The sequence below is a fragment of the Hoplias malabaricus genome, chromosome 3 (assembly GCF_029633855.1).
Source record: "Hoplias malabaricus isolate fHopMal1 chromosome 3, fHopMal1.hap1, whole genome shotgun sequence".
NCBI classification, from domain to species: domain Eukaryota; kingdom Metazoa; phylum Chordata; class Actinopteri; order Characiformes; family Erythrinidae; genus Hoplias; species Hoplias malabaricus.
Window position 1 is genome coordinate 44,119,464 of NC_089802.1, and position 141,829 is coordinate 44,261,292.

The window sequence follows — 141,829 nt, forward strand, 5'->3', positions numbered from 1 at the left end:
GGTGGTGAGTGCAATGCTACCTCCACTATCACGTCACTGTTATAAGAAATTTATTGATTTAGTCTTTCACATGGGCCATTATAGTGCTTGCAAAAAAATAATATATATATATATATGATTAGTAGTTTATTACAATTCTAGCGATCCACGAGTAACAGTGGCATGATTTTATTATGCAATGTGTGTCTACGTCAGTGTATGCCTGCGTGAATGTGGATGTGTGTGGGCATAAAAATGAAGCAGAAAAGGTGTTTATCATCATAAATGTTTGATTTTCTTTCTTTGGATTACTGAATAATTATTGTGTACCACCTTCTTAAAGAATATGTATCTTTATGCTTTAAAACAAAACAGTGTCTTTGAATGATATGTGATCCTTCGTTTTTCTTTTGCCTCTTTGAATTAATTACACTTTACTTAATTTAACTTGTTAATGCTTCGTGAAATCAGGGCGGCTGTATGTCTAACTGTAAATTAAGCTGTGAAAAGTCAACTGTGAATGAAATTTTTCTGTTGTGTTTTTCCCCCTGTGTAGTAAGTTAAAAGACCCTGCAAACTTCACCTTTGGAACTGAGCTCTGCTCCACCCACAAAGGCAATCTTTCATAGCAACTATTGCTAGGTTGGACAAGCTTTACAGGATGTTGATTCAAATCCCATTCGACCAACGGGAAGCTGTTTTTGTCTGTTTTTATTTTTCCTTTATTTTATATTAACATCCCGCTAAACATGCTATGCTAACACTGTTGTAGTGATTTGAATCTAGGCAAGTAGGACCAATTTGGAGCCAGGCTATATAATATTTTAGCTTGCTGATCTACATGCCTGAAACACTACCCTTGATCAGTCCTAACAATAAGAATCTTTCACATATAAAACACAGAAAACTAATATAATACAGCTTGATATTTTGGCACAGAATGGGATGGTTTTCCAATGCTGTGCATCTGTGGGTGGAGCATAGTTCAGGTACATCATGAGAACATGTAACACGGTTTTTGACTTTTTCATCTTGTTCTGTGCTTTCTTGAGTTCTTTTCAAGCCTTGGACTTCTAATGCCACTGCTTTAGGACAGCTTCTGTGTGTGTTGTGAGCCTCCGTTGCAATAGGACCAATGCAGAATAAAAGAAATGTCTTAATGTCTTCTTCTGTGACCATGATTGATAAAGCTGCAGGGGCTCTTTAGTCCCCTGCCAAGCAGACAACAAAATCCCAGTCTTCCCTGGGACACTGTGGACGCCAGCGACTGGCCCCAATCCCGTTTTCAGACTTTTAATTCCACACCTGTCAGAACCATGTCAATCGCAAGGACCTTTGCAGATGCAATACTGCCGACACTGCTGCTTACTAACATGACCTAACCCTTATTTTTCCCTGCCCTCATCTCCACCCAGGCTCCATCAAAAAGACTACCCCCCAAAAGAACTGCTGGCCCTCTTCCTGTTTTTGTCTCGTGTAGAGGTATCTGTATCAGTGATTCCTTTTGTGGATGCTTTGGCATGCTTTATCTTCTCTTACAGAGGAACACACCTGCCACTGGAAAAATAAGCCTTTGCTACTTCCTGTAGCTTCTTGTAGCTTATTGTCATCCTGTAAACCAGAAAACTTCAAATCTTCAAGAGATACCAAGCACTGAAAAATGTCTACATGCAAATTTATCCATTGTTTTCTGAATAGCTAATCATACAAATAAAGGCTTTTTAAATATTTCTGTGTGGAGTGGTGCATTACACTCACAGTTTCAAACTTCATGATTCATTTCAGAACTAAGATTCAGTTAGCTATATCCTGCTAACAAAACTAGTGTTCCCCTAAAGTTCCATCTTGGTGGTGGAAATTTTGCACTCAAAATGTTCCATCAGCGTGAATTTGTCCAGTTTTTTTTTTTTACATTCTCAGAAGTTTTTCTTAAATTGCAAAAGTATTCTAGGAACATTACCTCAACCTTATTTACACCAATAAATTTAAATTCTTGGAACATTCTTAGAATGTTGCAAAATTATGTTCTAAGGACATTAGCATAATTTTCTATTTTCGTTCCTGGGAATGTTGCAACAGAATGTTCCCTCAAAGAGGATTTATCCAGCTTTTTAATGTTCTCAGAATATTTATCTTAAGGTAAAAAAACATTACGGGAATGTTACCACAACCTTGTTTGCACCAATAATTTAATGTTGTCTTGGAACGTTCTTAGAATGTTGCAAAATTATGTTCTTAAAACATTATCATAAAGTTCAATTTTGGTTGTTGGGAACATTGCTTTGAAACGTTCCCTCAACAGTAGCCTGTCCAGTTTGCTTAATTTTGAACTTACAATTACATTCCCAGAATATGACCTCGATATCATTTGCACAGACAATTTAACATTCTATGACGTTGTCTTTGAATGTTCTTAGTATGTGCAATGTAAAAACATTCTATTAACATTCTATTAAGGCTGTGGAAACGTTGCTTTGTAAATGTTCCCTGAAAGAGAAAAAAGTCAATTTTTCCAGAACAGCTTATTTAGGTTAAGACATCTTTCTCCTGATGTTACCTCAACATTATTTATACTGACAATTTAATGTTCTTTGAAGGTTTATAGTTCCAGTTTTCTCATTCTTTCTTATTCACTCATTGCAAGTTAGTAGAATGTATACAGTATATCTTTTGTGCATTCCAGTGAAGTATATATTTTGTTGTTTTTTGTTTTTGTGCACATTGTGCCAGAAACGTGGAACAGTCAGCAGTGCAGTGTCAAAACTTGAGCTTTTTTCAAATTATGGTGCTTTTAACATTCCATTAACATTTTCTCAGTATGCAGTTATGTTAATCCCCATTAGGAGGACTCAAACATTCCCAAAAACTTTCTCCAATCACTCTGATTTACTATGGTGGTCTAATTCAATAATGATAAAACTCAGGTGCTATGATAATGACATACTGAGGCAAAATCGGTGCAAACTTAAAACATTTAAAAATGTTTATTATTAGACTTTAGAAAAAACAAAATCTGGTAGCTTTTTTTGTTCTTTTGATAATTTATGATGAGTAATGCCAGCGAATCTCAGACAAATGTCTCAGAATAACATAAATTCAGAGTGAGCAAGGGACTATTTCCCATAGCTACTGCAGAAACCGTGTGTCTTTGAGAAATCAGTTAACGAGATCTGCTCAAACTTTATGACAAGCCCTGGCTAACCGTTAGCTAGCTATTTTAACAGCTACAACCTACCTTGCGTTAGCTAGATAACTTTATATAATGATTCAATATTAATTAATGACAAATAAGTCATTTTAACAATGCAAATCAGCAGAAAAAAAGCTTGAAAATTAATGTATGTAGCTTTAGCAACATAAACTAATATGAGCCTATACAAACAGTTTACCCCATGACTAATACAGAGTTAACTAGTGAGATAGCTAGCTAAATTAGCTAATGTTAGCTAGCGTTAAATAGCCATTAACAAATGTTTGCTCTGTTAAACTGAAATCAGTTAACTAAAAAAAAAGGTGTTCAATACATGGGATAAATGTATATAATGTTCAACACACCGTGCATAAACCTGAGGTAATAATATCAAAAACATTATTTTATTCTTCATTTTTTAGCTTGTCAGTAGAGTGGCCCATCTAGAATAAACTCGACAAAATTGGCTCCATCCGGATTAAACTGGTTCCTCTGTCTGCATATTTATGTAACCATGGCAACAGTATGCAAAATGGGCCGTACTGTGGAAAAAGTGTCATTTCTCCTAACAGCAGTTTTCGTGCAGTTTTAAGTTTTAGTTTGTAAATGTTAGAAAACGTAAGTATAAAATAAAAAAAAATAGATTATCTTATATTAAATTATGTATAATAATAATAAATGTTCATGTAGTTGAACACAAACCGACCATTAGGGTCCCCAGAACTGACTGTAAATAATATCCCAATGTGTGTGCTCCTGGACAGTAGGGGGCGGTAATCTTTCATTCTATAGAAAAGTCAGCGTTGTTGAGCTAGAGTGAAACAAAGGCAGTGATTAAAAGCTAGCTAGAGAAAATCTCGGAGAGTAAAGCCCGGTTTTTTAAAGGTCAGTGTTAAATCCCAGCGGAGCCGTCTGTGTCGGTACAGAGTAAACGGGGCAGGGTTTCTCTGTAGACGGTTCCTGGACAGTTTCTCTCACCGCTGAGCTAACGCTCCTCTCCGGCGTTTATTGTGTTTATCTCTAGCTCATTTTGGTTTCGTGTCTGCAGATAAACATGTCTGGAGATCTGGACCTCTCTCCCCCTGAAGTTCCGGAGCCCACATTCTTTGAGAGTCTTTTGCGTTATGGCCTGTTTCTCGGAGCTATTTTCCAGCTCGTCTGCATTTTAGCCATAATCATCCCCTCGTCTAAGAGCCACGAACAGGTAAAACAGCCGGATGACCTGTGGAGATAGTGATAGTCATATATAAGCAGATATATAAGCTAGGCTTTGTAGGTGTTTGCAGATGTAGTCAGAGACAGTAGCTCATTTGTTGATGCACAATTTGTGTTGGTCATCCTCTAGTTCTTCATCAGTGACACAGTCCGGTCTTGAGTCGAAATATTTGGCTGGTGGGCTATTCTCAGTCCAGCAGTGACATGAAGGGGTTTAAAAACTCCAGCAGTACTGCTGTGTCTGATCCACTCACACCACCACCACCACCACCACGTCAGTGTCACTGCAGCGCTGAGAATGACCCTCAATGAACAATTAAGTGCAAATGAACTCCATTAATATACAGAACAGAGGGTACTGTTGCAGCATAGTCGTGTGCTAAGATTCCCACTGTTGACCCCTTCAAATATAGTTTAATATACAATACACAGTTGTATTAAATAGTCATATATATATATATATATATAATTCATTCATTCAGACAGACAGACCACCTTGAATTCCCCTCTGGCATCAATAAAGTATCTATATATCTATCTATATAAATAGTGTCTCTTGTTTTTGTGAGAATACACATGCCCATCCCATCCCATATAGCTGTCTTTCTATAAATACAGGGCATTTTAGAATATTAGAGATTTGATGATATGATAAAACTGAAATGGCAAGTTTCCACTAATAAATACTTTTTATCCGATCTTCTTTTTAGAGTACTGGTAGAGTAAGCTCTATACGTGTACTCTAGTGTCGATTACTTGTTTGTCTCATGCAATACAGGGTCAGTTTCATTTTGAATCACTGCTGATAGTCTGGTGTAAAACCAGTTAATTCTTGTTCAGCTCATGAAGAACATTCAGAAAGTGTAGACCAAACAGGTTTAAACCTCACCTCAGGTCACAGCCTGTGAGAAGTCTGATATGTTCTTACTTTGTCTGCACGCATTTCTCTGTGCTCTGCTTTCCTCCCACAGTCCAAATACACCTGTTGGTAGGTGGATTGACTGTGTGAAACTGCTCACATTTGTTGAGTATGTGACTAACTGAGTGAGTGTGTGAAATTGTCCACAGGTGTGTGTGTGTGTGTGTGTGTGAAAGTATGCCCTGTGATGGTCTGGCGCTCTGTCCAGGGTGTGCCACTGTGTTGTGCCCAGTAATTCTTTGCTCCGGACATGTTGTGACCCTGAACAGAACGAAGCAATCACAGAAAATAAATAAAAATAAAATCTGTAATTGAAGACACTCTCCCCAAAAAAATCTATCATTAAAAAGTTTATAGCGAAACCATTTTTTTTTCTTTAATAAAACCATTTTCAAATGTTCATTAAAGTATACACAGCAAGTTGTGTGTGTATAATTTAAATTTATATTTATATTCAGTTGTTTTGTTTTTCTGGCCGTAAGCCCACATTACAACAAAAGTTGGAAATCACAGATCTAGTCTGTTTTGGTTTTAATCGGGACTGCTGAGATATAATCTGTCTTCTCTTTACAGGAAGAGACTGCAGAACCAGCTGAAACCAAAAGTTCTGAACAGAGTAAAAAATCAAAGGCAGTCGCACAACAGATGCGACAGAAACCAAAAAAGGAGAGCAAGAAGAAGAGATAAGGCAATGGTGCTGGTATGAGTGTGCCAGTAAGTGCGAGAGTTAACCTTATGGAAGGCTGTGTGACAGAAATCACTCAGAAGCCTTCATCATGGACTGTCAACACAAACTTGTAATATTTCATGTTAAAATGAGTGTGTTTATGGTTACCATTTCATTTTCTACAATTTTCTTATGTTGTCGTTAACACTCTCTGGTTGTATGTCTTTGAGTTGGATCTCTCAGTATTGATGCTGGATTTCTAATCATGGCACCTTTTTTTTTGTTTTAAATAAATATAATAGAACACGAGCAATGTATTTGTTTTTCCTATGTAAAACAAAACAAAACATAAAAACTAATTATGTACCCAGTTTTTTTTTTTTACCTCTTGTAATCTCTTTCTATATATAGCCATGGAAAGTTAATCATTGCCTTTCTTGCTCTTCTTTCAACAGCATTTCCTTAACTAGTAATACAAGACCTAATGAGAGACTGGTCCAAACCTACACATTCTCCATTAGCTTACTTTTTAACCGCACCAGCTGTAATCATTAAATAGAGTACATCAACTATATGTCTGCCTCTGAACATCTATTATTTCTACATTTAGGACCTTCAGGCCTGCTTTTGTTAAGTCTCAGTCCACATGTATCCCCCTCAATTTACAATTTTACAACAAGAGTATACATTCAAACATAAAAGCCCCAGTAATAGTGATGCATGATTATATCAGAATCATTTTGGTTTTCCCATATTAATATATTCTCTGCAACTGTTAATGAAGAATAGATAAATCACTGAAAGAGCAAAGAGTTATATATAATTTTTAATAATGAATTTAATTTGAATGTACAATCATAAATATCTGCATAAAATGTATACTCTTCATAATCATATTTCAATGAGGATAAACTTCATATAAAAATATCAGGAGGAAAAGAAATAAGAAATTGATATTGCTCCAAGTTTTGAAAAGCAATGGATTTTAAAGTACCAACAAGTAGCATTTTCTATTAAAATCTTATAAAGGGCATCCTTGTAAAATCTTGGAAACAAATCCTTTCAGCAAAAACAGGAACATCCAATGTTTAAAGTTAATGTGTATTAACTCTCGACTTGCTGGTTGTCCATCAGTAATGTGACACAGATTAAATCGACAAGAAGAAAATGTTACTTACTACTGCTTTAAAATCTTTAGATATGAAATAAAAGAAGTTTGTACAGACTTCAAGACTATAGATGTGTCTTTAAAAGAGACTATGGCTCTAATGTGGAGAAAGACTTGAGGTGATTTTCTGGCCTTGATGTTACTGTTCCCTGGGCTGAACGGTCAGATCCTTTCTTATCACTTCATTCACTGTGGGAACAAAAGGGAAACTTCACTGAGGTCATGTAGCATATGAATGTTTGTATAAGTGACAGTCAAATAGTGTAAGGCTAGAAACAAGACGTTTCTAAGTACTGCTGGCAGTGAATTAAATTTTCAGCTGTGATATATGTTCTTGTCAGAGTAGTGAGTGTAAAATGCGCAGTCAGGGATACTGCAGTATGGGCCCCACCTAGACGAGGACTGTACACTTGTTCTTCACTAGAGGGCAGCTTCGTGCATCATCTGGCAATCTCTTATGCCGTATTTGGCATGGCTTCCTGTTGTTGAACAAGAGTGGGCTAAAATTGGAAATTTTTCTCTCTCTTCATTCTAAAATTAGATCAATGTGACTGTTACAGGTATCAATGGGCCTTAAATAGAAGGCAAAATGCCACTGTTATCCTCCTACAGTAGCCAACAGTGTCACTAGTGAAGATGAGAATGTAGGACCACATACCACATCCAGTGGTAAACATAATGTCAGTGAAATACTGTGTGATGCTGATAAATTGTCAAGTTTTTAAAATTAAGTCACACATGTTTGTTTGTTCTATTCATTATATTGGTGCCCTACAACAGACAGTAACAGTAAGTTGTGCCCAGAGGTTTAAACGGCTCATAACAAGGATGAACTGAGCATGATATAGTTGTTCACACGGTTAAGACCACAGTTAAAAAATCCATAATGTGCACATGTATACTGAATTTGAATTGACTGTATTTAAGATTGTCATGAAAGTAAACATAAGTATAACAGGCCTACAGTGTTACATTAGTCATAAGGAGGGCTTAAGCTCAGGTTTATAGACTATGCCACCACATAAGCAGTCCACCAGAACAGGTAATTTTACATATATATCAGGCTCAGTAACAACAGCCTTGTGAAATGTAATGTATAAATCGATTAGTAAAATGATCATAAAAAGGTGATGACTCTTTTAAGAACATAAATTTAGGAAATGTCATGATGTGATATTTATGGTGATTTAAATTTCACTAAGGAGCACTCATCAAGAAAAACATAAAAGAAAGCCTGTTTATTTATCAGGGTTTTTGCATTTAAACCTATTCTTGAAAGATCGATAGTCCACTAAGATCTACTCTGTGTATTGTTACACCAACTGACAGCTCAATATTGACCTGGCTTTGCCACAGACTATTTAAAGCCCTGACCCACATAGAAGATGCTGAAAAGGGGGCCATACTTTAGAGAACAAATGCATACAGACCTACATTAGACAGAGGGTACTTCCTTGAAACACAATGAAAAGATAAGTATCAACAAAGCCAGCAGCTGTGGCCGTCTGCTTCCTAGGCAGGTTAGCTTCAATAAATCACTTTTCATTATAGCTTTCTAAATGTCACAGTGAAGATAAGTAGAAGGGGAAAAGTACAGGTGAGCCTCATCTGATCCTCTGTATCCACATGGGAACAGAAAATGCTGAATTGGTTATTTGAAGGTTCACATCTTTAGTGAAGCAATCAATTCAAGAACCTCTCTGGCCTATCTTTTTCTGAGTGAGTGGGATCACCCTTCTCCTTCCCCACATTGTTTAGTGCATTGCTAGCTGTAAAGACACCTGGTGTGATAAGGGATGAACTAGTTGCTATAATGAAACCTGGGAATAAAGGCTAACTGTAGCATAGCTTTAAAGAAAACAGTATTGGATGCGTATATAATAGTTATTGAGGGGAAAAAGAGGAAAAGAAAAAGTGGCAATCTATTCACCATCATCCAGATACGCCTGGTCCAGGTTCTCCTGCTTGATTGTTACTCTTTTGGGATGCTGCACAGGAGGATTGGGCTGCTGCTGGCTATAGCTCTGCCCTGGAGGAGATTTCCCAACTTTAGGAGCTGCTCTCTGCACAAAGCTACTCTTGTGACCAACAATGGGGACAAACTCGGGCGCACTGAGGCCTGGAAACACAGAGGCAGCTGCTTCATAGCCGTGTGCAGTCACAGCGTACTGGTAGCTGGTGGGCTTGAGATGGGAGGCTGGGTTAGCACGGCTCTGGGGGATAGAGTGCACTTCAGGTGCACAGTGATTCAACGGAGGCTGGTAGTGACAAGAGCTGTTGTTGAGAACATCTGCTTGGCTGTGATAGAGGGTTGAGTTTTGCTGCAGTGGGAACTCTGAGGCTGGAGGGTAAAAGGTAGGGCTGGACCTTGGGGAAGCTGCGGCTGCCAAATTTGTTACAGCACAGGTGTTGGTTGGGAGCTGAGTGGTGTGGTGGCAGGACTGTGGAGAGATGCCTAGAACCTGACCCATGCTGCAGCCAAGATGCCCGTACTGATACTCATCCACTGGCTCAGCCTTTATCAGTGTCACTGGGAGGAGGATTAGAAGATGGCACAGAGAACTTTTGATTAGGCCGGGAAAGTGTGAAACATCTCACAAACTGCTTCAAAAAGAAAACTGATAATGATGAAGAGCACAAAGCTCAAAGAATATTTACAAATTTCCCTGAATTTCTGCACAATTAAATCATGAATGTATTCCGTTTAGAAAAAACAGCGTTAAGAGAATCCACAAAGCTATTACCTGGAATGTTTATATTGCCTGAGGAATTGTTTTACTGACATGATGTTTTGACTTACATTCAGGGAGTTATGAAAATAACATTGCATTAAAAAAACTGCAGAGACGGGTGTTTTTTGGACATTTTGTATAGTACCTAACATATCTACATTTGGACTGTAAATAGTGCCACCCCTGGTTCCTTTAAGTCATCTGAGTAAGTTTCTATACAATGCACCATTTCACATCATTCATTCATTCATTATCTGTAACTGCTTATCCAATTCAGGGTCACGGTGGGTCCAGAGCCTACCTGGAATCATTGGGCGCAAGGCGGGAATACACCCTGGAGGGGGCGCCCATAGGAAACCCACACAGACACAGGGAGAACACACCAAACTCCTCACAGACAGTCACCCGGAGCTGGAATCGAACCCACAACCTCCAGGCCCCTGGAGCTGTGTGACTGCGACACTACCTGCTGTACCTGATCCAGGTCAGGGTCACGGTGGGTCCAGGGCCTACTTGGAATCATTTGGCGCAAGGTGGGAATACACCATGGAGGGGGCGCCAGTCCTTCACAGAGCAACACACATTCACTCACACCTACGGACACTTTTGAGTCACCTTTTTGAACTGTGGGAGGAAACTGGAGCACCCGGAGGAAACCCACGCGGACACAGGGAGAACACACCTCACTCCTCACAGTCACCCGGAGTGGGAATCGAACCCACAACCTCCAGGTCACTGGAGCTGTGTGACTTTGACAATACCTGATGCACCACCGTGCCGCCCTCAATCTGAATTATGCATCTCAATAAATGAAGCAGAAACTAATAAAATTGCTGGAATTACCCAAAGCAATTTTCTAAGCTTATTTACTTTTGAATTAGTGGAAATAGGGTACATTTTCAGAAATTTGCTTTCATGAATTAATGGGGGCATCTGGATAAATGGCTACAGACAGGGCTCCTAACGGAACATCTGTGAAATGCTTTGAACAAAACAGCACTGCTCTCCCCCTGTCTAAACAGCCCTGTGGAGAAAGGCCAGTTCCAGCACCCGTTCCTTTAAATGACAATGGGCCATAGCTCAGTTCAGTGTGCTTTGTTCTCTTGTTTTCTCCATATTTAATCAGTACTCTTATTTCTCTCTGTTCCTAAGCCTGTAGTCCATTTTTGAGCTGGAAAATAAAGGCTGCTATTCCTCTTCTGTGGCTTGCCTGAAATATGGCTGCTTTACAAAAAAAAACAAAAAAACAATCCACTCTTCTTTGTCACCCTGGGAAGTGAATTACTTGTTTAGGCCTCATTATCTGCCATGTTGCCCTGCTGTGTGCAGGGCTTTGAGGACACTGGGTCATAGTGGAAACAGAATCACCTGAAAGAGGCATGTAGGTGAAATGCTGTGGCTGACTGCGCTTCCTCTTCCCGTTCAGCACACAGAAATTGACTTTGGCTGGGTGGTAGATGTTGTGGTCCCGATATGGAGGAATTTGCACATACAGCATATTCTGAAGGGGACACAAAAACCATTAAACCCCTAACAAATAATATATATATATATATATCTTCCTTGACAAGCTTCATACTGCATGAGCACTTACAGCTTGGCTTTTTTCTCTGTCAACAGTAGCTTCTGTCTCCCATACTTCCAAACCATCTGTAAGAAAAAGGAAAATAATAACTGATATAATATGTAAACCTGTAGGGAAGGCTCACTTATTTCTTTTGCATTGCCTCTCTTTCAAAAGCACCTTTTTACACCAATAAACTCTTTCAGCATCTGATTTTATTGTTCAGTGTCACAACAAACTCGACTCCCACTGCATCCTTTCCGTGACTCTGGTGCGTAGGCAAAGTCAGCAGAGAGTCCCTTTCATGTGCAGAGGGTGAAGCTCCCCCCTCCCCTCACACCTCTGTGTGGCTGCCTACGCACTCCGTGTAGAGGAAAGGAAAGAGAAGACTCTGCTTGTAGATTGTATCGTTGCACTGCCTAACCACATCCTTTAGCACCACGCTGCACACCTCAATGGAAAATGGCGTCGAAACCTATATTCACCAATAAGTAAAAAAACTACATGTCATGTCATTAATGGGTCAGTGGTATCTGTAACAGCTGAAATGTCTTTGTGGTTTAAATGATGTCTTAACTGGTGATCTGAACTGTACAATGTAACAGTATGAACAAATCCTCTAAGTTCAACACATGGCTCGGGGTGTTACTGAATGCATTACACAAGTTGAACAAAGAAGGGTTAAAATATCAGAAATAAATGGCCATTAAAGCAAAATGGGATTTCACTGAAAAAGCTTTTAATCGGTTTAACCAAATTTGTACTTGAATCAAGTTGTGTGGCACAAAATAAAAATCTGTTGAGGGGAAAAACTCACATTTAAATTGCCAAAATGCAAGATTCAGATTTTAATATTAGGATGACAATGTAGGCTTACCTATTTAACTACAGTGTGTGGGTGTTCTGAGGTCTATCGACGTTCTCTGTAAACACTGACAAAGTGACGTGTGTCTGTGTGCGTGTTGCTGCTTTGCAAGCCTGTTATCTGTCTGCTTCCCGTTCTTACACTGTTGCACCAGAAGTGCATTGACCAAACCAGACTCCGGTGTACAATGCAAACCAACAGGCAGGCTCCAAGCTGATATGCAAACGACATGAATACAACTCCAAAACAAATTACATGCTAATGTTTGCCACATGTAGAGGACAATGCCCCCAGGGGCTTGAAGTGCTAACACAGTGTTGGTAGTGATGATGGGAGATAGTTAACAAGGATGAAAAATTAGGTCATGAAGGTTTGTCCAAAGTTCACACTACACTACACACCTTGGGTTTTTTCAGTGAAGAACACCCTCGATTCAGAAGTGAAATTTTGTCCAGTCAGGATCATCTGCAGGCCTCCCAGCACTGAGCAGCAATCTACGTCTTGCCTCTCCACAGCCGGGTGCTCTTGGGCCGATCTTTGAGCTGCAAACACACGGAACACAACAAGTACAGCACCGTCACCTCCCACTGCAACCGTAGGAATCAGACTTCCAGACAAAACCTCAAATAGCAAAAAGAACATTTCTGCCAAACAATGCTAAGTTCCACGTTAGTATGATGTCATGTTAATGAGGTAGGGCTGAGGCTTTCTATGCGCTTCACACTTTAATTAAAATCATGATTTATGCATTATATTTATATCACTATATCACAATGTCTATAAATGTGCCCATATCCTAATGAAAACAAAAGTTAATCTCATAATATTGTGTAATAATCCAGGAAAAAGATATAGTTTCTCTGGATTAGGCGATGATTTGATTACTTACAGCACTCGATGGGGTGTGAGGACACTTGAAGGGAAAGCCACTGACCCCCAGGCTGAGGCACATGGACACGGAAGACAAGCCGTACACGTGTGTTCTTCCGTCCAATGTCTGTCTCACCTTTCCGCAGCTCGATATCAGCATTCTTCAGCTTCAGCATCCCAACACAGTCCACACTGAAAGAGCCAGGTATGTATTGTTTAAAGATTCAAAAGGACCCTTTGAATAGGTTAAATGAAGATAATGATGGTGGTAAACTGGATAGAAGGTAATCAACTTATATTAAATATACTGGAAACAAAAATATTATAATCGGGTCTACATCATCATTAACTATGGACAGAGAAATTCAAAAAGTTCAAAATTCACAAAAATTCACAGCAGATCATCTCGGTTGAATCATAAAAAAACAACATAAAAATGAGGAAAATTTACAACAGTGATATAGTAATTGCTATTAACTAATCTAGATGACTGTGTCGCAAAGAATTAGCAAATAATGCAAAATAAATGTAGGAAGAATTACGTTACAATTTTTTATACAGAACCAGCATAAATAAAATTCACAAAAAACTTGATTTTTGTAGAAAACAAATGGATGATGATTCTTCTTGGACAAACAAAACATGCAGTGCATCTCTACAGTCAATTGGAGCAAGTAAAAGGTAAAGAAACTAATAGTAATTTCAAACTACCTAGAGCAAAATTCAGCTACATGAACCATAATTTACAGAGCTATTTAAGGCCACAATCACATTTTTAATCAAAAACCAAAAACCCTTTTGATCAAATTCTGAGGATGTTGTGCAACATCTGCTAGCTCTCCAGTGGGTTTGCATGTTCGAAACTGGTCTAATGTGTTTACAAATCCCCAGTGTCAGTAAATGAAACGCTGAAAAGCATGAACTGAGATGAGAATATTTTCTGCTCCATAGGTGGGTAATATTGACTTATTTCTGCTGTTTAAAATCATTTACAGTGGAAATGTCTCCAAATTCAGGAGACTGCTAACTGCAAGAAAACACAGATTGACAAAACTGAACAAATCAAGTTACTAATGAGTTAGTAAAAACAGACATTAAATTTCAGACATATCGATTTATTATTATTTTTTAAACATACCATGTAATGTATACCATACATGCTTGTAATCTAATACTATAATTCATTCATTCATTCGTTCATTCATTGTCTGTAATCCTTATCCAGTTCAGGGTCGCTGTGGTTTCAGAGCCTACCTGGAATCACTGGGCGCAAGGCAGGAACACACCCTGGAGTGGGTGCCATTCCTTCACAGGGCTACACACACTCACTCACATCTACGAACACTTTTGAGTCATCAGTCCACCTACCAACGTGTGTTTTTGGACCGTGGGAGGAAACTGGAGCATCCAGAGGAAACCCACGCAGACACAGGGAGAACACACCACACTCCTCACAGACAGTCACCCGGAGCGGGAATTGAACCCACAACTTCCAGATCCCTGGAGCTGTGTGACTGCAACACCTACCTGCTGCACCACCGTGCTGCCCTAATACTATCATAATAAATAAAATTATTTTAAAAATACTATCATTATCTAACAAATATAAAGCTCAGTTACATAAATAGGTTCTTGAAAGCTGGAACAATACCGCAGTGCAAAAGGCCTTTTCTGCACTGAGGTTTTTGTTTTCAAATCACATTTATAATTTATGTATTTTATATATTCTTTCACCTGTTATATTTCAAATTGTTCTTCTACTATGTTACTTTTCATTTTCATGTGTTTTTGCCGAGGAAGGTACTGAGGTAGCAGCTAATGGGGATTGTAAAATAATCAAAACGAACAAATAAACATACAAGAACAGCACAATACAAGCAACCTCTAAATTTGTAACAAGCCCAACATGATATCTGTCCAAATAAATAAGAAAGGATTGATCAAATGTTTAAAAGCAAGAGAAACACTAAATTCCAACATGAACTTTTACTGGGGAAATTATTGCCCCAATTTTCATATTTTATATATGGATATAGAACTAGTACAAGAAAAAGTGCCTTAAACACCTTGAAAAAGATAAAGCAAATACAGAAATTGTTGTGTGTGGCCCAGTATCTTACATTGCTCGCATGTTGTCCTTGGGCTCCAAAGGTAGCTCCAGAACTTTGGTTCCATTAATAATTTTCTCATGGCTGCTGGTTGTGACGGTTTTCCCAGTGATGCGATGAACCTGGTAGAAGGCGTGTGGTCTCACTGCTCTCTCATCCGCCGTGCCAATAAAGACCTGCAGAGCCAGAGCTTCTCGCCCTCTGTATCCATGCAACTGAGTCACAACAACAGTCAGACATGAAGATGGAGTAAATTGCACATATCCCCGTTACTGACTGTTAAAAACACTAGGTGTTCTAAAGTTTGCAAACTCTTTGGAGTGCAGTGTTCCAAATCTAGACACCACGCTCAATTCCAAGCATGGGCTAAAGGGTTATAAATCCCAACACCAATCGGTCCGTGATGATTTATCCATCCAGTGCTTTTGGGCTGAGTTGGAGGGGCATTTTTTGATCCAAAACTAATGAACACAACATCAGCACTTAACTGAAAACCATCAAATCCTCACAGCATGTTTATTTACCTAGACCCAGAACAGAATACCATTTAAATCCCCTTTTTTTCAGAAGAAACATTGACGTTTTAAGTGTTTGACCATTTACAGTACTTTGATTCCAAAGTGTCCTTTTACAGTTCTGCTGTGCTGATTTATTAGGCTAATTATTAGGCTATTATTCAAACAAGTAATTGAGGCTTATGCCCCACACCACAAACCACATCAAGTTGTTATGTAAGTCATCTCAGACAGACCTCCTTTTGTGGTTTCTGACAATGTATGACAATGTTACCGATTGTAGTAGTAGCCGCCCTGAGGCCTGAATATCCATACTGTTCTATATAGATAGTAGTATTCCATAGAAACCACATAAGTCTATATGAACATCACAGCATATTCCTCCATTACTTCATTTCTAGCCTTGTCTCATGTCTCAGCTGAATGACAATATTTGGAGTAAGGTTAAATACACATTTCATCTGTAGCCAGGTCATACATGTACATTTCACAAGAATGGAACCTTGGGGAAATTATGTAAAGGCGACCACTAATCTGACAGTGGTATAAATTATGATTCATTTTTATTTTCTAAATTAAATTCTGAAACTTTTAGGTCAAGAAGACAAGGAAATGATGTTGAAACGCTTAATTAAGTAATTCACACAGCTGTTCTAGCTGTGATTGTGTTCAGTTGCACTCTACCCAGTTGCTGCCCTAGTGCACTGTGCAAACAATGGAACAATGAGTTAACAGACAATGCACAGACAGAGAGTAAGCCTTCCACATTTTACATATCTGACATGACGTTTTGTGTTTCACAAACATAATACCCCAATACAGGGCTGAATGATATATTGTTAATGCATCGTTATTGTGATGTGCGCATGCGCGATTGTCACATCGCAGGGCATGCAATGTCACAAGCAGTGAGGACAAAGCTGGCTCTACATATCTCCATCATTTATTGTCTTACTGTCTTACTTTAGAAGCAGAAAAGAAAGACAGACTTAGACACAGCAGAGGGGTGTGCACACAGCATGTGTGTGATGGGGGAGAGAGTGAGAGAGAGAGAGAGAGAGTGAGAGAGAGAGAGAGAGAGGGAGAGAGAGAGAGAGAGAGGGAGAGAGAGAGAGAGAGAGGGAGAGAGAGAGACAGACGACCACACAGCCCGTGTCTGACAGAACGAGTATGAGAGGCACACCACGTGTGTATACACACTGTTCTAAAGCTGTGGTGCTAAAGAGCTAACACCACGCTTGCTTTCATATTAAATAGTTGTATACAGCTTAATTTACAACTTTTTTGCTGCTCATTCTCATTCACCACGACATACCTGCCCAGTATCATTTATTTTACAGCATCCTTGAATACACAGCTTGTTGCTGTGAAAAATGGTGAAAAAAAAATTAAATGACCCATTCATGTTAATTCTCTAATGTGATATTGAAGCTCCTGTGTCCCTTCTAAACAACACCTTCATAATTTCCAGATGAGCCCCGTATTACACTACGAAACACGTATTATTAATAAAATGACATTTTCCATCATTGACTTCTGAGAAAAATTTCTGTCATTTTTAATATCGCAATATATAATCGCAGAAAAACAAAATAATCGCAATGTAATATTTTCCCAGTATCGTGCAGCCCTACATCAATATATAAAACAATGATATATTAACGGAAAGAAAAAGCATCAAAACACAATATTCCTGAAGAGAACTAAATGCTGATTTTACACTGGCATTTCTAGTAGATCAGTTCTGCATGAACAGTTTGAAATTTGACTATACAGGGCATGTGTCAACAGAGGCCTATTTATATTTTCAGGAAACATGTCGATATATAGATGAGAGGAGGTAACACAAAAACATGTTACAACACAACTCCAACACTCCTCTACTGCTATTACACTGGTGAGAAATGTTTCAAGACATCAAGCGTTTCAGAAGTGTTACTGATACAAAGCCACAAGTTCTCTTGTTTGATTTGCTTTAAATATTTGCGACAATATTAGTTACAGTACCACTTTGTACCACCAATTTACTCCACTGTTGTGATTTTCTGTTTAAGCCATCTCAAAGGATTTTCACTGTTAGGTGGGAATATTTAGGCATCTCTGTTCTGGTTGACGTTTGCATGATGTAGTCAAATAATTATCTCCTTTTCTTTATTGTTTTTTAGCTTACTTGAATGGAGTATAGTGTAGCATAAAGTTTGTAGTGCTACAGGGGACATATTGTGAGAAAAAAAAAATCACCTGTTCAGTGCAGTGCATGAGCACATTAATTTGGGAATCTGGGGGCTATACCCACCAACAATCAGCGGATTTGTGGTCTGCCTGAGTCTGAAAACACGAGATAAAAAAAAGTTGTTCTGATTTTGTACGGCATATTGCATAGAGTCCAGAGACTTTAGAGCTGTTCTGCCTCCTTATCTCATTTTCTCCAATCACAGAACAAAGAAGAGCTTACACAGAGCAGGACAAACAAAATGGGAGCAGAGGAATAAGAGTACTGAATAAGTATGGGGAAAATGAGACCAGAGAAGAAAGAGAACCAAGCAAAAACAGCTAAAAAACATAGCTTCTGCTCCTTGCTCCGTACGCCTGGGCTCTCGTGCTGAACAGAAATATGGCTCATTTTTAAATGAAAAGGTAAATCCTGATGTTCTGGGAACTTAGACAAACAGAGAACGCTGCTATGTGGGTTGATCCTTGTGGTAACTGACGTAATTGTAGGTTAAATTCTGTGAAATTGTGGGCATGTTCAATCATAGTAATATCCTACATTTTTACATCCTTCAAGCAAGGCTTCACAGACGCATCCTTCCTTATCCTTCCTGATAAAGTATCCGGTCACCTATAAGATAATTTTACAGTAGACCAATGCAAAACCAATATTGTTTATAACATTATGTGAACCAATTCTGAATAGTTCTAGAGAGAGTTGTGATGCATCTAAGAATCGACCATTTTCCTCAATCCGTAAGTCACTACATGCTTTCACCAAAAACATATTGCAGTTATGTACATAAAACCTTTACATTAATTTTAAGTGGCTTCAAGTATCTTAAATTGTTAACTCGACAAGGCTGAATTCATGTTACTATAGGGCTGTCAATGTATGGGTAAGGGTTTAAACTGAAGCAGTAGTGTAAAACAATGGAATGGGTTCTGTGATAGTGTGGGCACCAACATCAAGCTTCATTTCCATAAATGAGAACACCTCAGCTTACTTGATAACAAGGAGTTACTGTCACTGCGAACACGTAACCCACCACAAATACATACACACAAACAAAGTTCTCTTCTCTCACCCATCTAGTTATCTGCAAAATCTTACTCTTTCAACACCCACCCCACCTTTTACGTCTGTATGTCCATGCACCTTTGGAATTCACTGACCTCCATTATCCCAACCCATAAACACAGTCTTCATACAGTGGGCAACAAAGCTAAAAGTATAAATTCAGAAAACTTGACTAATGTTATGAAACATGATATTTCTGTATTCTGTGGTATGCAAACAAGTTAGAATGAACAAAAAAGCACCAAAAAATGTCTCATATTCAAATGAATTATGATTCAGAGGCCTGGATTTCATGATTTCTCTTGATTTGTTTATTATATTAGCTCATAACCTTTTTTCTGACCCTTAAGACATTTTGCATTAGATTCGCACAGGTGTTAACGATTCCAACCATGGTTAAAAAGCTTTGTGCCTTGTTTAAAAGTTTAAAAGGGTTTAACTTACTGCCAACTCTACAGTGCTGTTTAAAAGACTGTTATATTACATGACTGAAAACCTACTGAAAGAGTGTGTCCCCTGTTTCTGAATATGTGATTACAATTGTTAAAACAAGCTAAATCATTTATGCAAAATGTAAAATAACTCTGATGTAAATCACAACAACATAAAAAAACATGAGGAAACCTTACACTATCAGTGCTAAACAATAAAATATAATAGTCATTTCATTGAAAAATTCAAGATACTCCAGCACTAATTTTATTTGTATGTATGTTTTGTGAACAAACGTATCTTTGTCTTAGTTTCCAGTTTTAGTTATAATTCAGTATCTGACAGTACTATACATTAGATGCTGTTTTAAGCATCTATATTTGGTCTGTATCTGTGTTATAATCATTTCTTTTCAGTGCTGTAGGAGCACTGATGATTTCCTCGATATACTCAGATAAACATGTCTTTGACGTAATTTATCACAAAAGTAAGATATGTCATATTCACCACCCCCACAGTGCACTATCTCTTGCCCACAACAGACACATTCATTTCTGTACCTGAACCACAGGATGACCTCCTGAAGCAGCTTTAACTGCCCCTCTGCTGCCCTCCGTCTCATACTGGGCTCGGTGGTGCTGTCTGGGCTGGACCTCTATACTCAGCTCATACTCTTCAACACTGCTGGGCAGAGCCCACTCCAGAGGATGCAGCGCTGGTACTGACATACTGAAAAACAACAGAGAGGCGCCATCACGTACTCTGTGAAAGCTATACAAACTTAACAAGCATGTTAGGGTTGAAAACCATTGTCAAGTGCACGTTATACTCATGCATAGAATGAAATTTAATTTGATGACATTTATTAATTAAAATAAAAATGAGTCAATAATAAAAGTTGAAGAAATAATTAACTCAGTGCATCACAAAATATTTCATTCCAAAATAATGGAATTTAAATATTTTGGTACGCATTAGTTTTCTCTTATTTAATACACAAATGTGAGGAACTACCACAGCAGTGGAATACAGATACTATACGTTTTTAAAATAATATTTATTTTTTCATTTAAAATATACTGTTTTTGTCCTACTTTTAAATTAAGTGCATACTTTTGGTCATTTATGGATCAGTTGTGATATCAGAAACATAGAGATATTTGATGACTAAATGACTGTCTAAACATAATACAGGATGTCTAGATATTTCAAACTGATATTTGATGACATACTAGTCGTATTCCGGAAGGGCAGGCCCTCACTGTTAAAAAATCTTCATTTTAGTATCCTTATTGCCTTTGTAACCCTACAGAAATACATATATGTTTTCACGATTTCCTTTATCACTAATGTGGCTTTGGGCAGATGTGTTTACAAAAAAATATTGGATATTAGCAACAGTCTAATTTAATTATAAGTTGATTGTAACTATTAATATTTACGCAGTCAAATGGAGCCGCCACCATATAAGACGATTTACCTGCACATCCCTGATGGCAGCTGATTGGACCAGCCGAGGTTTGGCATGGTATAGAGGGTCTCCAAGATGGGTTCTGTCTTAACTTCTTGAGCAGTGGGGAAGAAGGCATGCTCTGTTTGACTGTAGATGGGGTAGCCTGGATTGGGTCGTACAATCTTGGTGGGGACTGGTTTGGTGAGGTTTTTGTTGAGGCTGTCAACAAACTCTTCCATGTTGGTCGGAGGTCTATACAGCTCTGGAGGCTCTTCTTTCCCGGCATGGGGTGAAGGACTTCTGGAGCGCGGGAGCACATGGCTGGGGTTCTGGTACTGCTCATAGGTGCGTTTGCCCTGTGGAGACGTTGAGCGTGAACCTGGCCGCGAAGAAGGTTGTCTGAAGTTGAGGAACGTCTCCTCTGTGATGCTGGTACGTGGAGATGTTGTTGGTGATGTCCGAGGTGATCCAGATGCATGGATGGCCTGGAGTCTCGGACAAAGCTCAGCCACCGTCACCGTGGTAAGGCCACCGCCGCCACTGGGTGAAACAGACGGAGAGGGCACGGGGGAGCAGGCCTCTGACTGCCAGCTGGTAGAAGAGTTACTGCTGGCAGGACTCACCAGGTTCTCCCTGTAAACAGTGCTCTGGTATAGAGGAACAGTCAGTCGCCGGTTGATGTCGACTGGAGCTGTCTGGACATGATCGCGGTGGTGATGGTGCAGATCAGGGCATGTGATCTCAATCCTGGGACTCTGGGTAGGAGCAGCTCCAGAGTGCAGCGGGAGTGAGTGGCCAAGAAGGTCCCTTAAATCTGTCTCATGACAAGGGAGGGCGTCTTCAGAAGTTGGCTGATGGTAGGACTGTTGACTGAGAGATAATTCACTGTATAGAAGATGAGCTGCACTGGGACAAGCTGAGGACAGATCGTCATCTGTGGACAAAATAATAAGCATATTTTGGATGTCTTTTTAAACAGTTAAAAAATAAAACTAAGAGCAAACTATTTTAGCATGGAAACTCTTAAATTTTAGCAACTAAACTCTTTTAGGAATACAGATGACTTTATCCTATCAACTGCTAATAATAAAAGCAATAAGAAAAATAACGATTCAGCAGCATCAATAGCAAAATGCTTTTTGGTGATGTATGTTTTAAAAAATTGTATTTATATATTTTTAAATACATTTTAAAGAAACATTAAACAGGACTTGCATCACTGGAAAGAAGCACTGATCCTTGTATAGGATCAGTTATTCATGGCTCCTTGAGCTGTCGTGGTTGAAGAACACCCTTAAAAATAAAAGTTTTTTAAGGTGTCTTTAGCAAATGTAATGGTTCTTTAAATTGTCAGAGTGATATATTAAAAATTATGTTTCAAAATGCATTATAGGCCACTTTTAAAAGTGTTAATTTCTCTTATGATGTACATTGTTGGGAGTTGTTTTTATAAGTGAAAGACTTATTATATCTTATTATAATTAATACTCCCTTTATTTGAGAGATATAAACGGTGTCCCTAATCCACAAGCTGTTATACTTCTTTGAACTCAAAACAAATATACTACTACTACTACTAATAAAAATAATAATAATAATATCTTACAAGTGTTTATATGGCATTTTGGAATTAAATTATTTAAATATAGCATATATTAATATGCCTTAAGGGCTTTCAAGGCTTGTCTTCCTCTAAATTAAAACATGTCATCACTCAAAAATTATTATGCTGGTCTTTGGGGGGTATTGTAATATATAAAATCTCTTTTGATAACAAACTAAACAACAGGCCAATACATTGATTAAAAAAAGACTGTAGAATACGAAAACACCGGAATTCGCCCAAGGAGAAGACGGACACACTGAATAACAAACCCTGAGCCCCAAACCTGTTCAAACCAACTGACAAACTGGCCTCTGGGGAGTAACTAAAGTCCATTAACTGACCTTGGTCATCTTGCGGAAGATCATTTCCAGTGTGGGGGTATGTAAAAAGAGGAAAAGGAAAGTCCAGCTCGTCTTCACCGTTCCCCGCAGTGAACGCGGCATCACAATATTCATAGTTATTCATTTATGGATCACTTTCAATCCCACTCTTCACAAACACTCTGAGATACGGACGCCTAGAGTTCACCAAAGCTGAAAAAAGCGCGGGAAGAAGTGAACACATAAAACCACCAGCCTCGCTGGGTCTAAAAGAACTATTTGTTAGTTAAATGTTTCCCTCAGAATGCCTGACTAACAGCATTCAGATGAGCAGCAGCCTCGACTGACAGAGAGAGAGAGAGAGAGAGAGAGAGCGGCTTCCTGTTCAAACAGAAAAAAAAGCTTGAGGTAAACTTTCTCGAAAATACCCCAGACAGAGGAGTGCAAAGATAGCATGGATTCATACACAGTTAAAAGGATTTAACATCATGCAATATATTAAATCAAGATAAAATTATTTTACATCAGCAACAACAACAACAAAGTGATGTGAATGACAAAGCAACGGCTCAAAATACCCTTCGGTAAAGCCCAATTTTCTAAATATCTGCCTTATTAAATGGTTACTTCATAAACAGATTTATTCATTCTCGTTACTTCTGACATCTACCATTCTAGGGAGACTTACACAAAGTTTAACAGTGGGGTTGATGGGAACCAAGTCTATGCCTAGAATTCTCTGCCTGGTGGCTTACTCATAACCAAATTTAAAATTTATTAACAACATCAGCATTACATTTAAAAATCTTGGTGTTTTTGAACGTAAATAAAAAGGTGTTTGTGCTGTACTCAATCCAACCTCTGGTTCCTATCATCAATTTTCTAAAGAAATGAGACTGAAAGTTTCTCAAACTGTCCCATTTCACATGAAACTAGTCAGAATGAGTTTAAGTGAGTAAATAATGCAGCAAAATTGGAAAATCTATGTAAAATTCCCCTTTAAGTTCTGGGAAACCTAAAGAACTGCAGTGAAACTTAACACATCCAGCATCAGAACTGAAGTGTGTGCATCTCTTTTACCTATATCAGTTGCACGCTTGGTATAAAATATTAAAAACTAAAAGCTCAAAGCTAGGGTCAGCAATCACAGCACTACAGATGCTGTCAAAACAGTGCTAAAATGAGTCTGTGACTAAAGGTTAATGTCTACAAATATAGTGTAAAAAGTAAATAAGTATAAATCTATCAAAATAGTACATAAGTACATGTAGGGTTAATGTAACTACCCAACTCTGCCCATAAGACTTCACTTCACATCACTGGTCGTATCTGGCATTTTTCAAAATGTCTTGAAAATAAATGCAAGATGTGTTTATGTTCTTATTCATACAGAATACAGTGCAGAAAATAACAAATAGACATTCCTTTTAATTAGTTTATGGTGCTTCAATTGTGGACACAGAAGCTCAGCTTTTAAAATCTACTATAGAACTGCTGCATGAACTTGAATGGAACATACTGGGGCAGCTGCACGTAAGCTTAAGATCCATTTAGAGAGGCATAAAATCCACCAGTACTTGGCCGCGGAACAGTCTAAACTGCATTTTCTGGAGTGATAAAGCTCCATCCACTATATTTGGGATGACTTGGAGTGCCATGTTTGCTCAATAAATAATAGTCTATCAGCAGTAACTGACCTCACTACTGCAGTTCTACTTGAATGGTATCGAGTTTTTAATGAAATATTTTACTGCAGTAAAGGGAAACAAACTAAAAATGGATGAAATTTGGACTAGCTTTTAGCTTGATAGGGTAAAGTCAACTAATAATTTGCATGTGACAGACAGTTCTACCAGAGCATGTACCTGCAGATCAAAAGATAAAAGATATGTCCTGGGCACACTAGGAGCGAGAGGTACTGCAAGAGTTAGAGTGCGAAAGTAGTAATTATAAATAAATCTCAGGCAGCAGACAACACATGGCAGTCAATATGGAGTGAGATAAATGGCAGCAATACATATAACGTAATAATGCAGGTGCATTATATGTGCATAGATGTGAGGGTAGTAGTGTTTATTATAATGGGCAGCACAGTATCATATTCGGAATTGTACAGTGTGAGAAAACTCAAGTGGTAAGAGAAGTATGGTGTGGGGTTGTTTTTCAGGATTTGGGCTCAGCCCCTTAGTTCAGTGAAAGAACTCTTAATGCTTCAGCATACAAAGCGATTTTGTTCTGTTTCATGCTCCCAACTTTGTGGGAACAGTTTGGGGACATCCCCTTCCTGTTCCAACATGACTGTGCACCAGTGCACAAAGCAAGGTCCATAAAGACATGGATGAGTGAGTTTGGTGTGGAAGAACTTGACCGTCCTGCACAGAGTCCACACCTCCACCCGATAGAACACCTCTGGGATGAAATAGAGCGGAGACTGAGAGCCAGGTCTTGTCTAACATCAGTGTCTGACCTCACAAATGTGCATCCAAATGGAAAAGTTGAAGCTGTTATAGCTGCAATGGATGGGCTGATACCATATTAAAACCTATCTATTAAGAATGAGATGTCACTCAAGTTCATGTGTGTGCGTAGGCAAAGCAGCAAATACGTTTGGCAATATAGCGTATCTCAGACATCGGATAACACCTGTAATAGATCTCTGTTCGGCTTGATGGGTTTTACTTAAATAGAGCATTTCACACCAAACCACACTGTCTGACTTTGTTAATTGTCGAATTATGAACAAATTATAAAAATGGATGAAATCCCAATTTAGCTTCATCTATCCAGATGCTTTCCAAGATTTCCTTCTTCGTTCCTGGATCTCAGCATCCTCTCAAAGTGTGTGTCAAAAGGGTACGAGGAGTAGGGGCACTTAGTGCATATCTAATGTTTCTTCACACCATTGCTATAACTTAAGAATAACAGTCAATTTACATTCTTTCTCATGTAGTTATGGATTAATAAGCCTTTGCATGTAATAATAATCTCGGAATGAAGAGAGTAGATGTCTTTGTGACTATATTAAGAGTTTATTTGAATCTATTTAAATGTCTTCCAAGTTTACAATAAATGAAAAATCCTGTCCAAAAAAGCTTTAATTATTAAATGAACATTACCAGAAGAGGGCGCCATCGCATTGGGTCGTGATTTGAGTTCTCAATTTAGCAAACCCTACTGCTGCTGATGGTAATTGATTTTATAGCCAGTTATGTACCAGTGTCAATCTTTAAGGTCGAGGTTGAAAACATGCTTGTTAAGTGCCATTTTTAATAACTAACCTTGTTGGCATTAGACCCTGGGGTTTGTGGACATAGGGAATTATGGTAAACTGATATGTTGTTGTTGCTGTTATTGTTGTTCCACCACTCGCGTGGATCACAATCACTCAGATTTGATGACAGTGGAGTGGGGGATGCGATGTTTCAGGGTGCTCGTGTGTCTGGGTTACCTTCTACCTTCCTTTTAGTTAGGTTGTTATAGTTAGATTTACCAAGGTCCCAAGTCACACTCTGACAATGCTCATAATTCCTCTACTCCATAAATCCAATAATAACTAATGCATTTTCTCTAGTCTATTCCGAGTTAACGATGGCTGACGGTTTGGGTCTCCTGTCTAGGATCAGCTATCCATTTATCTTCATTCATAGCTTCTCTACATGGTACATTACACACTTACACTGCACTTCACTTTTGCCACATTTCCTATCTGTGGCATCTGTCATCCCAATGCACCAACACTTTCTGATTTAGCACAGACCTTTAATAAATTCCTTCACTAATAATACTGACTCCAAGGCTGCTTCTACTTGCACTTTTCTACTAAACTCTATTTATTATAAATAGTTTGACCAGAGGGGGAAGAGTCCCCTTGTCTTGGTTCCCCCATGTTTCTTCCTTCAGTTTCAAGGGAGTTTTTCCTCTCTCCTTGCTCACTTGGGGTTATTCTATCTTTTATTCTTTTGTTTCTTTTGTTAAGTTGTTTTGTGACACCATCAGTTTGTCTCCAAATAAATTTGACTTGTCTTTAAGTATATTTACAATCCACCTGAAATAAGTGGGTATTTCCTAAAAACCAAATTGCACTGACAGGTGTGAATGACACGCCTTTTGTTTTCAGGACGATTGCCTGTCATTTGCTTCTGCTATTCAAGTGGGTTTTCTTACTCTTCTTGGGCAGCATGTGGCTGACAGAGATGCATGTACATTTTTAACCAGAGCACCATCTGCTGGTCTGAGTGGGTGACTTTATGTGCTTTTGCAGAAAGGTAGAGGCTAAATTCTAATCCTGTTTAATTCGAGACACATTTAATATGTTCACTGATTATTCTGATAGTAATAATATATATATAGTATTGTAATGTACTACAATTTCAGTTCATGATCACATATACATTGCTGAGGGACTCAGGCTGTACATAGAAAAAGAAATGGATGTCCTGGAGTAGACACAAATGAGCCTTAAGGCACCATGTTTTACGTTAAGCTTTTTCAAATAGAAGGTAAATTTGTTTTGCATCTTTCCACTGAATTGCTTCTTTTTAAAATATGCTCAAAATAGAAGACCTTCGGTTTATTATTCTAAGCTTTGAATGAGAGATCCATTTGTTGTCTTTTCATTGAGGGTACAGGGTGCTCACAAGATTTTGGAAGCCTGCTTCTGCTAGCTGAAAAAGTGCATTGTAGCATTCTGAGACGAAGTTTCATCTGATGACATTTTATAACTCGCTCAGATTTCTGCTTAATGATAAGTAAAACCAAGCAGTCTTGAAGGAGGATGGTGCGTCACAAAATCAACATTACGCCATACTTGCACTCCACACAATACAACAGCAAATCCACAGAGCATGGGGTGAGCTAGATGGACCACAGTCTAAGGCATCAGGCGTCTCACCCAACATTAAGTTGGTCACCTTCAGTAGTTCCTGCCCCTGCATCAGCAACTCCAGTGTGAAGCCTTTGATCTCCGTGCATGTGTCATCCGGCATACTCACAGCAACAAGAGGTGGTGCCAATCCCAGTTTTGCTGATGAAAGCTAGTGATGAAATCCAGTTGAGAAGTGAGGGTTCATTTGAACAGCTTCACCAACACATTAATATGGGGGTGGAGTAATGCCATGAACACATGTACAGGTTCTTGGTCTTAGGTACAGGCAATGTCCCCAAAATATCTATTGTAACCAACTCTATGGACACACAGGAGCAGAAGATCTGCAGAAGGGCCCAGGTGAGGTACGTCACAAAGCTCAGCGTCACACACAGGTATATATCCAGGCAACACCTGTGCCAGTAGAACTGCTGGTGGAGCTGACAGAGGATCTTTGTGTCCCCAAAATGTCCCACACCCATGGTAACATTTAGAGTGCACAACACCTAGTTCCATAATCTGCACAGAACAATCAACTGATACGCTGACCTACTGGGTGTTGCCGCCTCCCAGCTGCAATACAATAGTTCATCATGCTCCAGTAAACTGTCCCAGTGGGACCGTTAGGCTTTCAGGGTCAGCCCATGATGCATCACCTCAGTCCATTCTGGCCTTCCTTATCCAGCCCAGTACAAAGGCCCAGCTCTCTGTCCACTGCCTGGACACAGCAAAGCTTCTCAGTGCTGAAGGGGCATAGAGACTCATGGTCGACAACAGCTTCGATGACATTTACCTCTGTCTCTTTAGTTTTCCCTTATCAGAGTTCATATTCTTGGCAGCCCTCTTTGAGGCTTGGGCAGTGGAAAAGTGCGTCAGCTTACAGTGGAGGACAGCGCCACCAAAGGTTTTTTGAATGATGCCATAGAATAACCACTTTTGGTTCCATAAAGAATAATTTATACTAAAATGTTTAAATATACAATGTAAAAACAACCTTAAGATCGAATCACCAATCATTATGGAACCATAATGCTAAAAAAAAACTTTGCAGCAGGTTTATTTTGAAGAGTACTATGCTGAACGGTGACCTGTTAAAGCCAATGTATGCTTCTGTGTCCAATCTAAGCTGTAAGTACAGTGTAGATACAGTATAGCCATATACCCTATGCCGTAGCCTGACAAGCATGTCGTGGCAACACAGACAGCAAAAACTGTGATTGCTTCTTGGTTGGATTAACATGGATGAAGCTGAGGAGAGATAGCCACATGACAGAAAAATGAACTCTTCTTCACCATCCTACCAAGATTTCCTTCCTGGGTAAAACTGCAGAGTAATGCATACACACCAGTATACAAGTAGGACAAGTATAAAGGCATAGACCACGCTCACAGGCTGCAGCACAGACTCTGCTTTAATTCAACACAGAAGAATAAATTGGCATTTACTCTTGGAATGTAGGGATCAACTTAACTATCTGACCCTATGGCTCCTTGAAGTTCATAATTCATGTCAGAGCTTTTTGCCTACAAAAGGAACAGCCTTGGAAAGCTGATGTGGGAGCATTTGGAAGATGTGGCTCCTGTCCAATTAAACCGCACCCTTCTCAGTGAGGCAGTGAAGGTGTGGAAAGATGTTGAAGACCAAAGTTAGGCTCAGGAAGTTCTGCACCTGTGAAATATTCTGCAGCATGGGCCACTGCTGCACATCACCATGCTGGGCCCTCTGAGCAGGTGGCAGAAGAACTGATATTTCACTGGAGGTTGCATATATAGAGGTGCCGACGGACGTTGTATGCTTTAATCACTGCAAAGTCTTGCTCTATATGCTGCAGGACAAGGAAAATTTGATCATTTGACCAGCAAATCCTCCAGGCTCATAAGTCACATCTTTCTTGGCAAATCAGCCAACTCTGGTTCCATCAGCTACTGAAACATAGTACAAACGGTATGACATTGAATAGTTCCTTCCCTACCATTCATTGTCTGTAACCGCTCATCCAGCTCAGGGTCATGGTGGGTCCAGAGCCTAGCCGGAATCACTGGGCACAAGGTAGGACCACACCCTGAAGGGACACCTAGGGACACTTTTTTTTTTTTGAGTCACCGATACATCTACCAATGTGTGTTTTTTGGACTGTGGGAGGAAACCAGAGTACCCGGAGGAAACCCATGCGCACGCGGGGAGAACACGCCAACTCACCCGGCAAGTCACCCGCGGGACTCCAATCCACAACCTCCAAGTCCCTGGAGCTGTGTGACAGTGACACCTGTTGTGCCACCACTAGGGCCCCATCCCTAGTATGAACATAATTTTTTTTTCTTTAGCTTCCAGGGCTACCACTACTTGCCAGTGGCTCCTGTGGGGATCCAGGGACCTGAACCGGGATGAGCCCACAGCCAGCCGAGTAGTTAGGGCATTAGGTAATATTCATGCTTGGCCACTTTTTTCTCATGATTATCACTTACTAAATGAGTGTATTGTGGCAGTGTCATGGCTTTCTGATCCAGAAAAAACTGTGTGGGAGTGGAAACATGAAGAAACACTTCCCAATATGACCTGTGCCCCTGCAGCATCCTTTCCTACCAGTGAGCCATGGTGCTGCCAGTGAGTAGTGATTTAATAAATATTAATTTTAAAAAGGTTACTCGTAACAGAGGTTATAGGGGAGGCAGTAGGTTTACCACTATACTGGCGCTTTAATGTTTTAACCACACTTAACAGCATTGACCAGCTCTATGTGCATATTGACCCAAAGCTTACTTTCAACCGCCCACTGAGGAGGATGACCAGAGGGTACATAAAACAACATGACTGTAATTAACACAAATATATCACATTACATACAAATAACTGTAAACAACAACCATAAACACATCAAAACCCCTTAAACAACAGAGAGAGAGAGAGAATTTATATATTATGGAAAATATTATACCACCCACAACCCTCTCCTTATCACTTATCTTAACATCATAATATACTAAGTTATTGTTATGAGAAGCTAAGATATTATGACATATCAAGTCATCATGAGATATAGGTCATTTCTATGAGAAGCTAAGATATTATGAGATATCAAGTCATCATGAGATATAGATCATTTTTATGAGAAGCTAAGGTATTATGACATATCAAGTCATCATAAAATATAAGTCATTGTTATAAGAAGCCAAGATATTATGAGATATCAAGTCATCGTGAGATATAGGTCATTTTTATGAGAAGCTAAGGTATTATGAGATATCAAGTCATCATAAAATATAAGTCATTGTTATAAGAAGCTAAGATATTATGAGATAACAAATCATCATGAGATATAGGTCATTGTTTAGAGAAGCTAAGATATTATGAGATACCAGGTCATCATGAGATGTAAGTAATTATTATGAGAAGCTAAGATATTATGAGATATCAAGTCATCATGAGCTATAAGTCATTGTTATGAGATACTAATTCATGATTATGAGATATTAGTCATTATCATGAGGTAACTAAATCATTACTATGAATGACTAAAGCATCTTTAAACCTATGAGATATTAAATTATCGCTGTGAGAGGCGCCTATCATTGCTATGAGATACTAAGTCATTATGAGGTAAGTCATTACAATGAGATACTAGGACATAAAGAAATACTACGTCATTTTTATGAGATACCAAGTAATCACTATGAGATGCCTTATTCGTTATGATAGATATTACAATTTTGAGATGCTGTTATTAAAATATGGTACTAATTATGAGACGGTTTCTCATTATGAGTTGGCAACGTCGTAATTAAATGAAACGGACTTCCGTGTAAAAAAAATCACTTAAACCAAAGTTCAGAGGCAGTTCTCCTACTCCCTCTTTTCGAAGAGATAAGAGCAGGGAAAAGCCCGGCAGTGGGCCAGTGCTGGTCTGTTGTGTGCTGAACTCTGAACGCCTGCTTGTGCAGTGGTCGTAACCGTCTCTGGGTTGGTCTCACCCTCAGTGTCGGTCGGTCTCTCTCTCTCTCTCTCTCTCTCTCTCTCTCTGTCTGTCTCTCTCGCTCTTGTTGCTACAGCAACGGCTGAGGAGGAATCTGCGCGGCGCTGATGCCGCATTGAGGGGGATGTAGCGCCTGAGCTCGCGCAGATGGGACCTCAAGATTGACCGTGACTCACCACAGCAGGCGACACCACACGGAGAAAACGGCTTCTCATCAGCCGCCTCGGATCTCCGGGCCGTCGTGGACACCGGACTCGGACACGCGCTTGTTGTCCGTCGCGTGGAGCGAAAATGGGAGGTGAGTGCTGCTGGGTGTAGAGCTGGGCTACGTGTTGACTGTTTATTCGACAGCTCACGCGTCCACAGGCGGTAAAAACGCGGTGAAACGGGGCATGGAGAGCTCTGAAGCTGGGCAAGAACGCGTACTGTGGTGGCGTTACGGTCAGGAACGGTGCAGATTAACGTCGAGACTTTCCTTGAGCCTAATTTGTCGTTTTCTGTCACTTGAGTCTGATGATTGTGGACGTTTCAGTGTCCAGTCCAAATCAGCGTGGGACCACCTGGAGTTACAGAAGCAACAGGGACGTTCGGTCATTTAGTCCATTCCTGTTGGAGGATCCCGTGGATGTAGCATTAGTTTCTGATATTTTTTTTTTATTATTTGAACTCGTTGCTTAAGACTCTCTCTCTCTCTCCCTCTAAAGCAAGACCTGTTGGATTAAGACAACACGTGAAATAAAATGGAGGCTCGGTGTTTGTTTATTTATGAAAGTGAATAATAATGAACTGTACTGCCTTTAAAAAAATGTCCACCCAAAAATATTCCATCATGGGTCTGTAGAACAATGAACATTTTCAGTGTTTGTAGGCCTATGTTTTTGTTTAGTCTTTTATAGAACACCTGTGTGTGTTTTTTTTGTTACCAGTCCGATCCCTCTTTTTAGTACAGCATGGGGCTTTTCCTGTAGGGGCTCAGGCAGATGTCAATGTGAATTTGAATTAATTCCATTTCAAAAAGTAGCACGCCCTTTTATACGCCTCCTCAGTGGTTCCTTAGGATTGTGAAGATTTAAAGAACATCTCAAATGCATCTGTGTCTGGTTCAATCGTTCCTTTAGTTCTATAAAGCACCAGAAATGGTTACAGTACTATTACAAGCCATGTTTGGTAGTGTAAAGAACCACTGCAGTTAAAACTGCAAGTGAGTCCAAACAAGAATTACACACAAAATAAGCTTGCTTTTTTTCCCTTGCTGCAAGCATTGGTTAACATGAAAAGTGCTGTTATATTCCTACCCCCAGTGAAGAAATCAAAGCCTGAGGAATAATCTAGACCTCAACTGTCCATATGTGCACTCTGCCTAATTACAGCAAGCTAGTGTTCTCTCTTTTATGGAAAGTGGGCTCCCTGCTCAATTTGAATCATTTGTTGATGATCAGGATGGGTTTGAAGTGGCACTGAAACTGCATCATCATGTAGAGCCAGTACAGTAATGAACTGTGAGAACAGTCAATGAGAGACTTCAGAGGATGTTACATAAAGTCTTGTGTGTAGAATTTTAATTATTTTCAAAGAAAAGCAGCAGCTTCAACACTATCTTATAGCCACAATCCCAACAAGCACCTCAGAGCTGTAACGGGGGTTTGAAAGTGAAATGTGATAATGACAGGACGTGGAAAGACAAGGATTACACTCAGCGCTTAGACAGTGATGATGAAATGGCTAAAGGACAGACACAAAGATTAAAAGCGTTGCTTCAAAGCATCGTAATAATGCTAGCATCACAATTGAAAAAGTATTCCACTCGTTTTTCCATGATTTCTGTGTAGTTCATTCAGAGGTGTTTAATGTGAAATGGAGCATTTCTTTATGGTTGTGGTGACAAGCAACCAGGGGTCACGATGCCACAGCAAAACTGCCATTTTATTTATTGTACAGAACCATCAGTGGGCTGAGTTTGGATTTGTAATACATAGCAAAACAGTGTTCTATCTCGGGGAAAAAAAACAAACCCCCCCTCAAAAATTGGGAGGCTTATATAGATTAAACATGTATAAGGTCATACCAAATTGTTCTCACGAAACTATCATAAAATAATCTCAGGCATCCAGTTGCATAATGGTAACCTTTTCATGTAAGTGGTTTAAGTGGTATTTAACGCTCTGGTTCCTGTCATCACCACTGTGAAATATTCAGACTCAGTTTCTCTATACCATAGAGTCATCACATCAGCCTGCTCTGACAATTTTATCCCTTAACCATTTAAAGCCAAATATATCAAATATGATACATGATCTTTGGAGGTGGCTCTTTCATCATCTAATGTAGAGAAATACCAACAACAAACTCACATTCTTTTGGGGCAGTGTTCTGAGTTCTCTACTGAACTATGAATGAAGTGGAAGCATTTCCATGCATTTACCAAACCATTACAAAATGGTTGCTATCTTCGTGAAAACAGAGGAGAAAATCTCAAGGCTACTTTTCTGATAAACCGAAGTAATACCAGGTGTGATCTGTATGATGTTACTTGTAGTAAAATTAAGCATTTTTGTTCCATTTCATAGATGTAGTGTATCCTACCTGTCAAATGCTAATTCATAATAAGACATATTCAGAAAAAAAATACAGTTCTTTACAGCAGCAAAACACATTAAACAATTTTAATAATTATTTTTATGAAAATAAAATGTATTTTTAGTTTCCCAAAAGCCATTGTGTGCAAACTTTGTTCTCTCAGTTGTCGGCATAGATTTTGTGAGACGTATTCAGAGGAAGAAGATGATGATACAGAGGAGTGTGGGAGGGCTCTAGAATGACCTCATACCTCAAGTCAAGGTTCAGACGGTAACAGAAACAACTGTAGTTTCTCTAAATGTGGAAACAACAGTTGTGCAGATGAACAAAAAAGAGCCTTTGTGGTTTTGGTGTTTGTATTGCCACCAGTGTATGAAATGTAAAAAGGTCAGAGAGAGGAGTGCTCATGGGTCAAGGACTTCTGGAGCAGTGTTTCTCATCGGCTCAATGTTATGTTTTCCTGAGAAGTTCTGTAGAACAAAATGAATTGAAATCAATCAAAATTAAGAAAATATTGTAAAAAAGTCTGGAGAAGAGTTTTAACTGATGCAGTGAACTAAATGAAAGACAAATGAAAGAAAAATGTATTGTTAATTGCCTAAATATGATGCATTCAGAAATTATAAGATCCAAAATGAAAAAATGAACAACATTAAGATTTTTATTTAAAAGGCCACGTAATGTGTGATGTAAAAAAAAAATATTGTATTATTATTTCATGAGTCAGGCTTTCAAGGGTTAATTATATTTCATTACACTGAAATTTTGAAAAATCGGTCAAATTCTTTAAAACACAGATAGGTTTCCCTGTGTCCTAGACTTCAGTAGAAACATGGCCAGTGTTTGCAGTAGTTGTGTGGGAACATATTCTGAGTTCACAGTTGTCATAATTTATAGACACCCACTGGTCCACAGACTGCAGGTCTCTGCAGGTTTATGAAGTTTCATTTAGTTTGAATAAAAAGCCCCCCCCCCCCCCCCCCCCCCAACCCCGAAAAAGAGCAGTGGTTTGAAATCTAGGCCACTAATGACCAGTGTTAGTTTGACAGTTCTGTGCTGGCAGTGGGGTGGAAGAAAGCGGATTTCTCAGGCACTTCCACTCCCATGTGAAATAGCCACCAAGCTGTCCCATCAAATCACACACTCAGAGATAAAGCCGTCTTCTCAGTGCAGGTGCATTCTTTTGAGAGATGGAGAATAAATTTAGAAAGTGGCAAGAGTCCAAACATTGCTTGCAGAAAAAGGAAAACAGAGAGTAGGCCCGAGGACTTGTTAATATGTATGGATAACAAACATGTCGGACAGAAAAATGGTGTCAGTATCACTTAATGTTTATTGTTAGTCTGAATCGTTAAAATATGCTGTGGAGATTCAGTGGGTTGGTTCTTGTAATGGAAAATTGATCTCATTTGGCTATTGACCTTTTACAGTACACTCTGTGAGGACCATAGGTTTGCATCATTAAAATGACTGTACTTCATTTCTGTGTATAATTTTATGTGATGATTTGTTGATTTAAAAATTTAAATATCCTCTGCATGTATTAATTTTCTCAATATTTATAGCTTCATTTGTGACTCTCTAGGATGCATTTAAGTGAAAAGTGCAGCGCAGCCTTTGATGCACTCCCGTGTTCTCTGAATTGAGAGCAGTAGTAAGAATTGAATTGGTCATTAAAGTTGAACATTACACAGCTGTACTGATCAATTTTGCATAGGCTCATTTTCCAATCACTCAAACGTCCTGATAGATGGATCACCCACTTTACTACTATGGCCTTTTTTCCCAAGGCCTAAGCGAAAGTGGGTTACTATGCCGTGGGAATGGGCAGGTTGTGATTTTATTATTAATTTGACAAAATCTATAGCCAATTAGTTTTTTTCCCATGAAATCCTCAATAAACATCTAGATTTAAAATTGTGGAAATACAAGGTTTCTGATATTCATATGATTTGATTGGAATCTTTTTGTTTTTGAATGTAGCACTAATTTGTTTTATATTCTTTACAAAGACTAAAAATGATATGTTAGGTGTGCAAATATTTGTGTGTAATGAATAATTAATTAATTCGCTCATTCACTCATTGTCTGTAACGGCTTATCCAGTTCAGGGTCTTGGTAACGTATAACTGTAATTCCAAATCCAAATTAAGTTAGCTATGTTAGGCTAACTCCTGCATAGTGTTAAAAATATAATTTGTCATATATATATATATATATATATATATATATATATATATATATATATATATATATTTACCAAAAAATAAACACGCATTACCAGGTTCAGTAGATGTGTTCTAATAACAATGTTGTACCAAAAGCCAAACGTTCAGATTTTCCTAACGTTTGTCAAATTCCCAGTGTTTCAGTTTGTTCCTCTGTCGTTTGTTAATAGCTTGTTGTCTAATAAGTGTCCATTAGTAGTGGCTTGTGAAATGGAACGTCTCTAAGGTATTTTTTATGTAAACATTACATTTCATTTGCAAGTATTCCTCTGAGTGCAGAGGAAACATTTGCATTCTATTCCCATTAAACTTTCTGCTATTCTGCTGGTTGACCTTTTAACATTTGCTCAGACCATGGCTACTTTACAGTTTCAGCTTTATCTTTTATATGTGGTGTTTGCAATGGTTTGCCAGATCTATTCCAAGTTTTTTGACCTTTATGCAGATAGATTTTTTTTGTTTTGCTATTTTCCTCCATGTAAATATTTTCATAGTCTAATAAAGCAAGAAAAACATAGTCACTGAATTAAAGCATTATTCTTACTGATGCATTTCAGGTTTAGGGTAGCAGTTATTTGCCACTATTAAGTTTCATTTAAAATTTGATCATTTGTCTTCAATTACATCATGCTATTACAAAGAATATAAATATTTGTCCAGTCCTGAAAAAACATCCTTTGGTTTATTTGGATGTATTTTTATTTGTTTCGAGGGTGTGCCAGTTCACTTTATGTGATTTAGGTCTTTAATGTATAGTGAAAATGTAAATCTGTTTGCACTCAGTTTTGCTGAGTTAGGCTTGTGAAACATTCATGACTTGTGAGAGAGGAATGTCAATGTGTTAGTGAAGAATTAAAGATGCAGATGCAGCACTCAGATGACACACAAGTCCAATTTACTTTGGGTGCATGCTTGAGTGAGAAGTTGTCATGCATAGCCAGTATTCCCTAATGCAGTATGTCATAGCTTTTTACACTGTGCTTTTGATAGGTTTTAGGAGCAGATTTTTTTTTTTATAATTTTTTATTTTTTGTGAATTCACTCGTGTTCCTGGACTCATCAGATTGGTGCAAATAATTTTAAATATAAGCTTAGGTCACCTTTAAATTGCACTATGGACACTCATGTTTTTATGAGTCCATGTCTGTGGAGAAATGCAGTTTCAATCATGGTGCATACTGCTTTTTTCTCTCATGATACTAATATATGTAACACGACCACATAGACAGGTTAACACTTCATTTTCACTAAGAAAGAAAACTCTTTGCCCATCAATGTGAAAGATTGTGTCCCATAAAAGTAGCTATTGAAGATATTGGAATGCTAGCTCTAATAACTGTATTGGGATTTTGGGATTGGGATTTAATAGTGATGAGGAATTTGCTCAACTCTTAAAAGGATAAATTACATTATTTTTTTAAGTAAATAATTTAACTATTCAGTTGAAGTAAATAAAAGGACGTTTTAATGGGAAAATGCTCATTTCAAAATCTCAGATCATATAGTAGTAAATAATTCTCTAAGTGTCATTCAGTCTATTAGTAATCAATCTTAGAAAGTTGTTCAGCCAATAATTAATCATTAATTCATTTCACACTGTTATGAGGTTACATTTACATTCTCATTAGAAAAAAAAGGTTTGGTATTCATTATGCCACTGTGCATCTTATGCAACTAATTCCACTTCAAGTAAACAATCCTGCTTTCCTCTGGGTACAACAGCTCTGGAAGTAGCAAAGAAAGAAGACAAGTGTACTGCCAGCAGGAATGAAAGTAAATGATCTGAACATCTTGCCTTTAGTAACTTGTGTTTAAAAAGGACACACAAGTCAAAAATCCTGAACTGTGCCTTTAATAGAATGAGATTTGGGATAGTTTCTCCCAAAGGGAGGTGTAAACATTGGCACAGAAAGATAGGTTTGTATCATGTCTGTTGACCACAGGACAAGGACACAGATGGTGTTTTCTGGTTAATCTGTTACGTTTCTGGCTTCTCTACCTGTATCACACTCTCCTTCCGGAACATTCCTGGATCACCCTTCATGTTTGTAGGGGGCATAAGAATTAGTTCATTTTTATTATACTTTTTTTTTTTTTTTAAGTTATTGTTTTATAGACATGGGGTTTTTGCCTGACTGAGACAGTGGTGTTACATGTTCAGAACCTTCAGAATTGTTACAAGAGAAGGAAAAGGCCTTGTTAATATAATCTAATATATAGGATCTCTTCTGAGTTATTAGATCATTTCTATTGGTCCTTTTCAATAAAAACTTTGTGTATAAAATACAGGCACATTGTAAATACAAGTTTGATTGTACTGTTAAATGGAAATGAAGTAAAAATATTATATAGAAATGATTATATCTTTCTGTGAAGGAGTAGAAGGCTCTGAGGGGTCCCTGTTTGTTACAGAGCTTCACTCTTTGGAGAAGACCATGCATGTCTTGTTCTGATTTTCATTTTTTTTTATATTACGTGTAAATTTCATAGTGAACGAATAATGTACTTTGACGTACAGTGAAAATAAAGTATGTTCTTGGAGATGCAAAATTTTGTTTAAATAGTGACAATATGCATCTATCTGCAATACGATCTTTTACAGAATAAACCTAGAAAACCTTCATCTCTGCCTTGATCTAAGATCAGCCCTGTTTGTCTGTGGTCAGGACACTGTGGCTCTGAAAATGGACAGTGATTTTTTTTTCCTCAACGTTGTGACATTATCTCTTAGGACTTGTGATAAAAGTACGACAGTCCATGCGTGCTAAAGGGATGCTGGTGTCAGTTTGAGATAGTGGAAGCTCTGTGGAATGTCTTATTATAGACCTTTAGGCAGAATGTGTGCTGCTGGCTTATGTTGCATGACAGGAAGGAGGTCACTGTGGGGCGCTGAAGTCCTCAGGTTTCCATGCTGATAAAGCGGTGCAATATACACAGAAATAGAAAAGAAATAGACACACAAACAGGTGTTCTTGCTCCAGGGGCCACCTGAGTGAAACCTAAAAGTAGCCTTTTCTTGCTGTGAATTGAGTGCACATTCTCGGTTTCTTTAGTTAAGCTCTGGAGCACACTGGTTAAGAAGCAGCTACATTGATTACTCAGCTAAATGTAGATGTGCCCTCAGGCGTGTATTGGCTTGCTGCATTTTTAATAGGTAATGAATTCAAGCTGGGAAGGAAAAAATGAATAAATAAAAACCATCTTTTCACATGCCGTACCCCCTGCATCCTGGACTTGGGGGGGCTGACCCACTGTCTTCTGCTCAGTAGACTGCCCGCTGCTATTTATGTAAGCTTTTTGCATCAGGAACCCTCAGAGACAAGCTGCCATCCAATGTCAAAGTCATAATTTCTGTGCCTCCTCTCCTTCAGGGGTTCTGTGCATGTGTTTCTGCATTTGTGTTAGGATGAGGCTGTGAGTGTTGGAGAGCGGGGTACTCTATCACACTCATCAAGGGTAGTTGGGGGGCTGCTGTGTTATATAAAGACCACTGTGTTTCCTTCAGCACGGGCACACTATTTATAGACCGGGTTCAAATTCTAACAACCTGCTCTCTGAGACAGAGAGAAATGGAGGAGGGGGATGAAAAGGAAAACCAAGCGAGAGAAGAGAAAATGGAGTTACGTAATATTAAATGATATGTTTGTGTATGCGGCTACCTGTAGGTTTGTGAGTGAATCATTTTCTCAGGGGGACTAGAAAGCTAATTACACACCCAGGTACCTGCATCAGCTGCCTAACTCCTCATCATCAGAGCATCCCACCACACCCTGGTATATGTACGGACATGAGTTTTCCTGCATCTACATTTTAGCCCACGCTCGGTTTATGGCAACTCTCACTCATCCATTGTAAATAATGAGCTATATGTTAAAACCACTCTCTAGATTGTATAGAGCCACATATACATTCTCTCACACACACATCTATGATGTAACTGACTGGTTTATGTGTCCGATACGAAGGGCATGATGAATGCGTAGGGCATAAATGAAGCAGGGTTAGGGAGACTATGAGGTGTTTGACCACAAAGGGCAAGTCAAGCCTTGGATGAAGTGCATAGCCACAAGATTTTTTCATTTGATGGCCATAATATAGAGTGACATTGAATGACCCCAAAGCTTAATGCACTCTTTTTCTCTTCTATAGAAGCACTCATGGGAATACTAGTTCACTGTAGAGAAGACGGTGAAATGACATTTTTATACACATTATCACAGTTGTAACAAAACCCATAGCCTCTTACAGAAGACAGGGGGGGAAACCCCTTGAAAATGACTGCAAAGATATTTCATACCAAGATGTCGGGCCCATTTCTATGGGTCAGTTAATCACAAAATGTAAAAGGCAGCTACGTTTGTCAAGGGTTTCAAAAGGTTTTCATACAAAAGCAACAATATACGCTGGCCCCAAAATACATTTTTACATGTGTGCCACTCTAAAATCTTTTGGACAAATTTTTCTAGCAAAGGTAAATGGCAGTGGTGCGCTGAAATAAATACTGATTCCAGGAGAAAAACTAAATGAAAACATGGAAATAAGAATGTACGAAGGGTACAGCTATGTTCTACAAAATCAAAGTTCTTGACTACAGACTATGGTAATTCCAAGCTGGTAATTTGTCCGGATGCAAAGGAACAGAAACTTTGATTAAAAAAATTGCCAATAATAATAATAATATGAACTATGTCAGGAACCCAAAATGCTTATAATTTGTAATACATAATGGGGACTGAATAAAATTGTCTCATGTTCGTGTTAAATTTTTCATGTGACTAATGAATCATTTGTCTATTTTGTGCTGTAGATGGTGTTTTAAATTTCTGGCTGGAAAAAAAAAATTAGATTCATCCCTATTACAAAACCCATTTCTGGAAAATCTGGGATGTTTTGTAACATACAATAAAAACAATAGTCTACAATTATTTCATTACCTGAGTTGTTTTTTTAATTGACACTGAGCAATTTGATTGTAGTTAAATAGAAAATCATTTAGAATCTGCTGCCTGCAACACATTGCAAAATATTGGGACAGGGCAAAATAAGTGTAAAATGTATAAAAGGTGTTCGAGCTGATTTTCATATTATCACTGTTCTGTATTAACCCTATCATATCACCATAGCTACAGCTTTTTTAGTTAGCTTTCTAGTAACCGCCAACACGCTGTCTGTCGCTGATCATTACCATGATCCTACTAACCTCTTTATTTTTATTTTTTCCCTTCGTCTGGTTTTCTTTCTCCTGTCTCTCTCATGCTTTGAGATGTCCTGCTGCTCTCCAGGTGTTGCCCTGATCCAGCCCCTGTGTGTCCTGTCTCAAGATCCTGGCCTTGTCTCATCTACACTATCACGCTTGGCCACGGTGTTTTATCTCAAATTAACTCTGCACCTACTTTTAACTCCCACAGAATCACTGACCACCTCCTCCTTCCTCAGACTCATACATCACTAATATTCTACATTCACATTACTATAACCCCTTCATCTGTCATCAGTTCACTTTTACTTCTGTTCTGTTCTCTGTTGGGTCTCCGGTGTCGACCCGAGGAGGATGGGTTCTTCGTATGAGTCTTGATTCCTTCCCAGGTTTCTTCCTCGTGTGCTGAGAGAGATTTTCCTTGCCACTGTTGCCCCTGGGTCGCTCATAGGAGGCTTGGACCCGGATCTCTGTAAAGCAGCTTTGTGATGACTTTTTGTTGTGAAAAGCACTATATAAATAAAATTTGATTGATTAATTAATTGATTGATTGATTGATAAAAGAAAAATCTAACAAAGACTCTGTATTTGCAGCAAAGATGTTTCACCTTTTTTTTTTTTTTGCCACTTTGTGCTTTCTTTGAAAATTGTTAAACAGGAACATAAGATCAAAGAAGTTCTCAGTGCAAGAAATTTAGGTCTTTAACCATCTATCATAAATAACGTGAAAAGATTCAGGACATTTGGAGAAATCCCACTCTATGCAGAACCACTGTTAAAATTGTGTGATCTTCTAGTCCTCTGCTCGTGTTAGTGTAATAAATATAGCCTCATCATTTAAGCCAAAATCTCCAATCCCAAACCTGCAGCAGTTTGTGTCCTCAGTTCGCAAGCAATCAAAAAAGTGCAATTAAAAGCAATGATGATGTAACATAAGGATAAACATGCCTTTGTCCCAGCTTTCTGAAGTGTGTAGCATATCAGATCAAATCAAATTTATTTGTATAGCGCTTTTTACAACTGATGTTGTGACAAAGCAGCTTCACAGAATGCCGGTAAGACAAAGTTTTGACATGAAATGTAAAAAACCCCAGGTGAGCGAGGCCAAGGGCGACGGTGTCAAGGAAAAACTCTCTCAGAGCTAAGTAAGAAACCTTGGAAGGAACCAAAGCTCACACAGGGGACCTATCCTCCTCTGGTCAATCTACTGGTGATAATAGTAATAATAGTTAGGAGTCTGTGAAAACTTCAGTGTAGGGGCAGCTCCAAGGCACTTGGTGGTGGCTGGAGCATGGGCAGCTGAACACTGCTTTTTTCTTTGTGCTTTTTTCAGTTAAATAAAGTTCAAGATAACTAACAAATCACAGATCCTTGTTTGTATTTCATTTTACTGGAATCTGAAAATTTGTCCATATATGTTTCTGGGCAGCCATGTACTTTAATGATTTATGACTTAACTAATTATTACCATAAATGGGTTCCTTTGCAGCTGACATTTTTTTTTCTGTGTTCACATTTCAGAAAGAAGAGAAGTGCTGCCCTCTGAATGCTGGCTGTGCAGTACTTGATGAACATAAAATGCATTTTACCATCATTTAAGAACATCCTCTTTACGTGGACCTACATCAGGATGAATTTACTTGGTATTTTAAAGACTACTGTCCTTTCTGCAACTTCATACATCAGCTACGGATAACTGTGGAGGAACAATATTATCTCAGGATCCTATACTAGAATGAATTTACAGAGTCTAAAGGGACAGCTGTAGAACATCTGGTTACCTCCCATCCACTAACTAGTGTTTGTTATATTGGTGGTCTTCATCACTCTCAGAAACTCTAAAGGCAAAACACCTCAAATAATATCTATAGTATTATGCATGAAAACATTTGCATGCACTACTGTGAATATGTGAGTTATGTTTTTCAGGGTAATGCTTATCAGCCCCTCAGTGTTTGCTTAGTGAGATGATTTAGAACCTCATTTAGAGATTGCTTTATTTGCTTCAAATTATAATCACTTCTGTAACTTGACAAAAAAAATCTAAATAACTCAAGAGTTGTAGGAAAATATTTCACTTCACTTTTCAAAAACATTTTTGACTGAAAACACTGTTGAACAAAGCAAGTATCAGGGGACACCTAACAGGACACCCCAGTAATCTGCCTCAGAGTTTAGATACTAGGGCTAAAAGGTTATTGAAATAAATCATTTCCTGCCTAGAATATCTGACCAAGTTTGACCAAACAATCCTGTGAAGTCAAAAGTGGATCAGGCGATGCTGAGCAGAATGGCTATTTACCAGTCCCTGTAGAATCATGTGGCTAAAACTGAACTGATTTAGGGGGTTTCATTTTTTACCCTCCAAGGCACTCATACTCAAATTAAAGAAAACAAAAAGCTGCACACCACGGCATTTCGAAAAGGTTTGACCAAAGAATTAGGGGAGAGTGGCCAACTTCAACCACATTCAAAACAAGAATCAGGAAACAGAATGCCCAGTTACTGGCCACTGTATAATTACTAGGCTAAAATTTGATTGATGTAGAGATTTCATTATTTCCCTCAGGGAACACCCACAGCAAAGCAGCCGCTGGGCTCAATGAAAAATGACACCACAGCATTTGAAACAAAACTGAAAATAAATAAATACACAAACCGCAAAGTTAAAATCAAAGGGACACTACAAGGACTACATTAGTACATTAGTGCCTGCTTCGTACCTTTCCCCACTGCGCTCTTGTTCCTGGGCTCCTGGCCCCGTGGTCTCAAGATGAGCCAGAAGTCGGACTCGGAGGCGGAGGTCTCACAGGCTCCAGCCGTCTACACCCTGGAGGAGCTGGAGTGTAAGATCTGCTACAACCGTTACGATGCACGCACACGCAAGCCCAAAGTGCTCAGCTGCCTGCACCGTGTCTGTGCCAAATGCCTGAAAAAGATGGTAGAGATGGACGCCTCCCCAAGTGTGGTCAGCTGCCCATTCTGCCGCCATGAGACGCATGTCCCAGACGAGGAGATCTGGCTCCTGCAAGATGACAGCAACATCCTAGCCATCCTGGCCTACCAGGATCGGGCCCGGAAGTGCGGCTCTGCTCCAGCTGGCGAGGTCCTGCTGACCCCCAGTGGTCTGGGGGGAGGAGTGGGAGGTGGAGGTAGTGGAGAGCAGACCCACAGCTCCTCCGACTGCCTAGTCATCACCATCATGGAGGTGCCGGGCGAGTCGCAGTCCTCCGATTCCATGAGCATGCTGAACATGGTGCGTCTGTATCGACCGTCCAGCTTGGACTCGTTGCCCTGCCACCTGCCTGTGCAGAAGTGTCGCGCCTGGACCTCACACACAGTTCCCCGGTTCCTCATGGGCTTCCTCTGCCTGGTCTATTTCTCCTCACTGCCGCTGGGCATCTACCTTCTGATGATCCAGCAGCTCACGCTAGGCATCATCCTGGTCAGCCTGGTGCCCTCCACCCTGGTCCTATGCGTCTTCTACGGCTTCTGTCAATGCCTGTGCCACGAGATCATGGAGGCCATTGCTACATAGCAACATGTTCCCATTGGTCACTAGGCCTCACAGGAACATGCAGAAGTTTTGGTGCCCCTGGCCATGTTTTTATTTCTCATATTAAATATATATAAAAGTATGTATTATTTTAATTAATGAGAACAAGGCAAATATTTCTTCCCTGTGTTGTACCCCACTCAAAACCTTCCACTTACAAACCCGTAACACAAGAATAACATATTTCACCATTTTTTTCCCCAAATTTTTCCATTTTGAAAAAAAAAAAAAAAAAAAAAGTCCACAAAATGTTATTCGACCAGGGGTGCCCAAACAATTGCATTTGACTGTATGCTTTTCACTTAGCAAGACCTGTAAAGAATGAAGCCAAAATCATGCGTTAAACCCCATCTGACTGCTCAGCTACTGTTGCACCGGAATATACCAGCATTACAGTCAGCTCCTTACAGTCAGATCTATGCAGGGTGCTGCACACTTGACTGGAAAAGTTAGGATTTGACAACCATCGCAGGTTGAATTGTATTGAGCTTAGGTTGCCTCAGCATTTTTTTGTATTTGTTAGCTCAGTCAGTGGGCCTTTAACATGACTGTGATCCTTTTACATACCACTAATAAGAGAATGAGATTCTGTCATACCTAACATGGAAACTATGGGCTTTGTTCGAGAACACGAGTCAAAATACATCCTCTCTAAATTAGGGTTACTTTGTTTTATGAAAAATCAATTTGTTGTATAACTTGAAAACATAGTCTCCATGTATTTGTCAAAGTTTCTAGTTGCCTTTGTAAGGCATGTCAATTCCCAAACTGTATTTTAATGTTGTATATGGAAATAATGTGTTTGTCATTGCTATGAGAATGAACAAATACCTTCTAACCGCCTAAACTGTTACTAGATATTCAATAAAGACTCAAAAAGACAGAGCACTGGATATCACTTGATGAGGAACTAGGCCTGTCATGATCAATAAATGTTACTAGAGGTTTATGTGCCATGTAACATGTAAATTATTGAAAGCAACAATTTAATTGTGTTGATGTGTGTGTGCGACTATCACAGTACATACTTAAAATGGCCAAAAGCTATTTGCAGGGACCTGGAGGCTGGGGTTCAAGTCCCGCTCCGGGTGACTGTCTGTGAGGAGTTTGGTGTGTTCTCCCCGTGTCCGTGTAGGCCCCGTGTTTTGGGCCTCTGACGGCCCAAAAACATATGGGTAGGTGGATTGGTGACTCAAAAGTGTCCGTAGGTGTGAATGTGTGAGTGTGTGTCACCCTGTGAAGGACTGGCGCCCCCTCCAGGGTGTGTTCCCACCTTGTGCTCAGTGATTCTGGGTAGGCTCCGGACCCACCGCGACCCTCAACTGGATAAGCGCTTTCAGACAATGAATGAATTAATTGATAAATATTCAGTGCTACCCTCTAAAGACATTATAGAAACTTGAAAATGTAGAAGTTGAAAATGTTCTGCTTATATCTTATCTGACCCATAGCAGGTTTCAGTAAAATGCATTCATGTTTTCATTTATTTTTATCACTGATAAATATATTTACTTCGTTCAAAAGGATATAAACACACCCAATTATACAATACTATAAAGTTCTGTCACATATATGGAGACTAATGGGAAGACAAAATTAACATTAGTGGATTTTATATGAGGGACAGCTGTGTTGCTGTGGGCCTGATTAATGAGATGTTCCTATGAGTCATTTGAGTGAAAAACAGGAGACTGTGGGGGAAAAAAAGATAAGCAAAAACAAGAGTCTGATGTACATTAAAATAATTCTAATGCAAGCGATCCTTGGTGTGAAAGCTTATTAAGGCTCTGATGTTTTGCTAACTGAATTAGCTAATCTTGCTGAGGTTGCTGGGGGTTACTGGACCTGTGGGAGTGAGAAAGTGTCAAGGGATCTCTCCTCATTGACTTACTGCTTCCAAACGAACCTGAGAAACCACAGGGGGGGACCAACAAAGATTCCTTGCCTGTACCTCTATAGACCTGTACCTCTCTCCCAGCTGACAATTAACCGCTCCTAAAGGGCCACACACACACACACATACACAGAGGGAAGAGGAAGGTTATGAGACTACTCTGATGTAACCTCTCAGTGCAAAGCATGCTGTTTTTTCCATGAGTGACGTTAAGTGTTTGTATTTTGGAATGAGGCTTCCCCTCAGATGTGATGTACATACTCACTTGATTCTGAGGGCATCAGCTGCAGGCTTCGGGCCTAATTGAAATGCGTCTCCCTGAGGACCAGCTTCTATGAAGCCACTGGTCAGGAAGATTGGAGGTGAGTAGAGTGATAATAATGTGGTTGGCAGCAGGAGTCTCAGATGCAGTGTCAAACCGTGAGAGGAGACTGTCAACACAACAATAGGGAAAGAAGCTGTGTCATCCTTAAGGCTGGCTAGAAAGACTCAGGTAATCACTGCTGGGTTTCTTAAACTTAAAGGAGAATTGAAATTATTGTGATTAAACAGTAAATATAATGAATTAGTCCTTTGAAAGGTTCAGGAGTCTCATTACTTTATAGTAATGGTGATAGGAACCAGACGTTCAAAATGTTCATTACTGCTGTGACCTTTACCTGTGCCTGAATCATTGGACATAGGACAGTTTGAAACAAGGGCTTGCCATTTTACATGTTTTTATGGTAGAGTCATGTGTGTATGAAGCTCATAAGCTATATATTTCTCAAATAACTACAACTCACCACTTTTTTACCGTTATTGATATTAAACAAAACTAATAGACTTGATTCACTGGTTGATTTTATTTTCACACACCTGGTTTCTATCATCGCCGCTGTAAATTAATGTTTCACTACAATTAAAGCAGACCGAATTACTCTGATTTCATCTTGATCACTGAATTACCCAGATTTGTGAAATTCTTTATTGGTTTGTGGCAGTGGATGATATGTTTTATGGGATTCTATACAAAATGCTGATTATTCAAACAGGATTGAGTCCTTACTGCTGATATACACTTTGTTAATGTAATTCAGCATCAAGAAAAAGAAGTAATCTACACACAGCCTAAATATCTTTGTAAAAAATCTGATCTTAAGAACATCGCCTATTATCTGTAACAGACACAGTTTAAGAGGAATGCTGCTGAAAGGTACAAATTTGTTACAAAGTGCCGAGGACCTGAGTGATTCGATAAGATACACGTATACTGCATTGGAGTAGAAAGAAATATTTTAATTACTCAAAGATAGAACAGGAACGGATATTCCTGTTCTAGAACTGGCTCTGCAGAAAGAATCATCACTCAAAGTTATATTTAGTTGATGTCCAGGCTGTCTCTGTGTACAGGAAACTTGTCCCAAATGTGCTAAAACTTTAATCAGCTGTGGGCAGTGAGCACACGACCGGGCATGAATCGCTGGCGGCGGTCAGTGGGAGAGATCCAGGCTAGGAGGAGACAAGTGAGTGAGTGTGAGCAGGCGCAGGCCGCCCTCAGCAAGGTGACTGCCTGTTACCAGCAAATGGCCACCTGCTTGGGGAGCAACACGGATGGGAGCAGCCTGAGAGAAGAGCTGGAGGAAACCAGGACACTGGCTCATAAGATATTCACAGGTAGGGAAGAATGGAGGATATGCACATGGAGTGAATAATGAAAGACATGCACATGTATGAAGTAGTAGATGATAGGGAGAAGTAGAAGGCAATTAGGATTTGTTGGAGGTCGTGAAAAGGTAGAAAATGGTGGAGGCTAAACCTGGGGAGGGATAAGTGGGGGTATATGCATAGCTTGAACTAACTGCAGTAACAACTGACAGTATCGGATCTCAAATTAAAATTCACTAATTTCCAAACCCTCTGCCTATTTCAGTCGTAAAAATAAAGGTGCTACAAAAGGTTCTTTGAGCAATACCATAGAAGAATCTCTCTTTTGCTGAGTTTAAATTGATAAAGAACCATGGGACAGAGTGATGGATTATTAAACTTTTAAAAGGTTTTTCACATATACATTTCTTAAAGATGGTTCTATGGCATCACTCAAAGAACCTTTTATAGCGCCTTTATATTTAAGAGCGCAATAATAAAATTCAGTGTTATATGACATACTCCATTCTAGAGAAACGTGATCAGAACTGATCACAGCAGAGGTTATGAGAATCAAACATTCAAACCGGTTAATGCAACTAAAGGCCACCCCAGTTAAAGTAATTATATATTTATAGACATGTTGCCTGATGAGTGAGATATCGAGTTAAAAATGTTACTAAGCGGGTTATGCTTACGTTTCAGGGCTGCACCAAAGGCTCCTGGCCCTGCTAGTGGAGACTGAGCAAGGGCAGGAGGACCGTGAACAGGTGGAGCGGATGTGGGTGCTCTTGCTCTGCACCCTGGAGAATTTCCAACAGGACCTTAGGAGAGTCAGCAACATCCAAGAGATCTTTCCTCTTAGCCAGCGAAAGGACCGCCGAGCTCTAGTCAACACAGGGGTTGCTGGAGGAGGTTCTGAAATAGCAGGCAGAGCTGCCACTACGCAGACTCCCTGGGTAACAACAGAGGGCAAGCAGAGGCCAGACCTGAGGGGCCATGTGCTGGAGATTGATGGTCTGCTCCAAGAGATGCTTCAGAGGGTGAACATCCCACTGTGGTCAATAGAGCCCACACAGAACGCCTGGGCTGAGAATGGACAAGATGATGATGACACTTTGGAAGAAATCATGGAGGTAGAAGCGGTGTCAGAGGTCAGCAGGTCTTCTGGGTGCTGTAATCATTCCAACTGCAGACTGGGGTGTATATTCTGTCTACTCAATTAGAGGCAATATGCTGAAGAAATAAATATATTAATATATAAATAATAACCCATCAACTCCTTATTTCAAATCATGGCATGACCAGGCCATTGACGACAGCCCGTCACCACCAGCCTTCCTAGTGTAGTGCTGCTTACGGTTTAAATTTTTAAACTTGTAAAACACTGCCCCCTACCTGCATGTCTTGTAAGAGACACTAGAACGTACAGATAAAATACAGCATTTAAAAAAAAAAAAAAAAAAACCCCACACACACAAAAAATGCCTCTTATAAAGTTGCAATAGCAACTGACAAGTTCATATTAGAAAAACATAACAATAGGGTTAATTGGTGTCCAGAATGCATCTTTCAGCCCTGTCCTATGAGAGGGGCTTTTTTCTTTTTAAACATTATTCACTGCAATTTTATTAATACAAATAAGAATGTGATTTATTTTTTGGAATACTGCAAAATGTTCTGAGCTTCATTGAACAGTAGCCAGCAAACAAGGCCAACTATTGAATGCCATTTTATTCAGACAAGTTAAATTCAACATACAAATACTGTACATTAAACAGACTTAGATTTAATTTACATAATTATGAGCAAGAAAAAGAGAGGTCACACACAGTTAAAAGAGGAAAAGATAGGCATGTTTAGATTTGGAGGTCAGTTCTTGTAGGTTCCGTGCAAATGTTCTCTGAAGGCTGTGGGGGTGACAAAACCAAACCAAGTCCATTGTTAATTTTTTTAATCTCTGTTACTATTCATTACACCACATTAATAAGCTGATGATTTTTTTTTTATTACTACTTACCTTCTTGGTTATCCCACAATTCAGCAGCAGCAGAATTCATGGGGCTATCAATGTTGGGCTCTGCAAAAAGTAGATATTAAAAAGAACTTAGTGTTCACAAGAGAAACTGGTTGTCTGAGACAATTAGCAAATCACATTAGTATCTGTGTAGTAGATCAACTTTGAAAAATATCTTACCTCCAAGTAAACTCTGAATGGATAGAAGAATGGATCTAACATCATAAAGTGCAGACCACTTATCTTTCAAAATGTCTAAGCAGATGAACCCATTCTCATCAACATTTGGGTGAAAGCATGAAGTGATAAATTTCACTCTTGGAGCGTTGTAGGGGTATCCACTGGGAAACTCCAATGACAGCTTATACCTCAAGCCTTCATATACCTTCAGATAAGAAATAAACGGGAGTTTGAACAATATTCTGGCTCAAGTAACTGCCTGCAAAAATGAATAGTACATTTCTACACTGAATGTGTGACAAATAAAACCAAATATATATAGTTTATAATAAACTGAAGACTTACTGTTCCTTGTGCCCCATCTATTGTGCCAATCCATTTAAAGAGATTGTCTGATTCTGGGAAAGCTGAAATCCCCTTGTCTCCTGACATCTGCAATTTAACAGAATTTAATAAAAATGTAAAGAACAAAGATAGGAGAATAAGCTGGAGTTATTTAGAATACTCACCATAAGAGTCATCAGTTCTTGTTGAAGCCTGGGGACAAATGAAGGGAAACAGAATCAGATCAATCAGAAATGTGATAATCACATGAGATGGAGACACGTGGACTTTTTCATAATTAACACAGTACGTCTCAAAACCTATTATTTGGGACAAACAAATAACGGTCCAATATTTTTAATGTGCATATGCTGATGCAGAATGCAGTACTTATTATATAACACTGTGCATCTCAGGATTATGATTTTCACTGTTCTTGTCATATATTACAATATCCCACAGGAAACAAGCAAGACGAGGTCTGAATATGAGGTCATCCAAACAGCATAACCACTTCCTGTATTTGGGAGAGAAAAAGGGAAAAAAACAAAAAAAAACAAAAACAAAACAAAAAAAAACAGCACTTGGTTGGAGAGAAATGAGGTGGGGTGGGAAAAAAACCATTGGGCGAATGGTGTAGAAGAAATACCACAATACCATTCTGCATATTTTGATTAGGCTTATAAACTAAAAGTGCAGTGGTTGAGCTGAAAGGAGAATTGGAATAATATTTTGAAGTCATAAGAGCAATAATTTTAATTATAATCTACACTATCAGTACGTTTTAAATGTTGTATTTAGAAGAAAAAAAGCATATGACAGAGGGAACTGAGGGAATATTTAAAATATAACCATATATAACGTTACAGTGGTATATTAACAGTGGAGTTACTTATGTCACAGTTTGACCAACCAGAGGTAAGTAAACACTGATGTGCATTTTACAACAACTACAAATAAAAGACAGTCTGGCATTCTACATCCAGCGCTGCCGTCATTGTTTTAAAAACTGTAGCCAACACTGCTGCAATAATCAAAAACAACATGACCACATTAAGTTAACTTTCTAGTGAAACTTGTAGTGGGCCGGTTATATGTTGTTACTGACAATATTGTGATACTCAATTACATTTACCGCGATAACGACACTATCATCGTACTGTCCACCTCTAATGCGTACCTTTTTGAGACGGAGCCCTTCGGAACACTTGGCCCGGTTTCGTTGCCTTTTAGAGCGGCTGTGGACGAGGCTGCCGCAGGATCCATGTTCTGTGAGGCCATAGCTTAAACCTGCGAATCGAATGTTGTTGTTAAGAATAAACCACTGCTGACCACTATTCACTGACCAGTGCTCATAGCAGTTATCAGCTACGTAAATCAGCTAGTGCTAACGGTAGTGACGCGATTCCTCCAGTGTCCACGGAGCAGCTAACCTTACAAATCAGAGGCCTCGAAAACAGCAGCTTTTCAAATAACGTACAGCTCTGTTCAAATGCAAAATACTCCTCTGATTCATTATTTATGCGACATATTATCAGAAATCTCCCTCGCGACCTCCGCCAGGTTCTGATTCCACCTTAAACGCTGTAGCGGTTAACGTTCAGGCGCCTTATTTAAGGTGGAACGGAAATTTCAAACAAGTAACGTTAACATTAGCCAACTTCATCCAGATCGACCTTCGCCAATTTAGCTAAGATTACATAGACATTCTAGTTTAATCCCAATTCTATGGCATTAACTATGAAATAAAAATATTAAAAAATGACGAATATAGACATTCAAACCTTGGGTTACTGAGCCAACAGCAGGGATGTTAATCACCGCAGGGACTAACGGTAGCTTAGCTGAGCGTACACGAATATAATGCCAAACAAAAGCTAAATAACAGTGCTTTCAAGTTTCAAGTAGACGTTTCAACTCCGATGCCGATGCTTTCCATACTTAAATAAGCCGTAAAAAAGTAGACGAATCTAAAATACCCGGCGAGTTGCTGACTGAACCGGCTAAACCGCCACAGCCACGATTAAACGTTAAAATGAAAGCAGAACCAGCAAACATCGGTTAATAGACCCTCAATACAACAAGCACCTTTCCAAACGATAATGACAAAAAAATATATTGTCAAGTGTGTATTACCAATAGTGAGCAATCCGTTTTCTAACAGCTCCTAACGCAATGAGATTTTAAACTCTCATCCCGCCCCCCCGTTTAAACTGACTCACACCCAACTGCTCCAGCGCCGCTCAGCCAATCAGAGCCGAGCTAACAAAACAAAGCCTGGGCCTAGCAACCATTGAATATCGCACCTCGGGTCTCTATTCGATGTGATTGGTCAGTGCTCGTGGTTGGGCGTGGCCACGACCGTTGAACGCATCGTGTGCCAGAAGCTTCATTGTAGTTACAGGCAAAAGTTTGGCAACTTCTGGTCAAATAATAGATTTACTGGTCACGTAGCTTGTCTAACACATTTTAGGACATTAAATAAACCCATTATTTAACTATGGTATGCAGTTTGCCTATGTCATGTCATTGGAGCAAGTATGTACTATATGGAGAAAATATTGGGATATATATGTGCATCTCAAAAATGAGAAAATTCATTATCTGTAACCACTTATCCAGTTCAGGATTGCAGGGGGCCCAGAGCCTACCCAGAATCATTGGGCACAAGGCAGGAATACACCCTGGAGGAGGGTGCCATTCCTTCACAAGGCAACACGCATACACACACTCACAGACACTTTTGAGTCGTCAATCCACCTACCAACGTGTGTTTTTGGACCTTGGGTGGAAACTGGACATGGGTAGAACACACCAAACTCCTCACAGAGAGTCACCCAGAGCGAGACTCGAACCCACAACCTCCAGGCCAGAGCTGCGACACAACCTGCTGTGCCACCGTTCATTTTCATTCATTCATTATCTGTAAGCGCTTATCCAGTTCATGGTTGCGGTGAGTCCAGAGCCTACCTGGAATAATTGGGCGCAAGGCAGGAATACACCCTGGAGGGGGCGCCTTCACAGGGCAACACACACACACACACACAGTCACAGTCACTCACATACTCATACCTACGGACACTTTTGAGTCACCAATCCACCAACCAACATGTGTTTAGGGCTGTGGGAGGAAACCGGAGCATCCGGAGGAAACCCGCGTGGACACGGGGAGAACACACTAACTCCTCACAGACAGTCACCCGGAGCGGGAATCGAACCCACAACCTCCAGGTCCCTGGAGCTGTGTGACTGCGACACTACCTGCTGCGCCACTGTGCTGCCCCTAAACTAGAATATAATAAAAACAAAAATGAAAAGTGAAACATATATTATATAGATTCATTACAAACAGTGATCTATTTCAAGTGTCCATTTCTTTTAATGTTAATGATTATGGCTTAAAGCCAATGAAAACCCAAAAATCATTATCTCAGAACATCAACACAAAACACCTGCAAAGGTGTCCTAAGCCTTTAAAAGAATCCCTTAGTCTGGTTCAGTAGGCTACACAATCATGGGAAAGTCTGCTAATTTGAGATATCTAGATGTCAGTCATTGACACCCTCCTGCTGTATCCAAGCATATTAATGGAAAGTTGATTGGAAGGAAAAAATGTGTGGTAGGAAAAGGTGCACAAGCAACAGGGAAAACTGCAGCCATGAAACGATGGTCAAGGAAAGGCCATTAAAAAATTTGAGAGAGATTCACAAGGAGTGGACTGCTGATGGTGTCAGTGCTCCAAGAGCCACCACAGACAGATGTATCCAGGCCATGGGCTACAACTGTCACATTCCTTGTGTCAAGCCACTCATGACCCAGAGACAACGGCAGAGCATCTTATCTGGGCCAAGGAGAAAAAGCACTGGACTGTTGATCAGTGTTCAAAGTCTTGCTTTCAGGTTAAAGTAAATTTTGCATTTCATTTGGAAATAAGAGGTCCCAGAGTCTGGAGGAAGAGTGGAGAGGCACACAATCCAAGCTGCTTGACGTCTAATGTGAAGTTTCCACAATGGTGGAAGATGGTTTGGGGAGCCATGTCACCTGCTGGATTTCATTTTCCAGCAGGACTTGGCTCCTGTCTCCAAAAGTACCAATACCTGGTTTAATGACCACAGTATCACTGAGTTTGATTGGCCAAGCCAACAAAAAGGCCAGCAAACTTGCCTTGATCTAAACCCCATAGAGAATCTATGGGGTATTGTCAAGAGGAAGGTGAGAGACACTAGACCCAACAATGCAGAAGAGCTCAAGGCTGTTATCAAAGTAACCTGGGCTTCAGCAGTGCCACAGGCTGATTGCCTCCATGCCACACCAATTCATGCAAAAAGGAGCCCTGGCCAAGTATTGAGTGCATATACTGTACATACTTCTCAGTAGGCTAACATTTATGTATTAAAAATACATTTTTAAATTGGTCTTATATAATATTCTCATTTTTGGAGATAATGATTTTGGGTTTTCATTGGCTGTAAGCCATAATCTTCAACATTAAAAGAAATAAATGTTTGAAATACAGCTCCCTGTTTGTAATGAATCTATATAGGAGTTTCACTTTGAATTGAATTACTGAAATATGATTTTTTGATGATATTCTAATTTATTGAGATGCACCTGTATGTACTATATGGACACAAATGTTGGGATATATTACACCTACAGGAGTTATGATATCAATCATTCATTCATTCATTCATTCACTGTCTGTAGCTACTTATCCAGTTCAGGGTCGCAGGGGGCCAGAGCCTACCCAGAATTACTGGTCGCAAGGGAGGAACACACCCTGAACAGGGCACCAGTTCATTGCAGGGTGAAACACACACAAGCACTCTCACCTAGGGACACTGAGTAGCCAATCCACCTACCAACATGTGTTTTTGTAGCATGAGAGGAAACCGGAACACCCAGAGGAAACACACCAAACACCTCATAGTCAGTCACCCAATATGGAGCTTGAACCCACAACTCTAGAACCCCGGAGGTGTGTTACTACCTGTCTTTTGGCTTTGTTCACAGCAGAAAGTCTATACAAAGCAGCCTTACAATGATCTGAATCCAAGAGCAAGCCAACGGCGAGAGTGGCAAGGATTAACTCCCTTGTATTTCCAAAAAGACAAATAGTGAATTTACAGTAACTATAGTACAAAAAAAAAGACCCAGAACTTTAAATTAGATTTACTGGAAACTGATTTTTGTCCATTGGTCAATTAAATATGAAACTCAAAGAAAAAAATAAAAAATAAAACGCTTATTTATATTTCTTCTGTTAATGCTTCATCCTGATCAGTGTTGAGGTGGATCCAGAGCCTCCTGGGCACAAAGCAGGAACATATCCTGAAAAAACAGCCAGTGCATTGTAGGACATCACACGTTCACACTTGTTGACACATTTCCATAACACCAGTGTGTTTTTGTGACCAAACTGGAGTACATAAAGTAAACCCTGGGGAGAACACAACAAACTCCTCAGAGCACCCTGACATCCTGGAGCTGTGGTAGGTACACTTCCTATAGCGCCACCATGCTGCATATAAAGAGCATCCACTATTTTCAAATTATATTGTAATACGTTATATCATTTATTTCACCACCAGTAAACTAGAAAAATTATACTGATGACTAATGATACTTTTGTCTCAGAAATAAACACTAGGGTCTACAGGAAAGATATTTCAGTATCAATTTTCCCATCCCGAATGAACACATTCCATATAGCAGAAGATGTAAACAAAAATATTTATTGGCTTGGAAATTACTGAAATAACAGATACATTTTTCTATTTTAACATAAAGTGTAACAGTTTTTGTTCAAATATTTATTTTCCTTCCCCCATTGTGAAACATTTAATTTATATTATGTACTCTACAAAATACAAATGCAACCATGGTAATGCACATATAATACTACAATACTGTAAAGAGGAATCTCCTACTTTGAAAACCCAACAGAAAATAAAATATCTATGAAACAGGAAATGAAAGGATTATAGACCAAATAATAAATTCCCTTTTTCCATGCACATCACAAAAATGACTACACACAATTAAAGGAGGTTCCAGTACTGTTATTTCTAAATTCGAAGAGGGTGGGGGGAGCAAAAGGCAAAGAAGAAAGCACTCACAGTATTCACTGAGCGTACTTCAGGCAAAAGTTTTCCCATACAAAAACCCTGTATGAAAATAAAATATATTTTTAAAAAAGCTATTTTGTGGATTAGGGAAAACCAAAGGTGAATTATCTAAACAGTTTCAGTCTAACATTATCCATATAAATACTGGTTTATAAAAACAAAATCTGTCAACCTTTTAATGACCACTTATCCAGCATGAGGATACACCACAAATTACTAATCTTGATTAAGGTGTCAAAAACAAAAACCACAAGCTGAAATCAAAATAATGCAAACTACATTGTGGTCAACATGTGCATGGTCCAGTGACTTCTGTTGTGGTTAAACGGTCTATAATTTCAATTACATTAGTAATTACATCCATCAAACCTCTCAGAGTAAGACTGTTCCTAGAAAAGAACTAATGCCAGTCTTACAGTCTTCTACTCCTTCTCAGATCTCTGAGCCTCCATTGCCTTCTGCATCTTCTCCACCATCCACACTGGCACTGCAAATGGCTTCAGCTCATCCAGCCTCAGGTCTGGGCAGTCTCTAGGGATTTAAGAAAGAAAGAAAAAAAATAAATAGTCCCTTTTTTGGTTGGTTCATCAAGACCAAGTGCTTCTAACATTAGCATGTTTATATAACTAGAACATGAAATCTGATAAAGTTCCACAGAAACATGCTCAGATACTTGCTGTGATATCTGATAAGACGATTCACTAGAACATTCTTTAAAACATATGACTACAAAGCATTACAAAGCTAAAGTGCAACATTTTGCAAAACTAAGCAATGGAGAGAAAAAAGGCTGAAGACATGCAAGAAAGCCACAGTAATTATGAAAAAAATATGTTACATTATTATCTGCTTATAATTAGCTGTAAATATTTACTTTAGGGATAAACAAACAGTTTCTTTGTAATATTCAATTTTTTTTTAATAACATGTAATTGCAAACCTTAATTTACCTGTGTTAACTACATATTCATAATCAAACCTAAAGAGGCATTCCAAAAAATGTTTAATTCATATAAAATTCTGTCTGAATTTAGACATTTAGCTTGTTATTTCTGACTTACTTGTATTCTTCACTTAAAGAAAGCTCTTTGATATCCTCTTCAATAAGTAGATATGCCTGAAAAGAGGTGATCATTGAACAAGGACACAGAGTTACTCACTGATGCAAAGTACTGAAGCTTTGCCCCTTATTGGATCATGTATTAAATGTGACTGAATTACAAGACAGTTCTGTGAGGTGCTTCACATCTTTAATTAAATTAAACTGTGTTTTAAAAATGTACTTATGGCATTCTACTCATGCAACACATGACTCTTACCATCTTTCCACCGGTTGCTCTCATATGCTGTCGCTCTGCAAGCCAGTGTTTGTCTTGAGCATCAGCAGCATACTGAAACACACCCACGCACACACACAGTCTCACACTTAGGGAGAGGATAAGAAGAAAAAAAACCCTGAATACAGTTATGATCAATGCAGAACCAACGGAGCAAAGAAATCCACAATACCTTAAAGAGGTCTGCGTGTTTAATGTAGATCCTTCCTCTGGTTCCACCCATCCCTAATGCCCTGAAATCAAACCCCCATTAGTTGTTTGCATAATATACAAAAAAGAACACTCAATAAGTTCCCTAATATCAGAGGTAGTAAAGTGTAGAGTTTGTCGTATCGTATCTTTTGGGGGGTGCTTTAACTATGGCACAATTTACATTTGCACCCCCCCCCCCCGTTAATTAGTAAATTAACAGAAAATGTAAAAGCAGTGTTGCTCACGACGACACTACGTTTCCAACAGAGGAGCAAACCCAACAACTGTGACCATAGCAGTGCTAACACCCATAAGCTGTTCTTAACGACATCAGCCAACCACAAAGAAGAGGCCATTAAATAAACAAATGCTTACTTGTTTGCTCTGGATCCCAAAACAAATGTGCTTTTATCATTCAACCTGGAGGGATCCCACTGTGAGAGAGTGGAGGGAAAATTAAAAGCAGCCAGCGCTGATTGTGTAACACCACATGATTAATTGAAAAAGAAGATATAAAATTCTTTTTTACTTTTGGTCCTTCTCGCTTGATGGGTTCTGTTGTCTTAGGCTTTATCCTACAGAGGAAAATTTGACATAGGAAAATTAAAAATATTCCTTCAACAAGCAGAGAACATACAGAATGATCTACAGTACTTACGGAGTGCTGTATGGTATATGTCTTTCATAAGATAAAACTTGCCCAGGGGGACGGCCCTTTCTCTGATCACAGAAAAAAAAAAGATAAATCAAATAAAATGTAGATGTCAATAAACAATTGTATGTTATGACAATCTGAAGCCACTGAATAAATTCTCTGCCCTCGTATGAAGATAATAAATCTTCCCTAAAAATAAATATGCATGAGTTTGTTTCCCAATGCCTGAGGATATTTCTTTAAAAATAGTTTCTTAAAAATAGTTCATTTCCATTTAAGAAAATGTTTTAGATTTGCTAGCCACGTGCTTAAAAGCCTCATAACTGCCTTTACATAACTTACAAAATGAAAAATATATTATCCTGACTGGCTACAAAATAATAATAATAAAAAAAATTGTATGCCCACCAATACATCTACATTATTAATTACAATTGTACCTTTTTTGGGATTGGGCTGCCTCTTTGACTGGAGTCATCATCCATCTGCCGTGAGCGCTGCAGAAGAAATGGAACATTTTGAGTAGATTGAGGAAACTGCAGGCTGAATTCCTCAGGTGATTTAATGCCAAGCAAGTTTTTTTTCAATCACTAAATTCACAATGTTGTACTCCATGAGTGGTAACCACAAACCACACTATATTGCCAAAAGTATCTGCTTGTCTGCCTCTGCCCACATAAGAACTTGTGTAACTTCCCATTCTTATTCCATAGAGCTTGGAAAAATGATATCGGCCCAATTATAGTTGCAGCTATAATGCTTCAACTCTTCTGGGAATGCTTTCCACAATGTTTAGGCGTGTGTTTATGGGAATTTTATTTCTAATTCTTCCATTTGGGAGGTCAGACACTGATGTTGGCAAGGCCTTGCTCTCTGTCTCAGCTCTAATTCAACCCAAAGGTGATCTATTGGGTGGAGGTCTGGACTCTGAAGGCCAGTCAAGTTCTTCCACAACAAACTCACTCATCCATGTCTTTATGGACCTTTATATTAGAACAGGAAGGGGCCTTCCCCTTGTGCCTACAAGGTTGGGAGCATGGAATTGTCCAAAATATCTTGGTATGCTGAAGCATTAAGAGTCCTTTCACTGAACTAAGAGGCTGAGCCCAAATCCTGAAAAACAACCCCTCACCTAAACTTTACACTTGGCCCAATGCAGTCAGACAAGTACCTTTTTAACAACCAAACCCAGACTCGTCCATCGGATTGCCAAATGGGGAAGCACGATTCGTCACTCCAGTGAACACGACTCCACTGCTCTAGAGTCCAGTGGTGGTGTGCTTTACACCACTGCATCCAATGCTTTGCATTGCAGTTGATGAAGTATGGCTTGGATGCAGCTGCTCGGCCATGGAAACCCATTTTGAAGGCCAAATGAAGTTTGGAGGTCTGTAGTGATTGACTCTGCAGAAAGTTGGCAACTCCTGCGCACTATGCACCTCAGTATCCCCTGACCCTGCTCTGGCATTTTATGTGGTCTGCCAATTCATAACCGAGTAACTGTTGTTCTCAATCACTTCCACTTTGTTATAATACCACTGCTGTTGACTGTGGAATATTTAGTAGCAAGAAAATTTCACGACTGGGCACATGTGGCATCCTCTAGTGGCCATGGAAGTGATTGGAACACATGAATTCAATGATTTGGAATAGGTGAGTGGGTACTTTTAGTAATACAGTGTATGTATATATCCTTACCTTTACTGCAGGATCAAAAGCAGGCCTTTGGACAGTTTTCTCTGTTTCTGGAAAGAGCTGTTTTGCCTACGCAAGAAAAAATTCACATGCTCAGTCAACTTCTTCCAACTCAATTTACACATTGTTTATTGATTGATGCTTACGTGTTCCAAGCAGTTTCGACAAGCCTCTCTGATCAACTGTTCTGTCTGTACCTCTTCCCCCACATTCTCCTTCACATTGCTGGCTGCCTTTTCAAAAAACTGCAATAGACAAAAGGTAACCAACCGAAAATCATTTGCAGAAGTTTAGGCCCCTCTGACTAAATTTATTTTTGAATTTCTAATTGACAAGTACACACCTTCATCAGTACACATTTTGCTTCTTGTAATGACAACTAGCCCTGGGACAATATTACTGAATATCACAAAAACTAAGCACAGAGTACATCTCTCATGAAGCCTGCAGGGCTGATATTTATGGATTTGTGGTCTTTCACTTTTGCAGCTACATGGGGGCTCATTTAGTGTCACGGCATAATATCCAACTATTTTGGTCTGGTTTGAATCTGTCGTCAACATATGGGCAATTATTGACAAAACCTTTAGTAAGATTTTTTTGTTTCTTAAATGTTTAGGAAAAGGTTCATGTGATGCTGAGAAATTTAAAATATATTTGCCTTTAAAAGTAAGCCATGAAGACAGCCATAAAACAATGTATTCCCATTTGCAAAAAGTTTTCGTTTTGGCCTCAGATTTTTTTGGCAAACTGAATCATTCCCCAACACCAGGAAAAGCCATAATGCAGAGAAATAATGATTAGAAGTGCAACTTTGTGACAACCATTAGGATCATACCGGGATAATTCTGCAGATGATAACTTTTGGGACAACGTATGCAAGTACCCAAGTGTAACATAATGACTGTTCATTGCTGAGCTTAATGTTGTAGGGATAAATATAAACACACACACACTGGAAACTGCACACTAACATTTATAGGCAAAAATCATGTTTTTTTTTCTTTTGTTCCCTGTGGACAATGTTTACTTAACTATGAAAATCAACAAAACATGTCAATTGACCTTTGGTGCCCAAAGATTTGGTGGTTAATTCACCTTCATGTATTTTCTGAAGACCGCCAAGATGTCCTCATTGAAGCTGGGCTGCAGAACTGTCCGCAGGAGGTCCATGGAAATGACCGGATCTGTGTAACTTGAAGAAGCACAAAAACACTTTATGGACAACTCCAAACACAAGACAGACATACCAAAAAAACTGCCTCTGATTGGCAGAAACTTGCACCTCAATCAAGTAATATGTACCTGACTGTCATCTGTGAACGTCTTCCCCTGCGGTGAACCTGTCGGTGCTTAATCATGATGTTCCAGGGGTTCTGGCATACAACAAAAGAAAAATACCAAATAAAAAGATGGTCTTTAACTATACTTTCAAAACATACCAAACATATTATATTTGGCAAAACAATCTATGACCAGTCAAGCCACAGTAAACATGACTTCGCTCATAACATGAATATTGTGGAGTTTTATTTATTTATTATTATTATTTTTTTTTAATTGGGGGTATACAGACTCAACCATGTATACATAGTGCAATACAAAAACTAACTCAAGCACTCATTAGCCAAAATTATTAGAAACACCTCATCTATAGTCCCCATCATTAAATCTGTAGTTCATCTATCCTCATGCACAAATTATCAGCCAACTCTACCACAAATCAATGGACATCTCCATTCTTGGTAGATTACTGTGATAGTAGTTAACATGTCTAACCACCTCTTTAATGTGAGTTTGGAAAACAAACACAAAAATTGATAGACCTGTCAGCAGACAAATATAGCCTAAAAATGTGTGGGAAAAAGTATTGGAGAGTGACAATTACTGTATTTTTTAGGTTAACTAATAGAAAAGATGCGATGGAACAGATTTTTAAAACAAGATTCGAGCTGGCTCCATGTTCTCTCAGAACTGTTTTCTCCAGTGGAGTTCACAAGGCTGTCACTTCAGCTCAACCTCCATAAATAAGCCACTGCTTGCTTCATTCAACATCACTGTGCTGTCAGACCAACAGTCACATACAGCTGAAAGAGGGCTTTCAAAACCGCTCTATCCAGAGCTAATAAAGGCTCACATCCCTCCACTGTAGACATGCTGACTGGTGTTTTTTTTTTTCACTCTGATAAGGATGCAGAAAGCAACAAATCTATAATAAATGTATACCACATTTACCAGGTTTTATACAGCTCCCATAAAGTCAAGAATTTGCCCTGTTATCTTTTTTCAGGTAAATAAGTTGGCTAAATATTCAGTCATATAAGAACACTATGACCACCTACTTGTTTCTACACTCACTCTCCATTCCCTCAGCTCCACTGACCATACAGGTTCACTTTGCAGTTCTACACTGTAGTCTACTGTAGTCCACATGCTGCTCTGCATACTTTGTTTGTCCTCTTTGACCCTGTTCATCACCACTCAGAACCAGGACCCCCAACTGGACACCACCATGATCTGGGTGGTATACCATTCTCAGTGCTGCAGTGACACTGTATTAGTATGTGTTGTGTTGTGCTGTGCTGGTACAAATGGATCAGACAAAGCAGTCCTGCTGGAGTTGTCATATCTCTCAGAATGACTGGACAGAGTATAGTCCAACAATGAAACATATCGAGCCAGCAGTGTCCAGTGTCCACAGATGACTGACTAGAGGACCAACATAGACGAGCTACTGTCTCTGCCATTACATCTCCAAAGTGGCCAAACACAATAGGTGTGTCTAACTGAGTGGACAGTGCAGCAGCTCTGCTGTGTCTCCTTCACTTATGCAAACACAACACCTGTAAAGAACAGTGTGAAAGGGGGCTAACAAATGTAGCAGGGCAACAGAATAACTATTGTCTGTAACAATAGAACTACTGAGTGCACCCACAGTCAATGGAACTAAATAAATGGATAGTAATGTAGAATATGTGACAGTGAAGTATAATATTATTTTATTACAATATTAAGAAATAATTTTGGGAAACCTCTGTAGAACGCCTACATTTTTTTCCACCCAGCTATGAAGTAAATAAGAATATAAAATATTCTCAAATTCAAAGTGTGTGTTATGGCCAAGGTGCAAACACACCATGCCAAAATGTTTGTAGACATATATTCGTGTCAATAAACTGCCTTCTCATCTCTGTGTGCTAATCTTTCAATGGGACCTTTTGAGTTCTAACAACTAAATATCAGGGCCTCTTTTTGTTTAAATGGCTGAAACTTCTCAAACCCTCAGCACCCTTCCTGCATGCAGTGTGTAAAAAAGCAGACAATCTTCACAGAAAGGAAGTTGTTACTCCAGCAAAGAGGGCAAAACTACATAGCACCCTTGATTTCAAAAGAAATGTTGGATTAGCAGGTGTCCAACAAGCTGACCACAGTTTACTTTTACTTGAGAAGGGCTTTAAGTTGTTTACCCAACTCTGCGTACGAGTTTAAAAGTGACATCTTCAGAGCGATTTTCAATTCGGCCTCAAACCTCCAACAACAACTCCAGAAATGAGTCACCAACATCAGCGCAGTGGGCCGAAATACAAATTCCTTCACTCACCCTACGAAGTGCACAAGATAGGTTTTTAAAATACTTGCTCTTGCAAAAATATGACATATAATATGCTCAAAAATGTATATTTTGGGCTAAGCAAATTGTACGTAATGGTAAACTAAACATTTATTAATCTGTTCGGCTGCGGAAGCCAAAATTTCACAACTCAACATATGTATTTCAGAGACGTATGGAGCTATTGGAACGCATCCCATCACTCACTCACCACGGGCTGAATATGCTGCTGTTGCTGCTCTGCGACGTCCTGCTGGAGCCAGTCTCTGCGGCCCTCGCTTCTATGAGCTCCCATGACTTCCCTTTAAATTGTTTACAATGCAAAGAAAGGCACCTGTCGCAGTGCCCAATATATTCGTCCGGTTCTGATGGGTTGGGGCGTTGAAATATTTCGTATCGTTAAAAAGCGAGGGAGAAACCATAAATATCTACCCAACTAACCGTTTAGACGTTCTTGCACCAAGCAATACTCACTAACAGTGTACAAAATATAATAAACGGGGCTAGAGATCGCTCACAGAATATACCACGGGAAAGCAAAGAGCACAAAACCGTTCGCTAAAATGAAAGCATTTCTCTTCTTCCTCCACCGAGATGTAAAACTCTAGCTCGTGAAATCACTTAAGCACAGACACAGAGGATAATTTCCAAAATAAAAGTCCAGAGCTCGTCGCTCATGCGTACAGAAAAGGCGGGCGGGGCTTTGAAATGGCCGTTTGTAGCGGATCCGCCGCCATTATAGTTGTGGCAGTTCTGCTACGGAGGCTTTAATAGAGATATTCAAGTTGAAAATGAACAGAGACTTGATGAAACACATCTAAGAACCAGAGATTGCACGTATACCGTCAATTCGTGTATACAAAACGTAATCAACTCCTGTTTAATTCGAGTATAATCGACGCAAAGGAATATTTAAACTCATAAATAATTTCAGATGTTAAGGGATTAATATATTCTCTATACATATTCATATTTCAGCTCTATTTTATATAAAGTAAAAAACAATGCACCAGGTAGCATTTATTAGTGACTGTTTTGTGTTATGTGAGACATTTAACGTATCAGAATCAAAATATTTCCTCCCCCTTCCGAGATATTTTTGAGTGAAACACAATATCGGGTATCTATGGAGCACGTTTCTGCCACATGAAGAAAAAAAAGGGCACCGACTTTTTTTTTCATTAGTGTGTGGGTTGCTATCTCTATAATGCAAAATTTCAAGATACTTTCTCATTATCTTAATTTATTATCTCAATTTATTTAGTTAGTATCTCACTATTTTGAGGTAATCAGTCAATATATTGATACTATCAATATGGATTTAGTATCTCAGAATAATGAGATAACTTAAAACGAAATATAAATATATATATATATATTATTATGTGGCAGAATATGGCTTCCATAGGTTATTGTCAATGATTAGTTAATGCTTTTCTTTTTTTTTTTTTTCATTTTACTGTCCACTGGTGCATGCTGACATCCAAGGAAGATTAAGAAAAAAAATACTGATTAATAGATTTATTTTTTTAAAAGGTTGTTGTGAGACCACTTATGTACAGTATGAACAGGGACATAAACTGACAAAAAAGAAAAACTGGACAACAGTGACAGGAAACCCTGTTTATCACTTTTTGCCCATTGTCACAACACAAACTTAGTAATAGTTTACTTACTCTGTTTCAACACTGATTTGTAGTTTTCTGAGTTAATTAAAAAGACAGCCAATATTTCACACCAATGTGACTTAATTCATGTTAAACTCAATTATAGATGTGCAGTTTTTTTTAGTTGTCTACTTTGGTGTTAAACTGTATAGGTTTCATTGTAGAACAGCCCAAATTCAGTGAAACCAGCATCTATGTACAGCTCTTATAAAGGTTTCTTGACTTTTTGTCCCTCTACTCAATTATTGGTAGTTTGCTCAAGCACGTTTTTAGGTAACTGCCCAGTTTTATCAGTTGCTATACTGGACTCTATTGTGGACGAGGAAAGGACAAAAACAAATGCAATGATATATATACAGTTTCAATAGAGTTTACTGAGAGCCAAAGTGACCCAGATGTATATCTTCATATTGATTCAGAAGATGAGAAATGCCACAACATTGATAATATACAGGAAGAGGAAACTAACAATTTAAGCACAAACATTATTTACATTCATTCCATCTTTGTCCATCAAAATTAGAAGGGGAGACATTCATTGCCCTTTAGAGCCAATAAAACAAACAAATGCAACATTGACAGGGTAAAATCAATCAAGGTACAGAACAAAGTATATGCAAAACCTATCTTTAAAGATCGATATGAAAAACCTAATGCAATAACAAAGCTAGGTGTTATTTCTGATTGTGAAGTATCTGATCATGCAGAAGAAAAACTGAGAGGGGAAAAAACAAACAAAAACACAAAAGGAGACTTATAAAAATAACGAGTCATTTGCTGGTTACACTATGCATTACTGTTCGTACACAGCTACTTTTACATACAATATAAATTTCTCCTCTTTTATCACTTTGGTTTAGTTTAAAATGACTTCTATTTTATAAATTGCAATATTCATAAACAGATTTGTTTAAAAATGTTAAATTAAAACAAATAAAACATGGAAAAAAGACATGTACAATACTTTTTTTCATAAGAACTCACTTTAAAAAAAAAATCATACTTCATAATGTTTCTCTGTACAATATCTACAGTTTTGCTGGTGACAGAAAAAACACCTCATGAATGAGAAATCCATCTGGTGTTTGATGCTCAAATGAGGATTTAAGGTGAGAAGGGGGAGTAAAGGTTTACAACGTTGAGCCATTTTATATTATGAATCTAAGCAGAACATTCTACCACTTTAACTGCAAGAAGGAGCCTTTTCCTAAGCCATTTGGAGAAAAAAAAGACTGGTATATACAGAGGGAGGTGAGAATATACAACAGACAAAATAAGATACTACATTTTAGCACATATGATCCCAAAAAACTCAACCACATTAGTGTGTTACTATTTGCAATAAAAAAAAAAGCCAATGAGAACAAGAAATTTCAGAAATCCGTCAAGAACCAATGGGGAGGCTGTATGAAGTCTTTCACTTCTTTGCTTTTTACCATGTTTTGTTAAATTACATTCAATATGCTGCCCAGTGATAAGGATTAATCTCTTTCTGGAGTAAACAAAAAGAAGTATGAGCTTATCTATAACATCCTAGAAGAACAAAAAAAGGTAGCACTTCTAAGCTATTGTACTCTTTTGATTAATGTTTTGGTTAAGTATGGAGAGAAACATCACTATTGCTGACATGCAATATCAGTCCACATATAAACTTTCCTCTTTTTATTTATTTATAGTTTATCTATTGCTTGCTCTTCTAAACTTGAGTAGACACTGATGAGTAGACGATTCAAAAATTAGCAGGGGTGGCACATCATGAGCTGGAGCACATAAGTATATCCAATGATGAATCTGAAACATCAGGACATTTCTCTAAAGGTCTTTTGTTAATGGATCCTGTTTGTCACAGTAAGACATACAAAAGCTTTCGCAAGCACTTTGAGTTTACAGCTCAAAAGTGATATAAAATGGTGAACCATTTTACTACAGACAAGTAAACAATGTCAGTTGGATTTATTACCAACCTCTGTGCATATTTTAGGAGAAAAAAAGTAAACCAAAAGTGGAAAAGTGAATTTTGGAATCTAATTTACAAAACATACATTTTCTACCTAAAAACTGTCAAATCTGACCTTCTTTGCCATTTTTATTTCTTTTGCAAATGTTCAATTTTGTAGACCAATTTTAACCCCAGGAGATTTTAGTTCTGCTTCTGTGCCATGTTACAAGAGGGACCATTAAGACTTGCAAGGGCATTCGGAGGAGCATCTACAGCACATGGGAGCATAAAATGAACTGGCTCTAGCACAGGTAACAACTACAAACAAAGCCTACAACTACTTTGTAATGTGCATAATTTTAAAGGCTTATAAACATAGCTGCCTACTTGCTGGTCCACCTCCCATCTGTTGGTGTGAACAAATGACTAACAGACCCAAACACAAAATACACAATTTGAGACTTGTGTGAGATGTCACCATCCATTTTCAATGTTCGATTCTCAACCTGACAAACCCAGAGCTCTGCCAGGGAACAAAGCACAAAGATAAAAAGGCCAATGAAACAAAAGGACTTCACCAGAATTACCATGTCTTATACGACAACAACGGTAACAACAATAAATTGTAATAATTAGTGACCAAACAATCACTGCATTGTTTTAAAAAAACCTAAACAAAAACCCCCAACAACTATGACAACAATAATAATAAAAACCCATAATAACTTTTTAAATAGCTGAGGCAGAGAAAAGAAAATGAGTCTCTCTCATTCTCTCTCCTTCGTTCTTTCTCAAGAATCCACTGAATATGCTGAGAGTCAGTCTCAATCCATCAGCACCATTTCAAAGCCCACTCTCACAAACACACACACACACACACAGTTGTTTAAACATTTGCCAATTCAGGTGCAGTCTTGTCTACAGGACTGCTGTTGTCTCGACTCCCTGGAGCGTCCAAGCTGCCTGAGCGCTCGTGGCCTGGTTTGGAGTCTCTGTCTCCGGCACTGGCGGAGGAAGGTCCAGGAGACGACAGCGATCGTCCTGAGACCTTAAAGGCTGCCAGCAGCTCCTGAGTCCTCTCTGTGCTGGGCTCCCACTTGGCAAAGCCAGCATTGTTCTGCAGGAAGATGACTGCTGTTCCATGAATGGCCTTGTAGTACACCTCCTCTCTATAAAAAGTAACAAAATAAAAATGATCATGAAACTGATCTAAGAGTGTGTCACACCTTAGACACACTCTGTTACTAGAATACAAAAACTAAGACTTGCTGTATAAAGTAACACTTTTCTTCATGTGTTCATGTAATTTTTACATTGGATTCCTGTCATGTTTCATTTCCAGTGTATAAACAATTTACACATTATATATTTATTATCAGGTACAATTGCCTCAGAAGTCCTAAAAGTTTGAATTAATGTATTTACAAACACTACCCATAATAATTAAATTTCTGAACACAATTTTTTGTTGTATTACAAAATTGTACTCAAGTTAGAAAATGTGTATTCTTCCGCCGCGCACACCAAACACGAAGTTCGCGTTACGATGTTTACGAGACAAAACCACTTAAGTCGAAACAAGGCTTTATACAATATTTATACAATAAATAGGAGATGTGTCATAACCACGAAACATCGTAACTTGGGACTGACGTAACCCGAGGACCTCCTGTATATACTATTCAAATTAAATTAATACATTCTTACAGCCAAATCTGTCCTGAATTTTAAAAGTGAAAGGCCACGCATAATTCTGCAGTAGCCAGAAAACTTCTCCCTTCCACAGTGGTGCAAACTTTCATATTAGTGTTTAATTTTTCTTGTTTGTTTATCTTGCATATTTGATAATGTCAATCATCGCGTTGTAAACTAAATGACGAACTTAACATTAATAAAAGTCAAGAAAGAATTTGAAAACAGGTAAATAATAGTGAATTCAGCGAATCCAAATTTTGTGTGGTGGTGGTGGGCGTGATCAGCCTGACCTCTTGCAGATATGTTGAGAGCCGCAGCGGTATTCATGCTCAAATGCTGGAACTGTCATTTGGTGCCTGCGGAACTGACTGTTCTCCATCCGTGTCAAGGCTGGGGTCGGGGGGTCGCGCCATTCAGGAACAAAGATGATGAAAGACAGTGGCTCAGTGGAGTTTTCGAGAAGCTCCTACATGAAAACAGTGAGGCAGTGATAGAGTAGAGAAATAGAAGTCAGCATTATCAGCTTTATTATAATGATGTTTCCAAAAATATATTTTCACTATTTTTAAATTCATTGCATAAAAAGACAGAAGATATCCCTTAAGAAGTTATCATTTTAAACCTAACACATAAGTTAACATAATAAATATTTTAAAATTTAATATAATGACAAATTACTTTTATATAGAATTATAAAATCTAGGCAAACCTTAAATTATAAAAAGAAGCAGAATCTGAGTTATTGATGTAAATACTTTGTTTACTATGACAATACATTTCCAAATGCTGTATTAATTTATTGTCCTTTTTGTATGACTGTTAGAGAGTAACTCAAAAGTAATGAGTGGTGACTACTGTTAAAAACAAAAGTTCTTCTAAGGCAGAAAAACTATGGTATTAATAAAATTTCGCTTACTTCAAAGTGTGTGACCATGGCATCCATGAGCTCCTCACAGAAAGGTGGGTTGGCTTCAAAAGAGCCACTGACGGGACAGAAGCTCAGGAACGGCCTAAGAGTAATGAAAATAGAAATTAAAAGATTTACATTTAACACACGGTAATTCATATTCAGAAAGCACTGATCACTGAATGCATAAGAACATTTAAATGACACTTAGCAAGCACAAACCCTCGAGAGCCGAAGAAGCCGTCAATGTCAGGGAAGGCAGAGCAGAACTGCTTGAAGTAGCAGTTGAGTGGTGAGGCGAAGCACTCAAAACTGACCCCAAACTGCTTGTTAAGGGCCTCAAACACTGGCACGGGCAGTGCCCCCTGTAGGCCAGTCCCATCATTCACGCCAGACCCAAACATCACCTGTAACAGAATTGTAACATGATGAAACACAAAAAACAAACAAGGTCTCAGAGGTACAAGTATGAAATGCATCTGCTTACCTGGTATCTCTTTATAAGGCACCACACACGTGACAGGAACTTCTCAAATCTGGGATCATCAATACAGCTGTACCTGTACAGGAGCTCCTGTAGCAGGGGAGTCTTTGTAAGTGCTCAAAAGTGTTTGAATTCAATAATAAAATAGAAGTCCACCAATTTTTTTCACATAAATGTATTTACAGCTTGGCTCTAATGTAATCCTACTTAACAATTCTCACCAATTTATTGAAGTGGCCACGATTGACCTTCACCATTTCTCCTTTATAGCGCAAGCAGGCAATATCATTCTCAAAATGCAGCTCGACACGGGGCTGTGGGGGTGATGGGATGGACAGCCGGACTGGAAAACAATACACCAACCTGTCCTGCACCTCTGTACTCTCCACCCCATCCACTAAACAATAAATAGAGTTTATTAGGGTAGATTTGATGGTTTATTTTTGGGATTTGTCTTTAATTCATTTGTAAAGAAATTCAAACAAGTTCTAAATAACTGATAGTCAATTATTAACTTTTTCAACACATATAAACAACGGAAACAAAATTTAAAATTATATAAACACTAGGGGTGGGCTTGTTTGGTACTAACATAGTGTCTCAAGCCTGCCTAATACCTCCATTTCAAAATCCACATGTTAGGAACATATACAAATTGCAGTATGTTAAGATAGCTAACCAGCATGAGTTAATAGTGCACTATGTGGTAGCTGTAAATATGTGATACATTATTTTTGAGCTTGCATTCTCAGCCACTCTATATGCACTACTAAATGTATTCATTATCATTACCATTACTGCATATACTTGGAATTATAAAACATTATTAAAAAAAACACTTTAGATATTTAAATTTAAGATACATTAAAATGTTGGATACATTAAACAGTTAAAGCAAGAGTCAGAGTTAAGTTTACCTGCTATGTTGCACTCTTTTAACAGGTTGAGGTGGGCCTGACGTATTCGACGTACATATTCTGCAGAGATGTGGTAGATCTTAGAGCAGATCCCCTCCACTGAGTCCTTAGCTACAGCTGCCACGTGAGGACCACACTGCTTCCGTAGGTGTTCCAGGCGATCCTGTGAAAAACAGCAGAGTTAGTATATAGGCAAAGTCAAACAACAAGGGGTAAATGTATATAGGGAAATGCAGAAGATACCATGTAGTCTTCTTTACTGGCAGAGTGGTCTCTCCTCAGCCAGTTCATTGTGTCTTCTACGTTCCACTTCACAACTTTTCTACTGTCAGGTGTGGCGTTTCTGTAGACAAGTATTTGCTGGTGTTTCATCATCTGTATTTTTTATGTCCACCTTTCACTAATTTCAGTATAGTTTATACAAGAATAATCACCTTGACTCAATCATTTTCTTGGCTGCCTCGGCATATTTGAATAAAAGTTTTCTGGCCTCCTCTTTGTATTTAATACGAGAGAGCCTACAATTCCAGAAAGAAAAAAAAATGAATATATTACATATATTTTGAAGAAAAAAACCTTTTAAACAAGATTCTGACCTGATTGGGATGTCGTTCATGACTTCTCTGAACATAGAAGGGGAGACAGCAGGGTCGCACTCGCTGGGGAGCAAGGGGTCCACTCCTTTATCCACTACCTTCCTCTCCAGCAGCCAGCGATTGAAAGATTCCCGTGGTGGTTCTATTCCTACAAAGTGCAAATCAACCTTTCAGTCAGGTATTTGAATCAGACAATTCCTGTGTGTGCCTGGAACGTTTCCCTTTAATTGATATCTTTATAAACAACAAACAAACAAACAAAAAAAACATCTCATCCATTTTCTAGCTATATTCACATTTTACACCATGTATGAAATAAAAATAACAGTAATAATAACAACAGCAATAATCATTTTACTATCAGAAATAAGTGTTTTAATATTATTTCTAAACATAGAGGCCCACGTTGTGCAGGCAATTCTGTGACAAGTAAACCAATCATAATCAAGATGATGTCTTCAAACTATATAATGCTGTTATTAGGTCCCGTCTAGCAGCCAGCACAAAACCAGTAAAAAAGACACTAGTTTGCTTTGAAATAATTTTAGCTTGACAAATGTTCTCAGCTTAAGCATGGGACAAACCAACCAAACAATATACTGTGTTACAAATATAATGTAGCTAGATTTGTACGAAACAAAATTCACGGAACATTTAAAAACATTCTATGAAGTAATTAAGATATTTAAAAACACAAATGATAATATCACAAATGTCATATAGAAACACATTATGGAGCAGAGTATTATGTTAGCAGTGTTTTAATAATTCGTAAAAATGAATGTTTTATTGTCTTAGATTTATAACTTTCCAAGAGCATAATTTTTTTAACAATAATCACTGATACATTGAAATGAAAAGCCTATTATGTATCACTGGAATACCTCATTCTCTCTTTAGAAAAGCATCACTTTTGCCCCGTAGTGCTGTCTACTGGCACGTTGTAAAGATCTTGCAGACTTAGTAATTGCATCCCTACATTGACCATTCTCCCCCTAATACATTACTAAGAAAGTGTGAAATTAAGTCTAATCCAAATATGACCAGACTCCTGACCAAGACTCCTGACCAAGAGGTTACATTTGCCTTTAACTTGCAACACCACGTGAACAAAAATAAGCTATATATTGCTAAAAAAAATCTAAACTCCGACTCATAGATTGTCATACAATATGCTCCAAAAAGCACATTCCAAAAGACTTAGTTTTTTTGCGGCATTGTATGGATACAACAAAGAATAGATTTAGCAATTTCTTCTAAGCTGAGCCTGACACTTATACCTTTTAACAGACTGGGGCAATCTCTACTGCAGGAGAAAGATTTTCTGACTGGCCTAAGTTGGGTAAGCTCAAAGGTATGTACATACCCTCTCGCTGGGAACACAGCTCGTGGTAGTGCTGCCGGAGTTTGGTTGTGAGCTGTGCACGCTGCAGCTCAATCTCAGGATGGGGAGGAAGGTAGCTGTAAGGGGCTCGCTCTTTGATCACTGCATTAGTCTGAATATCCAGGTCCCAGTAGATCCTGAAATATGTTACAGATATGGCCCAAGTGTGACATACAGAAAAATCCTGCTTAAGGACAGAGTGATCAGTTTGAGGCGTTGACTGAGTGTACTTACACAGATGGCCGGTATGGGGCTGGGGCAGGGGTGCTGGGTTGAGCTTGTTTATCATCTGTGGTGGAGTTCCACGGCTTTACTCCAGGTGTGCTGGGTGAAATAGGGATTGTTGGTGTGGTTGGAGTAACAGGAATCTCAACCTGCATAGGATTAAAAAAAAAACTATTGTTTTATTGAAAGGTCTGAATCAGCAAGTATAAGAGACAGGTCACCAGCGCTCTTCTCAGTGTCATTTCAGACTCAGCTATCAGGTAAGCTCTAATGTCCAGTTTATTCAAACACAGTTATCATTTAAATGTTGTTAGATTTTAAATAAACATGTACTTATATAGTCATAACAATTTTACCTAAAAATACAAAATGCTAGCAACAAATATATTCATGTGGTGATATTTTATTTGTGCAGAATGTGTGCTCCTATGCTTCTGTGGAATGCTTTCTGTAAGGTTAAAAAAGACCTTTGGCCTCTTGAAGCTGTTAGGACCGCCTTGGAAGGTCTCCTCTGAAGGGCGTCTCTTGCGCTGCCCATTGCCTAGCCCGGCATCCACGGTCCCCTCGCCTGAGGCAGGAGCTGCGTTCAGGCCCAGAGGATCAGACTGAAAAAACAGAGTTAAAATTAGAACAGTATCAGTACTGAAACACTGCCTGGTCACAGATGCATGCAAAAAAAGAAAGATGATCAAAGACTGTCAACAACACCCCCACTGAAGCACTTCTGCTTAAAGGAACCACAGATAAACGTGCTGATTGCATCTTCAGTCCTAAACATAAGAATCTTTCAAATATACAGCAGGACATTGACTGACAGGCTACCTATGGAAGCAAATCTGTCTCATTACATTTTGAAATATTACCACCTTTGAATTTCCACCTCTGAATATTTTGCTTTTAAAATTATGCATCTGAATATAATTGCTCTTGAATAGAACTCGTGAATTTTCAAGAACACGTTTTCACTGTTAATAGGTTAGAATTTATTAATAGGTTAATAAATTCAGATAAAAAAAATTCAAGCTCAAAAAAATTCAAACAATGTTTCGAAGTTGCTCAAATTCGGTAGACTAAATTCAGATACCAAAATACGAGTTACAAAAAATTCAGAGTTTACATCGGGGCACTTTTTTTTATTTTCCTAATTATGACTCCACATCACAGTCATATTAGGTTCAGTACTCATTTATTTAAATATTTTTTAAATGATTTCATTTATAATCAGATACACAGACTGAAAGAAAGCTTAGAGACCAGCATTTGTATATTTATATATTTATTTATTCATTATTATTTTATGCTTTTAAAGTGAGATGTGGCACAAAAACCAACAGTGTTCAACAGGAAACACGGTTATTTTCCCTTAACAAATCCATTTTGCTAAATGGTCCATGGCTGAAACTTATGGTTTTAGCAGCAGTTGTAAGAAAATTCTCTTGAAGGAGAAGAACAAAAAAATAGAACACTTTGGTCCAGTAGCTACTTACAATTACGTCATGCTGCCCGAGGACTGGCATCTCCCACAAAGACTGGTTGGTGAAGCGGTTAAAATAGTACGGCCGGTTTTCCCTCTTGCTCCAACATTTTGCCCACCCAGCTTGAATCAGCTCATCTGAAAAAATGACCAAAATTACTTAATTAATTGAAATGGTTCTTTTTTTATATATTCAGTCTTCAATGTGTGTTATTCACTGATGGAACACATTTTAATTTAATGGACTGCTATTACATTATAATACATGACAATTTTGGGCATCCTTTTAAATCATTATAAAATATTGTAAGTTTATCAAAATGAAAATGCTGAAATATGTCATCTACATACGTATTCAGACTTTTACATAGATCTTGGCCGCGATGACAGCCTTAATGTCTTCTTGAAAATTATCCTACAAGCTTTCCCATCTTTCTTTTGGAAATTATGCCAGAAATATTCAAGCTCAGCCAGGTTGAATGGAGAACAATGCACAGAAACTTTCAGATCTTTCCAGAAATGCTATATGGGGTTTGGTTTTCCCAAATCATTCTTGTATTTTCTTGGCTGTACGTTTTGGTTCATTGTCTTGTTGAAATGTAAAACTTTACGTAGCCAGAGAGCTTGAGTGATTTTTGCTCTAAATATTTCAGCATCCAACCTCCCCACTGTCCCTGTCAAATAAAAACATCCCCAAAGCAAGACGCTGCCACCATTGTATTTGACTGTAGGTATGGTATAAATGAGGTGAATCTCAGTGCCTGGTTTCCTCCACGTGTTGCTGGGAGATGTGGCCAAATAACTCAGGCCTGATAGAGCATACCTGAGGATTTTAATTTTCAAGATCTAAGTGTCATTCAGGTATCTCTTGGCAAGCTCCCAGAGGCCTTTTAGTTAGGAACGTCTTAGATCTTGTCACTTTACTATAATGACCCGACTGGTGGAGCGCTACTGTCCTACTGTAAGGATTACCCATCTTCACAAAGGAACTCAGTCTCATTCATAGTGACCATTAGCACATTTACATACATAAACCAAGCAACTTTTACATGTTTAAACATTAAATATAAGGATCTTTATTAGTCACACTTAGACTCTAGTCAAGTAAAGCATCCCAAGGGCCACTCATAAAATAGGATGCATATGAGCCCAGGTTTGAGTGTCTTAATAAGGTTAACATTAATTAGATAATGCTTGGTGTCCCTGTAGCTGAATAGTATTTTTTTTATTTTTTTAAATCTAATACAATTGTTTACCCGGCAAATATTTTAATGTTAAAATGTAACAATATTTACACGCAAATGTTTACCATGTTGTTTAGATGTACACACCTGGTAATTCTTGGATGGGTTTGCTAGTGGAGGGTGTGAGGGGATGTGGCTGTGAAGAGGACCCAGTGGGAGACATGACCATTCCTGAGTCTCCCTTTTCCGTTCCGTGGTTTTCACTCGTCATAGCTCCTCATCTGTCCTGCCTTTTACACAAACACTGTCTCATTTTCCAAAGCAACTGAGGGTATAGTTATTTGTAAAATACTTCATGTAAATATTAGCAGTTCATAGTGAAGTAATTGACTTAAAATGTAAATAAATTAATAATAATTAAAAAAGTGAATCAGCTCAAACTCAAAAGTCACAATGAAAAAAATCATAATGCTTCTTTTGTTACACTGCCATTGATATACAACAAAATGCATAGATGTTACATAACTTCATACCTATATCCCCATAGGTGTGTGCTTACTCTTTTCAGGGTTTAGTTTTGCATGGGCAAATGACTATCCCTCCTGAAATACAAGTCCATCCAGATAATATGTACTGTCATATTCTGTGGCAGTCAGATTTGTTTTTTATTTTATTATTATTTTTTTGTGAAAGATCTGATTTTATATTCAGTACTACCCTTGAAACAAACCGTTTTTTATATTTGTGACAAACAAATTATTTACATATCAAAAATTATATAATAACTGAATATTTGGGCTTAGTGAAACACAACCCAAACAAATTTAATTATTATTATCATTTCATTTATTAATGGCATATATTTTCCAGACTAATGAAGAAATATGCTAATTAGTCTGCAGTTAAATTACAGTGCTTACAGATATTAATGAGCAGGAGGACTTTATTTCATTGAAAGAAAACCTGATCCCACTATCAGGGTTTCAATTGAAACATTGGAAATATAAATAAAACTCTTTCAACAAGAAAATCCAACACCAAAGCTGAATTCCAAAGTCTAAGAAGCACCCTCAGAAAGACAGGTCCTCCGTAGGACAGTCCTCTGAACACTGGCCTGTAGAAGCTGATAGCTCTCTTAAAAAGTACAAATGAGGTGGCTTGACCAACCATGATTTCTCAGTTTAGCGAGATAATTCTGCCTTAATGTGTCCAACAGGAAAAAACTGAGGGACTTTCCTATTTGACAGTCTTCAACTCTAGACTTAAGTTACCTCATAAATCCTGCTTTGTGTAACACCCTTAAGGAGACAATGTTTATGACGGAAGCATAAAAAACTTCCCTGAATGAAAGAGGGAATACATTTAGAAAATATATATAACCACCATGGAGTATAAATTACTGGATGAAAATGACATTCAGTAAGAGTTCAAGAATATGCGTTGGCCAAGGGGATAATGCTGGGAATTTTGTCTGGTGTCATTCTCATGAAAGCTATACAGAAGAATATTTGAAGAAAACTTTCATAATTCCTTATGACATATGCTATGGGGTTGTTAGGTTAGGTAGGCTAGGTAATAGACCTATGTTAGGTTAGGTTAGGCTATGTTAGGTAATAGACCAAAGGAGATGGCAATCACTGCCTCAACAGGTCTGCATTGACATTCTGGATATTGTTCTCATTTAGAAATAAAGCAGTTTTGGTGATGATAAATTGTTTTTCCAAGATGAAAGTTAATCTCGCCACAGAGCAGAATGAGAGGCAGAACCACAAGAAACAGTTCACTTGCCAATGTTCCTCTACTCCCAGAGACTGAGCAGCACAGTCAGTCCACAAGGCAGGTCACACACATCTGAATGAGATGCAAATGTACAAATTGTGTTGCCAAAGACATGTTTCTTTCTTACTATTCATTTATTCCCTTTTCTGAACTCCTGAACTGAGAACATAACTGATTGAGACATTCAGATTTATTTGAACAGTAAACACGTCTTATGAATGTATGACAAGGGACAGAAGGAGCAACTGGACCCGGAAACGGAAACAAGCCGATTGTACTTGCATTAATGACACAGTGATTGTTGATCATTTTTTCTTCAACGTTGAAGGAATGCATAATTGAACATCTACATAATCGGGAAATAAACAGGCCATTAATTCACCTAATTTAATTTAATGTGTTTGACATTTGCAAAACCACAATTATCAGATGGATGACCGTCAGAATATTAGGCTATTACTGTTGTGTATCATATACATAATTTCTTAATTTGAGACAAAATTAAACCCTGAGGAAACCTCCAACAATTGTGGTTATTTCACATTTGCAAGGGGTCATTTAGGATTTGTGTTTAGCATTTAGTTAAATAAGACAGTGATTGTCTTTCATTCACTGTCTGTAACCGAAACTATCGCGATATATTTCTGTCATATCAGGCAGCCTTTTACACACGTAAACAGTTGCAGTTGGATGCTATTTGGCCTCATAAAATGTGAATGACATCCAAACATATATATAATGAGAATGACATCCAAAGCTATAAAGGCTAGTATCTCATAAACAGACAACGTCCTGGTATAAAATATGAGGACGTTAAACAGGCTACGCATCGATGGAGTAACAGCTTTAGAAAGAGGCGCCAAAACATTTCATTCATGAAGGGGGCTGTCCACTCGCAGAGCTAACGTTAACACTGGAGCTACTGTAACATTAGGGTACAATTTAATTGGTCCTTGTTGTATATTAATGTTTGTTATGTATTCTGTGGGTAAAAGCTGGTGTTAAATAATATTAATGAGACTAAATGTGATCTGCAACTCGCCTACAGAAGAGTGGCTTGTGCCCTGTAATTAAATTACTCGAAAACAACTCGTCCGTGATTAGCCCGCTAGCGCGTACGTCGATGAGGGAGTGTTGATTTTTTTTATTATTATTATTAAAGGATCATTTCGGAAAAGATTTATAACGTACGTGACAGCTTATGTTTGCTGTTCGAGTAACCGTTACAACGATTTTTAAAAATGATAGCGAACAATTGTCGCTGCCTTTAAAAATGGTAAAGAGCGCAAATGATGGTACGCATGCGCCTCTCGTCCAGCGGCCGAAAACAAACCCGGAGGAGGAGGGAGAGCTCCGGGCACAACAAAGGCGACAGACATCGGCGGGGCTGAGAATACGTGTGGGAGAAAAGAGGCAAAACATGCGAAAATAAGGGGCCTTTCGGAACCAAATGGCCCCCCAAATCATCGAGGAGAAACTGGGGCACACGTACTTGTGCTCATAAGTGGTGGAAGTGGAGGATTTAACGTTAGGTATCCCCATTATAACGCCATATCCTCAATCTCTTACACACTCGACTTTAGGCGCGCACTTTCGGATCAAGGGAATCTCTCCACAAAATGGCGGGCTGCGGAGAGCTGTGAAAGCTGGAACTGGGCGCTTCTCATTCGAATTGTCCGTTCCACCTTAAGCGGTGCAGCAGTTCCAGTCCGACGCGCCTTCCATTTAAGGTGGAACGGAAAATTCGACTCGGACGCCAGGGCGAATACGAAGCCCGCTCCAGCCGCGCGTAACATTTCTCCCATTTATTCAATGAGCAGTGCAGATGTGCACGCTTTAACCACACAGCCGTGTGCTCCACACATTCTGCCGCACGTCCGTCGCCGCGGCGCGCCACTTTAATGCGTGAATGTCTTACCTCGGAGAGGTTTTTGGGAGTTGTGTACAGGCTCAGCTCTATTCAGTCCGGACCCGCCTCCGCCTCTCCCTCCCCACCGACTCCGCCATCTTGTATCGGGCTCGCAGACGCGGGCAGTGCGCATGCGCCGCCTCTACTCTCCCGCTCGGCCACATAACGGCGCCATTTGTAGAAGGGCATAAAACGACACAGTGGCTAAAATGGGTTCATGCTGCTCCGATACCGTGGGGGAATAGTAAGCAAACAAGCTACAAATATATTTATTTTGATCATAAGTATTTGTCCAAGGCGCACACAAAACACAAAAATTGTAACCAGACGAATTCTCTTGCAGCCCTATATACTTACTACATTTCCCACAATGCTCCTACGTCCTCCCAACAACGGTTTGATTTCCCATAGTGACCACTGAGTAGGCTAAATTCAAAGAGCTCGCTTTAGATGGACATCAGCATCTCTGTCATAGTCCTTTAACAGCACGAGTAGACACATTTACGTATTCAGCTACCTTGCTAACTAACCAGCAAAGTGAGCTTAACAGCTGTTTATATAGTGTTTATATATTTAAAAAGTGTCTGTGATCAAATAAAAGCTCATTTTCTTTTCTAGTAATACTGTTGTCAGTATTTTTCTTTACGTCTATGGGTTATTGACCCGTTCTGTAAAACGTTTTAAACCTAAACCTAAAGTAACTACATCCTTTGTTTTCTTCAAGAGTACATATGTATCTCTTTGTAATTATTATAAAACAGGCCATCACAGTGCAAAGTTGTGGTCAGTGCTTTTTAATAAATACTGTGCAGTATGATGATATATCACATTTGATTTTATTAATAAACTGAATTTGTCAGTGAGAAGCCCTTGAGTTTTTTCACCCTATAGATCTACATGTTGTTGACATCACTGAAGTGTAGATTTTGAGAAGGATCACATTGCAATTGGTCTCCTTGCATGATGGAAACAGCTTCAGAGTATATTTAAAACTTTGTCTAGAATGTAGAGGGTGTAGTTACCACAGGATTATTGCACAGTATACTTTAAATGAGTCGGACAATGTAGCAGTATTTATTATAAAAGAAAAGCTTGCAGAACCACGATGTTGTAAAATGTACTGAAACTTGCTGATTCAGAACAGCTGTAGTGACAAGAATCAGGCATCTGAAGCAATTTTGTCTATAAAAGCTCTCTTGCAGAAAATTATCACTCTTATTTCTAGTATGCATCCTAATTGTAACATTGATTTACTGTAGATTTTCTTAAATGATAATTTTTTTGAAACACAATATTCTAACCATTATTTTTATTGCCAATTATACCAGCCATCACTTCTTTGTGAATTGTTGAAATGCCCCTGCAGGAGAACGCTAACTACCCAATTCTGTTATGTTAATTAACCAGTAACTGCACTGTCTACACACTTAGTGATGAAGTTAACGTTATCCTACTGACAGGATGATTATTCTTTATTGGACCCCCAGCCTCGACTGACAGAGGCATCATTGGGGATAAAACTCATAATTTGCCAACGGACAGTTTCACCTCTTGATGAGAACAAACTAAGCTCTAATGTACATTTACGTCTTAAAACGCAAATATATTTCATATAAATACATGAGACACAAGTCTGTTTAAATGACTATTACGTTGCTTGTCATGACATCACAAAAACAGAATACATAAAACATGAAATGTTCTACTTTTGCAACTAAAATTATATACGATCAGTTTAAAGCTTATTAAAGTTATTTAGTTATTTGCATACTAAAAAGTGCATTTTGAATTATAGGGGAACTTTAAAGCATCTTGTGAGAATATGGTGTATGACTTGAAAGAGGGGCTTGAGGGCCAGCTGAGGATTTACTCTACATACTAGTCACTCATCCACCTGGTACAAAGGGCTGTGATGGAAAGCAGGCTTCGGGCAGATTTTCCCCCCAAGATGGTCTCACAAACCAGAATAAAGCTGAGATGAACACTATAATTAGCCAAAACTTTATTTAAACTTGACTAATCCTTGGAACCATGTAATTTGCCATTCCTTCACTCATTTTTTTTCTTAAACTTACCATTAACATACACCACCTTTGACCTCTGTGGTTTAAAAAAAGGCTTAACCATATAGTTTATGGGACTTTAAACAAGCTCCCAAAAAGCTATAAAGTAATTTAAGGGTCACTTTCAGAATTAAAGGGTAGCACTGCATTTCTGTTAAAGGTGGAATCAGCAAAACTAAATATGAAAAGTTAGCAGCTTCAGAGTACACACTTGTACTTTTTAAAGTTAAGCTCACCCCAGTTGTGAGATAATGTGTGAAAGTTTAAACCCACTGTCCGTTAATATATTCGTCTGCTTCTTTAAATGGCACTTTAGAGTAAATGCTGACATACCGTGTGTGTTTATGAAAGAAAAGACTGTCATTACTGTAGCCACAAAGGCGTACGACAGCAGGCAAAGATGGGAACACCCCTTTTCCCAACCTGCCCATATAAATTCTGAACAACATGAAAGGGGGAACAGAAGGAGAATGGCCTTTCAAACAGAGGAGTGAAACCAAGGATTAGAGGCAAGCACTCATTTGAGAAAGGCACTGTGCAAAGGGACAAATCTAAATCACTGGTCACAGTCTTGACCATCCAAGGCACCAGAAATCCACTCAGCGTTTCCACACTGCTGTAAGTATTGGGCAGAACTGTCAAGGTCTTGGGAAATTTGTTACATTGCACAAAGGCTGCACAAAGTTTACAGCAGCATTTAATGCTTGTTTTGAATGGAGAGCTTTTGCCACTTCATCAGTGGCACAAATGGAGGTGAGTGAATCTAATTTTTAAGGGTAGCTTATCTTCTCTTAATAATGATTAAATATTGATTAGATTAGATAGATAGGATATAGATTCACTTTTCTTTCATCCTGTAGGTCTCGAGTGTTTGAGTGTCTTGTTTTCTTCAGAGCATTCTTGATTACCTGAGTAAAGGGATGTCTTTAAGGCTTATTCTGAGAGTGGACATTGTGTAGGTTAGCTTGATTAAATGATGCAAATGAATGTGAGCGTAATTAACCCCTCATAACAACTGCATAGACTGAATATGAGAATGCTGCCATGAAACATATTTTTCCTTGATTGCAAGACAGTTTATCATTAGGTTATATTCGCTCTTGCCATATGCCATTGAAAAACTACCTTTAGTTCCAAAAAAGACAGAAAACAATAAAAGTCCAGTGGCTTTCTTAGACCCAATTTGCAAACAAGATACAAGACGAATTCAAGCCAGAGTTCTTTTAAATGTATTGACCCCCCCCCCCCACACACACACACCCCCCTCATCCCCCACAGCTTTAACAATTTAGAAATGAAAATATATGTATATAATCAGCCATTACATATTAGGGGAAATGGAGGTTCTCCAGAGTTTTCAGAAGAAAAAGAATCAAAATAATATAATAATGATAATGGAGGAGAGTGTGTTCCTTTGTGTCTTTCTTGTCCTTGAATAAGTCCATAACAGGGGTATTACAGGGCATTGACCCAAATAGTGGAGAAGTTGTTTGTGAGCTGCAGTACCCCCTGCCACTCCTTACTGCTAGCAGCACTGTTTCTAGCTGCTCAAAGACTAGCATGGAAGCAATTCAGATGTAAACAACAAGTTTGCCGATGGTGGGTTTTCAAAGAATTAAAGAAATGGAAGAAATTACTGGCAAAATTTTAAGTGTCAATTTAAAGACATTAAAAATGCTCTTAATTCTTAACAGTTGTTAATGAAAATATTTTTATTCAAGACATTATTTGGAGTATATCTATATGTCAGAAATGAAAAACAATGGAAACAGAGACAAGGTTTGTTCTGACAGTAATCACATGTTCTGAACATTCAAAGGAATGGGAAGAACAGAAGAACAGCTGCCTGACTTCAGTGTTACCAAGTTTCCAGAATATTCCTTAATCACTGAAAGTGGTTCCATTGAGATTCACTCATATTTCATCACTGTGCTCAGTAAGTCAGTTATGAATGGCAAAGGCCACATTTTACAGTTGCACAATGTATGTTCTGGAACATCTTTTCTAAGTTTTCCAAGTAAGTAAGTTGTGCTCTGTCCACATCGACCCAAACTCTAAGAAAAACGGGAGCACGGTTTGAATAACATGACTGTTCACATGGGTCCTTGCTCCAAAAAATGAGAGTTGCTCAGAGACCCCTGGGTTAATTACCTAATAAAAGCTCCATGGGGACTCTTTGTTTTGGACTTGCTTGTTCTAGATAGTTATGTTTGGATGACTGAAGACAGCTGCCTTAACAGACCCCCCCCACACACACACACATACACACACATATGTCACATGACACATGACAGGCCAAGCACTTTCAGATAAGACCTCAGCCAAAAAATACAGGCTTTTACTGGAGGGATGCTAAATGAAAACACATATAGAGACAAAAAAGGAACAGTGGATGTTTACCTTTGAGACAGTTCAGAACAATTGCCTCTCTCTCTCTCTCTCTCTCTCTCTCTCTCTCTCTCTCTCTCTCTCTCTATCTTTCATTCTCCACAGAAGTGTTACTATAGAGATGTGTTCTGCCCCTGCTACTTATTCAGACAAAGAGCCAGAAAGCTTTCCCTCTGCAATACAGTACTGTGTACAAGCCAAAGACCACCGGCCATTTGTTGAATTAATTTCCAGTCAAACGAGACATCAAGCACAACCTATGAATTTATCAGGGGGAAAAAAGCCCAAAACGTATGAAACAGAATATTACACAAAAGTCTTCACAAATAAATGTGATAAAATTCTCAGTTCTGACTGTGTCCATTCACTGTCTTTATTACAGTCCCCATTTTTTCAGAAGTAGTTTTTAATCAGATTTTTAGGAATATTTTTGCACACTTCCAGTGTTCAATCTCTGAAGCTGCATTCTGTGTTAAACACATTCATTGTTGTAGTGGTCTGGGCTCTGGGGTGGCCAGGCCTTTGCTCTGAGCCATATTACTAATATTACCAGCAGTTTCTTTGTATGAATGTCTAATGTATGAATACCTTATTTTGTTATTTGTTTATTTCATTATATAAGTAAGAACTCCTCAACAAATCCACATCCTTTCAGACCCTTAGCATTGAGTGGTGTTTCTACTTTGGAGGAATGGACAGAAGCTTGAGGAGAGTTTCAGATCTGATGACAAAAGCAAAAGCTTTAAGTTCTGTTTATCTGACTGGTTTAATAGCTGATAATTGTTATGGTGCCCTTCCAGGTTCCATTGTTGTTAGGAGTCCCATTGTTTCTACATTGTTTAATAATGTTTTGAATTTTTATTTAATTTATTTATTTAAAAGCTTGGCCTTTGACTTAATTCCCTTTGTTTTTTTTCTCTGATGAATGTTATGTAGTCTTTAAATGCTTGGGTGGGGAAGTGAGTATGCTGTGAGGGGGTGGGGTGTGGTGGTGGGGGGTGGGTAAACAACAATGAAGCAGCTGTTTGCCATGATGTAGTCACTTTGTAGACATCAGTGAAGATATCTGAGGTAGGTGTACACTGATTATTACACTATTATATTATTGTCACTTGCTGTTTACACTGGACTTGTTACTTTACATTAGTTATGGCATTAATACAAGGAAAAGAATTTTGTTTGCTGTGTGTGCAGATGTATTGTGTATTGACTGTTTAAATATGCAAAGGCACACTGGAACGTAGAGTCCAGGATTATCATTCATTCAGTCATTGCCTGAAATCGCTCGTTCAGTTCAGGGTTGCGGTGGGTCCAGAGCCTACCCGGAATCACTGAACGCAAGGCAGGAACACACCCTGGAGGGGGCCAATGTAGGATTACCAGACATTTATTGAGAACCTGTGTAAATTGTTTTGTTCTTCTTTGGAAATTGATTGGTGACTGATAGACTACAGTTTGTATTGAATCACTCTTGTCAGAAACAAGATGTGTGGCAGGTGCATGTACAAAATTAAGACACTGCTATTCCTCAGCTTCATAGATTTAAACTAATTAGCAGAAAGCTAATGAAATTTTAGATGTTTATATATAGTAGCTCTTGTGATTTGAATATTGTACTCTTGCATATTACAGATATGATATAATGATTAATCTTTAAACTCTACACTAAATAAAATTGTTTGATGTCTGAAATCAGTGTGCTATTATATATGTATATAAAACTGTTGGCTGCTACAGTCCTTCTGTCTGAGTTTGAGAGACTTCATTATGTGTTCTCCTCTCGTTGGCTCCAGGACCACTGAGGCAAAATGGGAATCTGTGAAACAGTCATCATCATCTTCCTCCTCCCACTCGTGGTAAAGATGACAGAAGTTCCTCCTGGATGCAAAATCCGCATCACGTCCAGAGGCCTAGAAATGTGTAAGAAATTAAACTATTAAGTTATTAAATTATTATACTATTTTTATATTAATAACTTATAACATATTTTAGTAATTAATAATATCTGACAAGCAAAAATAGAAAAGCGGTAAGTGGCAAGTCATTTTAGCTCATACTCAGTAGTGTATAAAGGCATAACACTAACACACTAATTTTCTGCTATTTACTGTGTTCTGCCATATTCGGGAGAGCAGAAATACGATATTCCAGATCAATTAAACAGTATTTCTTTGCCATTTTAAATCATATACTCATTAGTATGACTACACTACATTGTATTTTGGGCATTTAATCTTAAAATTACAGCTTTAAAATCCCTGTAATTCTTAACTGACCTGTAACAGAGAATATAACCTCTGTCATTGCCCCTCTGGGCTCAGCACTGCAGAACATGCACTATGTATAATTTGAAGGAAGATGAGAAACCAAACCCCTCCTTTCCCCTCCCCCTTGATTTCAGGACAGTGCTGTAAATGTGAATTACACCCTTCAGCTGTAGAGGGCGCCCAGGAGCAAAAATGCCAAAACGTACCTAGTGTTTTTTAAACTTAAAGACCTCTGTCTATAGATTGCTCCAACACCACTGTACGGTGCAAGAAGAAATGATTACAGCAGATATTGTTGAAGTCAATTATTTCATTTGTGGCAGAGTGAAACTTTAGTTTTGTTGCGCTTTCTTCAGTGAAGCACGAGACACAGAAGTTTGTGGAGGAGGAGCTGGGAAACATCACTATGCCTGAGATGCATGGCAAAGAGGGACGCTTCCAGTACTCCATTACAAAGTAAGTTACATCTCTCTCTTTAACCATTACACAAATAAAACCATCATTAGCCATAGGCTGCGTTAACTGTCTGTTTACTAAGCCTTCATTTTAATTATGTTGAGCTAAACTCAGTTTTCAGTTCAAATATAAAACAACAAAGACATTTCACTCTCAGTCCAGTGAAGATGAACTATCCCTTTTAGAGTAACTAAATGTGGGTTGTAACTACCTTTATTAACTCATTTACATGTACTGATTCTGCATTAAGATACATTAGGGAGAAAATTAATAACTGCTTTCTCAATAATGTATACATTCAGATTAGCTTTTTTTTGTACTAATAATAAAGGTGCTGTCCAAATGCAAGTGTGCGACAAAGAACTTGGTGCACAAAATAATCAAGGACAAAAGAAAAAAGCCATAGTAATTCACTGAGCTGCTAAAGAGTTAATTAACCAGCCAATGGTTTGGAATCGATTAAGTGCAATAATGAAGGTGTTTATCAGTAATGACTTTTGTAAAGGAGGTCTATTTGAAAAAGGCGATCAGCTTTACTTTTAATAGCTCTAAGTGAACAATAAGTAAAATTTGTTGTTGAGGGATTAATTTAAAATGTCAGTCTATCAGTTCCAATCCTGAAGGTCTCCACTGACCAACATTGATGCTTCCATGCAGCCCTCAATATGGCAGACTAGGGTTCAGTTCCAAGCTTGGGCAACCACACTACGCTAACAACTGTACTTGGGCAAGACTCCTAACATTACATTCTAACAGGATCAAGGCTGTGTCTCTCAGAATAATCTTAGAACAAAGATTCTAAATTGGTAGAGAGAGCATCAGATTGAACACTCTCTCCTTGTTAAAATGACCTGGAGATGCTCGATGAGGTACTGGACCCCATACATAAATAAAATATTTTTATACTTTCTACACAATGTCTGATAATTGAATGTATGTGTAACAGCAGTTTAAGAATTGTGCCTATCACCAGGACACTGCAGGTTAAAATCCAGGAGATGCCTCAGCTGTTCAAGCCCGGTATTCCTAGAGTACACAATTGGCCAAGCTTTCTGGGTGGGTGGGATAGCCCCTCTCCCACCATCACTCCCCACTATATTTGTCAGCTGGTGTGAGGGATCTGGGCAGTTTCCATTCCCCTCTGATGTGCTCAAGTACTCTGTGGTGTTGCATCAACGATGTTAAATAAAGATAAATAAACATGGGGCTGGCCTCACACCCGAGCCTGATGGCACTGTATGCAGTCAGGGGAGATTCACTGAAAGGGTGGAGATGAGATAGCTAAAACTGAGGATAAACAAATTTAAAGCTATTGTAAAGATGCAGTCTCTGTCAGATCATTGAAGTGCCATCCATCCATCTCTGTTCATCTTAGCTGGAGATCAAATAATGCCCTAATTACAAACCTGTGTCTCTGACCCCTCCTAGTGTAAAGATAACAGAGCTGAACCTCACAGCTGACCTGGGTTTCCAGCCCACAGCTGGACTGCTCTTTGAGGTGCACAACTCCTCTATCACCATCAACTTCCAGAGACGCATCCTCTACTGGTTTTTGTAAGTTTGTTCCTCAGAAAAATGAAGGCATTTTAAATGTGTTCTAAAAAACAAACAGAACTCTAGATTAAGCTCTAGAAGCTGTGTAACTATGTATCATATTTTAAATATGGATATAAAATGTCATTGGTAATTTGACATATTTATTATCCATTACATTTTTTGTCATGAAATTCTTCAAAAAGCATTTTGGAGAATAGTATGTATTTGAATCTATATCATTTACATTTTTATTGCATATAAAATACCACTACTTATTAATATGGAAAGAGATTTCAAAAATTTGAACACTAGTCTCTTTGTGCTAAAGCTCCTTTATAATAAACTCTATGGACTCAATATAATTCCACAGACAGTCCTAGTACAAATGTTAATTGAGATGTACCTAAGTAGAGTAGTCTTTATAATAGACATGTAATCGATATAAACAAGATATCTAATAGATGTCTCTTGCCCTCCTAAGCTATGATGAGGGTCCCATCAATGCCTCTGCAGAAGGTGTGAACATCTACACAGCTCTGGAACTCGCTAAAGATGACCTGGGTCGTCTTAAGATCTCCAATGCCAGCTGTGAGGCATCCATTGCCAAAATGAGGGCCAAATTTGGCGGGACACTCGGGTACTGGGATAAGTTCAAATGCCGCAAACAGACAAACTGCATAACACAGTTTTTGAATATGACAGTTTTCACGCTGTTAATACATAGTCCAAAATAAATGCATAATATATTTTAAAATATGAATAAACCAATAAACATGATAATTAATTAATATAATATGTATAAATTATTACATAAATCTCTTCAGTCTGCCAAATTACTGAATGAAGAGAGAGAGAAAGAGAGAGAGAGAGAGAGAGTCTGCCTTACATATTTGAAAAACCTTGTGAAAGTAAAGCACTCTTTTTTTTAACCATGTAACAATTCTATAGCAATTAAATGCTTTTCTAAGCTAAAACTATTATTAAAAATACATGCTAATGGCATCAGGAACAGACCCTAGGTTTCAAATAATTATTCTTAAAATTATAAATGCAAGCAGCACTAGGAAAATGGCGTATATATATATATATATATATATATATATATATATATATATATATATATATATATATATATATATATATGTATTTCTTTTTTGAGGACATTTCTATGTTATTATATTCACAGGAGGGTTTACGATTTCATAGCTACTTTCCTGACTACTGGAATGCGCTTCATCTTGAATCAGCAGGTTTGTTTACTGATCTAAAGAGCTACGTCTTCTCTTACGTACATCGTTTCTCAGACACACATAATATTTACAGCTTTTGTAAATTGATTTTAGATTTGTCCTGCACTGAATCACGCTGCGTTGGTGATGGTCAACCAGCTGCTGGAGACAGTTCCAGGTCAGACTGCTCTTCAGATTGTTTTTATATCAGAATGACGTTGTTTCATTGCTGACTGCTCCAGAATGTCCTTGGAATTCTCAGTGGTGTTACCTCTGAGATATTTGTTTGCTTGTGTTTCTGTCTAGTGCGTGCAGAGGTGGATAAATATGTGGGCATTGATTATTCACTCCTGATGGACCCTGTGGTTACTGGCACTAGTCTTGATATGGATTTCAAGGTGAGCATTTAAAAAAAATCTAAAGTGCATTATATTTAAAGCATTGCATTGTATTGAAATCAGTAGGGGGACGGAGGGAGTGTGGCTTTCAGCCAGTGCTGAGCCCAGAGCAGTAACAACTGAGGCTCTATTCTTACCATTAAGGGTCAGTGAAGTCTCACAAAAATATTGAAGCTGCAGTTCTAAGCTAAAATTGTTACATAGGGGCGGCACTTTGGTGCAGCAGGTAGTGTCGCAGTCACACAGCTCCAGGGTACTGGGGTTGGGGGGTTGAGTCACTGCTCCGGGTGACTCTCTATGAGGAATTTGGTGTGTTCTCCCAGTGTCCGTGTGGGTTTCCTCCGGGTGCAAAAACACAGTCCCCCACAGTCCAAAAACACATGCTGGTAGGTGGATTGATGACTCAAAAGTGTCCATAGGTGTGAGTGTGTGAGTGACTGTGTGTTGCCCTGTCATGCACTGGCGCCCCCTCCAGGGTGTGTTCCTGCCTTTTGCCCAGTGATTCTGGGTCGGCTCCGGACCCACCACGACCCTGAACTGGATAAGGGTTACAGACAATGAATGAATGAAAATTATCACATAGCATTCCTTTCAAATGTATTTTAAAATGACATTGTAATTCCAGCATTATTTAATGATACTACCATTTGAAGAATGTCATTGTGAGTGGTCAAATGTGACACAGTACACTGTAGAGAAATTTACAGTAGTGGTTCTCTTTAAAGTGGAGACAGGGGCCAGGTGTCACACCACAATAATTCACTCAGATCAGTGCATCACTCATTAATGGCACTGTAGCACTGAGAATGACCACTTAATTCATACCTGCTCTGTGGTGTGGGCTAACAAAGTATGCAAAGCAACACATGGATCACACTCTGTAACTGAAGGTTTAGAATGTGCATCTAATATGGTCAGTGGAACTGATAAACTGGAATCTCTCTCTCTCTCTCTCTCTCTCTCTCTCTCTAGGGCATGTTCTATGGCCTTCACAATGAGAATGATATTCTGGTGAACTATGCAGTGAATCCTGTCGTCAGAGAATATGACAGAATGATCTATCTGGCTCTTTCTGAGTACTTCTTTGACAGTGGACTCTATGCTTATTTCAAAGGAGGGGTGTTCAGGATGCATATAGCCAATGAAAGAGTAAGATCAAAGGCAGTCAAATATTCTCTTATTACAGTTCAGTAAAACTGCTCTGAATAACAAAAGCTGAAATGTTTGTAGATGCCCAAAGACCTGGAGATGTTGCTGAGGACCACCTACTTTGGAGCCATCATGATGCTGGTGAGAGCTTCATGTTTCTGAATGAGTTCCTATTAATTTTTTTCCTCTCTGAAGCCTCTGGGAATCTAAAATGTAACATGTAGTAGGGGAATTATATCTGTAATCAGGGCTGCCACTAGGGAGCTTGGGCTGTGGGGGGCAGAGTAGGGAGGTGGATTGGGGTTTCACAGGGGAATTGAAATCGTTCATAGGGTTAGATGCACAAATCTTTATATAATGTATTACAAGATGTTTGATGTGTAATTGCATGCTTTATACTATATATATGAAGATGTGAGCTAATTTACAGGGTGATAATTTGTAGTTTAGTTTTAGTACATTCAATTATGTTAAACAGTTTTCTTATAGTGGGCTTCTAGAGTGCACAAAAAGGCATAAGCTTAAAATAATAGTGTTATATTTTTGCTGACTCTTTTCTTCTTTTGGCAGTGGATAGTGATTATGATACAGTAATACTTTAAGATTCTGTGTGATTTGGTTGTTGTTTTGCTGCATTAAGCTATGGTAAGTGCTTTAGAAAGTCGCCCTAGACTCTATCAGTAGTAAAATTTAGTTGGATTTAGTGAGATAGCACTCTAACTTAGACAGACATATAGACAGCATGGCAGCTTCAAATGTTGTAAAGGTTCTCCCATGCTTCTCTGGTGCTGCGTGAGAGCTAGGCCTCTTACAACAGAAGTCGCTATCTGCTATGTGTGATCGATCTGTCAGTGCAACTAAACAACTTTGAACAAATTGGAGTTAGGCCCTACCCACTAAGTTTAATGACTATTGTTGACAACAAGTTTAATTATTTAGTTGTGTATATATATAGTCACAATAATTCATTCAAAGCTTTTTTTTTTAAATAAATTGGTAACACTTTAAAATACAGCCTGCTAATTACTGGGTAAGTACAGAGTAAGTACCTGTTAAGTAAGCTGTAAAATAAAATAAGTACTGAGTAAGTACCAAAAAAGTAGTAAAAATATGTGGTTATTATTGAGTATCTTACAAATATTTTACAAATAAGGAAGAAGAGCAGAAGAGATCATTAGTCAACTATGTATATATAATGCCTCAATACATATCGGCTAAACAGTGTAAAATATCTCAGAAGTATGTGGTGATGATTACAGAGCTTAAATCACACGTCCTGAACCTAATGAGTACAAAGCACCATGAAACAGTGCTAGTGCCTGTAATGAAAGTAGCTGACCATGTCCTTCTCTGTAGGTACACTGTAATTCATTTTGAAGGATCTATAATTGCATTCAGAACTGCAGTGAATACAAAATAGTTGCTTCATTCCTTATTTATAGAAAATGACAGTAATAGTCACTTACATAAACTGTCAAACTTTTAATTCAATTTTGTAATCTCTAATTATGCTCAAAGGTGTAATGTATTCGGAACGTAGTTATGTGCCTTATTTGTAAAGTGTTTGTAACATATACCAAGTAATAACCACATATTTCTACTAGCATACTCTTTACTTACTCAGTACTTATTTTAATCCTATGGCTTACTTAGCAGGTACTTACTCTGTACTTACCCAGTAATTAGTGGGCTGTAATTTAAAGTGTTACCGCAAAATTACTTGGTGTTGGCTTTTTTCTTAGAAAACCCTGCACAAGTCCCTTGTGACAAATGACATAGACCTGTACAGACATGCATTAAACTTCTTACAGTCACTGAGATTTCAGGAAAGCTGTTTGTATACGTCACATTCCAGAACCCAGCTTTAATGGAGGCTCCCATCTCGTTGGAGCTGGAGGTCACCTCAGCCCCAACTTCTACCATCAAGACTTCAGGGGCCAGTGTGACTGTCCACTCAGGGGTGAGAGTTTTGGTTCTCCCTCCAGGAAAAACCCCTGTCCAGCTAAGCAGTATGACCATGGTACGACTGTCCTATCACTTGTCTTAAAACACTAATCTCACAAAGGAATTTCTGTCTCTCACACAGTTGTGTAACCCAGAATACTTTGTTCTGCTGTTAGGAGTCTAAGTTCAATGCCAAGGTATCCATGAAGGGGAAGAGATTGTCTATTCATCTGGACCTGAGGAGGTGCGTGTTAAAACATACATCATGTAGGTCCCTGTTCATCCAATGTGTTTTCAGAAACCAGGGATGTTATAAGGCACGTTGGTCTCTAATTTGCTGTAGTAGCTGCTGTAAAGATTTAATGGCATTCAACCACCAAAACATTAGTGAGGTCACAAACCTTACTACAACTCATCCCAAAGGTACTGGATAGAGCCACATTACTACAGAGAATACAGTTCTACAGCTCCACAGGGCAGTGCAGGGATTGGGGTTATACCCCTGTAACCAATGCTCAACACTGAGCAAGGCAATCTTAAGCTCATGTACCAGAACTCCAGAGCATCCCAATTAATCTATTTATTTACTGTGGAGATTCTACAATATGGGCATGCATCATATTACAATACTAATATATTAAGAAATCCATCATTCCAATTTCAGAAAATACATAATTAAAATCCATACAGATTGTCACTATCCAATAAAAAACACGTTTCCATTTTTGTGGATGTTTAGTTTACTACATCATTTGAACACAGCAGCTGTCCTTCACTATGCGTAAAAATTTCATGATGAATGGACTAACAGAAATGCTGCAAATTACTTAGAATATAAGAGTTAGAATAGAATAAAATGTTATGTTGAATTCCACTCAAAGTTTAAAAGTTTTTTTTTCCCTTCTCCTGCAAAATTACTATTTTTGGAGATACATGTTTGTCATTGGACAGAGACAATATGTTTGTACACGTCATTGAGTTGAGAGTGAAATAAGTCATGGTTATGGACATTGGGCATGTTTTCCAGGTTTAAAATTTTCTCTAACCAGTCTGCTTTGGAGTCATTAGCGGTAAGAGAGCTTTTTACAATCATATTCATCTTTAGGCTTTTGTTTATTGAGACTTCACAGTAAACTGAAGGAATTTTAAAAACTCTTTCTAGCTGATTCCACTCCAAGCTCCACTGAAGACTATGCTCCAAATCACAGTGGTGCCTCTCATCAACAGTAAGTCAAAATGACCACTTATTTTAATATATGAAAGCTGTTCAAAATGTAATACTCTGCAATGCATTAAACTACATACAAACATTAAAAGAATATTTAAATATATAGAAGTACATTTTCTGGTAAACAACTTTCAAATTAATGATCTTTAAAGTAACTAATACCAGAAATTAGAGTGGGATTGACTAATCTTTTTAAGATTATAATAGCTTTCCAGTTATTTATCTAAATTTCCATTGTATCTAATGTTTAAGATGTAACCAGTCATTCAGAATGGTTAAATATTTATACGTTCTAGATACATTTCCAAATTTTTAATTTTGTGATAGGAGCCAAACTGAGTTGCTTTTGAAATATACATCACAGCAGTTTAGTGCTTGTAAAAAAGTTTTCAACCTTCAATCTTTTCTACTTTTATTGCTTTTATAAAAGAAATAATGGTCAATATACTTTTGCTTTTTGGCAGGAATTTACAAGATTTCTATAAAAAAATATCAAATAAATAAAAATGTATAATGTAAATAAGTGCATAAATATTCACCCGTTCAAGTCAAATAAATGCACCCTTGGCCACAATCACAGCATTGAGTCTGTGTGGATAAGTCTCAGTCAAGCTTGCACATCTGCACACTGCCATCAATCAATCAATCAAATTTTATTTATATAGCGCTTTTCACAACAAAAAGTCGTCACAAAGCAGCTTTACAGAGATCCGGGTCCAAGCCTCCTATGAGCGACCCAGGGGAACAGTGGCAAGGAAAATCTCTCTCAGCACACGAGGAAGAGACCTGGGAAGGAACCCATCCTCCTCGGGTCGACACCAGAGACACAACAGAGAACAGAACAAAAGTAAAAGTGAACTGATGACAGATGAATGGGTTATAGTAATGTGAATGTAGAATATTAGTGATGTATGAGTCTGAGGAAGGAGGAGGTTGTCAGTGATTCTGTGGGAGGTAAAAGTAGGTGCAGAGTTAATTTGAGATAAAACACCATGGCCAAGCGTGATAGTGTAGACGAGACAAGGCCAGGATCTTGTACAGGATACACAGGGTCAGGGGCTGGATCAGGGCAACTCCTGGAGAGCAGCAGGACATCTCAAAGCATGAGAGTGACAGGAGAGAAAGAAAACCAGACACTGCCATTTTACTTCACTCCTTTTTGCAAAAACCTGACAGAGGTTGAACAGGGATCAAACCCCAAATTCTTTACTGGATTAAGGTCTGAGATTTGACTCAGCCACTCCAGAACATTCCGTTGGTTGTCTTTAAACTATTTCTGTATAGCTTTTTCTGTATCCTTCAGATCCCCAGAGCATGATGCTGCCACCACCATGCACCATGGTGGGGAGGGTGTTTGTGGTGATGTACACTTTTTAATGCCTGCCAAACTAGTCTGCTGGGCAAAAAGCTCCATTTTAGTCTTATTTAAGAGTGACTTTCTCTTTGACATTATATAAAGCTTTAGTGAAGAAACAGGGAAACAGTTATGCTTAAAAATACTTGGCATACTTGGATGTGGCAGTAGAAAGGCACAATTACTTTATGCTTAAGGCTTTGCAAGCAAGTGTAAACCTCGAGTTGCCCTGCGTCAACCTAGGCGTGATTGACCATTTCAGAAAATCCAGTTTTTATACCCTTCTTGGGCAAAGGAGGGGGGTTAACACCTGCTTTTCATTGCTTTTCCCAATACAGCATACTTTGTGAATTAAAATACAATTATGTGAAAATCCCTGACCTTAAAGGGCATGCTTATCTATACCTCTTTTAATCAAAATTACAGTAAGTCTTTTGAATTCCCTCAGCATGCCCTTATTAAAATTCCTCCATCATTTCCAAGTCAAGAAGGAATGTATGTGTTTATAACCCACCTGTTTTCAAGGCCACTGAGTCTTCTATAGGTATGTGCTATCACTTCTTCGAAAGACAGAATAAAACCCATAGTTATAGGCATCATGTACTTACAGTGCAGCCCATATACATAGGAGGACCATACAGATCGTCATGTTTAAATAAACTCAATATATTTCCCACTAGGTGAACTTGTTTATGTTTAAAAAAAAGCATATTACTAAGAGTCCATTATCTGTCTATTCTTTTTTATTCTTTTAACTAATAGCAAAGAGGTATTAGGTTTTGGTTTCTGTGTCTAATGTAGCCTGAACCTCTGTTTAAATGGTAATATGAGAGAGAGGTATTAAAGTGTGCATATTATTGTGTACCAAGTGCATGTGTACATAAGCGTATCAAATACACATTAAGAATATAAAACACTCAAACTATCAGGGAGCCAAAAAATTCTTCCAAAAGTTGTCTTATGCTGCTAAAGCATTTCACTTTTTTAAGTCTTCATATAGGTGTCTTGGTGGCCTCCCTCACTAGTCTCACTCAGTTTGTGAGGATGGTCTAAGCTCAAGGATGGATTTCACTTTTACTTTGCATGGAATGTTCTTCTGTCTTGATGTTGTAACTGTAGCCAGGAATACTGTTTAACCAGTGAATGGACCTTCCAGACACAGGTGTCTTTAAACTACAGTCACTTGAAACACATACACTGCATTCAGATAATCTGATTACCTAAACCTCTGCTGAATTATGTCAGTCACTTTAAAGGGGGTGAATATTTATGCACTCACTTATTTTACATTCTATATATTTTCATCCATTGACAGTACTTTGTAACAATCTGCCTGAAATCACCTTGACATTAAAGTGCATTTTGTAAATTCTTGTAAAAAAAGCCAACTAATATTGACCATTATTTTTTTTTATAGAAGCAATAAACAGGGATAACTTCCAGGGGGTGAATACTTTTTATAGACACTCTATCATTAAATATGATCACTGTCCAGTTAAAAACACGTATCCTCATTTTTGTCAATTTTTTTGATTTACAACAACATTTGAACACAGCAGCTGTCCTTCACACTGTGTGAAAATGTCATGATGAATAAAGCAATAGGAATACTTCAAAAAGACTTCCATTGAATGTTAAGGTGTTCTTTCCTACTCATGTAAAGTTACTATTTTGGGAGTTACGATTTTAATTGGACAGCGACTATATGCCGCTTGAAATATTATGATAGTTTAGCATACATAGTTCATGTTTCTCTGCTTTATATGTAAGACTATACTAAGAGAGGTGTACGGATCCCTCTACCCGATGGCATCGACTTCATCGAGGAGGTGGTGGAGTATCACAATGTAAGTCCTGAGCCTCCCTTCCTTATAATCTGCACTAATGTCAGTTTGAGGACAACAACTGATGTAATGCATTTCAGTGTAACATTAAAACATTAAAAACATTATTTCTGTTTATTCAGGGCTACATCATTGTAGGAGCCAACCTGCACTTCAGGAGTGGTCTGAGGGAGCTCATCGAGAGGAAAGAGAGTGGAGAACCTAGCACTGATTAACAGTGAAACACTCATCGCTTTGTCAGTGCTTGGGATATTCTGTGTTTCACATCCATGTTTAATCAACGCTTACTACAACAGCCAGTCAAATACACTATGAGGTCAGACTGTGCACACCTGCTCGTCCAATATTGATCCTAAAAAGGTTTTTCATAGAAAGTTTGGAACCCCTTTTAGGAAGGCTTTTTCTCCAGATATTGGAACACTGCTGTGAAAACCTGTACTAGTAAAGTGAGGTAATGATGCAATCCACAGTTAATGGATGGTGCTGCGTTGCTCTAGAAAATGCAGTTTTTAAACTTACAGCCCAGTGCTGGAGGGCATTACAGTAGCAAACACTTGGCACATGGGGAAATTTAGGCTCCTGTGTAGCTTCTCCAGTGGATCTATTGGCAAAGCCAATCTTGGATAAACCATGGTTACAGAGTGCAAAGCACTCAGTGAAAGCAGTGTCTGCAACTTTTGAAGCAATAGTGTAATACAGACTGTGCAAGAGATGAACTAATAACTAGAAGCTTTGTAGACTTGCTTACTCTCAAAGTTGTATGTGCACATAATTTTAAAATGAAATATCATTAGCGTATTGCTCAGTCACTTTCCTCTCTGCAGCTAAAAAAAAAAATCAAAGTATAATACAGTGTTATGTCAGAGGCTTGTGCAAATGACACACTTGTACTGAATGTTTGTACCATTTTCAACTTTTTTTTCTTTATGAAAATCAACCTGAGGTTTATGTCCTCTTTCTTGTTTTTAAGGAAAACCCAGAAATATTTGCTCTGCTGTGGCTTTTTTGTTTATTATTATTTTTAAAATCAAACTAAACTATTTTAAAATTATTTAAAAAGACCACATGTGAAAAAGTAAAGGTTTTAAAGAGCCAAATAATGAAAGGGTTATATACTTTTTTTTTTTTTTTTTTTTAAAAAGGTGCCATAAAAGCTTGAGACTGAGCAAGAGAGAGAGAGAAATTTGGTTTGTTCAGAAACATTAAGATGTGTGAATGAAGAACAATTTAGTTCATATAATGTCAAAGAATTCTTTGTATTACTGTTTAAAACATGTATGAATTTAGTGGTATTTTAATAATGTTCTTTACATTCACATATCTCAGGGTGGGGTTTCTGGCAACAAATTATAATAGAACCAATTTTTATATGAAAAGAAAGAATTTACTTTAAAAAGTGTCCTGGAATCTCAATGGGTCACTCACCGCTGACTTTCATGTATGTCCTGTTTTCTCAAACAGCCTCATTTGTGTCAGAAAGTTATTTTTTATATATAATAGAATGAATATGTACTACACCTGCAAAGAGCTATAGAAGAATCAATCATTAAAAGAGCTTTGAGAACATTAATGCATGTTCCAATCCTCAAGCCTTAGTCAGTTAAAAAAAAAAACAATTAATTAAAAACAACAAAAAATAAAAAACTGCACATGGACATGGTGAGAATTTGTTTTTTTAATATTAATAGAAAAACTGAAGGAAAATTATAAAAAAAAAAAAAAAAAAATTGTAAAAGGCACACAGATTCCTCCATTGTACACCTGCTGACTAAATATTTTACCCTGAGCAAAACAATTCAATTGAGGAAAACAACCTCAGTGCTGCAACTTGATCATATTGGTCAAGAATTCTGATCTTGAAGAATGTCAGTGAAATATTCCATATTCCCTCATGAATTTTGTACAATTAAAAACGGCAGCTACTAGTTAATGCTGCAAAAGACAAGTACAATCACATTTAGACAAACTGCATGCAAACAATTTAGAAAGATTTAAAAAGAAAAGAGAAAAAAAAAAAAAAAAAAAAAAAGTGGTCAAAACATTTAGCAGCTTTTGGTCATTATTATTTGCTGGATCAAAGCCTTATAGTTCGGTGCAAATCACATCATGAGCATCTGCTGTTAACATTATGGAGCCTCAATTTCTTGGAAGTCTACTGTTCAGCTGTTTCATACGTTCAAATACTGCCAGCCAATTCTTTTAACTGCAAGTCAAATATTTAGATTTAGACTCAAAAGAGGGCCAACACACAACTACAGCAGAGAATTAATCCGTTTCGATAATACTAGACACAGATAAAGATGTGCTACTCAGCCTGGAGAGCTTTTCACAGTGCAAATCTTGACCACACAGCAATGTAAACTTTCCAAGACGAGCATTAGTAGGGCTGCTTGGTGAGGAAGCGGCTGAACATTTCGTAGGCTGCTATGGGCTTATCGGTGGGGACCATGTGACCAGAACCCTGGAGAACAATACAAAAAGTTTATAATCATAGATCAGGAAATGGATGGAAATTTAGTCACAAGCAACCAAACAGAATACACTAATCTCTAAACAAAGATGGATGTCTAGAGAGTAGAACCATTGCAGATTAGATGTGCACACGTAGTCAAGGTCTTGGTTGACCTGTTAAGGGCCACAAGTATTTGAGAAACAGCAAGGAAGCCTAGCCAAAGATGTGACAAAGCTTTATTGCTCACAAAGTCAAGAGCAAGTTATTCTAGTGGTTACCCAGGTCCAGAGTATGTGAAATTATTTTAACAAACTATACCGAAAAAGGCAAACCAACAAGGCTTTATCTGTATCTAATTCTGTAACGATTAGCTTTAGTATACTAATATATCTGAGGCTCCAAATAGTTCTCCCTTGCCTTTTATGAGTAAGAAAGCAATTCATGTAAGAAAAAGTATGATCGCACACATTTACTAAAGTCTGGACCCCTGGATTTTTGGAAAAAGTCTGCATTATCCCTTGTTGTGGCCCAGTCAAATGGCAGAATGAGATATCCCTATAGCCCCGTTAACGTGCTCCTTACCACAAAGATGTCCAGAGAAAACTGGAGATTTTTATGAGGAAAGAAACAAGGTACACACCATTGGCTCAAAAGAAGGGTCTTGCTCCTGCTTTACAAGCATTAATTGCAACAAGGGCTCTTTTTGGACCCCTTCTGAAAGCCTAGCACCACTTCTCTACATTAATAACCAGGTGGGTATTCTGCATGTGTTCAAGTGACTACTTTCAGACCGCTCTTACCTTGACAGTGAGGAAGGCCAGGTTGGTGAACTCCTTCACAAAGCCGCCCACCTGCTGATTCTCGCCGTTGAAATAAAGCCAAGGCCTGCGCTTCACTTCAACCTGCCACAGAATCATACTCAGTGGCATCATTGAAAGGTTTTCCATGAAGATACAGTACAGTATAGAAAAAATAGTGCTGGATCAGAAACTCACCTTTTGCTGTAGAGATTCAACAAACCACTCGTCTCCAAGGAAATTGCAAGCCATGTCCACATCTCCATTGTACACCAGCACACGGTATTTCTGATTAAACAAGGAAGATTAATTTTGGGTCTAGGAAAGAGCGCTTTGGACTAATCAAGTTAGATATTGCTTTTGACACAATTGTATGGTTGTTCCTCTTTTTAAAAAAGGGAGACCGAAGGATGTGTTCCAACTACAAGTGGATCCCATGCCTCAGCCTCCCTGGTAAAGTCTATGCAGAGGTACTGGAAGGTGCATGGGAGTTTACACCACCGACCCACATGTGCTTTGTGGATCTGGAGAAGGCATTTGGCTCGTGTAACTTGGTGTGTTCTGTGGGGGGCGCTGTATGTGTTACTGGATTCATTGCTACGAGCTATCCAGTCCCTATATTTAAAAAAAACAAAAAAAAAAAAAAAAAAAAAAAAACACACCTTTGTCCAGGACAGTAAAATTCAAGCTGGCACTGGACACTACTTGTATAGTATGGTTTACACAGTTCCTGGCTGGAGCTTTAACTAGAAAGAGTTGGGAGTGCATTTTAAGCAGTTAATGTGTTGTCTGTTTTTGTTTGTTTGTTTTTTTTCTCCTTTCACTCACCATTGCACCAAGCAGCTTCAGGTATTGCTTCTTCACATCCATGTAGATACGGTTATAGTTAAGATTGACCTCCGCACTGAACACATTCAGAACAATAATTAATGATTGCTCCTAAGCTACAAAACAAACAAAGACTAATAATTAAACTTTAACACACCTACAGATCTCCCAGGCAAGCGCATTAGGAGAGATGTGAATAGCACCCTTGACATAGGGGTCATTCAGGTACATTGCAGATGGGGTGGAGTTGGTGCATGGAGGGTCAAGCTTCATTGCTTTATAGTGTGACAGAGCCCGTAGTTCCTGAAAAACAAATACCAATACTGCTGGGTGGATTTGATCAGAGGAGTGAGTCATTTACAAGACTCAAGCTTACAAACTTCACTCTTGGTCAAATGCATGCACTAGTTAGCAGATCCCAAACATGGGGCTACCATAGGTTTAAAAAAAGGTTTAGTAAAGTTGACCTTAATGAGTGGATGTCAAGGTACAGTCTTGAAAATAAATTAACGACACATTACCAGGTTCTGTGATGCAGCCCATTTGTGGTGAATGAAGTTGTTGCCCAGGTCACGGATCACAAAACGGCCATTTTCAACACTAAACACAGAAAACAAAATTCCAAACAGTTAGTACCTTTAATTTAAGCCCATTTCATCTCCATATTTGACACCATCCATCACATAACTTGTTACAGAATAAAGAATAGAAAGGTTGAAGGCCCTAACAATGAAAACATCCTTAAAAAGAGTCAGACCTGCACATTGTATGTTAGTTATTTGCTATTATCATTCTAAAAAATAATAATTAATCAAACCAAAATTAGAAGAAGTCCCGCTGCTTATTAAAAAGATCTTAATTACACAAAAACAACTTGCTTTGATGCATATATTTACAATGTTGCCCTTTAATGGAGTGTTGGTGGTACATAAAATTTCCTAGAAATCAACGTGTATTGAAAATTATCACCTTTCCCCAAGTCCAACCTTGTTTTTTGTGCACATTAGGGTAATATTAAAATCATGAGTAGATACTCAAAACAACTATGTGGGACAGAATCTCTGATATTCTCAACTTTAATATGTCAGAAAGATTAAGTGATGTCAATATGTCAAAGAGTGAGATATAACACTGCACCAGATGGACCATATGTCCATTTCATGAACTTGATCAAGATTCTGACCTTGTCCCTACTCCTCCTGCACAGGGAGCGTACAGGTTGTAAATATTCAGTCCAGAGTTGTAGACAATACTCTGCACCTGACTCACCTATAACAAAAGACAAATGTACAATCATATAAGGCAGTGCAAGGCATGAAAGTTACACTAACAACATTTCCAGAGAAGAGGCAGAGACACACATACACTGACTGAGCAGTTTGGATCAGGACTATTGTAGAAGTTACAGTCTCCATCTTTGCAGCAATAGTGTTGCAGATCTGTCCACAAACTGAAAGATAAGCAACGTTAGTGCCTTCTCTCTGAAATTAAATCATTTCTTTGTAAGGACCACCAAGTCACAACATGTGAGCTACATATTTTTTCCTTTCTAGAAATGCATTTACACAATAACACACCTGCATTTAGATAGTGTTCGCTTTTTCTGGCTAACCATGTCCAGATTAGTTGTCATCCAGACAGCTTGAGAATTACAGGTCGAAATATAATTTTCTTTACTTTAACTATGAAATTTCTTGTAGGCAAATATTAAGTGGACAACAAAACCTGAGGATTTATTCACAAAGGATTTTTGAACAAGATGCTATGACATTGAAAATACATGTTAAAACATAACCAATTCATCTATTTGTAGTGACTCTTGGTCAAGGAATAACTATTTATTAAACATCTGATCAGCCAAACTTGAATTTAACATTCATAGAATATCCATTACCTGAATGATACACGATTCAACATTTGTTTGAATAAAACAGTTATGATTTGGTGTACCTTTAAATATAATATAGATAACACAAAGAAATGTAAATGTAAAACACCTTGCTCCAACCAATCCGTGGTAAAATGCAAAATAGACCAGAGAATTGTCATTGAGCTCATAGCTGGCCAAGCCATTTCCAACAGCTATACCCTAAATGATACACACAAACATGGATTAAAAACATTCACACATACTGTACACAGCATTTCTAAAATTTAGATCAAAACGTGTGCTGTTCATGCTTTTACACCCATTAAACCCAACAGATAAGCACCTGCAGGTTGATGCTACTGTCCTCCATTACTCTCTCAGCCAGAGTTGGGATGTAAATACCTCCATAGCTCTCACCAGTGAGGAAAAACTCATTCTTACTGTACTCTGGGAAGACACGGAAGAATTCCTTCAGTGCCAAGTAGTTGTTCATAGACACCTAAAAATACAAATAGTGAAGGGTTAGAAAAGGGTTGACACTTCAAAACAACCAAATAAAATTACACTCAGTGTGGACTCACCTCTGAATCATTGGTTGCATATTTCTTGTCATCAGAATAGGAAAACCCGACACCTGCTGGAGACTCCAGGTATAACACATTGGCAATCTAGAAATATTTGTCAGTTTGGGATTTATACTGGTCTGATTAAAAGCAAATTAAACTTGCGCTCACCCCTCCCCCGACAATTATGTTTACATTACAACAAACAATGTGAATCGAGTGCAATTACATTAGGTCATCTGCATTTAAAAAATAAACCTCAAGTCACATTAGGTGATACATGCTATGGTCTAAAAAAATGCTATATAACTAGGGCAACATTGAGTAAATTATGAGCATGAACAGGTTCCATCAGCTGTTTATAGCTACTAAACATCAACAGCCAACTACCTACTTGCATTGTTATCCGTGCATTCAACAAAAATATTTTTTTGTGTTTACAGCAATACATCTGTTTCATGATTGTGAAAGCCAGAGTTTAGACAATAAGGTTAAGTCAGGACATTAGTTCAGGACAAAAATAACTGCCAAAATGACTTCCAAGGCTAATGCTTCCTTCTCAGTGTTGCATACATAAACATGCAGATACTGATAAAACTGCTCACCCTATTCCAAGAATAAGCATTGTAAGTGAGGGAAGTGCCATCATCTTGAATCTGTAAAGAAGGATGGAAAGTTATTTAGCCTCCAAACACTAAAAACATGCATCTTAATCTGAAATAATATTTGAGAGGTAATGCTTCAAATCAGGGTCAAAAATCTTCTAGACATAGATTTTACAATCATTCATTCATTATCTGTAACCCTTATCCAGTTCAGAGCCTACCTGGAATCATTGGGCGCAAGGGCGGAATACACCCTGGAGGGGGCGCCAGTCCTTCACAGGCAACACACACACATTCACTCGCACCTATGGACACTTTTGAGTCGCCAATCCACCTACCAACGTGTTTTTTGTGGACTGTAGGAGGAAACCGGAGCACCCGGAGGAAACCCAGGCGGACACCGGGAGAACACACCAACTCCTCACAGATAGTCACCTGGAGCGGGAATCGAACCCACGACCTGTGTGACTGTGACACTACCTGCTGCTCCAGATTTTATAGTCACTGGTAGTTAATTAAACCTTTGCAAGTAACTCCCCCATCTACTGTCATAAAAAATCCACTTGACTTGAAAATCTCTGACCTAATAAATTTAGTTTTACCCAAATGGTTTACTGACTGAAAAAAAAAAACCTGACTATATTCAAGGAAGTATATTGCCAAGGATTAACAGATTTTGTCAAGAGTCATGTGACAAATGTGCTGGAAGTGAAAGCAAATAAGACAGACAAAATGCAGTTCCTCACCAAGAATGGGCCATGTTCAGTCAGAAATCCATCTAAAGAGCTGCATCCTGGTCCCCCATTCAGCCACAGGACAACTGGACTGTTTGCAGGGTCTTTCTGTGACTCCACAAACCTGTGCAAGTTTACAAGAGTGCTTTTACAACTACAATAACGGACAAAACTACTAGCCTTTACACCTTCATAAAACTTCTAAAGAAAGTTGTTTTTTTACAAGGCTATAAGCTGTAGCAGCGAGATCAACGATGGGACCAACACTACAACAATCAAACGCAGCCCATGCAAATGAGTAGAGGTAACCAATCCACTGTTTAATAATGCAATTAAATTATATTTCAGCCATGGTACTGGCTGCTTATTAAACCCCTGATATGTCAGAGATAAAAGGTTTGTATATTTTTAGGATCACATTCAGGCTCTGACTGTAGAAAATGCTGATTTGGGTTAAAGTCCTTATTAACTTCATGTTGGCAGATGAACTGTGTAATAAACCCACCAATAATGGAGGTGTTTATTCCCTGCTACATTAAAGTAGCCGGAATAATGTCTGAAACTGGGCTGTTTGGTAAGTCCGGGGAGGAACTTTACTTCATCCGCATCTGGGGCTCCGAAAACTCCCACAGCTCCCAACAACAGACACACCAACATCAGGTCCATCTGAAAGAAAGCAAAGACATAACCTGCTAAGAAATATCACCGTTTAACCCCATGAATCTCACGGAAATTGGGAGTATAAAGTTGGAGTAACTGCGGTTCCGTTTAATGTGCAACGGGGAAGCCAACTTATCACGCTCTCGTTTTAAATGCTCACAATTAAGATACGTTTTGTGGTTTCCGCCATCTGAAAACTACAGTAACAGGCAGAGAAATACGACGTTATAACGTTATGTTGCTCTTACCATTACAGCTGTTAAAGGCAGAGGGAAGTAAAGTCCTAGCTATATAAATACAGCCATCAGCTCATGTGACTCTCAACCCGTGATTAGATCACGCTGCTGAGAAAAAATTAAACTATTAAAAATAGTTGAACTTAAGTTAAACTTGCGTTCTCTACAAGGCCATGTTGAAACAAAAATAATAAAATTAATAATTTTAGAAATGTGAATATATGCAACGCACAAGTTCCGTTTTTTATAAAGCGAATTAAGATAGCTACGTTTGAACTTTTATTTTGAAGTCTGGGTTGTTCCATATTTTTTAATAAAATATACATTTATATTACAGAACAAATGATACACACGAAATATCTACGCAAAAATGCAATAAATTCATCATCCCATTAATACATTAAAACAAGGGAATACATTTCAAACAAATGCTGGCTACTTGCCGTTGTTGTCCTAATGAACATAGATTCGGTTCACTGAACGGTTCGATTCAGTTCTTTAAAGAACGTTCATTCAATGAACCGAAAGTGATAGGTGTGTGCCATATCACAATCAGACACAACATTAATTCATTTATAGCTGAAATGAATAACATTGAATATCTCGTTACAATTGCACCTGTCAACGGCTGAGATTAGACAACATGTCACTTAAATAGAGCCTTTACAGACGTTTTCAACATATAACTTTTTTTGTTCCTCATTTAACCCATCAAATGGAAGTGAAAACACACACGCACACAAGTGCACTGGTTGTAGCAAGCACACAAATTCAGAACATTCAGCCATCCAGAATACCCAGGGATGCATTTTTATGCCATAAATGCAAGCTCAGAATCCGTAAGTAGGAATTTCTGAGAACTTGAAGGCAACATTACTCGGTCTTTTGCCCTGCATACTAATGACGTCACCATCGCGTAGACATAGGGAAAGACAGCGGGGCTTAGGGCTCCATTTTGGAACAGACCAGACAAACGGAGCGAGATATTCGTATCGTTGAAACCGTCGTCCGGGCAAGGATAAATAAAACCTCCATATGGTAAAGGTATGTAACGTTTTATTGCTCAGCAAGTACAAAGTGAACTAATAAAAAAGGCCCATGATGAAGGGACCTTTTACCTCTATGCATTATTTAAGCTGTTAGGTAGTTAACACTATTTAAGGCTTCCAAAGTCTCATTGAGATTCTCAATTCCACCTTAAATCCGCCAATATTTGCACTATGACGGCTTATGCTCCAGATTGACTGCTTTACTGTTTAAGGTGGACCGGAAAATGCTCACAAGACGTTGGAAGAGAAGATACCTTCTTCTTAATACAGAGTCGTGGATCTTAAAATAGTTTTACTCTATTCAATATAATAATACCACCGTTTAATTGAGAGAAAGGCTTTGCTCCGTTTGTATCCGCCATCAACGATATTTTTGCTCGCCTCAACAACATGGAGTCTCTCTGCGGTTCAGTGTCCTGCTCTGGTGTTTGTTTGAGCATTTAACGGGCTGCATTAATGCATGTTTGTGTTTTTATTTCTGTCTTTACTGGGTAGACTGTACAGTTGCGATTAACGCTCTTGCTATATTCCCATTCGCTGAGAAATACTCGGTATTGTAGCATCGCGCCTGCAGCAAAGTTTTTTTTTTTTACGGTTAGTACAAAATGGCCGACGATTGGAGTACACTTCAGTTGAAAGGGAACAAGAGAGATCCATTAAAAAACACTAGGGTTAACATGACATACAGGATGCTCAAATACTATTATAAACGCTGTACAGTGCAAACATAGTACTCTTTTCATTATCAAATACTTCGTTTACAATTACGTGGTAATTGTCCTCCTTACTTTTGGCTGCAACTGGCGCAAATAAAATTTTGTATTGTTCATTGGTTATTCAGGATCTGAATGATTTTCTTGGAGATTAAATGTTAGTCTTGTTTCCCAAAGATTCATTAATACACAAGACGGTTTACTTTGTGTAAACCTTTTTATTTTTGATTTATTTAACTTTTTTACAGTTACCAACGTTGTCTTTATTTCTTTGTCATTAGTTTCGTTATTTATATAAAGTGCATTGTACTTGTGGATACGATATGCTGTACAAAGAAATCTGGTCTTGCATGTTTTCCCTCTCTGTTTCATTCACTGAGGAGCAAGTTAAAAATATAGCCTAATTGAACTCAAAAAATTCAGTTTGACATTGCTTGAAACATTTAAGGAATATTTTTCTTTACAAAATACCGACCATAAACAGAACAATCATATTTCTTTAGTACCGGAGAGTCACACTGGTGTAGAGCAAACAGATCTTAACAGTCAGGGTTCCCTTTAAACTGAAGATCACCCACTACATAGCACTGCACTGAATCCTGTTTATCAGGACTAATTTTGCTCTCTTTATGATGAATCGTGCAGCCATTCAGTGTTCCCGAGAAGCTCAAAAGCATTATTATTATTATTATTTACCTTAAGCTTATCTCAGTTATGATAATACAATAGTTTTATTTCCTATCTCTTCTTTCTCTTGTTTGTATTCAAAATCTTGTTTTAAGAACAACTTTTCATGTGTGTCTGGATTTATATGCCAAAAACTCTTGTAATCACAACTTTGCAGAGATGGGCCACTACATCTGTGGACATGACAAAAGAAACATATTTCTATACGCTGCATTTACACTGCAGGTCTTGTGCCCTGACATCACCCAGTCTGAGTTGTCATTTGCTACTGTTTGACTGATGCAGTGATATCCTCTCAGCATGGGTGACACTTTCAAGTATTAACTGTATTTTACCATAATAACTTGGAAGCTGCACACAGCATACATTTTAGTGTGGCATCATAATTAAAAAAAAATGTTACCAACTTGCCATCTCTTACTAAATGAAATCAACAACTCCTGTTTACAGGTCCGCTCTCAATAACTTTTCATTTCTTTCAATTGCAGCAAACTGCCGTAGGCAGAATAGACAGAAATATCTTAATGTGAGATTTTTTTTTCTAAACAGCACAAAAGCAACATTTTAAAATAGGTTTATAGCCCCCCAAATGTACAACAGATTCATGTTGAAAATGTCAAAATAATATTGATATACCTTTCCATCATATGGGGTCTTTTAAATACACACTACAACAGTGGCCTAATTCACAACGAAAGTGTCATCTCTTCAACATACAGCTACTGACTGTTTGAATAATGACACCTGTCTCCCTTTGATTTGGTGTAATTTTATTTCTGACTGATTTATGATTTTTTTTTTTTTTGTCATGTATCAAGAAATTAAAGTTTTTTTTTATGTATGTATATATATATATATATATATATATATGCTACATAGTGTTGCTTTAAGTAGAGCATAACATTCTCACACATTAAAAAAAAAACACAAACAAAAAAATAATTAATAATAAGTGTGTGTGTGTGTGTATATATATATATATATATATATATATATATATATATATATATATATATACACACACACACACTTATTATTAATTATTTTTTTTGTTTGTGTTTTTTTTTTTTTTAATGTGTGAGAATGTTATGCTCTACTTAAAGCAACACTATGTAGCATTTTTTTTTACCTTTGCACAGCTTCAAAGTAATTGTGATGCTTGCTAATCTGGGCTTGGCAAGGTAGCAAACAAATATAGCCTAAAATTTGGAATCGGACAGGAACCATTCATGAAAACTGCATAATGCGTCACGGCACGCATTACACTCACTAACTAGAGAGGAAGTGAGGAAGATGACATGAGGGTCTGTGTCCTGAATAATGCTATACTTCCAATATAGTGTACCTACCAGTTGATAAAATTAAAAATATTACAACCAGGCAGTGCACAAATTTAACAGTGGGACCAGAAGCTTATAGCTGAATATAAATAGTTTTATAAGCAAGTACAACACACTTCCAGAATGCAGAAACTGTGACATGCACTGTGCACTATATAGGGTGTAGCGAGACATTTGTGTTTAAGCCAGAGAGTGACAGTATTAAACAAAACAAAAAAAAAAACTATGTCGTAACAAAGTGGCTTTTCTGACTGCAGACTGTACATCCCTGTAATATTCATATGAACCGTTGCAGTTTAAACTGTTCTAGGTTTTATGATCCTCTCGCAGTTTTTATCAAGATGTGCTTGTTGCAAACAATCTCATACCAACCAGTTTGGTCAGCCTTTGTTAATTGCATGCCAGAAATGTTTTGTAAGCCTGTAATCTACTCTCAGTTGGCTTGTAATAACACTGTCCATTGTCAGTTACGTGCAATATATTGCCAATATCATGTCTTGATACTGACTTTTTTTTTTTTTTTGGTTACCCACATTCACCATGCTCAACGTTTAAATGCTAACAACCAGTACAATCTGTATAACTGTCATTGTTTATTTATTTTATTATTTTAGTGTAATAAACAAAGCTGCAGCCTCAGTTACTTTACCTTTTCAGTTGACAGGCTTCTTTTAAATCCAGTGATGACCTGGGGTGATGACCTGATTTCATGTCAGTGCTGTAAAATTGATTTACACTCTGCAACTGTAGTGAGAGTCCAAGATCAATAATACCAGTTTTTACATAGTGTTGCTTTAAAAGGGATGTTCTTGATCTGTAACTGATGAGCCTTTTATGACACACCAATATTAGATAAACATGTTCGTTTATATGGTCATTATTAAACATTTGAATATTAAATATTTTATTCTGTTGTCAATGATCAACACGTATAAACTTCCTATGCACATGTTAACAAGCATATTTCAGAATGATGTAAATATAATGAGAATTTTGATTAATAAATGCTTCTCATTAAATTCAGTACAAAATCTGTCAGTTTTCCAATAGGGATTTTTATTGAGGGGATCTGGCCCCTCAGATGAAGGTTACGATTTAAAAAGCAGCATGATCAGCATGGAAATAAATGATCAACCAAGGCCTTGTAACATTTTGGTATTTATTTATTATATTTATGGCAATGAAACTTCTTTTCAAAGAAAACCACCTGTTATTGGATCATCATGGGATAAAATCTTCATCAGTCTGTATCGGCTTCATATTTCTTTGGTTACTGCTGTTGTCCCCATCGGCACAACATTTGGGGAGCATTTTAAAATTTCCCCTTTCACCATTTATGCTTTCTTGGATACCATTTTGGGTGAGGCCAGTTTTATTATTCTCCGGTCACATGCCATGGTCTTAGTTTGTCTCTGCGTTATTTTTACTTAAGTCTTGTAATCGGTGATAAAATTGGAAACGAATGCCATGATTTCACAAGAAGCATCTGACTCTCAATGTGAACTTTTACCGTCTAATATTTTCAGAAGACAACTGGTTGTTTCCACTCCGCTGCCTTTTAAGAAGGCCTTTCTGGTGTAAAATGGGACTCAAGTCACAAAAAACTTTTGGAACTATCAGTGTGTTTATTAAGTATCTTTCCCTTTTAGGTTGGATGCTGTCAACCCATCTAGTGAAATTTAATTTTGTCTTTTAGTATTTTGATTCTCATCAGTCTTTCAGTAGTATTGCATTTCTCCCCAAATGTTGCTATTTCCGTGTACTTCTTTCCTAGACATTTTATCATGGAATTTCTCTTTTCTTCCTCTATGTTGATGCCCTGACATTTTCAGGACCTGGGGGAAAAATATTTTGTTAAAAGAAAGAAAATCTAAAGTTTTGTATACACTTGTGTATACAATACCGACTGCAAGTGCATCTTGAGCCAGCGGGCGCTAGGATCTGAAGCACATAGCGTCATGTCGCACAGAAGAAGCCGAAGTGGTACCCCTCCAACTTACGGCACCAACAGCAATGACCCTCGTGACCTGGAGAGAAGGATTTTTGTCGGCAATTTGCCCACTGCACATATGTCGAAGAAGGATATGGAGGACCTGTTCAGGCCATATGGGAAAATACAGGGTTAGTAGACAATGTCCTCCTTTCTTCTTTAGCTAAGTGAAGAATGGCTTTTGCTGCTTGAATTTGATTCACATTGAAGCCTCTTAAAACATGGGTCACCTCAGGTCAGGTCAGGAGTTTGTATAAATGAGGAACGGCGTAGCAATCCACCATAAATTATCACGTTTTCGTCCATGAAACTTTTCCTTTTTTCAGCCTTGTCCCTGTTTCGTGGGTACGGATTTGTGCAGTTTGAACGGGTGGAAGACGCTGAGGCAGCTAAGGCGGGACACAATGGTCGATTTTATAGAAGTTATAAACTAGGTAAGGCTTAAGTTGTGCGTAAGCAAATTGTTTACCACATTTTATGTTGTCAATTTAGAAAATGACTTTTTTATTTCCTTGAAACAACTTAAAATATTTTTCTAAGTCCAAATTTATAGTAACTTAGTACAGGCTGTTAAAATGTTCACATTAGGATTAGTATATCAACATTAAATGGATTCTACATGAATTGCTGATTGCAACCTGAACTGCTTCCTGAAACCTGTTTACTTAATGACTGTACACGTGTCTTGGATTCAAAAATAAACTTTTCACAGAAGAATTGATCAAACAGCTTTCAGGGAATAAATTATTGTTCACATTCCACTTGATTTTTATCAAGTGTAAGTCAGATTTATTTTTTTTTTTTTTGCAAGAGAGTGCAGGGAAAAAAAGAAGCAACCAACTAATTTTATTTTTTTTAATTAAAATTCGATCAATTTCAGCTCTAAAGCTAGCCTTTTAAAATCCCGAGTTTTTTGCTAAATGATGCTACATTTCCCACCTTCCAAATATGGGAGCACCCAAACAAACAGTTTTTAGCATTAGCATATGTTTAAATGGAAAAATGTAGTCTAATAAACAGAATAAATTCTATAGTGACCGCTTTATTTTAAATAGAGACTATTTACTTTGTCATAATAGGCTAAAGAGGTGTTTAAGAACATTTCGCATATATAGTTTTTAGTTTCAGAGGCTCATTTAATAAGATTTCAGGTTTTTATGGTTGTAATATTTTATTTTAAACTAATGTCAAACTGAATGCTTTTGCTAAATTTCTGTATTGTTCTGTGTCTTTATTTATTTATTTTTTTGTTTATACTTATTGAGGTAAACACTTTACCTTCAGTGATTTTTAATCATAATTTTGAAATACATACTTGGGGCATCAGCAAATTTATGTACTGACTCTTAGTGTGAAGCCCTTTTAAATCTAGTCTTTTCTCAGTAATACATATAAACCTTTGGGTTGATCTGTTTACAGAGGTAAATATGGCAGCGGAGAGACGACAGAAAGCCAGGTCAAGTCCCCCACGCAGGTAAAGGAACGCTGGGAAAGTGGGTACAAATGGTACAGTGAAGCATCACCGGTAAACTTGTGTTTTGTTTGTTTAACTCTTTCCCAGTGTTTGGAAATGGCAAGAAAATATGCTAGCAGGAAAGAGAAACATAGTAATTAATTCACAGGTCTTCAGAATGTGTCTTGTGGATCTTCTTGTTCGTTCTATAGCAGTTTTCAGAACTTGCTGAAATAAAGTTGAAAGGGCGATTTGAGTCTATTTCCCTTTGTGTCTTTGTCTCTCAACAGTGTGTTACTCATTCAGTTCAAACAGTATTTCACAAACGCTCTTTAATAGTTAAAAAGCGTAATACAACACTGAAAGCGGAATGGGGGCAATGGACTCGATTACTTTACTCGTTTGCTTATGCAAAAAATAGCTGAGGGTGAAGGCGCATGAACAGAATATTTTGCGATGTTGGGCCTAACTGCGTTACGGTTGGCTTTTGTCTGAAATATAATTTACTCCTTTTTTTGGAACATCTGTCTTCACGTCTCATCAACGGCAACATCTTTAGAAGAAGAACGTCAGTATTTGCATTCTATGGACTCCTGTCTTCACGTTGCGTGCACAGTAAAGGATCATGCTCCTAAATTCAAAATTAATATTGTTTTGAATTATAAACTTCTCATCTGGAAAGCCTATTTTGGTTGCTTTTCAAACTGCAGAAAAGGGAAAGTACCTTTTTTTTTCATAAGGGAAATGTGGCCGTTTCATGTTTATTTTGACATCATTTCGGACCTGTTAGCGTAAAATTTTCTGCTTTCGCGTGTCTATTTCTGCTTCGCGGCTGGTTTTGGAGACTTTTCTGGAAGATTTTCCCTCGCCATCAACTCGGGGAAAACTTGTGAAGAAATTTTGTGCTCTTCATCTAAAAGTTTCATTTATGGGAGCATTTGATTTTGACATTCAGTCCCATCTGTAGTATGTATGTATGTCTCATACTAAAAAAAACATGAACACCAATTAAAATCTTCCAGGTTAAATAAAATAAAACGATTGTCTTCTGCCTGGTGTGTAATATGCACAAGGGCAGATATCGTACTTTTTTACAGAGCAGAACTGCTGTTTTTGGCTAAAATGTTGGCATATGTTGACTTTTTCTTTTGCTAATGCAGGCCAGCTGGGTATGGGGACAGGGAGCCAAGGCCCCGCTCTCGTTCACCAATGCATGGCAGAGACTCCCGCGACCACCGTGACAGCAGAGACCTAAGGGATCACAATAGAGGGCCACCTCGAGATCATGAAGATGACCACTACAGGAGCTCTGAGGGGAGAGAGAAAGATCCACGAGATGCTCCTTACAGGTAGATGACCGCTGACTTCACTGATAATATAGTATGTAATAGGAGCTTGTATTGGATTGAAATGCAAAACAAGTTACATTTTTTACACAGAGATGATGGCAGCTATGAACGTGGGTATTTCCGTGGCGAGTATGACCCATACAATAAGAAAGAGGAACCATATGTGGACCGCTTTAGAGAACCATGGAATGGAAGGAGAGAACCAGAGGGTAAGTCTTCTCAAAATCACTCCACCTGTGCCTTTTAGACTCCAAATTAAATTGATTGATTTGAGGCCTTGCTGATTGTCTGTGCCCAATATATTGGATATTGTTTAGAGGAACGGGTGCGGCCTGAGGAGCGTAGGAGAAATGAGCTCTATCGTCAGTACTATGAGGAACTCCAGAGACGTTATGATGCTGAGAGACCTGTGGACTGCTCTGTTATTGTGGTTAACAAGCAGCAGAAGTGAGTTGGTTAATGTGTCACTATGTATTCCTGTTTTTATTACTGCATTAAAAGTTCTGACCAATGTTACTTTGGTTGTAATTGATGTGTGTTCTAAGCGTTTTGATTCTTCGTAGGGAGTATGCAGAAACAGTGGGGCGGAAAGTGCGAGATCTGGGCATGGTAGTTGATCTGATCTTCCTTAACACTGAGGTCTCCCTGACCCAGGCTCTGGAGGACGTGAGCAGAGCTCAGACACCCTTCGCCATTATCATCACCCAGCAGCATGAAGTGCATCGCTCCTGCACTGTGAACATCCTCTTTGGCACACCACAGGGTACAAGAAGCTTGATGACATATAATAGATAATCACTTACCTGGAAGTCATTAAGACATTGGCGATTTCATTAAGATAATGGTCTTAGCTAGCTGCAAATTTAAAGCCATGTTTGCTAGAGATTAGATTGGGAGTGAAGAAAATCTTTTTTTCAATTACTTTCAGGGTTTTAACAATCTATGTAATATGATCTGAAGCCTTCTTTGTTTTTGTTTTTTTTGTCCCAGAACACAGAAATATGCCCATGCAGGATGCCATGGTCCTTGTGGCTCATAATTTTGACTCCTTTAAAGTTGAGAACCGTGCCAAGGAGCGGGATGAGATTGCCAGAAAAGCTGCCAAGATGGCTGATGACGTGTTGATGAGGGAACATGAGAGAGGGGGCCACCCAGTATCATTACTAACTGTGATTACACTACTTGCAGAGGGCAGGTATGCTCAAAATTTTATTTATTTAATGCAAGGAAAACTTGGTTATGATTGTAAGTTGGACACTTGAAAAGGGAACCCTTTTGAATTATTTTCTATTCTTACATTAACACTACCTCCACAGGGCTGTTTAGACCTTTAAGTGACCCATATTTAGTCTATTTATATCGCAAACCAGTCAACACTGAGTGTTTACTACATTTACTAAATCACTTTATAATTGATGTTGATGTAGGAGTAAAAACAAGAAATGGGATTTACCTTTAAATATAGAGCAGCAGCTGGGTTAACTAGACAATCTGAGGTGCAGCATAAAGTAAACTTGCACAAGGGGGGCCTTCATGTACAATGCTCATTTTGTTTTTATGTGCCTGTTGAAATGAATTGATTTCATTTTTTGCCTGCAACCAAGGGTTTGCAAAAACTAAAATTAGACCCAAGTAAACAAATGAGAGAAAAATACTATAGTATACATTTTTTTATAGATATTCATCAGCAAGAATAAGATTATAAGGGCTCTTTAGGTCAGGGCAACTGAATCTCATTCATCTCATGTCATTATACTGAATCTCAAGACAATTCGGGTTAATACATCAAGAGAACGACCCTAAATGCACATCTTTCTTCCATAGAATGACATTAATGTTCTGGAATGAAAGACCTGAAGCTGTTCTGTAGGGAGGGGTGGGATTAATTCTTCCAAACCCATGTGCAGGACAGATCAACTCTTACAGAAAAGTTTAAATGTCATTAATTGCTGCTCACAGATCTGGAATACCAGAACATTTTCTTTAGTAAATAAATGTGCAAGTTTAATATTTAGTTTATGTAATATCTCATTTGTTTAATTTGGTTCTTTGCATGTACTGTTAGGGCTTGTTTGAAAATCTGCTGTTTCAAGACTTTAGTTGGGATGTATATCTTTGCAGTCCATATTTTAATATAAGTTGGGATTCCTTTTTTCTTCTTTAAGGTTCCTGACTCCTGATGAGTTATCAAGGCTTATTAACTACTTGCAGGACAAACGTGATCGTCTGGTGGGAAATACAGACACTCATCTTGGTAAGTTTATCCAAAATATTTGAGATTTGGATGATTTACACAATATAGTCTAATAAAATATATTGTTGGTATACAACTATGTTAAAGGTTTTGTTTGGGACCAGATTTAATTTTAGTATCTCTGAGTAAACTTGAAAAGCAATTATTTTAAATAATTAGTTTAAACAGTTTGTGTGTTTGTTATACCTCACATAGCTAAATTACAAAGGCATTATTGATGGGCCAGGATATGTAAACATGCAAATTATAGCCTAAAATAGTACATTTGGACATGCAGTACTTAAAATAGATGGTTTTTATAGTTATAATCATGTTTTGTTTAGTCTTAAGAACAAAGCATTTAGAAATACTTCTGCTGCAGCTCTGAAGCCTAACCCACACCAGAGGAGGTGTTCAACACTGAGAAAGAGGCTCGATACAGAGCACAGTTAAAGTACTTACAAAGCATAACAGAAAATGAACATGAAAAATAAATTAAGCTGACTTTAGAATCTACTTGTATAGAATAAATGGAGTAGAACTGTCCTTTCACATTCTTCTAGCTAAAAGGAACAAGGTGCAGTAAATCTGTTGTGACTAAGCATTTAACATTTGTTCTGAGGTGAAAACATGTAACATGCAAAAGATCAGAATGGCTTTTATTTAAGATGTTACAGTTTTATGTAGTACAGCAATACATTCTGAGTGCTGCATTATTTTTTAAAGTTTTGCACTGTTTATTTTTTAACATTTTTATTATTACATTTTTCATTTTCTTTTTACGCTTAAAAAAATGCACCAACTGAAATGTCCCTTTTTTTTTTTTTTTTTTTTTAGCTTCGCTTACATCTGCTCTACCAGCTACTCGGGAGGTCTCTCAGCCCACACAAGCTCTTGCACCTGCCTCCCACCAGACACATTCCTCCCTCTCCACGCACCCCATACACACTTCCCACCTGCCACCTTCCTCCACGTCCTCTACAAGCCAGCAGCAGGAACTCCAGGCCAAAATCCTCAGTCTCTTCAACAGTGGCTCAGGCAGTGCTGTGTCTTCCAGTCCAGCTTCAGGTCCTCCACCCCAGGGCTACACTTCTGGCCTGAGCCAGAGCACAGGGCTGTCCTCTACACAGTCTAGTTCAGGTATGTCCACGCTGGCTTCTGGCCAGTCCCCGAGCATGCTGAGTCCCCGGCCCACCATTAGGCCTCCGGTTAACAGAATACCAGCACCACAGGGTGTACAGAGACCAGCTGGCAGCGTGGGGGCAGGCATCAACTTCGACAACCCCAGCGTACAGAAAGCTCTCGACACGCTCATCCAGAGCGGCCCTGCTCTTAACCATTTAGTAAAGTCAAGCACTGCACCAGCAGCGGCGCCTAGACCAGGACAGGGGATGGGCCAAGGTGTGAGTCAAAATATGGGCCAGGGGCCACCGGTCTCGCACTATCCTCGCCATTATTAAAATTCATCTGCACACCATCTTTGATTCTCTTTAGAGAATTAGTTCTTGTAGAATTTTTCTTCCCTCCATAGAATTGTTTATATTTTATGTTTTATTTCTTACTTGAAAATGTGGCATTTCTTTCAGCTGTAGAAAGAAAGTGTGAAATTGATTATTTTTGTCAAAAGAGATGTTATGGCTGTAGGTCTTTGACAAAGCATGACCCTCAGAATCTGGTTTAAATCAGCTTGAATATTTCCCTTATGTTCTTTTTATATAAACTTGTCATTTGTACATAAGCAGTTGTGATTGAATAAACAAACTTTGTGACAATGTTTGGTGTGAAAAGAAGACTTTGTGCAAATCAGTAATAAAATGGTATTAGTTTATTGCATTTTGTGCTGACGAATCTATAAAATGGAATGGGAAATTGCCAGAAGCCATAGAGATAAAGCATTTGAAATGTAAAACTACATTTTCTTTTTTTTCCTTTTTTAACCATGAAACACAATAGATAATACTTATTTATCTCTTTTAAAATATTGAAGTTACACTGACACAAAAAATAAACACCTCAACACTAACCATATCTGTATGTACAGAACCCACACCCACCCTAGCCCATGGTCCCCAATGCGTTTAGTTTTATTTTTTATTAGTATTTTTTTTTTTGTGCATACATACGTCTGCACTCATGCGTACACACACACATTCGCGCACGCACAAATGAATAACACAGTGGAACAATTTGTGATAATTGGTCTATACTGAGGAAAATAATAAAACATCTACTTGTGATAAAGATTTCAAAATCTTTTTTTTTTTTTTCCTTTTTTTTTAAAGTCTACATCCATTCTCTTTCAAACATTCATACAAAATGTTCTGCTCGTCTCATGAATCAAAAACAAGCTTGAAGGACCCAGACTATTCGGTTATGTGTCCTGATTAAAAAAAAAAAACACACTATCACTGTCCTAGCACTTACAAAGCTTAACTGGTTCGGTGATCTAGTCTGAAGACTTGGGCCTAGCTAACCTGTTTAAACACCATCTGTTAGGATTTTTATACAGAACCCAAGACAAAGTTTATATTACGTTTGTGCTACATTTAACTACCTGGTTAATATTGGCCTAATGTTAATGAGGTTTTATTTTTTGACCAGTGCTTACATTCACCAATGCCAGGACTTGACTTAAAATGTTGTCTTTGAGATTTAGTTAATGACTGACCCTAATCCAGATCATTTGAAGTCTTCCAATCAACAGATTTCAATGCCTTCCGATAAATTAAGCAGGCACACTGCACTTCACTCACTAAAATGTCTACATTTTCAAGCTGAAATATCCACCATCGCCTATCAGTCTACATGTGCGTTGGGGCTTAGGAAAGTATAGCTGCCAATTGGTGTTTTGGTTTAAGGCATAAGTAGATATCTGGAAATGGTGTGACTTCTTTGGACCCTCAAGCTTCTTTTTAATCCAATAAAACTATAAAACACAAAATATATTTCCAAGTCAACTTAAATATACTTTGGTAATTGGTTCCTCTGTAGATTTTGATAAATTAACTCTGTAATAATATTAAAAGTAAAATCTTTTGGCTAAACTAACTATAATAAAAATAGATTCCTGTAACCAATACACTCATTCAACCTAGCTAGCCTACAGATGTACCCAAATAAAGCATTTGTACACAATAAGTTACACCACACTGCTTGTAAAAAGAACACATAGGCTTTTAAAAGAATCAAAAATAAATACTGAGAGTGAACGTAATACTGAGAACCACAAAACATTTAAATATATATATTGAGTTATATCAACTTGTTCAGGATAATGTGCATGCGTTGAATTAGACAACAAAACCTGGGCCCTGGCTCTGTTAGAACTGTTCTGGCTGGACCTTGCAAAAACACCTGAAACCTTAGTAACTTAGTGTAATAATATTAAATTACTACATAGACCAAAGGTTGGAGCACTAAGGGATTTGGCCAGTGCCCCTATAGCAAAGAAGAGACGTGTTTGGCTGTGTTTGTACCCAATTACACTTCACAAACCCAGGACAGATTGCTATCTGGAGCCCTTAAGATGTTTTTATACTCTAAGTTGAGAAATGTACGGCAGGCTATTAAGGTATTTACTTTATTCATCTCTGAATGACTAATGGAATAATGCATTCAACTACATTTTAGCAAGGTTCCTCTCAAAATAATTTTTTAGATCTTGTACTGAACACAAAAGCGTGAGGGAGAGAAGATGAAGGGAGCTGCATCATCAGCCCACTGCCAGTTTTAACAGAGCCAAGCCCAGAAGTGGAAGCGCTTGTTCATAGTCTTTGATCAAATATTCAGATTTATACTGCAATCACATTTTAATACAGTGCTTGGAGGAGAGACTGGGGTAGGGTTAGTTGGGAGGGGGCTGAGTGTGAGATTTGAAGGGGTTTGGGGTAATGGGGCAGTTGAAGCAAGGGGAGGGAATCACTATATTGGTTCAGTGTCTGGGACAAGAATGTAACACCGTCATTTTTCACATCTAGGTCTTATACTCTGTTCTTCCGATTGGAGAATGGAAACGACAACAAAAATATAGTGATCCATGCTGAGTGAAAAATAAGAACACCATAATATTGTATAGAAGGATTAAAAACCATTATGATCAGGTAGTATGTTACTGCAGAGAACATAATCTGTCCCGCAAATGCAACCTCATGGTGAAACCTGGAACGACACTGCCTCCATATGACTGCAGTACACACTCTTGCCTCTAGAGGAAAGCTGAAACGATCCAGCATGCTCAGAAAACGGCCAAAGCCGCCGCCGAAAAGAATGTTAACTCTATAAAGTGCATTTCTATCTCAGCCACCATAGAACAGATGTGATGTACACTCCTCTAGCACACAAAGAGCGCCGATGAACGTCACGGCCCAGACAGGACCATGCTCAAAGCAGACACAGAGGTAAATGAACATAAATATAAACACCTTCGCACATACATACAAAAGGTATGGAACTTGTACCCCTCCCCCCAAAGAGAATATCAGAATCAATATTGCACATAACCTTGGAAAATCAACTGAGAAAAGAAAAACGTGAACCAGTCTAAGACCACTGTTCGGAGTGTACTAAAGCATTCTCACAATACAACAAAGGACGAGAGTACTGAAAGCTAGCGCATTAAATATACAAAGCCAAAAAGACACCTAAGACCCATTCGCACCACACCGAGTATCCTGCTAATCTACTTCACGTGGATCTATGAATATCAAAATACAACAGGTAAGTGTAGAATGCATCCAAACGTTTCATTAGGCTACGTCCACCTGTGTTGTTTTGGGTCACAAGTCACTTCAGAGTGCAGCATTTTGACCGCTGGTGACCGAATGTCAGAGGCTTTGATACCCATTAGGCCAAGGGTGTAGTTGTTCATTTCATTTCTGATTGTAACAGGGGGTCATAAATGTGCCAGTGCTAGCATATATGGCTAAGAACACCTGAAATACCTACTCAGCCAGGAAATGTTACCTTCAACAACTAATTTTAAAGTATAAGGATCATTTTAAAGTACAAAGAACCAACCGTGGTCCTGTTATAGTACTTGGTGATTATTTTCACAAGGAAAATATACTCTATAACATTAGCTTCATCTAGCCATCAGCTAAACATAAGCAGCCAAAGCTTAAAGCCTAGTACTAGCCTTAAAACCTAGGATCTACTTTCCTACAGAGTCTAGATTCAACCAGTGTGCCACCTGCTCCAGCTGAACTCGTTTGGGTGTCCTATATTGTCTGGATCAGACGTAAGATAAGTGTAAGGGTTGCATTTCAGATTCAGGTTGAAACTAAACCTGCAGCAAAGTAGACCTTCAATAGGATGTTCCTGAACACTGCACTGAAAGTTAGGACATTTTTAAAATATAATATAATAATATAATATCTACGATCTATGTATAAATGGATGCATTTTAAAGTGTCTTTAATATTTCATCTTAGAGTGGAGGAAACACTATTCTCCATCCCCCATTTTCAAAAACGCATGTAAAAGGAACCTCTGTGGAAGGTGCCCGAGAATTTGTTGATGGACCCCAGCCCTTGGCCAGATGGGCTCCTGTAAACACCTCATCTGTCCTTCGTCTCTACCTCTACATACAACACACCATAGAAACAAATATTCATACACAAACCATGCAAACAGGAATAAAAAACACAAATAATCTCAAAACACTGGTCAGAAATTCATCTTTTTCAGACCAACCCAGCGTTGCTTGTTGGGGAATATGTTTTTAAAAGGCTCAGTCTATGCAGGCGATGCATGAGCGAAGATCTACTCATATGCGGCTCAAGGGCCTTACTGAAAGCAAACAAGAACGCGTGGAGAACATGCGACGGCTCAGAACGTACAACAGACCAAAAAGCAGCTGTGTCCTTGTACGCTTGTGCATTGCATGGTTAGATATTGTACATCACCAGTAGAATGACGCCACAAAAGCTGTCCTGACGTTTCAAAACGGTTCAGCTTCGGATTTTTGATGGTAATGCTGATTGTTGTTTTAGTCGAAAGTTGGCAAAAACCAACCTGCATACATCTTAGATGTGATAATCACCAGCACTGATATGTATTTTCATAAGTCTACCCCTTCTCCACTTATGTTCTGTATAGACCCTTAAATAGATTTGCTTTGTTTTGTTCTATGTACATACACACAATACAAATCAGTCTATTCGTACACTAGCAGCATTCGCAACTTACGAGAGGTTTTCATAATCTTTTAAAACGGAAAATATTGTTATCTGTAGTCTCTAGATTTAATCTCTGATAATTCATATGTGTATATATATAATTTATATATTGTATATTAATAATAATAAATCTACCACAAGTGCAAGTGACCATAACAGTTATTTCCTCTGAATGCAAACAAAAATATAGCTGTGACAACCATTTTCTGCTGTGAGAATGATGCAACATAAAGCCACATATATAAAATCTGTATATGCGTACAAAAATAAATAATGAAGTGATTACATGATACCTTCAATTTCAGCTATTGCACCATCTTTTCAAAATGCACTTTTCAAAGCGTTCGCTTTCAATCTATGAAAAAGAAACTCCCTCAGTTCTTCTGCCCAGGACACGTATACGGTTTGCATACGATTGACACTAGTCGTACTGCATAGAGCTCGACTGGAGTTCCTCTCCACCAAGAATACTTTACTACCTTCAAACTAGCTCTAACTAATAGCTTCTTTTCAAACTCTGTGGTCAGTATTTGTGTCTTTGGGGACAATTTAATGCAGGGCAGTGTTCATAAGGCTTCATCGCACCTTTGTGAGCTCATTTCACCAACTGACATGAAGCTAGATAAACAAGCTGATATAACAGCTATGTTACACTTCTTTGGGTGAAATGACATCGTCTATTATATCAACGGACTTTGTAGCTCAGTGGCATCATACTGATGGTGTGCCATAGCTCGAGCCTTATGAACGGCAGATTGAAAGTTACTTTTCCCAAGAGGCCACAGCCTCACTTGACAAGTTACTTTAGCATTGTCACTATGACATACTGCCTTAGCTACAACGTCTATGTCATTTCACCTCGGAAGGTGTCATGCCACAACACTGTAACATCAGGAAATACAGCTCAGAAATGGCTGCAATGATAAAGGACACTCACTAGAATACACTCTTCTACTTGTAGGTCTGTGTCAGTTTGCTAAAAGATGCATATTGTCTTATGACACTACCCAACAGTAAACTGTCATCTTCCGCTGATAATAGTTTCCATTTATATAACAAGCAACATCTACATCATAGTTGTGTGATCTTTACAAGGATATTTTGGTGCATCCCAACACAGATGACACACATCATACTGATAAAGATACTTTAAATAGATCTGTCTGTAAATGTATCAAACATATATGCTTTCCTTTTTGTAAAAAGGGACAAAAATGGTAGCTCTCACACTCTCACGGATGGAACACACACACACACACACACACACACACACACACACACACACACACACACACACACACATTTAATGAATCCTCAGACTCATTAAATCACTTGTTGCACAGTGGCTGCCAGTGCAGGTTGAGTGCTTGTGAAGGGGGGCTACAGTACAGTACGGATCACTTCCAGTGAGAAGCCTAAAGCCATTCAAATGTCTTTCGATTTGGAGCTGACCCTGTCAGATAAGGACATCTCTTCAGAGGCTTAATGAATTGAGGAGAAGAACACTACTGTGATGTTTCAGTACCTCAAAACCTCAGAGATTGTACAGTATTTACACTAATCCACCGACGTACAACCCTTTTCTTCCTCCACCTCGCTTGTCCCTTCTCTAATTAACGCTTCAATAACGCTGATAAACCACTTTCGTCATTTTTTTTTTTGCTGCTTGGCGATCAGACAGCAAGTCACAGATCTTCCCACTCTTGTTTTTTTGGCACATGTCGTAGTTGGCAGGGAATAGCTAGCCACATCCGACCGGGAGACACGAAAAGATGAGGCGTGTACAGAGGGTGAGGATGAGACATACACACACAAACACAAATAAAATGACAGAACTGTGCCAAGAAGACGGAGCAAACTCTTTCCTTCTGTTTTTCTTTCTTTTTTTTTCCCTCAAGTTTTTCAGTGCAGCCAGGGAAGCCTTACTGTTTTCACCGCAGCTTCCCCTGAGCTTGTTAACTGGACAGTGAGGCAGAGTGTTCCTCCGCAGTCATCAGCCAAACAAGGCTATTGGTAGATCAGTCCACTCAGTGGCAGAAATGTCCCGTCACCTTCTCAGTCGGTTCATCTGTCAAAATTCATCCCAGTGATGACCTCTCCACAGCTGTCATCCTGGCAAGTTCTGATTTGCTGTTTTTTTGAATGATCCAAAGACAAAAACAACAATAAAAAAAAAGCCCTAGAGACAAAAACAGACATATCGTAACCCACCCATTCCGTTTGAACAACCCTGCAACACGTCCTGACTGGATGAGGAGAGTGATGGACGGGTCTGGGACAGGGGGGATGGAGAAAACCTCTGGAATACAGCAGATTACTTACTGACATCAATATTCTGCCCTCATAAAAAACGTGGCACTGAATTCAGCAGGTGGTCACCAGTCCACCACAAATATATTGAACAGGAGGAGGCCGTGGGGCACATTGGGCAGAAAATGATGAAACTCTACAGGACTGGATAAAAAGGGAGCAGCATGAAAAGGATGAGGTGTTAAGAGCAGGGCCTGTGTCTCCAGGTTTGGAGTGTGTCGGGGGGAGGGCGGGGGGTTCTATGATATTGCTTGGGAGTGGTTGTTGGGGGTCTTTTGGGGCTGAATGTGTGAATGTAAAGTTTGCAGGGGTCTTGGAGGTTGGGGAAGGGAATGGGATGGAATGATGCAGATTGGGCTTTCAAGAGTAGATGGTGATGACCTCACGACCTCCACCGCGCACAAGGAGGACCCGGTTGAGACCCTCAGTTAGGACTTCAAGGAACTCCATGTCTGGGAGAGGGAGGGAGAGTTAAAGAAATACTTCAGATATGCTTTGCTTATATTCATTTAAATATTCTCCCACTTTTTGTCATTTTAAAGTAACTGTAGTATTAAAAGGACAATTGTTATTTCATTAAAAAAAACATAAACATCAAGTATAATCTACATTCACTAACATTGAAATCACCACCTTTAAATCGTCTGAACCAAAACTCACACATACATTTGGATACAATATTATCCCCAAGGACAGAACAAAGCGTTGCCAAAGCTTTGCAGTGCTTTTTTCTGATGGAGCTCATGATGAATGCAATCAACCAACAAATTCTTCTCACTTGCCATTTTCAAACTACAGTTTCAGGTTATTTTTTATTGAATTTTGAATTACCATTTTTTGTTACACAAAACAAGCTTTAAAACTTGTTTATACACCTAATATATACAATATTCTATTATTGATCCACAGAGGAATAATAAAGTAATGTCAATTCAAATCAATCCAGCTGTTCATTTTATCCAGTCATTCATAACTGTAGTAGACCTCTCTGTTTTTAAAAAGTATATCCTGGGCATCAAATATTGTTTTAATAGCATGATGAAGGACCTTACTCTGTGAAAACACAAACACACACACACACACACACATACGCGTTTTTGTGTAATTTCAGGACACCAGACAAACTACCTACAAATGGGGACATCCCTTTCTGGAGGTTCCAGAAACAAATGAAACCTATTTTTGTGTTTCATATAATTCCCATATGATGTTTATCTGTTGATTTTTTCTGTATGTTCTTTTTTAAAAAAGTTCCTATTTTTCTGGTTTATGTGAAATTATGGGACACTTTCGGGTTTATGTGAACTTCCAGGACATACAATACACACACTTTCAAGTCTGCTACTACCAACATAATGGGGACATGTTAAAAGTTGGGACTTATTTTACACATGGACTACTGCAAATCAAGGACACAACAATTATAGGGTGTATCATAGCTTTCAAGGTGATGTATGGGCATGTTCTTAATTTTTTTATAATCTTAGTAGTTCAATATTCTAAAATATTGAAATGATTTATTCTAACTGTACATGTAGTGTACAGTTAAACTAATCAGACATATTATCAAAAAAAAAACATTTATTTGAATTTCCAACACAAGGTATAAAACAAAGTGCCACAGTTTTACAGCAGATTCTATAGATCACATGCATCTACATTTTGGTGGATGTTTAGTTTTTTACATCTGGAAGCTGTCCTTCACACTAAAATTTCCTGATGAATGAGCAAATAAAAATACTACAAAATGGAATAAAATATTTTACATGATCCAAAGAAGGATTTTATCCATCTCTTCTAAAGTGAATGCATGGGGCATTTTTTTGGACAATTACAATGTATTCACTTGGAACTTTGCATTGTGTTATTACAATTATGTTATTAATAACAATAGCTATAACAATAATAAAGCATCTATTTTTTTATATTTTATTATTATTATTATTTTATATTTTTTACATTTACTTTTATATTATCCTTCAGCCAATAATATATTGTATTAATAACGAGCCTAAAAAAAATAATACATGGCTCAATCCACTGCAAATTTTCTCTCTCAAACAATTAAAATAACAAATAGCATACTGGTGAATGGTGAACAGTGTAAGTATTCAATGACGGTTATATACTGAACAAAGAAGGTTTAAGAATATTGCTGGCTGAACTTTACCAACTTAAAAAAAACTGCATAGAACACATCTGATATGTCAGAATAAAAAAATAAATGAAATGACAACGTCTCCTTCGTTACATTCATACATTTGTCAGCTTACAAAGTCAGTATTTTACCCACACAGTTTTCTTTTGAGTGCCACTATTCTGTTCTTCACATAGTACTTGATGGCCACCCAGTCACGGTTTCTGAGAGCATCAGGTTCAGACAGCAAGCATGAGAGACAGTCTTTCTTACCAGGGACTCGGCCACTCTTTATACAATGCATTAGGTGTTTCTCAACAGCATGTACCTCATCATCTGACCACTTCTTCCTGCTTTGTGGAATGTCTGTTGACAGAAATGAGATCTGAGTCACAAAACACAAAATGTACATAAAAACAAATTAATATTAGAGGGGCATGGAGTCAATCAGTCTGTGGCACTGCTCAGGTGTTATATGAGAGCCCAGGCTGCTCTGATAGTGGTCTTCAGCTCTTCTGCATTGTTGGGTCTGGTGTACTGCATCTTCCTCTTCACAATACCCCATAGATTTTCTATGTGGTTAAGGTCAGGTGAGTTTTCAGACCAATTAAGAACAGGGAGACCATGGTCCTTAAACCAGGTACTGGTAGCTTTGGCACTGTGTGCAGGTGCCAAGTCCTTTTTGAAAATGAAAACTGCATCTCCATAAAGTTGGTCAGCAGCAGGAAGCATGAAGTGCTGAAATTCCCTGGTAGACGGCTGCGTTGACCTTGGACCTCAGAAAACACAGTGGACCAACACCAGCAGATGACATGGCACCCCACACCATCACTGACTGTGGAAACTTTACACTGGACCTCAAGCAACGTGGATTCTGTGCCTCTCCTCTCTTCCTCCAGACCTTGATTTCCAAAGAAAATGCAAAATTTACTTTCATCAGAGAACATTACTGTGGACCACTCAGCAGCAGTCCAGTCCTTTGTGTCTTTAGCCCAGGGGCGAGACACTTCTGACAAGTGTCTTGTTCAAGAGTGGCTTCACACAAGGAATGCGACAGCTGAAACTCATGTCTTGCATATGTCTGTGTGGTGGTTCTTGAAGCACTGACTCCAACTGCAGTCCAGTCTTTGTGACTCTCCCCACATTTTTGAAAGGGTTTTGTTTCACAACCCTCTCCAGGGTGCGGTTATCCCTATTGCTTGTACACTTTCTTCTGCCACATCTTTTCCTTCCCTTCGCCTCTCTATTAATGAGCTTGGACACAGAGCTCTGTGAACAGCCAGCCTCTTTAGCAATGACCTTTTGTGTCTTCCTCTGTTTGTGTAAGGTGTCAGTGGTCGTCTTTTGGACATCTGTCAAGTCAGCAGTCTTCAACATGAGTGTGTAGCCTACAGAACTAGACTGAGAGACCATTTAAAGGCCTTTGCAGGTGTTTTGAGTTAATTAGCTGATTAGAGTGTGGCAGCAGGTTCAATATTGAACCTTTTCACAATATTCTAATTTTCTGAGAAACTGAATTTGAGGTTTTCATTAGTTGTCAGTTATAATCATCAAATTAAAAGAAATAAACACTTGAAATATCAGTCTGTGTGTAATGATGAATATAATAGGAAATGTTTTCCGGTTTGCAAGAGCACTGTTCGTTGCCTGACGTGGTTTTCCTCACACAAAATTATTTTCTCTGCTCGCAAATTTTTTACTGGCTCCGCTGGTATAGATTAGGCTAAATTTAAAATAAATAATTATTAATAAATAATTAAAATAATTTTAAATAAAAATTCCCCAAGGATGGAATTCTCTCGCCTGGGTATGCTCCGGACCCACCGCGTCCCTGAACTGTATACGAGGTTAAAGGCAGTGAACGAATGAATGTGTGAAACTGAAAATGTTCTAGCTTTCCCACTGTTACTAGCACTGTTCTAAGCCTTCTAATGGGTTACGTGCAGTATGATTATAGCTGAGCACTTGGGAGTGTTCATTCATTTATTTATTTATTATTTTTAATTCTTGTTAATTCATCTTTTTACTCTTTTTGCTTCTTTAAACGCTTGAGGAGGTAATGCCATAAGAATGTTTCAATAACACGACAAAGACATCATTACATTTATGTGGTAAGGAAATGTTATTGTTCCAGTGAAATCTTTCCTTGTGAATTTGAGTAATGTGAATACTATATGTGCATATATATGTTGTATAGTAATGAACAATTGGTGCATTCAGTCTATATTTTAGAAGGATGTCCTTGTCACAGTGTGACAATGTTAATATCACAATAAATAGAGATTGATCAATATAGAAAACTCTTTCATGAAATTTTTTTTGGCCATATCGCCCAGCTCTACTTGGTTGTGTGTTTTAAATGGATAAGACGGGAATAAGTGTTTCAAAACAAGTTTAGTTTATAAACCTAGCGCTAGCTTTAGCTTCGCATAGCTGTTTAAGATGGAAATGAATATTCAATAAGTAGCTGGAGACTCTTAAACAGACCCATTTAAGGTGGAACTAAACGCTTAAATACAAAAATTGTGAATAGGATGCAAGGATCTGCCTTTTAAACTGATGATTACGGTTGAAGGGAAAATAACACCAGCCTTGTCTAGTCTAAATTTTAATGTGGTGTAGATATTACTTTCTTGTAAATGCAGGGAAAATGGTGGTGGCTCTTTATATTTTTGCCCTCCCCTTAAGTAGGTAAATGTTTAGTGACATCACACGGTTTGTTTGCTTTAAACAGATAAAGTGGAATAACAGTTGCTTCAAAAAGCTTAAAAGCTATAGCGCTAGTTTCGGCTTTTAAGGTGAAACAGAATTCAAGAACCTGGCGAATAACGCCAATATGACTCATAAACCGACACATGTAAGGTGGAACAAAATGTTTGACTACAAAAATTGTGGATAAGATCTGCCTCCTAAACAACATTTATGGTGGAAAGGAAAGTTGATAAGTAACACCAGCCATGTCTAGTGGAAATATTTCAGGTGGATTTGGACAGATAAGTAAATGTGTATAATGGAGGGAAATCACGGCCACGTTCACTTATTTTGCGTAGATATAGATGTTATAGTGAATCGATGAACACTTTTCTGTGTAAATATGTTGATTATGGCACACTCTTCTTGTCTCTTGCTTGTTCGTTCAGTTTTCCTCAAACTGGCAACTGCTCGAACTTCACGTCTGAAGAGGAGGGGGAGGAGCTCTCCCCACTGTATTATAGTTTTTATTTAAATGCTTCGTGTCCGTATTACAGATTGCTTCTTTAAAGTCAGAGTCACTACATTTTTTTTTGTTCAGTGTACCAGCACAACACACACTAACACACCACCACCACGTCAGTGTCACTGCAGCACTGAGAATGATCCACCACCACATCACACCTGCTCTGTGGGGGTCCTGAGCGCTGAGGGACAGGGGGGTAAAAAATATTCAGAATAACTGAAGAACTACAAAGTGCTACTGTGTGGTCAGTGGAACTGGGTGAATGGGCAGAGTGTAGAAAACTGGAGGACAATGAAGTGACCAGTTGGTCTATGTGCCATAGAAATAAAATTGCAAGATTGTTTTCCCTTACCATTGCTTTGTGTTGAACTTGGTTCTTGTAGATGACTTTGGTCAGAAAAGGATTCTGAGATTTTCTGCTTTTCTCCTTTTCTGTTATGCTGATCTAAATACAAAATAAATACATACAATTTACACTAATGTAAATCACCAGCCTACAACTTTTAAATATAGTGCTTGTACAAAATAAGACTATTTCAAAGCCATCCTAAAACTGCAAGCCACATACTATAGTATACATTATATTTGGCCAAATGCGTTACACCATATACTTTTTTTAATGTTAAAACCAATTTAATTCATGGTGCAATATAATCTATAATTCTGATCAATGCACAAGCACAATGAAACAGCCTACTCCAAAAACACTAATCTGGAAATGTCAAAATAGGTATGAACGCAACAACCACATCAGAGTGCTTTACCAGGCAGAGAGGAAGAAGATATGTTAAACAAAAAGATCAGACAAAAAAAAAAAAAAAGTCACTCAAGACTGAATATATAATTTTGGCCTCAGCTATCAAATATACAACTTGTTAACCTAAGCTTACCATTTGGATCTGAGGTGCGTGGATTTTCTAAAGTTGATGGCTGAGGAGCTCTTGGGCTCTGGCTTTCCGGAAGGTCTTCTATCTCTGCCTCATCACTTGACGTATTAGCATCAGTGTCTTCAATTTCATCTAATCACGTATAGAACTGGTTAGTGAAAATGATCTTGCAAAATACAGGAGTATCAAAAACATTTCACTTTGCCAAATTATCATCACATTAAATGACCCACTGGACCTGATCTTACTGCACTTCCTAAATACTAGTTTTATAAATAAATTTTATGTTCCTCTACCTTTTGGATCAATTACGATGTCATCCAGCTGAACACCCTGGATTTCTGACAGTGCCCCTCTCTCCATTGCGATAAGAAGCTTGCTCATTTTAGCAAGTTGCAAAGTACTTTCAGGCAGACGGTAGTATTGACGATGAATCCTAATGTCATGACCCAAAAAGTTGGCAAGCTGATCCATTTCATTTTCTTTTAAATTTAACACTGTTGACAAAGTTGCAATCTGTTTACGTAACTTTGTTGATGAAAGAGCTGTTGGATTTCTTGCACCACAGGCTTCTGCATACTCACGCAAAGCATCCGATCCACGATAAGATGAGAGAGCATTTGGACGTGCAAAAAGGTGTACATTCTCACTTGGTACCTGACAAATTCTTCTTTTCTCAATGAGGAGATCCATGCAACTGACCATCTCTGGTGTCAACAGTACCGGCACCATCCTGCCCCTCTTTCCACGAATTTCCACCCTTTGAAAATGTTTACAGAGACTCTTTTCAAAATCGCTAAGCCCAGTTGCCAGGTCTTCGTGAATTGGTGACTGTTCTCTTGAAACATAGGACTCTAGTTTCAACCTTGCTGTTTCTCCACCCCTCCTTCTGTTAAAAAGTATGACTCTGGTAAGTGTCAGTTTGCATAAGCTTGCATAGCTTTTGACATCAGAATTTTCCTTCAGAGCATTCTTATATTTCTCCATCTCTGTTTTTAAAAAAGAATGCAACGTCTTCACATCTTCAGTGAATGGCAAAATTTGTGGCTTGTTCATTTTTGCCTCATTGAGGGTTGTTCCTGCTGCAGCTGAGATTGATTCGTTCCATTTATACTCTTGCAAAACTCTGAAGTTTCGCGCATCCTGAGCAAGCTGCTCTTGTCCCACCATTATTGCATTGCATTCCACAGAAGTTGCAATTTTTGCTAAACTATGGCCAAGTTTTAGAGCGAGTGAAGGAGTCTTGTATGTATTTGTTTCCTCACAGTGTCCAGCAACACTTCTCACTGCTTTGATGACATGGGGGAAATTGGATGGCAATACAAAATCTTCCATGCACTTCATAGGTGTCATTGTTCTTGCCTCAAACAGCAGACGTCCTACTTCTCTCATTTTTTGTCGAATGTAATCATTTTTTGTGGAACTTGGGTTGAGTTTGTTGAACATCTGTTCTCCCAACAGAAGTATGTATTTATCTTTCCTGATCAAATCAGAAATTTGATCATGCTTCATTTGGCATACGACTGTTTTCCAAAATCCTTTGGACAGATCGGGAGAAGGGGCAAATGCCATGTAACTGAGTGACTGCACATGCTTTTTGCCAGTGCTAGACTCATTAATACTGGAATTCTGTGGACAGTTTCTAATGTGCCTCCAAAGTGACTTTCTTGCATACAGACCCTGGCAGTGGATGCAATGTGTAAAGTCATGAGTGAATGCAGGTTTTTTAGGTCTCCTACAGGCCACCAAATCACCCTTACCCTCACTGGATACAACAGCATTGTGCACAAAATTTCCTCTGCTTATTAACAAACGCAGGCGCACTCGCCTCTCTTTTGATTTTTTATCAAAGCTGAATGCTTTAGCCACATCTGACTCATTGCGATGTACATACTGCAGATGCCTTGAAATTTTAGAGAATGGCTTCTCACAATATAGACAATACTGCTGCTTCTTATATCTCCAGCCTGTATTTGAGGATGGCATTGATGCTACATGAACAGAACTCTTGTTTTCTGTTTCTGTTAGAGAGATTAGATTTGAGGTGCTGACATTATTTCTTGCATTGCTGACCTCACTCTGGGTTCTGTTGTGTGGCTTGGATAATTTCATTTTGAGGTCACTGTTGTTTATGTTGACTTTCTCTTTGTTTCTCTTTAATTTCTTGTGGGAAACATGACTCTGAGAATCAGATGTGCTACAGCTAGAAGCCTCAGAAAGGTCACCATCTACATGTGGATCATAGTCGTCGTCACTATCCGTGTACTGCGAGTAGTCAGAGGAATCATCCATTTTAGTGAAAATCTATGAAAATGAAACCATAATTGTTTATTGAGCCATGAAAAAAACAAGTTTGGAGCCTTATCTTAAAAGACAATTCATTTTTCAACACAATAGTTAATGTTAAAAAGCCCATTATAGCTGATTTCTAACAAACCTGTCTTATAACATCTATTTGTGCTTCTAGAATTTCTGCTCTGTTCTTATGAGGCACGCAACAAGGCTGAAAGTAAAACAATAAAAAGCAAAATCCTCATCTCGAATTGTACTTTTCATAGAGATTTCTCGTGTAAAATAACTCTAGATGCTGTTTCTCTGCTGTGAGCAGAGAGAGAGAATCCTAACAGTGGACAGAGACATTTTTTCTTTTTTGTTTTTTTTTTTTAAAACAGGCTTCAGAAATGCATTAGATCAGTTCTGAGCACGCAAAACTACTGAAAAGCAGCAAATGATGAGGAAACATCCTCAGAGTTGTATATTAATAAAGGTGTGTTTCGATTAAAACCGTGAACGCCCCCTTTAACTACACCAAGATATTTTAGCCCAAAACAGTGCTGGAATTTTGGTGTCAGGACAATCGTTGGGTAAGGGCAGCACTGATGTAGTAGCCCTTAATGGAAAGAAATACTGAAATGCCTAGCTTACTATTATATGAAAATAGGTTCATTTTTTACCTGTGAAGCAGTAGCCTCCACTTTTGGCTCCTCGGTGGCCAAAGAAGTTTCAGGTTCAGCGCCGTACTTGGCAAGCTTTGCGCTCCGTATGATTCTGCTGTCAGTCTAAATGAATATAGGCATAGTAATATTAAAACAATAACAGAAAATGACCACAAAACTGACTATTAAAATCTAAAACAAGGATCAACAATAATTTATTCAAAGTGATTTACGCCAAGGTGTAAAATTAGGACACAACACACACCCCGTTTCTGGTACAGTCCAATGTCAGGACATTTGAGACTTCCCTCAGGTCAAAACATTTTACCCCAGAAAAGCCTTGGAGCATCATTATTAGGACAGTTATTTAATATTATTATTAAACTTAGTTTATAAATAGCTGTCCAAATAGAGTGTATGGATAATCCATTTCTACCTGTGCTGCCATGATTTCTGCTCTCCGCTCATGAGAAATCAGCGAAAGATCCGGACCTTCAGGTGATTTGTTAATGTTTTTGTCCTGCAAGGTGTGAGACAAAGACCAGTCAGACATTTCATGCTGCTTACTTTCATTGCTCATGGGAAAAAAACAAAATGACAACAATAAGGACTAAGAGAAGCAACAGCTTTCATTTTGGCAATATCGTTCACGTCATGATGCAAAATTAGGACCCGACACACACCCTTTGTCTGGTACGATGCAAATTCAGGACAATTTAGATATTAAAAGGGGACGTCTACGATTGTGGGGAAATGCTGTTCTCTCTGGTTTGTTTACACTCAGAAGCTGTGCGTCTTTTAAGGTGGAACAGTGTGTTTGGGGAAAAATAACTGATAGTACGCAGCTGAAGTTTGACTTGTCTGTAAGCTTGCTTTCACTATTTGAATTACCACAGAAACCCATATGTAACTCGAGCTGTAGAGTTTGTAATAATGTCGGTATGTGTTTTATTTCATGCAGTTTGCCATCTCCTGAATTTGGACAGTCCACCTTAAGAAATCCAAAACAGTAAAAATAAGTCAGTGTTACCCACCTATGGAACAGACACAGAGCATCATCCTCATCTCGAATTGTACTTTTCATAGAGATTGTATAGAGATTTCTCGTGTAAAATAACTCTAGATGCCGTTTCTCTGCTGCGAGCAGAGAGAGAGAATCCTAACAGTGGACAGAGACATTTTTTCTTTTTTGTTTTTTTTAAAAACAGGCTTCAGAAATGCATTAGATCAGTTCTGAGCACGCAAAACTACTGAAAAGCAGCAAATGATGAGGAAACATCCTCAGAGTTGTATATTAATAAAGGTGTGTTTCGATTAAAACCGTGAACGCCCCCTTTAACTACACCAAGATATTTTAGCCCAAAACAGTGCTGGAATTTTGGTGTCAGGACAATCGTTGGGTAAGGGCAGCACTGATGTAGTAGCCCTTAATGGAAAGAAATACTGAAATGCCTAGCTTACTATTATATGAAAAAAGGTTCATTTTTTACCTGTGAAGCAGTAGCCTCCACTTTTGGCTCCTCGGTGGCCAAAGAAGTTTCAGGTTCAGCGCCGTACTTGGCAAGCTTTGCGCTCCGTATGATTCTGCTGTCAGTCTAAATGAATATAGGCATAGTAATATTAAAACAATAACAGAAAATGACCACAAAACTGACTATTAAAATCTAAAACAAGGATCAACAATAATTTATTCAAAGTGATTTACGCCAAGGTGTAAAATTAGGACACAACACACACCCCGTTTCTGGTACAGTCCAATGTCAGGACATTTGAGACTTCCCTCAGGTCAAAACATTTTACCCCAGAAAAGCCTTGGAGCATCATTATTAGGACAGTTATTTAATATTATTATTAAACTTAGTTTATAAATAGCTGTCCAAATAGAGTGTATGGATAATCCATTTCTACCTGTGCTGCCATGATTTCTGCTCTCCGCTCATGAGAAATCAGCGAAAGATCCGGACCTTCAGGTGATTTGTTAATGTTTTTGTCCTGCAAGGTGTGAGACAAAGACCAGTCAGACATTTCATGCTGCTTACTTTCATTGCTCATGGGAAAAAAACAAAATGACAACAATAAGGACTAAGAGAAGCAACAGCTTTCATTTTGGCAATATCGTTCACGTCATGATGCAAAATTAGGACCCGACACACACCCTTTGTCTGGTACGATGCAAATTCAGGACAATTTAGATATTAAAAGGGGACGTCTACGATTGTGGGGAAATGCTGTTCTCTCTGGTTTGTTTACACTCAGAAGCTGTGCGTCTTTTAAGGTGGAACAGTGTGTTTGGGGAAAAATAACTGATAGTACGCAGCTGAAGTTTGACTTGTCTGTAAGCTTGCTTTCACTATTTGAATTACCACAGAAACCCATATGTAACTCGAGCTGTAGAGTTTGTAATAATGTCGGTATGTGTTTTATTTCATGCAGTTTGCCATCTCCTGAATTTGGACAGTCCACCTTAAGAAATCCAAAACAGTAAAAATAAGTCAGTGTTACCCACCTATGGAACAGACACAGAGCATCATCCTCATCTCGAATTGTACTTTTCATAGAGATTGTATAGAGATTTCTCGTGTAAAATAACTCTAGATGCCGTTTCTCTGCTGCGAGCAGAGAGAGAGAATCCTAACAGTGGACAGAGACATTTTTTCTTTTTTGTTTTTTTTAAAAACAGGCTTCAGAAATGCATTAGATCAGTTCTGAGCACGCAAAACTACTGAAAAGCAGCAAATGATGAGGAAACATCCTCAGAGTTGTATATTAATAAAGGTGTGTTTCGATTAAAACCGTGAACGCCCCCTTTAACTACACCAAGATATTTTAGCCCAAAACAGTGCTGGAATTTTGGTGTCAGGACAATCGTTGGGTAAGGGCAGCACTGATGTAGTAGCCCTTAATGGAAAGAAATACTGAAATGCCTAGCTTAGTATTATATGAATATAGGTTCATTTTTTACCTGTGAAGCAGTAGCCTCCACTTTTGGCTCCTCGGTGGCCAAAGAAGTTTCAGGTTCAGCACCGTACTTGGCAAGCTTTGCGCGCCGCATGATTCTGCTGTCAGTCTAAATGAATATAGGCATAGTAATATTAAAACAATAACAGAAAATGACCACAAAACTGACTATTAAAATCTAAAACAAGGATCAACAATAATTTATTCAAAGTGATTTACGCCAAGGTGTAAAATTAGGACACAACACACACCCCGTTTCTGGTACAGTCCAATGTCAGGACATTTGAGGCTTCCCTCAGGTCAAAACATTTTACCCCAGAAAAGCCTTGGAGCATCATTATTAGGACAGTTATTTAATATTATTATTAAACTTAGTTTATAAATAGCTGTCCAAATAGAGTGTATGGATAATCCATTTCTACCTGTGCTGCCATGATTTCTGCTCTCCGCTCATGAGAAATCAGCGAAAGATCCGGACCTTCAGGTGATTTGTTAATGTTTTTGTCCTGCAAGGTGTGAGACAAAGACCAGTCAGACATTTCATGCTGCTTACTTTCATTGCTCATGGGAAAAAAACAAAATGACAACAATAAGGACTAAGAGAAGCAACAGCTTTCATTTTGGCAATATCGTTCACGTCATGATGCAAAATTAGGACCCGACACACACCCTTTGTCTGGTACGATGCAAATTCAGGACAATTTAGATATTAAAAGGGGACGTCTACGATTGTGGGGAAATGCTGTTCTCTCTGGTTTGTTTACACTCAGAAGCTGTGCGTCTTTTAAGGTGGAACAGTGTGTTTGGGGAAAAATAACTGATAGTACGCAGCTGAAGTTTGACTTGTCTGTAAGCTTGCTTTCACTATTTGAATTACCACAGAAACCCATATGTAACTCGAGCTGTAGAGTTTGTAATAATGTCGGTATGTGTTTTATTTCATGCAGTTTGCCATCTCCTGAATTTGGACAGTCCACCTTAAGAAATCCAAAACAGTAAAAATAAGTCAGTGTTACCCACCTATGGAACAGACAGAGCATCATCCTCATCTCGAATTGTACTTTTCATAGAGATTGTATAGAGATTTCTCGTGTAAAATAACTCTAGATGCCGTTTCTCTGCTGCGAGCAGAGAGAGAGAATCCTAACAGTGGACAGAGACATTTTTTCTTTTTTTAAAAACAGGCTTCAGAAATGCATTAGATCAGTTCTGAGCACGCAAAACTACTGGAAAGCAGCAAATGATGAGGAAACATCCTCAGAGTTGTATATTAATAAAGGTGTGTTTCGATTAAAACCGTGAACGCCCCCTTTAACTACACCAAGATATTTTAGCCCAAAACAGTGCTGGAATTTTGGTGTCAGGACAATCGTTGGGTAAGGGCAGCACTGATGTAGTAGCCCTTAATGGAAAGAAATACTGAAATGCCTAGCTTACTATTATATGAAAATAGGTTCATTTTTTACCTGTGCAGCAGTAGCCTCCACTTTTGGCTCCTCGGTGGCCAAAGAAGTTTCAGGTTCAGCGCCGTACTTGGCAAGCTTTGCGCTCCGTATGATTCTGCTGTCAGTCTAAATGAATATAGGCATAGTAATATTAAAACAATAACAGAAAATGACCACAAAACTGACCATTAAAATCTAAAACAAGGATCAACAATAATTTATTCAAAGTGATTTACGCCAAGGTGTAAAATTAGGACACGACACACACCCCGTTTCTGGTACAGTCCAATGTCAGGACATTTGAGGCTTCCCTCAGGTCAAAACATTTTACCCCAGAAAAGTCTTGGAGCATCATTATTAGGACAGTTATTTAATATTATTATTAAACTTAGTTTATAAATAGCTGTCCAAATAGAGTGTATGGATAATCCATTTCTACCTGTGCTGCCATGATTTCTGCTCTCCGCTCATGAGAAATCAGCGAAAGATCCGGACCTTCAGGTGATTTGTTAATGTTTTTGTCCTGCAAGGTGTGAGACAAAGACCAGTCAGACATTTCATGCTGCTTACTTTCATTGCTCATGGGAAAAAAACAAAATGACAACAATAAGGACTAAGAGAAGCAACAGCTTTCATTTTGGCAATATCGTTCACGTCATGATGCAAAATTAGGACCCGACACACACCCTTTGTCTGGTACGATGCAAATTCAGGACAATTTAGATATTAAAAGGGGACGTCTACGATTGTGGGGAAATGCTGTTCTCTCCGGTTTGTTTACACTCAGAAGCTGTGCGTCTTTTAAGGTGGAACAGTGTGTTTGGGGAAAAATAACTGATAGTACGCAGCTGAAGTTTGACTTGTCTGTAAGCTTGCTTTCACTATTTGAATTACCACAGAAACCCATATGTAACTCGAGCTGTAGAGTTTGTAATAATGTCGGTATGTGTTTTATTTCATGCAGTTTGCCATCTCCTGAATTTGGACAGTCCACCTTAAGAAATCCAAAACAGTAAAAATAAGTCAGTGTTACCCACCTATGGAACAGACATAGAGCATCATCCTCATCTCGAATTGTACTTTTCATAGAGATTGTATAGAGATTTCTCGTGTAAAATAACTCTAGATGCCGTTTCTCTGCTGCGAGCAGAGAGAGAGAATCCTAACAGTGGACAGAGACATTTTTTCTTTTTTGTTTTTTTTAAAAACAGGCTTCAGAAATGCATTAGATCAGTTCTGAGC

General features: G+C 38.3%; 12 protein-coding genes and 2 long non-coding RNA genes across 23 annotated transcripts in view; 5 read left to right on the top strand and 9 right to left on the bottom strand.

Moving 5' to 3' along the window:
* Positions 1–3,670: 3,670 nt before the first annotated feature.
* manbal (mannosidase beta like) lies at positions 3,671–6,516 on the top strand. Of its 2 annotated transcripts, none has more exons than XM_066665559.1 (3): positions 3,671–3,787; positions 4,218–4,373; positions 5,877–6,516. In XM_066665559.1, the coding sequence occupies exons 1-3, from the start codon at positions 3,776–3,778 to the stop codon at positions 5,988–5,990; spliced, it is 282 nt and encodes a 93-aa protein (XP_066521656.1). In that variant the 5' UTR covers positions 3,671–3,775; the 3' UTR covers positions 5,991–6,516. The 2 variants fall into 2 exon arrangements, with proteins under 2 accessions (XP_066521656.1, XP_066521657.1); XM_066665560.1 differs by lacking the exon at positions 3,671–3,787 and adding an exon at positions 3,945–4,054 and having other exon boundaries at positions 5,877–6,513.
* A 314-nt stretch (positions 6,517–6,830) lies between these two features.
* LOC136692232 (nuclear factor of activated T-cells, cytoplasmic 2) lies at positions 6,831–23,297 on the bottom strand. Of its 3 annotated transcripts, XM_066665450.1 has the most exons (11): positions 22,917–23,297; positions 20,997–21,903; positions 20,077–20,245; positions 15,290–15,492; positions 13,189–13,361; positions 12,701–12,841; positions 11,465–11,520; positions 11,239–11,371; positions 9,069–9,668; positions 7,530–7,617; positions 6,831–7,327 (listed from the first exon to the last, which is right to left on the bottom strand). In XM_066665450.1, exons 1-10 carry the CDS (start codon positions 23,038–23,040, stop codon positions 7,559–7,561), a joined length of 2,565 nt encoding a protein of 854 aa, XP_066521547.1. In that variant the 5' UTR covers positions 23,041–23,297; the 3' UTR covers positions 6,831–7,327; positions 7,530–7,558. The 3 variants fall into 3 exon arrangements, with proteins under 3 accessions (XP_066521547.1, XP_066521548.1, XP_066521549.1); XM_066665451.1 differs by lacking the exon at positions 7,530–7,617; XM_066665452.1 differs by lacking the exons at positions 7,530–7,617; positions 9,069–9,668.
* Positions 23,298–31,782: 8,485 nt separating this feature from the next.
* On the top strand, positions 31,783–47,016 carry LOC136692203 (E3 ubiquitin-protein ligase RNF182). Of its 2 annotated transcripts, XM_066665393.1 has the most exons (3): positions 31,783–32,028; positions 41,818–41,897; positions 43,254–47,016. In XM_066665393.1, exon 3 carries the CDS (start codon positions 44,506–44,508, stop codon positions 45,268–45,270), a length of 765 nt encoding a protein of 254 aa, XP_066521490.1. In that variant the 5' UTR covers positions 31,783–32,028; positions 41,818–41,897; positions 43,254–44,505; the 3' UTR covers positions 45,271–47,016. The 2 variants fall into 2 exon arrangements, with proteins under 2 accessions (XP_066521490.1, XP_066521489.1); XM_066665392.1 differs by lacking the exon at positions 41,818–41,897.
* A 1,620-nt stretch (positions 47,017–48,636) lies between these two features.
* Positions 48,637–50,034, top strand: zgc:109913 (regulator of G-protein signaling 9-binding protein). The gene is made up of 2 exons (XM_066662934.1): positions 48,637–48,838; positions 49,514–50,034. The coding sequence occupies exons 1-2, from the start codon at positions 48,637–48,639 to the stop codon at positions 50,032–50,034; spliced, it is 723 nt and encodes a 240-aa protein (XP_066519031.1).
* A 493-nt stretch (positions 50,035–50,527) lies between these two features.
* Positions 50,528–53,586, bottom strand: ube2c (ubiquitin-conjugating enzyme E2C). Of its 2 annotated transcripts, none has more exons than XM_066664916.1 (7): positions 53,466–53,586; positions 52,510–52,619; positions 51,515–51,542; positions 51,351–51,437; positions 51,006–51,210; positions 50,829–50,888; positions 50,528–50,718 (listed from the first exon to the last, which is right to left on the bottom strand). In XM_066664916.1, exons 2-7 carry the CDS (start codon positions 52,608–52,610, stop codon positions 50,681–50,683), a joined length of 519 nt encoding a protein of 172 aa, XP_066521013.1. In that variant the 5' UTR covers positions 52,611–52,619; positions 53,466–53,586; the 3' UTR covers positions 50,528–50,680. The 2 variants fall into 2 exon arrangements, with proteins under 2 accessions (XP_066521013.1, XP_066521014.1); XM_066664917.1 differs by lacking the exon at positions 53,466–53,586 and adding an exon at positions 53,114–53,401.
* Positions 53,587–57,072: 3,486 nt separating this feature from the next.
* LOC136691624 (deoxynucleotidyltransferase terminal-interacting protein 1) lies at positions 57,073–65,603 on the bottom strand. Its single transcript, XM_066664257.1, has 13 exons — positions 65,158–65,603; positions 62,642–62,712; positions 62,435–62,531; positions 61,483–61,581; positions 61,340–61,405; positions 60,082–60,138; positions 59,645–59,706; positions 59,516–59,561; positions 59,362–59,420; positions 58,967–59,027; positions 58,777–58,848; positions 58,519–58,574; positions 57,073–57,988 (listed from the first exon to the last, which is right to left on the bottom strand). Exons 1-13 carry the CDS (start codon positions 65,239–65,241, stop codon positions 57,880–57,882), a joined length of 939 nt encoding a protein of 312 aa, XP_066520354.1. The 5' UTR covers positions 65,242–65,603; the 3' UTR covers positions 57,073–57,879.
* Positions 65,604–66,588: 985 nt separating this feature from the next.
* pcif1 (phosphorylated CTD interacting factor 1) lies at positions 66,589–81,221 on the bottom strand. 2 transcript variants are annotated; one of them, XM_066666258.1, is made up of 16 exons: positions 81,116–81,221; positions 77,566–77,708; positions 76,248–76,372; positions 75,228–75,365; positions 74,770–74,909; positions 74,518–74,672; positions 73,152–73,299; positions 72,990–73,073; positions 72,799–72,898; positions 72,556–72,718; positions 71,860–72,035; positions 71,642–71,728; positions 71,377–71,561; positions 71,164–71,257; positions 70,538–70,713; positions 66,589–69,721 (listed from the first exon to the last, which is right to left on the bottom strand). In XM_066666258.1, the coding sequence occupies exons 2-16, from the start codon at positions 77,687–77,689 to the stop codon at positions 69,439–69,441; spliced, it is 2,178 nt and encodes a 725-aa protein (XP_066522355.1). In that variant the 5' UTR covers positions 77,690–77,708; positions 81,116–81,221; the 3' UTR covers positions 66,589–69,438. The 2 variants fall into 2 exon arrangements, with proteins under 2 accessions (XP_066522355.1, XP_066522356.1); XM_066666259.1 differs by having other exon boundaries at positions 80,690–81,166.
* Positions 81,222–83,628: 2,407 nt separating this feature from the next.
* Positions 83,629–100,604, top strand: pltp (phospholipid transfer protein). 2 transcript variants are annotated; one of them, XM_066665397.1, is made up of 16 exons: positions 83,629–83,787; positions 87,351–87,477; positions 88,181–88,280; positions 89,709–89,834; positions 90,298–90,453; positions 91,003–91,066; positions 91,160–91,223; positions 91,352–91,443; positions 92,416–92,592; positions 92,674–92,733; positions 94,448–94,612; positions 94,713–94,780; positions 95,564–95,606; positions 95,699–95,762; positions 98,889–98,965; positions 99,085–100,604. In XM_066665397.1, exons 2-16 carry the CDS (start codon positions 87,366–87,368, stop codon positions 99,175–99,177), a joined length of 1,461 nt encoding a protein of 486 aa, XP_066521494.1. In that variant the 5' UTR covers positions 83,629–83,787; positions 87,351–87,365; the 3' UTR covers positions 99,178–100,604. The 2 variants fall into 2 exon arrangements, with proteins under 2 accessions (XP_066521494.1, XP_066521495.1); XM_066665398.1 differs by lacking the exon at positions 83,629–83,787 and adding an exon at positions 83,860–83,922.
* Positions 100,605–100,669: 65 nt separating this feature from the next.
* On the bottom strand, positions 100,670–107,794 carry ctsa (cathepsin A). Its single transcript, XM_066664364.1, has 15 exons — positions 107,720–107,794; positions 107,317–107,477; positions 106,824–106,935; positions 106,078–106,128; positions 105,491–105,577; positions 105,253–105,408; positions 105,037–105,128; positions 104,405–104,489; positions 104,223–104,308; positions 103,561–103,639; positions 103,197–103,342; positions 103,040–103,115; positions 102,410–102,499; positions 102,215–102,316; positions 100,670–101,423 (listed from the first exon to the last, which is right to left on the bottom strand). Exons 1-15 carry the CDS (start codon positions 107,720–107,722, stop codon positions 101,340–101,342), a joined length of 1,410 nt encoding a protein of 469 aa, XP_066520461.1. The 5' UTR covers positions 107,723–107,794; the 3' UTR covers positions 100,670–101,339.
* An 830-nt stretch (positions 107,795–108,624) lies between these two features.
* On the top strand, positions 108,625–120,295 carry ncoa5 (nuclear receptor coactivator 5). Of its 3 annotated transcripts, XM_066665858.1 has the most exons (11): positions 108,625–108,751; positions 113,329–113,617; positions 113,813–113,920; positions 114,906–114,960; positions 116,100–116,288; positions 116,379–116,497; positions 116,606–116,735; positions 116,852–117,051; positions 117,279–117,483; positions 118,454–118,542; positions 119,359–120,295. In XM_066665858.1, the coding sequence occupies exons 2-11, from the start codon at positions 113,455–113,457 to the stop codon at positions 119,979–119,981; spliced, it is 1,881 nt and encodes a 626-aa protein (XP_066521955.1). In that variant the 5' UTR covers positions 108,625–108,751; positions 113,329–113,454; the 3' UTR covers positions 119,982–120,295. The 3 variants fall into 3 exon arrangements, with proteins under 3 accessions (XP_066521955.1, XP_066521956.1, XP_066521957.1); XM_066665859.1 differs by lacking the exon at positions 113,813–113,920; XM_066665860.1 differs by lacking the exons at positions 113,329–113,617; positions 113,813–113,920; positions 114,906–114,960 and having other exon boundaries at positions 108,632–108,751.
* Positions 120,296–125,964: 5,669 nt separating this feature from the next.
* slc12a5a (solute carrier family 12 member 5a) overlaps positions 125,965–141,829 on the bottom strand; it is a 230,317-nt gene continuing 214,452 nt past the window's right edge. The window contains 1 exon segment of the mRNA XM_066665857.1: positions 125,965–127,459. Coding sequence (XP_066521954.1) covers positions 127,368–127,459 — 92 coding nt within the window. The 3' untranslated portion in view covers positions 125,965–127,367.
* On the bottom strand, positions 128,076–137,723 carry LOC136692940 (uncharacterized). Its single transcript, XM_066666681.1, has 7 exons — positions 137,675–137,723; positions 136,621–136,704; positions 136,203–136,307; positions 133,545–135,552; positions 133,252–133,380; positions 132,714–132,806; positions 128,076–129,510 (listed from the first exon to the last, which is right to left on the bottom strand). The coding sequence occupies exons 2-7, from the start codon at positions 136,630–136,632 to the stop codon at positions 129,293–129,295; spliced, it is 2,565 nt and encodes an 854-aa protein (XP_066522778.1). The 5' UTR covers positions 136,633–136,704; positions 137,675–137,723; the 3' UTR covers positions 128,076–129,292.
* On the bottom strand, positions 137,757–139,201 carry LOC136691710 (uncharacterized). Its single transcript, XR_010801896.1, has 3 exons — positions 139,147–139,201; positions 138,093–138,176; positions 137,757–137,779 (listed from the first exon to the last, which is right to left on the bottom strand). It is a non-coding gene; the product is annotated as an uncharacterized lncRNA (long non-coding RNA).
* The window catches only part of LOC136691562 (uncharacterized), a 1,445-nt gene continuing 306 nt past the window's right edge, over positions 140,691–141,829 (bottom strand). Inside the window, exons 2-3 of the long non-coding RNA XR_010801881.1 lie at positions 141,027–141,110; positions 140,691–140,713 (exon numbers count right to left, since the gene is read on the bottom strand). This is a non-coding gene — a long non-coding RNA (uncharacterized lncRNA). The remainder of the gene's footprint in view (positions 140,714–141,026; positions 141,111–141,829) is intronic.

Excerpts from the sequence above, each read along its gene's own strand:
- manbal (XM_066665559.1), top strand. Across the intron at positions 4,374-5,876 it reads CGTCTAAGAGCCACGAACAG|GAAGAGACTGCAGAACCAGC; the intron begins GTAAAACAGCCG and ends TTCTCTTTACAG.
- LOC136692232 (XM_066665450.1), bottom strand. The coding sequence starts at position 23,040 with ATGAATAACTATGAATATTGTGATGCCGCGTTCACTGCGGGGAACGGT. Across the intron at positions 21,904-22,916 it reads TCTTCCGCAAGATGACCAAG|ATGACGATCTGTCCTCAGCT; the intron begins GTCAGTTAATGG and ends TTTTGTCCACAG. Across the intron at positions 11,521-12,700 it reads CTTCACTGAAAAAACCCAAG|ATGGTTTGGAAGTATGGGAG; the intron begins GTGTGTAGTGTA and ends TTTTTCTTACAG.
- LOC136692203 (XM_066665393.1), top strand. The coding sequence starts at position 44,506 with ATGAGCCAGAAGTCGGACTCGGAGGCGGAGGTCTCACAGGCTCCAGCC.
- zgc:109913 (XM_066662934.1), top strand. The coding sequence starts at position 48,637 with ATGAATCGCTGGCGGCGGTCAGTGGGAGAGATCCAGGCTAGGAGGAGA. Across the intron at positions 48,839-49,513 it reads GGCTCATAAGATATTCACAG|GGCTGCACCAAAGGCTCCTG; the intron begins GTAGGGAAGAAT and ends CTTACGTTTCAG.
- ube2c (XM_066664916.1), bottom strand. The coding sequence starts at position 52,610 with ATGGCCTCACAGAACATGGATCCTGCGGCAGCCTCGTCCACAGCCGCT. Across the intron at positions 51,438-51,514 it reads AAGAACTGATGACTCTTATG|ATGTCAGGAGACAAGGGGAT; the intron begins GTGAGTATTCTA and ends GTTAAATTGCAG. Across the intron at positions 51,211-51,350 it reads TAGATGGGGCACAAGGAACA|GTATATGAAGGCTTGAGGTA; the intron begins GTAAGTCTTCAG and ends TCTTATCTGAAG.
- LOC136691624 (XM_066664257.1), bottom strand. The coding sequence starts at position 65,241 with ATGGGAGCTCATAGAAGCGAGGGCCGCAGAGACTGGCTCCAGCAGGAC. Across the intron at positions 59,028-59,361 it reads TTGGGATCCAGAGCAAACAA|GGCATTAGGGATGGGTGGAA; the intron begins GTAAGCATTTGT and ends GTTTGATTTCAG. Across the intron at positions 58,849-58,966 it reads AACACGCAGACCTCTTTAAG|TATGCTGCTGATGCTCAAGA; the intron begins GTATTGTGGATT and ends GGTGTGTTTCAG.
- pcif1 (XM_066666258.1), bottom strand. The coding sequence starts at position 77,689 with ATGACGAGTGAAAACCACGGAACGGAAAAGGGAGACTCAGGAATGGTC. Across the intron at positions 73,074-73,151 it reads ATGAACGACATCCCAATCAG|GCTCTCTCGTATTAAATACA; the intron begins GTCAGAATCTTG and ends CTGGAATTGTAG. Across the intron at positions 71,562-71,641 it reads GCCTTATAAAGAGATACCAG|GTGATGTTTGGGTCTGGCGT; the intron begins GTAAGCAGATGC and ends ATTCTGTTACAG.
- pltp (XM_066665397.1), top strand. The coding sequence starts at position 87,366 with ATGGGAATCTGTGAAACAGTCATCATCATCTTCCTCCTCCCACTCGTG. Across the intron at positions 89,835-90,297 it reads CGCATCCTCTACTGGTTTTT|CTATGATGAGGGTCCCATCA; the intron begins GTAAGTTTGTTC and ends TGCCCTCCTAAG. Across the intron at positions 91,067-91,159 it reads GCTTCATCTTGAATCAGCAG|ATTTGTCCTGCACTGAATCA; the intron begins GTTTGTTTACTG and ends AATTGATTTTAG.
- ctsa (XM_066664364.1), bottom strand. Across the intron at positions 103,640-104,222 it reads GCAGGAGGAGTAGGGACAAG|TGTTGAAAATGGCCGTTTTG; the intron begins GTCAGAATCTTG and ends TTCTGTGTTTAG. Across the intron at positions 103,343-103,560 it reads GGGCTGCATCACAGAACCTG|GAACTACGGGCTCTGTCACA; the intron begins GTAATGTGTCGT and ends TTTGTTTTTCAG.
- ncoa5 (XM_066665858.1), top strand. The coding sequence starts at position 113,455 with ATGTCGCACAGAAGAAGCCGAAGTGGTACCCCTCCAACTTACGGCACC. Across the intron at positions 113,921-114,905 it reads TTATAGAAGTTATAAACTAG|AGGTAAATATGGCAGCGGAG; the intron begins GTAAGGCTTAAG and ends ATCTGTTTACAG. Across the intron at positions 114,961-116,099 it reads AGGTCAAGTCCCCCACGCAG|GCCAGCTGGGTATGGGGACA; the intron begins GTAAAGGAACGC and ends TTGCTAATGCAG.
- LOC136692940 (XM_066666681.1), bottom strand. Across the intron at positions 135,553-136,202 it reads TGGAGGCTACTGCTTCACAG|ATTTTCACTAAAATGGATGA; the intron begins GTAAAAAATGAA and ends TCATTTTCATAG. Across the intron at positions 133,381-133,544 it reads CATCGTAATTGATCCAAAAG|ATGAAATTGAAGACACTGAT; the intron begins GTAGAGGAACAT and ends ATACGTGATTAG.